This window comes from Thyridium curvatum, assembly GCF_004353045.1.
Source record: "Thyridium curvatum strain D216 chromosome Unknown NODE_64_length_252902_cov_84.359145, whole genome shotgun sequence".
In the NCBI taxonomy this organism is placed as follows: Eukaryota; Fungi; Ascomycota; class Sordariomycetes; order Thyridiales; family Thyridiaceae; genus Thyridium; species Thyridium curvatum.
This window is the reverse complement of record NW_022156819.1, coordinates 1-116,301: the sequence shown is the minus strand read 5'-3', so window position 1 is coordinate 116,301 and position 116,301 is coordinate 1. Positions and strand designations below refer to the sequence as shown.

Sequence of the window (116,301 nt, the reverse complement as noted above, 5' to 3'; positions counted from 1 at the left end):
TAAACTGGTGGTGAGTGGCACGGGCAAAGGTGACTCGAATGTCTGGCTCAGCCGCACACCGTTCCCTTTTGAGCAAATATAGACGAGAAAAGAGCGGCTCCCTTCTCCAGCGTTTCAGCTGCCGGTGCTACTGTAGCCTCGATCTAGTTACTAACTACCTCTTTTCAGTCTGCGTGCAAGCATGTGCAGTGGTGCCCCTTGCCTTGTGTGTGGGGGGGGGAGAAGCTGTTTGTTCCTTTTAAACGTGGCTTGCCCTACTCTGCCGCGCCGTTTCTCTGACCCGGAAAGTTTAACCCAACTTCATGCTCGTTCATTTCTGGCTGTTGTGAAACGTGGGCCAAAACCCGGGGGGGCTGGCTGATGTGCTACCTATCATGCTGTCAGCCGACGGAAAAAGCCGACTACAGTCCATCCATCCTCGTCCTCATGCTTCAACAAAGTGTTCTCTATTTCTTTCTTGTCTCGAAATACCCCAAAGCTAGCACTTGTACATATTTCTCTTTTTAAGAAAACGAACCGGCCTTCGTATATTGAAGCAATTATTCCCCGCAAGCCACAAGCAGGTCTTCCTCGAATCGGGTCCTAGCTGCCGCCGGGTGATGGACACACATGTGAATATCGCTTCTTTTTCTTATGCGAACTTTTTTGCTCCGCTCGAACAACAACAAACAAAAGCCGCTCCAGGTCTTAGAACAATGGGCTACCCTATACGGAACCGAGAATCTTCGTAAATAGCGTGCGAAATGGTGCTATCGGGATGCGATGCTGGTCATCCAAGACAAAATGTGCGAAAAGAAAGCCGCCCCAAAAGAAAATAACACCCAACACCTCCTGCGCCTTGCTGTCTGTGTCTCTGACGACTGACGCGTCGTCACGCCCGCGTCGCTTCAAAGCCGAAAATACTATGCCGTCCCAAGAACAAAAATCAAAAAGACCCGATCTCTTCCAGGCCGAGTGATATGGTAGCTATGAGCCATCTCTCGGCTTCCGGAACTGGAAGGAGGTCTCCGCCCGACTATGTTGTTGTTACAGGTATTGTGCATTTGTGAAGGCTCAAAGTCTTGCAGGGGACTCTGTCTGTCCCCCATCGCGAAGCTTGGTCTTGCTGTCTGCATCCAGCTTCGAAGCCTTACGGGTTGCGGCTTCTCTTCTCCCCGGTCCTAGAGCGGAATATTTTCTGGCTGGCTGACCCCTCTTAGGAATTTCCAACTTTCATATGGGCTCTGGATTTGCCTAGTTCGTACTCCACGAGTAGTGGTTCATGGCGTCAAATCCTCCTCTCTGAGCAGGATAAGGCTGGGGCGGAGATTGATGCTCCCCCTTTGGCCCGCTGCTCGATTTGTACTGATCGTGGAAGGCGTACGGCCTGTGCTCGCCGTTGGCATATGTCGAGGTGTTGGCCTCGCCCGCTGTCGTCGTCCACGAGTTGGGAGATGGATAATAGTCCCTCGGCGGAGGGGCAGGTCCGGTCGCCGAAGTCGGGTTCGACATGTTGCCTTCGGATGCAGCGCCTCCGTACGAGGGGGGCTGCGACTGCTGAGGACTGATCTCGGTAGAGTTGCTGCCTACCCCGCCGTACGGAGGGCCGTATCGGTACTCTCCAGGTCCATCATTGTTGGCAATCGAGCTACTGCTGTGAATGGACTGGTGGCTCGCATGCCGCGGGCTTTTGGACGGCCGCGGATTGTTGTCGACGTACCGCGGAACGCTCAAGTTGTTGTCCGACGTTGTGGGGACGGATACTTGCGAAGGCGCTGAAGTTCCATGGATGTAGGTGTACTGTGTCCGAATCGGCGCCGACTGCTGGTCGTTGGTCGCGAGAGACAGTTGCATCGAGGGCATGGATGTCTGGAGAGACAGGTCCTGGGGCTCCGAACTAAATGTCTGCGCCCCGGACAACGGCATCTTCTGGTACGGATCGGCCGGTATAGTCGTTGCTGGGTAAGTGCCAGTTCCAGAGGCTGGAGCCGGAATCTGCGATGGGTTCCACGTCGTCGGGTACGAGCTGCTACCGTATCAGTGTTTGATGCTCGAACAGAATCTGCAGAAGAACTGCATCCCGGCGGCCACCCCGGAAATGCAAACGACTTCGGCTTCGAAAGTCTTCGGAACTAATCAGGCAGTCTAGCACCACTCACTTTGATCTCATCGCGATGGGGCTTGTCGGCAGTTTAGGCCCAGATGTGAAGGTGAAGGCTGACCTGGGTACTTCCATGTTCAATGCCCTTGCCTTGTCGTGTGGCTTGATCGCCAAAGGTCCAGCAACGATTCCGAGCCCAGTTTCAACTAGCGCCTGCCCTCTGGATCCAGCGCTTGAGCCCAAGAGTGGAATCTCCTTCCTTGCCTGGAAGTTCCTCGGACTGCGTCCCCTGACGACAATGGGGGCAGTGGTTGCCTCGGTAAGGACGATCTTTGTCCCATTTGCCAGCGTTCCCACGACCTTGAGATGGAGCACAAAATGCTGCTGGAGTTCTTTCCGCCGCCCATTGTTCGCCGTCGCTCTGAATATCAACCATTAGCTCGCTTGCACAAGGGACACGACTGGGACTTGGAGAAGCCTACATCCGGAACTGAAGTCGCCGCCAACCTATCGGATACACGGCATACTCTCCCTCGCTGTCCGTTCCATCATCTTGAAAAGGAATCAAAGGTAAGGACGGGGGCTCCTGGTCCGGCCCTTGATTGATTTCGGGAGAGTTTGGAGGTGGCGTCTTCCATGGGATGACTATCAGGCGGACTGGGTGCCCATCCACCGACTCTATCGCCGAGATGGTCACCTCGGTGTTGTTGACTGGAACCGTTTCTCCTGCCTCGGTGATCACCGACAGCTGGCCGCGCGGTGTGATCAACGAGCCGCTGATCTGGAAGAGGTTTCGTCGATAGCAGGTCAACTCTGGCTGGAGGATGGATCCATCGTTGGCGTTCGAGGGCATTTCGGAGAGGAAGAACATGCCGTGCAACTGCGCCGACAGTTCGAGTTGCTGGATGCGGCCATGCTGGTCCAAGATCGTGTGCTTGTCCTGCACCCTTCTGAACGAAAGCAACTTGTGGTCATGATTGACACCCAGCTTGGACCCGTCATCCCTGAGATCCTGGACAATCTCGGTGTACGGTGGCTGTTCAGTTTGCGAGTACGGCCTCTTCAGATTGGGGAAGCTGTGGTGCGTTGCTAAGGATGGGTGAGTCTGCCTCTCGTACGCGTCTGCTTCCTCCTGAGGGTATCGGCCGTAGGGATACGCATGGTGATCCATGCTGGGCTGACTGCTCCTTGGACGCCCGAGATGCTGCGCTGCGGCCGAGTTGTTGGGGACGCCCGGGTCCAAGCCGTGGGCGAATCGACCTGCAGGCATCTGCATCTGCCCTCCGTAATTGGGCCAGAGGTTGTTGTGGCCAGGCTCCTTCAGCTCTGCCATCGTTACTGAATAAGTGGCAGCCGACATGTGAACATGTCTGCCCCAGCCGAGACAAGGAAAGATGCCGGAATCTCGACCTGTTCCAGGACGAAGAGACTCTTGGTTCCTAGACCGACCGCAGAGTCAAAACCAAGAGCATTCGCCGCTCGCCTCAAAGTATCAGCGAGTCCTTGGGTCTCCGGCAAGTCTGGTCGTTAGGACAGAAAAAAGGATGCCACGATATCCAGTTGACGATGGTCGCGACTGGGCTCAAAGATACAACAGAAACTAAGGTGATAGTTGAAGGTGGTGTTGGGATCCGGGTAGAGATGTACTTGTATGTGATACAGTAGATGTTGGAGGGGTGTATTTTATGAAAGACTTCGGCAGTGGCCTTGGAGTGGACCAGAGCTAGTTCGACCTCGCAGGGCTCTGCCAGTGCGGTAGGAGGTCCAAGGTCACTTCAAGGTTGAGGAACAAGGACAAGTGGGAAACTGGAGACAGGGCCGTTTTAGTACAAAGTCACACGCTGGAGCGCAGTGCATGTAACCGTACAGGGAAGGAGATGGAGAAAACGGGGCGATCTCGCAGGCGGATGACAAGGTCAGTACGTCGAGATGGGGGTACCATACGCGATGTCGCTCAAAGGAGGTTCCCTCGCCAGAGCAAGGACGAGGTACCAACCCCCCCAGGCCGGTCCCTTCGCCCATACACCTCTTGCTAAGGAACAGGATAGCAAGCAGTGGCCGGGCCTGCAATAGCTTCTCGCGGACAATGGCAAATTGGAGCACAAGCCGAGAAGCAGGACCCGAGAATAGCGGGTCTGATTCGTTCTGAGAGAGGAGAGCGAAGGCAATGTGTAGAAAGACCAAGAGAAGGACTACTGGCTGGAGTTCTCGATGATTGTATCGCGCAGACTGCAGGACCAAGAAGGAAGGAGCAGCAGCTAGGTAACGCACTTCACAGGACGGCATGCCCGTCCCCTGGCTCTTGTTTTGCCGAACACACGCAAATCACCACTGTGTGTAGGTGTGCGTGGGTGTGTGCGCCGTGTGGGTGTGTGTACCTAGTTATGGAGCGTGTACACACATCATGTACAAGTACTGTACTTGTATTTGCTCAGATTTCATCGAGCACCTACCTACCCTTGCGAATGCGCCCATCTGGTTGCAAATGCGGATGTGCCTCCAGGGGGGATGGAGAGACAACCAAGACAAGGATTGGGGGGAGGGAGTCGCCGGGGGCTTCCCGCCGCCGTCTAGACAGACAGACAATGGGGGTAAAGGGCCCTTGGGGCCTTGTCAAGAGACGGAGAGTGGTAAGTTCTCTGTAAGCACACCCCTCCTGCCGGTCCAGTCCGGTCAAGAAGCGTTTCCTGTCTCTCCAGGTATCACCCTTGCCAGTCCAGATCAGGGGCACCTGATTAGAGAATAATCCTCCGGTGACTCTGAATAGGTTAGAGGCCCGCATTTTCTAGAAGACCGTTGGGTGAACGAGCCGAAGAGCAGGCTGGAAAGGGAATGGTGGGAAAGCAGGGGATAGGGAGGACCAGAGATGGTTCAGCAAATTGGTCTTCTCTGGCCAACCGAGCTTACGTTTGGACAGTCCCACCGACTGGGGTCTTCCCTCCCTCCCACCGACCCCGGTCAACAGCAATTACACAACCCGGCAGCCATAACGATCTGGTTCTCAAGCCGCTCGACCCAGACCAAAAGTAGTCCAAGGTACCGTCTAGCGGGTTGGTTATTGCTTATAGAAGCCGTTATATATATCCACAGGTGCTGTGCTTCTTTTCTTTTCTGGTCTCCTGTTTGGACATTGTCGACGTCAATAAGACTTTCGCGAGAGCTAGCCCTTTGGCAAATAGCCTCGAACGAATTTTAAATCTGGACCCGGAAAGGGTGGAGAGCAGCAGTCTCTCAGTGCCTAGGTAGGTTTGCCTGGTAGGACTAAACCCATCAACACACTCGTCCAGGAACGGCGCTCATATCCGTGGCCAAGGCAGATCGGCAATGGCCGATATATATGAAATAGAATAAGAAGGACAGACAGGCGACGCGGAACAGGCGATCGCAAATACGAACCGCGTAATGCAAATGACAAAACGAAGGAAATTGAGAATGCAGGTGGACTAGGAGAGGCAAAGCCGAGCACAAGAAGAAAACAGAACTCTGCCAATCAGAAACGGAGAGAATGTACGGAGCCTTGCCTCTGAAGATGGCCAGGCATTGGTCCAAAGTGGAGGTGAGCGGCAGCTCTGCATGTCGACTGCAGCGCCTAACAGCGTCCTCAAGCGACCCGGCCTGGCCGTCTCGAAGTCGGCCGAGAAACCAAGACTGGTGGTCTGCATGCATCGTTTGAATGGGCACGAGTCGGTCACTGCTGTGCAGACTCGTGGTTGCGAGACATTCTGGGTCCTTATGTCCAGTGCCGTTGAGCAAGCAATGAGGAGTAATGCTTGGCGCGTGCAGCTCAGATCTAGCGGCATCGCTTGATCATTGATAGGATGCAGGTCGAAAGGTGGATGCCAGTGGGATGTCTGTGAGAGGCATCCTCTAGAGATACCTACTCCGTACTCCGTACGGTCTGTTGTAGGCAAAGAGTCAGGCATTGCGTGGTTCTTGATTGACAGACAGGGCCATGGCCAAGGCGTTGACAAGGCCGTTGATCAGCCAAGCATTATCGACAGGTGTCCTTGCAAAGTGGATGTGGAGGAGCGGAACCAGAGCCGGCCAGAGGGACACAGGGACTCAGGCGCACGCGCACTCAGAGAGAGACAGAGAGAGGTTGAGAAAAAAACGCGGAAAAAGTGACTTGGGTGATGGGATGATGGTGGCCCAGTGGGTGTGTGTGGTGCGTGTGGTGCGTGCATTGGTGATGGCAAAGATGGTGTGTGGGCGTCGACTCTGGACTTGAGATGATGGGAGAGACGGAGCACAAGAGCAGGAGAATGTGCATGCTAGGGGAGCTAATGTAAGGCAGGTGCTTTCCCGGGCCTATTACGGTAGGCGTAGAGGTCCAGTCGGCCGTGGGAGGACGCTTCCCGACAGGGATAGTCGAACCGGGACCCATTGTTTCTGCCCCGACTCGTTCCCCCCCAGAGCCTAGCACCCTAGGAGGGGTGGGAGGGAGAGGTGAGGGGGCCCTTTGGGGGGGCGGGCGCGCGCAATGGGGGACCGCGCCCTGAAGGGTTCCTCGAGCGGATGTACAGTGCTAGTTCCCTTGTCGGTGAGCTAAGCTAAGCTCCCTAGCTTCCTTTCTAGCCCACTTCCTAAGAGTAAGGTACCTTGCTTTAGCACACGAAGGTGCACTAGCTCGCTAACAACCGACCTCTGTATTGAGAGGAGAAGCGTGCGTCTAGCATGGACCCCCCCCTCTGATTAGCTAGAGCTGCTCATAAAGACTGGGTTTACTAACGGGTGCGGATTCGACGACATGCCAGGAAGGGCAATACGGCCACACTGCTATCCACCGATAGCAGAACTCTCTTAACGTCATTTGAGCACTCGGCCCTTGAAGAACTGCTCTTGAGCGAGAAAGCCTCTCTTTTAATTGTGGGCGTCTAATTTGCCAGAGTGGCGCTTATCGAACGATGCCTGCTTCGTAAGGGCCAGAGCCCAAGTACTTGGGTTTCTTTTGGATGTGTATGTGTGTGAGTTCAAGATTCAGCAATGCGACTCGGTACCTTTGTCCCTGTTTCCCTGTCCACACCAGAGTCGCCAACTAAATCCGACCGACCCCCTCGCTTGCAGGCTATCAGAGCATGTCGGTTTGATTCTGTCCCCGAGCTCGCGTTGGGTTTCGCCACTGCCCGACTACCGACTACCTACTTCGTACCTCTCCCTCATGCGAGGTGAGGACATAATCCCGGAGTGGGATGGAGATCAAAAGCGATCCATGTCACGTAGTCATCCCATCGGACAAGTGCGCACGGATAGACAGTAGCACTACGATCTGCATACGCGAACGGGAGTGTAGCGCAGAATACCAATGCATTCCTATCGTCGATAAGGGGGGTTACATCACCGAGGCATGTCTCCCAACGACCCCGGTACTTTGCTATTGGCGCGCAGCATGTGCTCCTTGGGGGATCAGCCGCCGAGGAGCCATCTCATCAGTGTTTGTCTTGCGCTCTGGTGATAAGTTAGGAAGCTTGAGAAAACCGTGACGTGCATCCCCCGTGAGGGGCGTATCCAGGTTGGTAAGCAAGCCTACCATTACGCAGAGATCAGAGACTGACTGCATCTTGGCCCCCCTCCCTCACAGTGGCGATCACTCCATACAGGGGAGGGACGGAGGCAAGACAACATCAAGTGCATCTGGTCTGCATGCCACCCGAGCTGCAAGGCCAGGGGTAAGCCTGTGATTGGAAGACTCTACAGGAAGATGAGAGAAATTGGACAAGACATGTTCTGCATCATTCAGCAACCGCTAGAGGCCTGTAGGAGTGGCCAATCATTCGTCGACCTAGGCCGTAAGATGAGTTCAACTGTCGATTGTTTGTTTCTACTGGTGCTGGTGGATATCGCGGCATCACAACACCGAGTTGACAGCACGCTGGCCTTCCTTGTCATCCCGCGGCGGACCGTGTTCCTCTCCTCGCTGCCACCGGTTTCCTGGTGTTGTTGAGGTCCGAGACGGGCTTTGCTTGCAGAGCAACATGACAACTAGGGAAATTCGACGGTCCTTGCTTGCCAACAGAGAGCGCACCAGGTACGCACCCACCATAGGAACCACAGCATTTCCATTCTTCTCTGTGCAAAACTCGACCATCACCACAACCATATTCATGATTTTGCAGGCCTAGGTAAGCATTTGAGCTATTTGGTAAGACACTCATATTACGAAGTACTGCACGGCGTCTAAGCACTACATGCGGTCTAACGGTGCCATGAGGTGGTGGTGTCAGACATCAAGTCAAGTGAGACAAGGTAGCTTTTGCCGCCGACCCCCAACATTCATGACTGTTGTTTTCTTACCCTCCCAAAGATCTAATATTCTGATGTCAGCTGGGCCCAGACGCGTCTGTAGGGTGACAATATGGGCGGAAATGCACTCTTCGACTTCCACTGCAGCCGAGCAGTACCTGCTTGACGAACTGCGCCTCAGTCCATTGCAGTTGTCATGAACGACGACTTCGTCCAGACCCACGCTGGCTTGCTCCTCCTTGCTTCATTCGCGTCGCAAACCCATCCATCTCCTCGAGGCCTGCCAGGGAAGCGAGCAGGGATCCACGATGGTACGGACTGTCTCCCCCCTCCCTCTCCACAGCCTGGGCTTGCAGCGACCTCACTCACCAAGGCAGCCTCTAGGGGAGCAGGCCGAGGAGTGGAGTCTGGCGGATGGTGCATTTGTGGTGTTGGGGAACGTTGCAACCTCGAAGGCATCGGGGAAAGTCAGGGGCGCTCACCGGCGAATTTCTGTGGGATCTGCTCAGGGAATAAGACTTAGCCCCGGATGTGGTATGTGCGCTCGGCTCTCCGCCGCCGTCAAGCACTACTTTCTAGATTCAAGGCAGTGAGAGTCGGCTCTTGCGAAGAAGTCAAATCTGTTTGCTGGCTATCCTCATAGGCGGACCTGCTGCCACGGGGCAAGCGGACCCGTAGCGAGAGAACCGGCCATGAATGACTCCTGGCGAACAAGCCTCGAACTGCATGGCAAAGCAAGGGCCATGGGGGTTGGTATGTACATACCTCATGGCACAGAAGTCGAACTAAGGAACCTGCTGCTAAGAACTTGTGCGCATCAGGCGGTGGAAGCGGAACGACCTATCTGAAGAGGCTGGTACCGGACAATGGGATTACAATGTCAGCGCGCATCAACCCTTCCGCAACGTGCCTGTCAAAGTCCTCGAAAAAGACCCCATCTTCAATTCTCAAGCCGAAATCACCTCTTTCACAACCTCCATCAGTGCAGCAGGGACTAGTGGCTACGGAGTATATGTGGTTGCTGATATAACCCACAACCATCTCGGCACCCCTGCAGCGACACGCCGGGCACACCTTACTCGACATTGGTCCACAAGCAATCTGACGAGTGTGGGCAGGATTGATATTTTACTTGTCAAGGGCGCCTCAACCTCACCCTCCTCCCCCGAGCCAGATCCGATCTCAGTCCTTGTGAAAGAGCCACCCTGTTCATTCCCCGAATAGGGCCATGCTCGGAAGGACACCGGCAGGACCCCAGACCAAGGACAGAAATGGGCACATGCTCCGTCCTCGAAGCTCTCGCTAGTCATGGTCGAGGGCGATCACTTCGCTTAGGAGAGCACGGACGGGATGCTCATAGGTATTCTCCGATCATGTACAGACGACCGAGAGGCCGGAAGGCCAGACGACGTTGGACGTCAAGACAATCTGTTCTCGCCATCACCACGTGAACATGTCGAGAAGGCGTCGACTGAAAGAGGCAACGGCTGATCGTCGAACCCCAATCACACTCTAATGCGTGGTACAGACGATAGCCTCATGCTGATTGTCCTCCCACGTTTCGACCTGCATACCGTTTGGCCTTTGCAGTGCGAGCAGTGGGCACTCCCTGCTCCTGTACAGGGTATATCCTTGTGATCAGCTACTGCATGCCCAGCACCCACCTAGACCTGATTGGGATGTCTCTCCGGCCCCCATGCACTTGCTACCCGTGAACATGCCTTTGTACGAATAAACATCCCAGCGCTAAATGCTCATTCAAGTATCATATCTCTTCGCTCAGTCTCAAGAGAGAGTCTGTTCCAACAGCTACAGCCTCGGCCGCGGGCGTATGCTGGGTCGACCCTCTAGGCAAGATGCTTACGGACCAGCTCATGGAGACAGAGACAGAACGACACCACCTGTAAGCACGCAATGCTCCATTCGTCCAACAACGCCTCGAGGCCTGCCCGGAGTACCAGCACGGACGGCATGCAGGTCACCGTCTCTGATGGCATGCACAAGGCGGGCGCGTGGGTGTGATTGCATCCCCACATGCAGCCACAGTGTGAAGAAGTGGCCGCGTGCAAGTCATCACTTCAAATGGTTGATCTGGGGGTGTGTCAAGCGCTGCACTACAAGTACAAGGACAGCCAACGAGACTCGTCCAGCCAGGCTCTCAAAGGAAATGATACGAGTTGACAGCGCCGATCATGTGGGCTAAATGCGTTGATCAGGTTTGGGGGACGACACTCAACCGGCGACAAATGTGTATTCCCGGCCGCAATGAAGGCAGCCTCGGTCCTCGTGAGCACCGTACACAGGCAATGGGATGAACAAACCCAGGCACCAATATTGATAAATCTAATCCCGCTACAAAGGGACCTGTGCCTATACGACGCCGGCAAATCTGTGCGCGACCGATAATACTCGAGATTTCGAGCTGGGATGGAGGAAGGTACCTCCTGATGTACCTACCTCCCGGTGGTCAATCGCTGCTTCCCGAATTCGGATCGAGAGTGGGTGTGATACTTAAAATCCATCAGATATTTGTACTGGCCAGCATACTGGCCAGCAAATCCTGCCAGGCCGAGCCGGTCGCTTGCAGATTTCGATAGGTACTCCCACGACCATGACCACTCCCTCCTCCATTTGATCATCCATGTCTCATGCAGAGACCATCCGGCCATCCAGCCACCCATCCACCCATTAATTCCATTCCTAATGGTCCCATCCTGGCTCGACGTCGCTTTTTCGAAGAGGTTATCGTGGCTGCCGAGATGTCTGCTTCTCCACCAATCTCGAATAGCCCCCAAACTTTCCAAGGCCAGCACCCATGAGTGTCTCATTCGCAGTGGCTCTGGCCGGTGGGCTGGCGGGCTGGCAGAACCCTTTGGCGGCATGGTATGCTTCGATCCCCACCAGCAAAAGTGATTGATCAACAGGGGGTTAGTGCGCTTATTTCCTCGTACATACAAAGTACAAGTAGTGCCGTGCTATTTTGTCGCCTACTCCGTTGGATTGCTGCCAAATGGGGCGTGCCGACATGGGCTTTTGGGCTTTGGCCTCGCTGGGGGTTGTCTTTAACAAAGACATCCGTGGATCCGTCGTGGATCCGTCATGGATCCCATACCGTACCTGCCGAGTCGACGACCCTGGGGTGGACCTGGCTGGCAGGCCAAAACCAAGGTCTGTCTTGACTTTCCCGGATTTTCAAGATAAACATCATGCCACTCGCCTGACGCACGGAATGCTAGTGTCGAGCCGTCGTCCTGCCTGCTGCCTCCAGCCGCGGCGGCCATCGGCAGACTTGGACAGGGACGTCGCCGTTGCCGCTCCGTGCGGCAAATAGACGGACGGCATCGTGGCGGCACCCCCTTAGCCCTTAGCTCTGGGGAGCTACGGAGTACGTTAGGTAGGTTGGTTGGTACAAGGGATTGCCTACAGTTTGGGGGCCACAGCGATATTAACCCGCTTTCTAAGTTAAGAAACAACGAGTCTCTTCCCGTGCCCTCCACTTTATGCCAACGACGACACCGGGATGCAGCCCTACCTCTCACTCGAATCTGGATGATACCTCGATTGTTTTCAGCTCCTTCCCGTGGTAAGCCCTCCGCCTGGAGAGCCCAAATAATCTATGTGTTACAACGAACCTCATATAACCAGAACAACAAGACCCGGGAAACGTCCCCAAGACGAAACAAAGGGCGCCTCTTCTAGAAGATCTGGGGCAGTGTTCCACGAGGTATCCAGCAGCATAATGTCTGTCACGAGCAATGTGCATCCCGCGAAGGGCGACTTCTCAAGAAATTGACCCATACCACCAAAGTCCAGTGCCGGTCTAATCTCGTCAAACTCAAGATACCCCGCATACTTCGCCCGCTGGATCAATCAGGCGCCAAAGCAGCAGCATGATTCATCAACCCTACCGCTTCCATATCACTTGGGGCCCGACTACGAACTCCGTACATGCCTACTCGGGACAGTCTCGACAGTCGACACGGGACCCTTTTTTCCATTCTCAACCTGCGGCCTCTCAAATGAAGCATGCCCACTTCGCAGCCCAAGACAATAAACGTACCCACAACAGCGAGTTGGCATGCTTTGCTGCTAGCGATGACAGTTCCGGGCTTGGTCTGTGGGGCCGCTCCTCTTATTCTTTTGGTCCCCACTCTGGGCGAGCGAATGAACAACAGCAGAGGGTACAAGGGTGGCCTATATAAGACGGTATTAATGCATGCATCTTTTAGCCTGTGAAGGGCCGACTCTCAAGACCGGGCACAGAGAGACGAACAAGGTGCGGCTGCCTGCACTGCGAAGTATGTGTGCTGTGCTCCGGCGCACGCCTCAACGTCGAGAGGTCGAGAAGAGGGCCATGTCTCTGGCCAGGCCTTCTGTCTGACTTTTGTTGTAACAGATTGGTCAGGTTGCCTGTTTCCGCTTCGACTAGCCCAACTCTGCAGCACAAGGGAAGAAGGGAAGAAGCTCCTATGATGGTGCTTCTTCCCCTTGACAATGCCATTGCTGGCAGCCCGGGGTAAGGTGGCGTCTGCTGGCGTCAAAGAGCGACGATCTAGACTCCAGCCAACGGCTACTAACTAGACATGGGAGTGATGTGTCCCTACACACTGTTTGTGCCTCGCTCGCCCGCCCTACGACCGCTCCGTACGCGGTCTGTGAGACCCTGGAACGCCGCGATGGTACGCTCAAGGGCTACAAAGAACGCTGCAAGGGGCCACGGGCCTATTGAGGGCTTGTCCGCGCGCGATGCAGGACAGGATGCCCGTGCCACGCCAACTAACTAATAAGGCAGCGCGAGCAAGATCCTTATTCGGTGGTCAAAAGACCTAGGGTCCAAAGGAGCTAGACCTCGATCCCAGGGAGGGTAATTCAACATACGGAGAGCATGTGGCCGTCATTATCACCATGTTATTTCCTCGGCTTTGTCTCCGTCTGCCCCTGCGACCCTGAGTGATGGGCCCCTCGGCGGAGGAAGCAAACGAGATCGAAACATTCACAGCCTTGAAATATCCGAAAGCCGCGACGCCAAGGGCCCTTGTGTGGACTCCTCGAGACAGGCCCCGGGTGGACCATACAGAAGGAGACAACGTCATGCTCAGCGGGGATCGAACGAATTTCCTTTCTCTTTGGGCATCGTGCCAGCTCGCTACCAAAGTCAGGACCGCAGATACTGATTCTCTTCTCTCCTTCTCGTCGATCCAGAGGTGCAGCAGGAGGACATGCAGACAATACAGAGATTGTGTTCTGATGGAGACCATCCTCCCATCGCCCCATCCACCCATACCTATCCAGGCTATTAATTGCCCCCTTCGAGAGAAGCAGACAAATCTCTTGCAATAGTCGTCTCGGTACGGTCGCCTGAGTTCCCTGTCCTTGCTCGTGATGGATCACATTAGCATTCCGAGCCACCCGCTCTAAAGGGACCTACGACCTCGCGCGCTGGAGCTTGAACTACAAGATACGAGCCCTTGCGCCTTGGTTTTTCCCCTGGGCCATTCCAAGATCCGATGCGACGTCGAGCTTGGTGGGTTTGTGGGTAAGTCTCGGGGAATAAAAGCCCTGTCTAGGAGGCTGTCAATGCAACAGCGCGATGGCAGCTCGGAGTCGGTAGGTAGACCGACCGGGCAGGCCTCTGGCTCGATTAGGCCTCTGCCGGATCCCAAATGGGAAGAGGTGGCTTGATCATGACAGATTACGTTGGACGGGGGATTGCCAGTGGATGGCCTCCAGTTGAAGCCGGTGGCAGCAAATACAAGTTAGGCACCTGATATGGAGAAGGGCAACCCAAATCTGCGATCCTCACAATCTTCCGCCCCGCCACTCTTCTCTTCTGGCACGCAATGCTACGTAAAAAGGCACACATTTGAGGAAGAGAAAACACGGATGCGATTGGGAGGCAGTTGGTCCCCTTCTCCTTGCTGGTAACGAGGATGTCACCTAGTCACACGGCAGGGGAGCCAACCCACAATCGGCACCAGTGTCGCTGCTACGCACCACGCTCGATGAATACCATGCTCAGAGAAACAAGTCCCTTTTCATTGCCGGGCAAGGAGCGTCGCAACGCCGTAAATGTGTCCCGGCGGGTCAAATGTCTTGAATGCTACCTCCATCTATTGCTGCATGCCTCGGAGTACGCTATACCATCGCCCTAACTCGGGATATCACGCTGCAGGATGAGAAACAAATGTAGGTATCGGAAAGAAAACGAGAAGATGGGGAAGAAGCAAAGATAGGAGTCGAGTGTACCCTGTCCATCGTGGAAGGGCGAGATGGCTTGACCCGAGGCAATCACCTCCCTTTCCCTGGCAAGTCATTGGCCAAAGCCCTCAGGCCAAAAGATGAGCTCCTCGTCCTCGTCGCTGTCAGATTCGACGAGATCCTCGTTGTCATCGAGAGCGAGCTGTACAAAGTGCCTGACCCATGCCTGTTGCGCCTCGTTGAGCTCCTGCACGCCACCACCTACTGGTGCTATATTAGCGCCCTGCTCCCCCCTGACTTGGCCTGGGCCAGCTGCTGCCGCCGCTGCTCCTCCTCGGCCAGCTGCTCCCTGCCCGTTCCGAGCTCCGTTGGCGTTGTGGTGGCGCTGGTTAATCTGGTGATTCTGGTTTTGATTTTGCCGGTGACCGCCTCCTCCTCTACCGCGACCACCAGCCTGGCCGGCTGGTGGTCCTCTTCCTCCTCCTCGCCGCGGTCCTGCTGCACCTCCCGGCTGCTGCTGCTGCTGCTGATGTGGTGGCGCCCGGTTAGCGACCTGTCCTCCTCCTCGATGCCTTGCCCCTGGTCCCGGCGGGGCAGGCGCTGCAGGAGGAGGAACAGCCTGATCACGACGCGGAGGCTGTTCTGCGGCTATCCGCAGGACCAGCGGCCCTTCACGAGCGACCTCCGCCCTGCCTGCCTGCCCGTCGTCTTGGCGTCGCCCATTCCCGCCGTCTGCTGCGACGACCTCGTGGATAGCGCCAAGGCCGCCCTCGACGCCGTCCTCGGGTTCCTCTATCTCGACCACGACAGCGCGAGGTTCGACTAGATACAGCTGGGCAGCAGCAGCAGCAGGAGGAGGAGGAGGGTGAGGAGGGCCCGGGCCAAGGCCCGGCCCTCCAGCAAAGTTGTACCCGACGTCGTCGCCGTCGCCGCCCTCGAGCTCCCACAGGCGCATGTAGCAGCCGGTGACGCGGCCGTCGGGGGCCTGGTTGAAGTGCTGGTAAGGGTTGCCCGGGTCGAGCCAGGCGGAGCAGAGGTAGCAGAAGTGCGACTGGCAGCGGTAGCAGATCATGTGGTTGCAGCCGTGCGTCTTCTGGGCCGGGGCGGCGCAGGTCGGGCAGGGCGTCGTGTGCAGCTGCATGTACTCGAGCGAGGCCTGCTCCTCGGCCGTGAGCTCCCCCTTGTCGCGCCGCGGGGTGCAGCGGTAGAACTCGCCGTGCCAGGTCTGGAAGCAGCGGCTGCAGAAGGCGAAGCCGCAGTCCTCGCAGATGGCTAGCAGGTCGGCCGTCTCGGGGACCTTGTGCGCCTTCTTCTTTGCGTCGCTGCTGCCGCCTTGGTCACCGGGTCCCGGCTCCTCTTCCGGGTCCGAGTCGCCGGATGCCTCCGCTAGCTCGAAGCCCTCGGGCTTCTTGTGGCGCTTGGAGCGGGCCGCGCCGTTGCACCAGGACCGCGGACAGTAGATCGTGTTCTTGTCGGACTCGAGCTCCGTCTTGTACTTGAGCGTCACGTAGCGAGTGACCATGTCATGATCGAGAGGGATCTGTAACAGCTCGCTGGGGCTGATGAAGGTCTTGGGCTTCCGGCGCTTCTTACCCGCCGTAGCCGCTCCCCGCTCCTTTGCACAGGTAGGTTCCAGGCACCGGACCGAGGCCAGGTCACCTTCCGTAATGGCGTTGTTGTAGAAGTCTTGTAGACACTGCACGCAAAAGACGTGACCGCAGTCTAGCATGCGATGACAGACTGACCCCTTTTTAGGGTCTAACGACAGGGTTAGTATTTGGTGGACTGACAAAGATGTAAAGTACGTACCTAAACACACTCCGCACTCAAATGTCTCCTTCTCGAAAGCTGCTCTCGTTGCTTTGATGTCGTAGTCCAGGATGGCGATCTTGTGCTGTGCATCCACTTCGAGATTCCCCTTCTCGCCCACCAACCCAAAGACATTCTCTGCCTCTTGCTGCACGTGGTCGATGTAAGTGAAGACGACGCTGTCTCGACCCATCTCTTCCCATAGTCTGGTGGCATCGGCTCCCAGCCTCTTGCTCACCTCGGCTGGAAGCCATGGCGGTGACGTCGATATGGTGATGTCTGGGGGCGCTGCCTCGGGGTACCCCTTGGGAAGTGAGATATCGAGTCGAACAGCAGGTAGATGGGATAGACCGTGAGAGTCTATCTGTCCTCCTAGAGCTCCAGCTTCCGGGTTATCCACCGGCCCACTAGCTGGTGCCGGAAAATAGACGACGACGGGCTCGGACGGGTGGACGGGGACCTCGAGCGAAAACCTGTGAGGGTCCCGCGCGTCGAGTTGGATCTCTGGGAAGATGGCCGACAGAGACCCCAGCTCGGTGTCGCGCTGATCGTCAGACTCATCCATCCTCTGAGCGCAGGACTGTCAAAATGAAAAGTCGGTTCTTCTCCCTGTTTCCAGCTGCGCGCTGTGGCGTGGCGCTACCTGAAGTTTCTGGCCATTTGCCTGAGATGAAGTGCGAGTGAGCGGGTGCTAAGAGAGGGAGAGATATCGCAGCCGCCAAAACCTTTTGTACTTCGCAGTACGGGTGAGTCAAAAGGTTTGTTTGAGAACAGACTCGACACGGCAAAGAATATTTGCGTGGACCAGTCTGCTCCTTCTTCTATCTCTAAGTGAATCTACGACATTTCGTGATTGATAATGGGCGGCGATCTGTGGTGGCGGGGTTCCGTGATGATGTACTCCCAGTAGTCTTGGCTACAAGAGAGCGACTAGTGGAGCAGACGCTAGTAACGCACGCCGTAGTAAAATGACTCTTTCGCCGTCACTGACGCCTAGAAATCTGTGCCGCCAGTCACTGCCACAGCCAAACCGCGGTTGTTTCAGGCTTGTCATCGCACAATCCAGCGCGCCGATTGGGCCAAATACCAGCGGCAACGGAACACGAGGCCTGGGGTCTCAGAGCTGACCGCCCAAAAAGTTCCAAGGGTCCACGGTCTTGTCTTTTGGGAGGAAACTGCCTACCTGAGCTTCAACACTTGGCGCCAGCCGCGTCAAAGCTTCACACGACACCAGTTCCACCATCTGGTTTGCTGCGACAACGCCGAAGACCTTAGTCCTTTCCGCGCAGCCCGACATCAATCGTGCCGGGACAGGCACTCTGGACGCTTCAGCTAATTGACCACCTCGCGTAGCCCGTCAATGATGAAAGACGGCGGCGCCTGAGCCCTTGGGTCCCAGCTTCACCCCCCCGCCATCGTGGCCCATCAGCAAGCCTTGTCGAAACCATGAACTCCCTCTGGCCCTCGAGGCCCTCGGCCGACGCCTCGGCGGCGCCTGGCAGGCCGGCAGAAGACGCGAGCGCCGCCGCCGCCATCGCAGACGTCGGTCCCGACCAGCACCAGCCCAGCAGGCCGACCGCCGGTCTCCCATCCCGCCCCGCCCTGCAGCGCGGACAGCAGCCCCCTCCGCCCGCCGTCCCGCCTCCGCCGTCGCAGCCCGCGCCGTCGCCCGGCGGCGGTCCGCAGCAGCCGCCGGACTCGCTCTCTCTCGCGCAGCTGCGCCGCATCGTGGCCGAGTTCCCGCGCTCCGAGCCCGTCGCCTACGACTTTGTGTACGAGGACCAGGCTCCGTTCGAGGAGGAGGTGGACGAGTGGTTCGTCTACCAGTTCTGGCAGTGGGTGCGCCTTAACTCGGTGCAGAAGAGCTTCGAGCACGAGTGGGAGCAGGTCTTTGGCGCCGACACCGCGTGGGAAGCTGCCGACGCCGCCAAGAGGAGTCGGTTCGTCGCAGATGCGCTGGCGGGTATCAGGGCGCCAGAGGTAAAGGAGCGGGCGAGGTGGATACCCATCTTGCTCTATCTCGTCCTGGGGAGATGGGGAGCTACAGCTGGCGGTGCCTATGCAGGGGCGAGAAGGGACGAGAAGATCAAATCCGTGGCGACTGCTGCCCAGCTCGAAGCCATGAAGGAGGCGGCCAGTATGATTGCGGACCTCGGAGGTGTTCCGACAATCTGGGATGCATTGAGAAATGCGTTTGAGCCTTTGTGGTATGTTCTTGTCTCCATTCCCTGCTATTCATATGGCTGACTAACCCTTCTCTAGGGGCGACTTGCAACCTGTGCAGACAAGCCCGCTGCAGGAATCGCAAGATGAATGGACGAATTTAATGACCGTCATGTACATGCTGGTGCAGCAAGCTGTCAGCAGTCCGCAAGATATGAAGGACCTCCGGGAGAAGCTTGGTATGGCCCTCGATGATCCAAAAATGCTACATGCCCAAGATGCTGACCGTTTCAAGTCTCTTTGAACCCAAGCATACTCTCTTTCATGATGGATACGACTGCCAGGCTACGATGGGACGAAGGAGGGATGATACCCCAAGGCCAGGTACGATTTGATTGATTCCCATGTTTACTGCAACCTACGCGCGCCCAAATCTGACAAATCCCAGGTGTTTATGCTCTTCTGGAAAGCCTTGTTACTTGTTTTCGGCGGCATTGAAGACGTAGCGGAGGTCAAGAGAGCGACTAGTGAATCGACTCTGGATGACAAGGAGAAGGATCTCATCATGGCATCCCCGTTGGATTACCACGTCTTCCGCCAGGAGATCACTTCAAAATACCCTGCTTATATACCCCCGCAACCTGTGATACCCTTAGAGGCGGAGAACAACTCGATTCTGCTGCCGCTCCAGAACAACTCCTCACGGAACAATGGTTCTAACGGCATCCTCCCCGGCCCACCTAACGCACACGCCGGGGGCGCTTCGATTCTGCACCAACCAGTGCACATCGCAACCCCGGCCCCGTCACCGCCGCCATCGCCGGGTGTTGGTGGTAAAGGCGGTAAGAAGCAAAACTATCAAACGAACCAGAACTTTCCATTCATGTATCCGCCATTGGATGCTACTAGCAATGGCGCCGGCGGGAAAGGCCTTGCAGGCCTGCAAGACCTTCTCGTCGGCCGCAAATGGGAAGGCAGCGATGTGCCGGCCTCTATCCTTGAAGCAGGCGAGCTCTTCTCCAAGCGAGTACGTATGAATCGGGCAACTCGACAGCTCTGGGAGGAGCGCGAAAGGTTCATTCGGTTCGAAAGAGGCTGGGACGACAGCGTAGACGAGGATCTCATCGAGGAGCTTGACCTGTCGTCACTCAGTCTTAGCGAGAAAGAAGAACTCGGACTGGTCAAGCCAAAAGAGGGCAAGGCCGGCATGCCCGCGCCGGAAGTAGACTACGGGCCTCATCCAGATGAGGTTGATGAGCGGATCAAGAGGAAGCTTGATGAGCTCGAAAAGTTCTATGTAAGTCCGCGTGGATCCGAGCACGAGACAGTCACCTGCTAACGATTTTGGAAAAGGGCGAATCGCTTCCACAGCTGCAATCACTCGTGATTGTCCTAATGAAGGTGATGCTCGTGAACGTGGCTGTCGCCATGTCGCAAGGCAGCGCTCTCCAGCCTCATCCCGGGATGGGGGGGCCCAACAACGGCGGGCGGTTGAATAGCATGATGGAAGCCGCAAACGCTATCAATGGTTCTGGAGCAGAGGGTGAGACATCTGCCGAAGAGCTCGATGCGGCAAGGACGAGAGAGATCAACACGAAAGCGGTCTCTGGGATTCTCCTGCTCCTGTTGAAGTGGTTCAAGGTCTCACGTAAGTGTAGCATCCTGGAAGTTCTAGTAATGCGCACAGCTGACACTCTGGCTGCAGACGTACTCAAGTTTGAGTATCTGACACAGCTTTTGCTGGACTGCAACTACGTTCCAGTCCTTTTGAAGCTGTGGGCTCATCAGGATGTGCAGCAACTGGTCGATAGCAAGACCGATCGTCTCGAGAACAGGTGAGCCCTTACAAGACCCCGAATCCTGCCCAGTTGCGCAACACTAACTCGGAGGAAAAGCTTCTTCTACTTCTGTAATGTCAGAGCTGGCGCTCCCGAGAAACCCCAAGAGGACACGGATCAGGCACCGCAAGAAGAGCCGCCGGAAGAGGAAGAAGCAAGTGAAGACGAAGCTGCTCCGCCCCCAATAAAGAGGCGCCGGTCACCTCCCCGGCCTCAAGCGCAGCAATCCAATAACTTTGTGCCCAACAACGGAGATCAGACGGGCCCAACGCGCCCCGAGGTTGACGAGCTCGGCTATCCCCTAAACGATCTCCCCAACGAGCCCATCACGGACTTTTCGCGCCGCAACTTCTTCAGCCTCATCAACCTGCTGCGGGTGATGCAGAAGATCTGCAAGAACAAGGCCCACCGCAACCTGCTGCTGGTCCACTACAAGTCGTCCAACTTCCTGCGGCGGATGCTCAAGGTGCCGCAGCCGGAGCTGCGGCTGTACACGCTGAAGCTGTTCAAAAACCAGGTGCCCTACTGCGGGCGCAAGTGGCGGCAGGGCAACATGCGGGTCATCACGGCCGTGTACCTGCACTGCCGGCCCGAGCTGCGAGACGAGTGGCTGGCGGGCTCGGACGTCGACGCCGAGGTGGAGGAGGCGCTCCCCCTGGAGCAGGCGCTCCGGAGCCTGACGCACTGGTTCAACGTGCGGCGGTACCCGGACAAGATGGCTGCCGAGGTCAGGGCGGCGCTGCGGGAGGAGCAGGACTTCTTTGTGCGCGAGCTGGACAAGCTCGACCTTCAGTGGGGCGAGGTGGGAGATGGCGAGAGCGTGATGAGCGAGTGGGACGGCATGCCGGGTTGAGCTGGTGGTGTGTTTTGCCCAGAGTCGTCCCGGGCCAGCCGAGCCTCCTCTCGGTGATGGGCAGATAGATAGTACTCAATGGCGAAACATGCATGACTGACAGACAACATCAGAACTAGCAAACATCACCAAGATGGGCCTTCAAAGTGTCTCTGGACTTTGCTTCGAGTAGTCATCAGAATCATCAGAGTATTCGGAGCACCACATCACATCTCGTTGAATCGTGACGTGAAGTTACCAGATGATTAAGCACTTGTTGGCAGCTGGGTTGGGGTACGGACGTCCACTAAGACGCGGCTCGGCTCCCGCCCGTGCATGTGCGGCAGTAGCGCCAAAACGGGGGAGCACCACCTGGGCAAAATAGCTGGCAAACGTCGCCGAATCAGCGTCGCACATGTGACGTCCTCTCTTCTTTCTGTCTCCTCCCTCTCCCTTTGATCTTTTCTTCTCCTGCAATTCTCCCACACAAAGAGGACTTCAATTGTCCCACTTACCATTTTGAGGTTCGATAGATCAAAGGGCCTCAAAGGCCTGCCACGCTGTAGCCGGATTTGAGACACTTTTACCACTAGAGAGCCCGGAAACCTCCAGGCTCGCCTGCCACATCAACCATGTTTCCCAAGCCCAGCATGGACGACTCAGCGCCGCTGGCGTCGCTGTCCTTGACACACGTCTACTATGTTCGTCTTCTTTACTTCCTTTTTCTTTTTTTGGCCTCATTCCGAAACCCCATTCACGAAACCCAATTGCTGATCCCTCTGCTCTCTCTCTCTGTCACAGGACCCCTCCGACCCGGTCTCGTACCTCTGCGCCTGGCTCGCCCTCGTGCCGCAGGCCCTCTGCATCGTCTACGCCACGCTCATCTGGTCCTCGCGCGAGGCCGAGGTCGCCCTCATGTTCGCCGGCCAGCTCGCCTGCGAGGCCGCCAACTTTGCCCTCAAGCGCCTCATCAAGGAGGAGCGGCCGGCCCACCGCGCCGCCCTGTCGCACAAGGGCTACGGCATGCCCAGCAGCCACGCCCAGTTCGTCGCCTTCTGGGCCGTCGCCCTGGCCCTCTTCCTGCTCGCGCGCCACAAGCCCCGCCCCTTTGCGCACCGCAGCGCCGCCGCCGCCGTCGCGAACGGGAACGGGAACGGCGCAGCAGCGGGCAGCGGTAGGAGGGCGGCTGCGACGACAGCATCGATCGTGGGCCGCGCGCCGCAGCAGCTCCTGCTGCAGGCCGGGCTGGACGCCTACCTCGACCCGGAGGCCTACGCGCACCGGCCCTGGTCCTTCCTCGAGCGCGCGCTGGCCAGCCTCGCGGCGTTCGTGCTGGCCGCCCTCGTCGCCTGGAGCCGCACGTACCTGGGCTACCACACGACCAAGCAGGTGCTCGTCGGCGCCGCGGCGGGGACCGCCTGCGCGCTGGCCTGGTTCGCCGCGACGGCCGTGGCGCGGCGGGCCGGGCTCCTGTCGTGGGCGCTCGACCTGCCCGTGGCGCGGTGGTTCCGGATGCGGGACCTGGTCGTCGAGGAGGACCTGTGCCATGCCGGCTGGGAGAAGTGGGAGGACAAGAAGATTGCCATGCAGGAGAAGAAGGCCAAATGAGAGAGAAAGAGAGAGGGAAGAAAGAAAAAAAAGAGTGCGAGAGGTTGGGCATGTTGAGGAGTTGTTATGTGTGCGCTACCAAGATAAAACCCCAGATAGATGATTGTATGAATCATATGCCATGTCACGGCCGGCCAATTTTGATAGTGTGTTTTCAAAGGGTACATCGTATGTGAAGGTCATACATCATGTGTTGATATTTGGCTAAGATCCTAGCTATTGAAAGCGCCGTGGAAGACGGCATGTCCATATATCCATCCACCCCCTCCCTCTCGTATTCATATTCGACAGTGTCCAACCCAGGTGGAAGTGTGTCGACAGCCCCGATTCCCTTGCACTCTTGTCTACGTTCATTTTGTCCTCCCAAGCTTCAAACGACACAGAAAGACCCAGCATCCTAAAAAAAGCCCTCGGAAACCTCCAAAAAGGGCGGGGGAACTCCATACACAATAATAGGCAGTGGGGATAAAAAAAAAAAGAAAAAGGAAGGAATGAAAAACTCCAGAGTGCATGCTCAAAAGGGCAAAGGTATCAATTCTCTGCTCCGCTGAGTGTGTGTGACCTTGATCTCTCTCTCGCTCTCGCTCTCGCTCTCTCTTTCTCTCTGTCGACCCCAAAGTCAAAAAGATATGCAATACACGAAAGGGAAAAAAAAGAGAGAGAACAGGAAAAATAAGGCTCTACTCATACGCGTATCCTTTCTGTGGGAAGTACACAACCAGTGGGGTGAGACAATGGTAGATATCGAATGCAATGAAGGGGGAAGGGGAGGGAAGAAGAAGAAGTAGAGACGGTTGTCGTCGCCATATGGACAGACTACCCCGAGATGATTTCGTCTCTCCCAAGGTTGGTAAAAAAAAAAGGAAAGAAAGAATAACACCTCCGGTATGGTAGTAGTAGTAGTAGTAGAACAGGGTTTTTCGGCATTGCGTTGGCAGGTCTCCGCAATCAGATAAAATGGATCAAATGAGAGAGTGTGAGTCGGTGCGACGCCCGTGTGTCGTCTATGAGAAAAACCTCCCCCTTTCCCCGTCCCTTCACACAAAAACGCCGCAAGCAATGCCAACCATGAAGAGCGCAAACTCGAACAGTAAATTGAGGTCATCCCGCCCTCTCATATCCAGTCACCGTCGTTATTGGCGGCCGGACTGGCATTGGAGTTTGATCTCATGGGCGGTGGACTCCGGGCCCCCGGGCTCGGTCTGGTCGCCGTCGTGGCGAATCCGACACCCTTTGGGCTCGTAACCTTGGCCCGCGTGGGGCTCTGCTGTGGGATGTAGACGCCCGCCCCCAGTGTCTGCTGCTGCGGCTGCTGCGGCAAGTTCTCCACCACGGGTGTCCGGGGCACCGGCGGCAGGGTCTTCATCCTCGCGTCCTTGACAGGGTCCCGGAAGGGAGACTCGTCGTCGTACGGCTCCCCATAATCCGAGTCTGACGCCGTCTCCGACGGGGCCGCAGCCTGTGGCCTCGCCAGGGGGCTGGATCTAGCTGCCTCGGCGCCCTCGTTCACGTTCGGACACTCTCCGGGAGGACACTCGATAGAGTACACGTGGGCATCCACAGCCTGCGGGGGCCCTCGCTGGATGTCGTCCACGTTCGAAAGGCGAAGCCCGATCTGGACTGTTGCGGACGACACCATGGACGAGTCACGTCGGTGGCGGCCGACTAGATTATTCAGGGAAGGTGGAGGCTTCAGTGTGCCGAAGCCCGTACGGGGCTTGGGTCCTGACTGCGGGTTGTAGGTCGTGGCTGGGAGAAGAGTGAAGGACTTGACAGATTCGGCTCCGCTGCCCGGGAACAGAGAATAGGCCTGCTTGTAAGAGTGCGATGTTGAAGGTCGCGCCAGCTGCGCTGGTTCCGGGGATTGGATCGTCTCGGGCGAATACACGGCGTTCGATCTCAGAGGGTTCGGCTTCTGCAATACGCTGTATACAGAAGAGTGTCGACGGCCAGCCGGATGTGCCTCATAGTCCTTATCATCAGCGCGAGTGATCAGGCTCGCATCTTCAAACATGCGTCGTAGCATGGCCGACTCAGCAGCGTCTCGCCTCACAAGATCGTCATAGCCGGGGTCTCCGGGCCCTGGTCTCGAGATCTGATATTTCATTTTCTTTTGTCGGCATTCGTCACCCGACTTGTGTCGTGGACGAATGGTCGAGATGGTGTTGGATCTCAGGAATAGGTGTAGTCCACCCGTCATGAGACCAGAAACGTTGGCCACCACTGCAGCCACCATCGATAATGAGAGGGCTTGGTTGTTGGGATCGCTCTGATCCAAGAAAGCAAGGTTGAAAAAGAAGGGAATCATAATAACCTGCCAGACACGGAATTAGTCTTGATAACGCAAGCACAGAGCCGGCAAGCAGCACACGTACATTGGAAAGAATGGCCAAGACAAGGTAATACACCATTCTGGACGCGCCGACCCTCTCGCAAGTCTCGATATTGTCGCTTCGGCTCAGCCTGAGGGATAGCGTGACAGTGGAGAGGAGAAGAATGACGGAGATGCCCGTCAACAGCGCAAAGCAGCCAGCTGCATACTTTGACACATACCAGAACAGAGAAGCGAAGCAAAAATCGGGGGATTGAATGAAATCAGCAACAAGGAAATTGATCAGCAGCATCATGAGGATGATGACCAGGCAGATTGTGACGACCCATTTGTTTCGTTGAGGAAAGGGCCTGCGCCGCAGAGCTCGAAAGGTAATTTCTAGCCCAAACACAAGCTGGATGTAGGGCACAATGAATATGGCTGGAGTCCCAAAGTCAGCTTCTAGAGGGTTTTCAAGAAACGTGATGCGATGCTCGAGCTTACCAGGAAGCATTGCCTGCGCTACCAGAGTGCATCCCCTTGCCAGCAAGCTTTCCAGTCCATTGGCTTGCGCCATGGCGAAGAGGGTCCCTTGGATTGCAATTCCGATGGAAAGAACCAGAGGAAAGACCTCTGCCGACTGAACAAAGTTGAAGCCATTGCGCCTGTCTCGGTGTTAGTATGCAACCTCTCCCTCTCCCTCTCCATCAGAGGCCGCGACCCGTGGGATGGCCCGGCGTACCTGAACCTGAAATTCCTATCGTTCCTCCGCTTGGTGGTGTAATTGTCGTACAGGATCCCCATCGCCGTCGTGAAGGCCGCCACGGCGTTGAATGCAGCCAGGATGATGGTCGACGTCCTGATGGACTTTGCCGCCGCGAACCTGAACTCGTTGATGAGCATCGCCGTCGTCTGGTTGTTGCCCGCCTGGAACCCGCCCGGAGGAGGCCTCGGAGGGAACTGCTGGTCCCGGGCCTGCAGCCAGCCGTCCATCTGGTAGCTATCCATCCCGAAGAAGGACATCGTGGGCTCTCGTCGTCGATGCGGTGGACGGTGGCGACGAGCCGTACCAGATGCCTCGTTCCTGTCCTTAACTCATCTATAAACCGGGTCGAATATGGTGATACTTTTGTCGATGTGGGAGGAAAGAAGGGAAAGGGAGGGGACAGCAGAGAGGAGCAAGGGAAAGAAGAGAGTGTAATGGTAGGCAGTAGAGCGATGGAGATGGAGAGCGGTGCGGCAGGGGTGGCACACCATCCAGTCAAACCACGGACCGGACGAAACAGTGTCTGAACCTGCACTAAAAGAGGAGGACCCTTGGGATGGGCGTGGACATACGTACATGCCCCAGGTGCACAGGCTGTGAGAAACGAAGGCGGACAGGCAGACCCAAGACCGGCTTTGTGGGCCGGGGACGGCAGTGGGTGCACGTTCCAGTCGCAATTACGAACCGTCCGTGGTGGGGACGAGATGCATGAAGTTCGAGACAGGAAGACTGGGAGATCCTGGTCGCAGAAGAAATCCGACGAAGGGACCATGGGACAGATATTCTGGGTATCCTCCCTGGCCACGCCCGTCACCAGCGCGGACGACAATCAATCCGGCCCAGATGACTGGTGCGACTGAAGCTCGTTCTTCTAGTGCACGATAAACCACGTACATGAAAGTGATAGATGACAGCGGAGGCCGCTCAGTGATGTGGATATCGGGAGCTAGGAGATGGTGAAGGGACGAGGACGACGAGGATGCACCTACTTCCTAGCTCACTCATACAGCTTGCGAGACTCAGTGTCCAGCCCCGCTCACGGCTGTAGAACATTCGGATACGTGAATCTGGACTTTTTGCCACCATTCTGCGGCTCACGTAACAAAACCTGCCCTTATTCTCACTGGAGAGGCCGTAGTTCATGCCGCGTGTATTCGGCTGGGTCACGGTAGAAGACGAGGAAAGGCTTCACCCAAGGCCCCCGACGGCATCACATCACATCACCGCGTGCAGCTCCCCCATCGCCTGGGCCGAGTCTCAAGGCGACGGTCCGAGCCAGCGACGACGAACAAGAAAAGCAGTAGCGCAAGCAAGCAAGCAAGCAAGCGAGGCACAAAGAAACAAAACGATAGCGCAATGACCTCGCGAGCACAGCAGCGGTGGCTGGCTGGCTGGCTGGAAAGGCATTGATCCGGTCAGGCATTGTTGACAGGGCAGAGGTCCGAGGCATTGATGTGTCGATGGGTTTGAGGCAGACGTGATACACGCCTCGGTTTCGCAGGCCTGCACCCAGGAGATGCAGCTGGTGGGGCTCTTGACACCTGCTGCGACCCCGTCGCGCAGGGGTGTCGCCCTGACGAGTGTTGAAGAGGGTTCTGCACCGGTACCCGCTGCATCGCCCAACGGCTCGCCCGCGCGCCGCGTACCTGCCATGTCTCGGGGCGATTTTAAGCCCCAAAACCCCAAGATCTGGGGCCATGCCTATCGCGGCTTAGGGCAGTAGGTTAAGACGGACTCCCTGTAACATCCCCTGCCCTTAAGACCTTGGCCTCGAGGCCTCGCTGTCTCTCTCATTGGCGAATGGAAGACCAGCCCTGCACCCCTGCAGCACTTGGTCTGTCTGTCAAACAGGCCGATCAGGCCGGCCCTCGAGACGGGCAGTGAGGTGAGGCTATCTTCACTTCTTGCGTTGCTATGGTGCTGCGCTCGACTGTGTGATGTGCGTATCTACCGCCATGCAGAGGGTCCGACGCTGGCCATCAATGTAAATCATTTGTTGATGGCGACTATTTTTGAAATATCTCCGGCATCTGCATTCAAGTTCCTATTGAGAGCAAAATCGCTTGGGGATGGAGCCGACTTGTACAGGCGGGGCATTCGATTACAAGTACAAACAGGCCTCTGTCTTGCTATGGCATCTTGCCGGGTGGCCTGCCCGTTGCCACAACAGCCATCACTGGTAATAATAGATCAAGCTCAGGGAATAAAGAGGCTGGAGTATGGGGAGGAGTAGCCAGTCAAGGTAGAGGCTTGCTTCGCAGAGAGCTCGCATCCATGCTCACATCCCGATCCATGAGACAGGCTCTTGTCTCAGATCGATAGGCCTCGTGCAACGCCAGTACTTCAGAATGCCAAGAAATCCGTCCGGAAGAAACGAGGACATTTTAAGACGATAGATTGCACTAGTTGTCCAAGAAACATCATGATCGTTCAGGGAGCGGCTGCCATCTACTGTCTTTGATATATCGGCGAGCAAACTTAGAGACAAAATCAGTGCAGCTATGTGATCGAGAGCGTAGATGTCGTTCGTGGAAATACATCCATGGATCCGAGACAGAAATCGTCAGTCATCGGTAGCGCCATAGCCGCAGACCGTTATCAATCTCGTGGTGCTGTTCGAGAAGCACTCCACCAGTCAAGTTTTCTCGGAAACGTTCACGACCCCCGGACGTTGGACCAGAGTCGTCCGACCACTGGGTCGGAGCGCAACCCCGTCGAGGAGAGGGCCACGACAGGAACGACAGGATCTAGAATCTGGTACCAAAAGGTGACGTACGTATTCTCCTTCGGGGATTTTTCTTGCATGCGTCACAGGCGAATCCACTTAAGAGCTGGAAGCTCGTCCATCCGAGATGACGGGGCAAATCACAGTCCTGGTGGGCGGCCCCATCACGAGGTCCCTGACTGCGTACATTTCACTCTGTTTCCTCTCACCTCAGCTAACCAACCCCCCCACGCTGAAGCAGGCTAGCAAGCATTGCCTAACCAGTCCAGAGACCAAACAAGGCACACATCAAGTCAGACCCAATCATGACCACCGAGACGGTGTGCGGGGGAAAAGGTAGGCCAGAGAGAGGCCCTGCTCCGGAAGTCCATCCACTAGCCCGGTATCGGGACCTAGGCCGTTGGCCCCCCGTCACCATCTGTGTTTAGTCAGTGCGGCCTTGGTCACCATCCTGAAGCTGCGAAGACTAGTCTCTGCGGTGGCGGCATGGATCCTTTGATTTCAAGGGTTGCGAGTGGAAGATAACAAACCCTCGAGCCCACGAATCGCAAGACCAGATTACTCCACGCTTGCAGGCGGTGATTATGAAGGAGCCTGCTGTATTTCAGGTTCTATGCAGTCACTCAAGTCTCCCAAGATGCCAAGAAGCTGTGAGTGGCGTCGAGGCAGAAGGAGTGTGTCTTCGAATACCACAGCAATTAACATGAGATTAGCTAGCGGAAATACACAGGCATCTAAGCCACGAAGAGAACTTCACCTCTCGCAAGGGAGGTCTTGCAACCCGTCAACAATCGCTGCTCATGAAAGGGTATCGGAAAACAGGCGTCCTGAGAAATTACTTCGCCGTAAAAAAACAACATTGAACCATTTTGACACACGAACAACCATTCCCTCCCGTATGGACCTTAACCATGTGGATTTCTCTTCCACTGATTACACACTCTCACAACACCCATTCGGCGGATGTTTTTTTATTTGCTCTTCTTGCCCTTGACGGTGGCATTCCGCGCCGCAAAGGCGGCCGAAATGTCCTGGGCGGCGACGTAGATCGCGTAGGCGGGGATGAAGACCCAGAGCATGTTGAAGAAGACCAGGTACACCCACATGTACATGAAGTTGCTGGTGTCGAGGTTCACGCTGCCGACGAGCCACTCGGGGCAGAAGGTCATGAAGCCTGTGTGCGAACGCGCGGTCAGCCCAAAAGCCCTCTCTCTACATTCACTCTTCCTCATACAGCAGAGCTCGCCGGCGTGTTCCAGCACGAGACAAGGGTCGCACTTACCACCGTAGAGCTCAGCAGTCGCCATGATGATCATCGTAATGTTGGCGCGCGGGTTCTTCTTGGCGATGTCGTAGCACACCCAGCAGGCGAGGGGGCCGACAATGAAGACGGTCAAGAGCTCCAGGCTGATGACGCCCTACATGTTCCCCAGACAAATCAGCATATCCCCATTCCCATTTCGCTTGTTCGAGACCATCACTTCAGCTCGGTGAGGAGCTTACCAGATCAGCACCAGCCCAGCGCTTGTCCGCCTTGGCGTACACCATCCACAGCTGCGCAAAGGGGTTGTCCCCGCCCGCCTGCGAGCCGTAGATGCGGTCCGCGTGGCCCAGGAAGGGCGGCGTCGTCATGTGGTATTTCCCGGTCTGGAGGTCCTTGAGGGTGACGTCGGCGGTGGGGATCCACGAGAAGAAGCAGTGGTAGAGGAAGCTGCCCTCGAGGAAGAAATGAATCAGCGCGTCAAAGGCGTGCCAGATGAACAGGAAGCGCAGCGGGCCCGACGTCGTGGGAGACAGGGCCTTGAGGGACACGCCGTACGCGACCGCGAGGATTGCGACCGTCGATGCCAGCGAGACGAGTGTCGTCTGGTCAAAAAGGTCGGGCGGGAGTGTCGACATGGTGGCGTTGGCGGCAGACATTTTCGAGACTTTGGCGCAAAGGAGCGTGAGGTAAGGAATGACAGGTTTCTCAGAAGTGGATGAACCAAGTTTGAGTCGGATTCCAATCTCGAAAGTGCCTTGCTTATTTGAGGATAAGCAGCCAGCCCCCTTTTCCTGGCCAATATCGGGCTGGGGTAGTCTGGTCAAGCCACTGTGGGGAAGTCCTAAAATGGCAACTTGTTTGGTGGGTCCGAGCGTAGGTAATTAAGCTGCCGTTGATTGACCCAAGACAGCCTCACAACAACATGCAATTTTTGACATTCCCATGTTGCGTTTCGAAAGCCACAGGTGCGATGTGGGGATGTGAGGGATCATGAGCTAGGTAGCTGCTCGGATTATCTCCCAGCCCAAAATTACTTTAGAAATCCAGAAAAGTGTGAGACATGCGATATCACATCGAGCGGCACATTTGTTTCGAGGCCAAAAACCTTCAATTCATCTAAGCTAGGATGAACTCAGTCTCCCATAGGGGGTATGATGAAAAACACCCGACTCCTGTCCTCCTCTGACGCAACGAGAAAACCAAAACGCCCTTCCAAACAAATACAGGCGTTCGTACCGACGCATCACACGCGGTGGGGTATTTCCGTCGTCAATTCGCAGTCCACTTAGTGGGTGGCAGCCTGCTTGTTGGCCTCGGCGGAAGCCTCGTGGCCGTGCTGCTGGGACTTGTCCTTCAGAGCATCGACGCCAGCCTCAGCGCTGCGAAGAAAGGATTAGTGAATGCCCACCAAACAGAAGTTGAAAACGGGATAAGTCAAGACATACCGGGTGCCGATGGAAGCGTTGGAGTCCTTGGCGGTCTCCTTGTTGGCCTCCTTGGAAGCTTGGCTGGTGGCGCCTAGTGCACATTGTCAGCACCTTGTCATCGAGGTGGCAGCAATACGAGACGGGGGAGACATACCCTGAACCTTGTCAGAGACGTAGTTGCCGGCCTGCTTGATGGTATCCATGGTGATTGATGTGTGTGTGGAAGTTGAACTTCGAGTGTTTGATTGCTTTGATTGTTTGAAGATGGGAGATCTGAAGATGTGTTTGATGATGGAAGAGAGGAAGAAGATCTGGAAGCGAGGGTGGGAAGAGGACGTCTTATATACAAGAAATCATCCCGACCTTGGGAGCTAGGCGGAGCTGTGCTAGGCGTGGAGGTGCCTTCCACGCGCAAGCAAGCAAATCATCCACGCTTGCAATTGCGGCAAGAGCCATTGTTTCCATCATGTGAAGAACAGCATTGCGTCATGGAAACTGGCCTTTGAAGGAAGGGACCTCACCGACCCCTCCTCCCATGACTGCCTCACAGCCACAAGCATACTTTCCGAAGTACATTATGCGGCTAACTGCCTGTTGCACCCCGCAAAGGTGCTTTGCTCAAGGGGGAGCTTGGAGCTTTCCTGGACGCGAGTACAGCATTATGACGTAAAACCGGGGAGGTCGAGCCGCGACTCCTCAGTGGTTGCCGTGTCTTGCGTGTCTGATTGATCAAAGATACAGGCACTATCTCTTTCACAGTCCACGGTGTCTCTCTCCCACGCGGCAGCAAATGAGGGAGCAAGAGCGAGTGCCACAAGAGGACTGACGCAAGATTGCGTAGGATGTTCATCAAGTGTGGCGTATGACCCGGTGTAAATGGTGGGGATACATGGAGCTACATCCAAGCAAGACAGCCTGACAGCCAAGTTACGGACGTGTGGCGACACCTCGTCCAGGATTTGGTACCTGGCTGTCACTACCACTCTGTTCCCAGGTGGTAGAGGTTTCACTGGCACGACTGGCAACCACGGGGCGCAAACAGCGCCACGAGCGCCTGGCCGCAGTAGAGCGGAACTTGCTCGTACGCACAGCATGCATGTACATAGGTACCTACCTAAATGTACATTGATTCTACGCTTTGCAGAGAACCAAGTGAATCTAGAACTCTGATGACGATGGAAGGGGGTCTACGCTTTAGCCGAAAGCGGAATGGTGGCGATCACATTGAAGAAGGTTCCAACGGTTCGGCGCAGGTTTGCATGTACAAGTAGAGGACTGTACGTACTTGTACAAGTAAAGTGACAGCGGGTCCGCCCTTTGCTCCGGTTGGTCAACCCGCAACACCTCCCCCTGTGCAGTGACGACACGACTTCTGTGCTATCAAGCAAAGCTCGACCACTTTCTGCTCAAAGCTGCTGTAAGCAACCACGAGAACGTACGTGCGTGCCCGTTTCCTAAGTGCAGGAATCAATCAATCCCATTGGCGACTACCGTATTCCATAGTCAGATGATCGCGCAAAAGGATACGTACTTCCTTCGACCGTGTGCACAGCCGGGCAGCTGCTCAATCCCGGCATATTCTCTTCAGGGGGCGCCTTGTTTGCTAGCCGGAGACAAAGGTCCGCGGTATTCCTTCTCATCGCTCGATCTCGATTGTGCGTCCTCACCAGGCGGTCAGCAATCATCTCCATCCCGGGGATTCGTTGTACATGATAGGATGTTGCAAGTCTGCCATCAGCTGCCATTCTACGACGATGACGTGCTCCAGCAAGAGCTTTGGAAGGTGGAGGGTCTCTTTCGATGAATACTTCGGGCCGCTCCTAGACCAGCGTCAGCACTATCAAGTACTTCGGTTTTGCATGTGACAACTGGCTCCTCTGAGCCTGGGTCCAAGAGCATCGTGATAATGATCAATGCACAGTCCGACCGAGCTTGCCGCCGTCAAACTGCAAAAACTACTAGACACCACGTGTGCGACTGCATGTCTCATGATTCCTTTAGTTTCACAAGAACAGGAATGGGATGGGTGCACCTTTACAGTTCCGATAAGTCTAGACGTATGGTTGTGTAATGACAGACGACCTGGATGCGATCACGAAGGGCACTGCCCTCTTGCAATCTTGCCATGTCACTCAATAAATGGAGTGTGCCTGAGAAGCAATGGACTTGTCAACTGCCTAGCCAAGCATTGATCAGGGGGCGGTGTATGCTTGGTGATTGCTACAGAGCAATGTTTGATTCAGTAGTGTCCGACTTGTCCATCCATGGTGAGAGCTCCGCAAGCACCATCAGATTTGAGACGGCCCAGTGGGCCGCAGACCTTGATGCGATATTCCATTGTCGATCGAGCCCCTGGCTTGTGTTGACTCAATCTCGAGATACATAGGTACATAAGCTGGCGGCTCCAAAGTGTGGAGGTTTGGCTTTGCTCTAGAGCCCCTACATGTACCGATCTCAGAGCCTCGTCCCTGATATCGTGAAGCAGACGCTCCTTCCCTCGGGTATCTCAGCCAACACCCAGCACCGCACCTGCAACCCGCCCCCATCACTGCCTTCCAGGTTCTTATACCATATCGTCGTGCCCTTCTGTCACAAGCAGAGGAAATAGCCTCGATGTGGTGTAGTGTGAGTACCTGCCGGCTCCCGTGTAAAACATCCCTCGCTAACCCCCCCTTCCAGGGTCAACATCCTGGATTCTCACAAGGAATCTTCCAGGGCCCGGAGTTCGATTCTCCGCATCGAGGACCCGTCGTTTCTTTTTTATGCAATGAACACACAAGTTATTGTTAATCTTCTTCTTTTTGGTCCTCGAGAAGAGGACCAGAAAGCTGAGGAGGTGCTGGAAAATCTCTCCTTTTCCTTTCGTCCTTGTCAGGCCCCAAGTCCACCACCACTCCCGGCACTGAAAAGCCGGCCGGCGTCTCTGTTTCTGTCTCCTTTTTGCCTCCGAGTGTTGTTCATCCTGATGCTACACCTGTGGTGGTCCGCATGGGGTTCTGGAGTTTGATAGCACAAGACCAGCATTCCACGGGGCGCCTACCTTCGTACGATGACATAGCGGTCAGAGGTGCAACACAAGATCCCAGCCCTCGGAATTGCTTCTGCAAGGACGCCATTGTGGCCCAAGAGCCGACGTGAAAGTAGACAAGGGACTGGTGGGGATTTCTTAAGAACGAAATATCAATCATACTGTGTGGTCTAGGAAAGGAGAGTCTCCTGCCCGGGATGACCATCCGAATCTAGACAGCAGAATCAGCGGCCTCCAGTGACAATAAGTGACAGGAGGATGCAACCTCCGGCAGTAGTTCAAAGTCCAAGTTTGACAATGATAAATGAAGAAAATCCAGCTAGATATTGAATTAAATTGTGGTATTGGATAGCTATGTCGCCAGCAATGGTGATCATAAGGATCAAAATCGAACCGCTTATCGTCGCAGTCACGCATAATGCATATCATACAACAAGGCTCATCAGGCGGGCCTGATGGGTGGCTGGTTCCGCAGAGCGAGCCCCTTAGGTCATCGTATCCCTCTTCTGGGGAATCAAAAATCACTTAGACTTGCCCGCCGTCACGTCGGCGAACTTCTTATTCGCCTTGGCGAGCTTGTCCTTGGCCGCGCTGTCCAGCAGGCGGTACCACTCCTTCAGGGTCTCCGCATAGCCAGCCTCGGCATCGATGTCCTCCACCGGCGGGCCGTTGATCTGCGGCTCGCCGGACCCTTCCTGCTCGAACACGGCGTACCCGGACGCCTCGTCGCTCCGCAGGCCAAAGTCCTTGCCCGTCAGCGCCACCACCTGGAACCCGCGCAGCAGCACGCCATCGCCGGGCTTCACGGCGGGCAGAGAATCCTTGTGGGCGCGGTACACCTGCACCTCGACGACGTGGAGGGGCGCCGTGGAGGGGTCGGTGACGTTGAAGGAGAGCGCGTACTGTCGCGTCTTCAGACGCGTGGCTTCCGAAGACGCCGTCGTAGCGATGGCGAGCACGTCGAGCTTGCGGTTGAGGTGCGACTTGAGTGTCTTGAGCGCCACGCACTCCGGCAGGTCGGACCGCAGGCGTTTAGCCAGCTCAAGCTTGAGGGATGCCGCAGAGGCTGTGCTTGTTTTCGCTGCGGCTGCGGCTGCGGGTGGTGCTGGCGGATGGTGAGTCTTGCGAGAAGGGGATTGAAGTGCTGCTCTGGCCAGCTGGACGCTGGCATCCTGCAGCTCGGGGGTGGCGCTCTGCTGAACACTTCTAGAACGGGCTCTCGTAGTGACCGTTGGGCTTTCAGGTTCTTGGTGGCGTTTACCCCTTCGCGCAGCCCTTGCGAGTTGGATGCTGGGGTCAATTGGAGCAGGCTTGGCTTTCGTTCTGGTAGTTGACTTGGCTGGTGGCGGCTCCTTAGTGTCCTTAGTCCTACTACGTGTATGGACCGCCGGCCCTTCAGCGGCTGAGGGCTCCGCAGGCTCTTCATCTCTCTTAGAGTCGTCTTGCAGCTTGACAGAGTCTTCTTGGTGATCTCTCCCCGGCTGCGAGGCATCGGGTGGTACCGCTCCTTGCTCGTCGTCTTCTTGGCCCGGCTTGACGGCCTCTTCCACCGGTTCAACAACCTGCTCCTTCTCGACGAGGGCAGGAGTGACCTCGATGGTATCTTTGCTAGCTTGAGTGGCTTGCGGTTGGTCTCCCTCATCTCCTATATTGGACTCTTTGGCTTTCGGGATGGGAGACGACGCTGTAGGTTCTTCCGATATGACCTCTGCCGGCGGGACTTGTGGCTCCTCAGAGACCAGATCAACCATAGGTGCATCTTCCTCTTGGTCGCCAGTTTCCGGCTGCATAGAGAATAGCTCGACCTCTTCCGGCTCCTTCTCAGACAGCTCCGACTGGGGAAGAGCGGTCGAGCGAGGAGCAGGGCTGGGCTCGTGCTCATCGATCTCTTCATCAACCAGCATGTCGCTTTCATGACGTGAAGTAGGCCCTTCTTTCTGCTGGGTTTCACGAGGCGTAGGCAACTGATCTTCCTGCAACTGCGACGAAGGTAGTGGCGATGACAACATCAAGGGTTGGTCTCCAAAGACCTGAGACTTGATCTGCTGACTCAGAGGGGGCGAGGATGGGGCGATGTTCCCTTTATCGATATTCTCATGCCGACTGACGTCGCCCATAGCAGTGGAGTCTGTTGTGAGCACTTGCGGCTCAAGTCTTGACACCGGCGATTTCCTTGTCTCGATAATGGTTTCGACAATCTCCGTGGAGTCCATATCCGCATTGGACGTGGCTATAGTAGTCGACGTGGTTTTCGCGACTGTCGTTGTCTCCGTGTCTACTTCTTGAGTAATCTGCACAGTTTCGCTAATTTCGATTCGTTGCTCTCCGACCTCTTCTTCGATCACTTCAGGTTCCTCCACGTCAACGGGCTGGGGGTTGAGCGGTCTGTCCATTTCGACATCGTCGGCTTCGTCATCACTGTTTTCTTCCTCGGGCTCCTCGTCACTTTCGCCAAGCGCATCTGCATCTGCGTCCTCCTCATAATCTTCTTCGTTGTCGTCCGACTGTACCCCGTAGGACGGCGATCCAGCACTCTCGACCTCGTCAGAAGGCTGTTGAGCAGCCGTAGTCATGATCGAGCCGGCTGCTGCAAATGGCTGGCCGAATGTGTGGGCAGGTATATCGTGCCTGGCATGCCCCCCCTCATCTTCAAGAACACCTTCACTAGCTTGCTCAACTCGCGGGGCCTGAGCTGTTTGCTGCGAGAAGGCTGAAGGCATTGCCTTGGCGGCATGCTGTGGCGGCGGCTGATCTTCATCTTCCGAATCAGAGATCAAGTCGATAACGACGGGCGGTCCAGGCGGTGCAGCAGGAGATTGCGCAGCACCATGCTGCTGCTCTTCGTCATCGCTTTCGTAGTCCTCTTCCCCCTCATCTTCATCGTAGCTTCCCTCCTCATCATCCGGGCTCAGCATCTCTCCTTCAGGATACTCTCCACCTTCTTCGTCATCGTATTGTTCGAAGCCGTCTTCATCATCATCCACATCCGCGTAGTTGCGCATGTCATAGTCATCGCCGGCGTCGTCTGGCTCTTCTTCATTGTGATCGACAGCGTCATCGTCTTCTGAGTCTTCTTCATCGTCCTCTTCTGGGCGATCGACCATACCAATCATGCGCTCTTCAGCCTCATTCTGATACCGACGCGCGTTGTATCCATAGTCGTCGACCTCGCGGGGTAATGTTTGTCTTGTAGGCGACCGCGAGGCTGTATCTACTTCACTCGCCACGGCTGTTGGCTCGGGAGGCAAGGCTAGGTCTACATGACCTTCTGCATGCTGCGCATCGAGGGTTTCTGACGTGATGGGCCATACCATCCCTTCCCCGTGGACCTCGGCATCGTTGGCTGGCGGTGCCGGGAGGGCCGATTGTTGCGCAATCAAGGCGCTGGCTGCTTCTCGCTCCTCAAATCCAAATTCAGCGTGTTGTATTGAAGCATTTCCAGACCCTAGGTGCTCCTCTGGGTAATGCTCATGCGTGTCAAGTGGAGCATGAAGAAGATTGGAGATGGCGTGAGGAGTAGGCTCCATGGAAGCAATTGGCTGCGCAAAACCGAATCGGACCTGGTCGCTGATAGGGATCTGATTCTCTCCAAAGCTAGCAGCACTGTTCGCTGTTGGAAATTGATTCAAGCTGCCAAAGGCATCGCCACTTGGCATGAATGAGCCAAATAAAGCAGAACCGAAAGGCTCGCTACTAGTGGTCAAGCCCTCGGCTTGCGGAGGCTCTTGTGTTGGTATGTCAACTGCCATTGGCGATGTGGTAGTGCCGTTCACAGTAGTCGGCGGTAATGGCAAAGACACATCCGGCTCAGCAGGGTGAGCAGAGTGCGTTTGTTCCACCGGGTGAGGGGTTTCAATGCGAGGCGAAGCGACAGGTATGTCGAGCTCGACGGTCTGGCATCCCTCGTCGGTCATCTGTGTCCGGGGAGGAGAAGATAGAGCAGTGGCCCGAGCGATCTCCTCCGATTCTGACGCCTGTTCCTCCTCAGGTTCAGGACTTGGTGAATGACTGGCATATCTCCAGGCGCTACTGTCGCGGCCAAAGCGTGTCCGCTTGCGCCCTTTCCCCTTGACTCCGCCATCGTCCTCGAATATGTCGAAGCCAGACTCAAACAATGACCCATATGACACCCTGGCTCGTTTGATGAAAGCAGGGGACGAAAACTCCTCCGGCTCGTCGTTCGCAACCACTCGTTGTATAGCAGGTCGAGGTGGCGCCGGAGGCGTTATCTCGCGTTCGACAGGGTCGGGTATCGCGGGGAGTGTTGGCTCGGGATTGTCGATGGGGGTGGGCTCATCGATGTTGACATATTTCACACCTTGCTCCTCCTCACCACTCTTGACCTCCAGCAGCAGCTTCCCAGTGAATTTCAGCTGCCACTCAATACGAGAGCCGGGCTGCCGAGCAGTGGACTGATCCTTTGCCCACGCAACCCCATCCAAGCTCAGGGCAAGCTGATCGCCTCCGCCGAGGTTGCATGCAGCAGCGGCCTTTGCGCTTGGGCCTTGTAGCTCGACGCGGACTTGGCCTTTGGTGCGCCGAAGACGCACGTCGGGCTCGGCAAGAAGGAAGGCCAAGGTCTGCTTCAACGAATTGTACGGCCAGGTAATGGTGACCTCGCCTCGGACAACACGAGATGCCGGCGCCGGTAGATCGGGACTGAGCTGCGCTATTGGGGTTTGTTGCGCGGTGGCAAGGATCTGAGCCGGGGCTGATTTGTCGGTGGCCGGCATTTTGAGTTTCGCTGGGGGAGGCGCGAGAGCCTCAGAAACACGTTATGAAGCTATCATGAATTGCAGCAGGACGATGCGCGTCTTCCGCAATGCGCCCTGCAAGTCGTGTGGCAATGAGTGTGTCGAAAGAGAAGAGCAGCCGAGGACAAGAAGAACTGAGTGTGAGGCCTTTTGTTATTTGTGTTTGGCAAAAAGGTGAGTTGTTGGTGAGGTCGCAACACGGTCATCCACAGGTCATGAATGTTTGCTTGACGCGCGAGTCGCCTTACTTTGATTGATTGATGAAGGTGGGCAGCTGTCGCCAGCTCTAAAAGGTTAGGGACCCACTTGGAGGATGCACCTCCCACCCCACAGCAGGTCGATTCTGGAAGGCGGTGAATCGTGCTAAGTGGCAGAATTGTGGAAGTGATAGTTATCTTATCGCTCAGAAAGGGACTTCCCGATGGTCATGCAGCTCATGCTCAATGTTCTCGGAGGAAGCCGGTGCCGTCGCGCAATCTGGTGATTGGATAACACCACACTTAAGAACAGAGACTTGCTCACTCATGGGAGATGCTTAGATTCGGGCCATTATTACCTTGTCACTGCCCTCTTGATGAGAAGTTTATATGCCAACCAACGAAGGCATATCCATTACGTGTACAATGGGGTCGGTCGAGCCTCAAAGCTTCAATGTCAAGCGCGTCGCCGTGATCGGCGCTGGCCCTTGCGGCCTCTCTGCCGCCAAATATCTCGTCGCTCAGGGCGCCTTTGACAAGATCGTCATCTTTGAGAAGCAGAGCGAGGTTGCTGGTGTTTGGCTGTACAGTGACCGGCCGACGGAAACTCTGCACATCCCTCAAGAGAACGCCTTCTGCCCTCCCGACCCCCCGATCACGTCCAACCCTCCTGGAGAGCCCCCAGTCTTCCCGACGCCCATGTACGGCCTGCTGCACACGAACATCCCCAAGCGGTTGATGCAGTTTCAAGACCAAGATTTTGAGAAAGACTCACTCATCTTCCCGGCCAGAGAGGATGTGGAGGCTTACCTGATCAAGTACTCACAGGATGTACGCCACCTGATCAGGTTCTCTACCCAAGTCAATGATGTGCTCCTCCAGAATGTGGATGCGGCAGACCAGTGGGAAGTGTTCTCAGAATCACTTGTATCGGGGGAGAGAACCACCGAGACCTTTGATGCTGTCGTTGTAGCATCTGGCCACTACTCCGTCCCATTCCTGCCCAATGTGAAGAACATTAGGGAGTTTAGCAAGGCGCACCCCAGCGTCATCACTCACGCCAAATTGTACCGGCATCCGGAGCAATACAGAGATCAAAAGGTGGTAGTTGTTGGCAATGCGGCTTCTGGTCTGGATATTGCTACCCAGATCAGTCGATTAGCTGCGAAACCGACACTGCTCTCGGCCCGTCATCCCACCCCCCCAGAGAATCTGGCTCATTCTGGCTGCGAGGAAGTCCCAGTCATCGAGGAGTTCCTGGTCGCGGAGAGGGGCGTTCGTTTCTCTGACGGTAGGATAGAGCGGGATCTAGACGCTGTCATCTACTGCACCGGCTATCTCTACACACTGCCCTTCCTGGAAAACTTGAAGCCGCAACCGGTGACCACCGGTCGCAGGATACATGGCATTTACAAAGACCTCATCCATATCGAGCATCCTACACTGGCATTCCCTGGACTCCCGATGAAGGTTGTGCCCCTCCCGTTCTCGGAGAGCCAAGCGGCCATCTTTTCACGGGTCTGGGCCAACGAACTCCAACTACCACCTGCAGACGAGATGAGACGGTGGGAGGAGGATGCAGTCAGTAGTAGGAAGGAGGGACCTCATGTTTATCCCAAGGGCGGCGATGCCGACTATATCAACGAGACACACGCCTGGCTGAAGAGAGCCTCCAGCAAAGGAAAAGAGCCACCCCTGTGGGATGAAGAGCTCTGCTGGGAGCGGACCATCTATGCTGAGGCAAAGTTGAAATTTGAGCAGACTGGCAGGACTGCCATGTCCCTGGGAGAACTCGGATTTCATTACACCCCATCAGCAAAAGACGAAGAGTCGAAAGAGATTTTGTAGGCTGCATTTCTCAAGCAGAGCTCAAGGTGACAACTCGACTCATCAATGACCACCCTGTAACAAATCCTGGCGATAGACCTGGGCTTTTTATATATCAAGATATGGGATCAGAGACCTCACAAGCGATGAAGTAGAATAAAAAACTCGCCGGATTACCACTCTGGCACCCCCCTCCTTTGTATGGTTATCGCAGTTGTTGCCTGAGAGTTGCGCTATCTTGCATGGGTTTGTTGACAGACCAATGGTGCACACTATTGACGCTATGAACTTCCTTATCTGTATTGGGCGCGCACCCCGTCACATCACCGACCGACCGACCCATTTCTTCACATTTGTAAGCCACCCCCAGAAAAGCAGACCAGCAATCTGGGCCTAAACCCAGGTAAGGATGGGGTAAGTGGAACATATCACATAGATAATGCATTCGAGATGTTCATCCATGCATCATCATCGGTGAAGAAGGCCAGGATAGAGAATCATTGACCAGGAATATACCGTGTTATTGCCTCTCTCGGTCGGGGGGATTACCGTTGATATCACCAGGCTGTAGCCTCCACTTACTCTGCTTGATCATGGCTTCATCGACCACAGATGGCCCAAAGGCCAGGGACGGCTCGGCCGATAAGCCTCTCCCGCTTGATATGAGCCACCACTTCTCGGAGACGACCAAGAATCGTCTTCCCAGTAAGATCAAGGAGTACTACAAATACTTTCAGATCCCGGGCATCGGTAACCTTGCCGGCGGTATGTTTGCCCTTTGAAGCACCATCATGGGAAACTCCCCATCCCATCAAAAGTCCCAATGCATCCCCAATCACAGGCAACTGACCAACGTCCACAGGCCTTCCCAACGTCCAATTCTTCCCCTTTGACACCCTAGAGGCCCAGACCGCCAAGCCGCAGCGATGGACGCCCACGCCGAACCAGCCCGGCGACGGCGAGCTGGTCGACAGGATGAGCTCGGCCAAACTGTCCTCCTCCTCCTCGTCCTCCTACGGCGACCCCGCGGCGGCGGCCTCGCACATCACCGTGCCCAAGACGGCCGACGAGCCGGACCTGCTCAAGAAGATCGACCTCGCCACGGCGCTGCAGTACGGCCAGGCCCAGGGCTACCCGCCGCTGCTGTCCTGGATCCGCCAGTTCACGTGCGAGCACCTGCACCCCGACGTGCCCTACCGGGGCGGGCCCGACGTCACGCTGACCGTCGGCTCGACCGACGGCTTCGCCAAGGCCCTCGAGGTGTTTGTGGACCCGTGGAGCGCGGCCCGGGGCGACGACGCGCGCGCCCGGCCCGGCCTGGTCTGCGAGCCGTTCGTCTACAGCAACGTGCTCGCGCAGGCGCAGCCCAAGGGTGTCCAGGCCGTCGTCGTCGAGGCTGACGCGGACGGCATGCTCGCCTACGGCGACGGCGGCCTCGAGGACGTCCTCTCCAACTGGGACGAGAGCAAGGGCATGAGGCCGCATCTGATGTACACCGTGACGTAAGGAACTCCCTCAAGACAGCCCAGCCGAGCACCAATCTCGTTTCCAAACTGAACTGACACGCCCATTCCCTTCCTCGCAGCATGGGCCACAACCCGACGGGCATACTCCTCGGCATGAAGCGCCGCCAGGAGCTCTACGCCGTCTGCAGCAGGTACGACGTCATCATCGTCGAGGACGACCCGTACTGGTACCTGCAGTACCCCTCCGCCGCCGCCGAGGAGGCCCGCTCGCGTGGCCTCGCCTCCCCGCGCCGCGCCGAGCCCTCGGACTACAGGGCCGCCAAGTCCTCGGGCTACCCCTTCCTCGACTCCCTGACGCCGTCCTTCCTCGCCATCGACGTCGACGGCCGCGTCGTCCGCCTCGACACCTTCTCCAAGACGGTCGCCCCCGGTTGCCGCCTGGGCTGGGTGACGGCGCAGCCGGCGCTGATCGAGCGCTTCGTCCGCGTCTCCGAGTCCGGCACCCAGCAGCCCTCGGGCTTCGTCCAGTCCGTCATCAGCGAGCTCGTCATGGGCGGCCCCGGCGGCGGCCGTGGCAAGGACCGCGCCGCCCCCTTCGCGGGCTGGAAGACCGACGGCTGGGTCCGCTGGCTCGAGGGCCTGCGCGGCGAGTACGAGCGGCGCATGCAGCGCATGTGCCGCACCCTCGACGACGGCAGCGTGCAGCTCAAGCAGGGCACGCCCCTGCGCGCCTGCGACGCCGACTGGGGCGTCGTGACCAAGACGCGGCTGCTGAGCTTCGACTGGCCGCGCGCGGGCATGTTCGTCTGGGTGCGCGCGCACTTCGAGTCGCACCCGCTCTGGCGGCGGCCCGCGCGCGACGGCCGCCCCATCGACGGGCCGGCCCTGTCCACGGCGCTCATGATGTTCCTCATCCGCAAGCCCTGGCTCGTGCTCGTGACGCCCGGGTCCATGTTCAGCGCCACGGACGAGGTCCGCCGCGAGCGCGGCTGGGCGTACTACCGCCTCTGCTTCGCCGCCGAGAGCGACGCCAACGTCGACTCGTGCTCCAAGAGGTTCGTCGCCGGCGTGCACAAGTTCTGGAAGATCAAGAGCGTGGAGGAGCTCGAGGATCTACTCGGCGACGCGCCCGATGCCGCCAGCGTACTGCCTGAGCCCGAGGACGGGGAGCAAGTCTTGGGCAATCTAGGAACTTTCCTAGGTTGCTGAATGAACACAATCAGGGAAAAGAGACGGGCACGGGCGTAGTGGGAACTGCAAAGACTGCGGCAACCATTTGGATGCAGCTGGTATAGGAAACCGGGACAATTGCGAGCACTTACGCAGATCTCATCATTTTCTATTACTAGGAGTTTCGAAGTAGTGTAAACGAAAATAATGATATGGACAAAAAAATGACAAGTCAACCCGCGCGGGCGCTGCCGTTCTTATGAGGTCTGGCAGGTAAGATGCTTACTTAGACTTGCCACACCAGTGACGAGCTGGAATTACGCAACCCGCTGTTATTCCTGAGTGGTCCTAGGTACGCTCATTATATCTCGTAGGAAAACCTGTTGCATCCTGTTGGAACAGACGCTGCCTTCTTGGGAAATTAGATCCCTATAATCTAAAACCCTAGTTCTAACAAACAAAATCATCGGGTCGGAGAAACACTGAAGGTGTTCCTACGGCTTCCGAGGAGGCGATTTAGGTACTAGAAATGGTGGCACAAATGTGTGATGGCTTACTGAGACAACATGCCGTGAAGCTCAAGAGATGGGTTATGTTACCGTATGTACAATCACTCCCGCTACGTTAACAAGTGAATGTGACAAGGGGAGTAGGCGCTTCATGGCAATCTTCGAGAGGGCATTGACCAAGCTTAGTGACTAGACAGGGTATATTTCACGATTGTTGTTCACGTCTGAGACCTCTAGCGATTTTGTGAAATGAAAATGTTTATCAATCACTTTCGTCGATGACGTGCCCTAGCACAGTCCAGAGTGTCCATTACGCCTAAACAGTCCATGCAATCCGTACCTCCTTCGACCGTAACCCCTTTTAGACCTCGTGCAGCAGCTCCTTCCACGGCTGAGGAACGTCCTTGGGCTTCTCGTTGTTGATCTTCTGCTGGCCAATCTTCTCCTTGTTGAAGGTGGCAGCGTAGGGGTTGAGGCGCAGAAGAACCTGCTTGTTGCGCAGGGGGTTCTTCTTCTGGACGGCGCCGCGCTTGGTGCGGGCCTCGCCCTTGGGCGCGCGCAGAACGCTCTGGATTTCAGAGGAGTTGATGAGACGGCCAAGGTCGGCCTGGGAGACAAGGTTGGACGGCAGGAGGAAGTCCTTCTTGAGCGTCGAGGGCTTGGTGGTGGTGCCGTAGACAGTGTCGAGGGCCTTGAAAGCACCAGAGGTCCAGACGATGAAGCGGCCCAGGTGGCCACCGGGGGCGAGCTGCAGGAGGTTGAGGGAGTAGACGGAGCAGGTCTCAACGCCGGGGATGTTGCGGAAACCAGTGACGAGCTCCTTGCCATCGACCTCGGGGTCGTAAATGACGAGGGGACCGCGGCGCTGGCGGTAACGACGGCCACGGAGCTTGCCCTTACCGGCACGGACCTTGCGAGACTTCTTGACCTTCTCGAGCTCGGCACCGGCGCCAACAGCCTTGAGCAGGCCAATGGCAGCAGAGGTTTTGGCGTAGGCAGCGTTGCTGAAAGCAGCAGAGTCGACGACCAGGGGAACCTCGGCGACGTTGGAGATCTTGTGGCCACGGGCCATCAGGAGGGGGGTGACGGCGGAGGCAGCAACAGCAGAGGCAGTAGCGAAGCGCCTAGATGGACAGTCAGCATCGAGTTTCTCTCCCTCGTGTCTCCTCTTAACGTCGGTTTCATGGCAAAACTCACTTCTGGCCCTGGTTGATCTTGATGTGCCACTTGCGCCAGACCTTGGTGGGAGCGAACATGCGACCGGAACGGCACATGTTACCGAAAGCAGCCTGACCAGCACGGTGGGTACCACCACCAGAAACACGGGGGATACGGGCAACAGCACGACCTGTAGACGTCCAGGATTAGTATATGTTGTTTCCCAAGAATTTCAATCCAACGGCCTCCGAGTCAACTCCTCGAGATGCGTATATGCTGAAGCCCATCTGCATGCTCTTTCCTTGGTGAAATTGGTCCTGTAGCCCATTCTGATTTGTGCCCGTCGTCCCTCCTCTTGTACGCAATCCCAAATTCGTGACCTCGGTATCTCGACTCGACACAATCGGGGTAGTACTGACCAGTTCCCCAAGACTCGGCAGAGGTCTGGTGACCAGCCTTCTCGCTGACGGCGTACGGCTGGCGCTTGTTCTTGGCCATGCCGGTGTGAACCTGCTGGACGATATCCGGGCGGATAGGGCTCAAGAAGACAGCCGGGATGGCGTGGGTGTTGCCGGTGGCAGCGCCATCGGCGCCGATGATGGTGACGGTCGGACGGGAGGCCATTGTATCGAGATTAAAGTCGGAATCTGTGAATCAGTGGAAGGTTAGTATCCTGGCCGGCGAGTCCAACTCGATATAATGGCAGGTTGAGAGGCTGGAAAGGGCGTACCTCGTCGGTCGTTGGGCGGCTCCTACAAATTTGTTTGTCGATGCGAAATTTCCACCTTCAAAATGCCTGCACTGGGAATTTCTCTTTTTTTCGTTTGTTCCGTGGGGTGGATGGACCCTAAGCGAGACTAGGCTCAAGGGAGGAAAGTGTGAAAGAGAATCCACGTGACCTGTTCAAAACCTCGAGGATTGGTGGTCCGTGCCTTCAGAACAGGGGAATCGCGATTAATTGTGGGGATCTCGTCTTCCTAGGCTCTCCTTACTTGCATACTCTACGCTCATCTCACAAAAGATCAAGCTCTGTCAGGTACACCTAACGATGATGACTTTATTACACACGTATCAACCGGGACAGACGCTCAGCTTCCAGGCAACTGGATAACTTTCAACTCATCTCATGCTTACACCGTTGCTCATCGATTCCCGCTCAGCTGCTGCGGCCAGTTCCCAGGACACGCCCCCGTGCAGGCCAGCCCCATCGTCGCCTGGTTCTGGATGTTGGAGCACAGCACCTTGGCCTGCCCGCCGCCCGCCAGCGGCCGGATGTCGACGCCCTCGAAGCGGAAGTTCCTGCACGGCGCCGCGGCGGAGCAGTGCATGCCCGCCGCGACGTTGTAGCGGCTCGTGCCCGTGACGTTGTACCAGCCGACGTCCTCGATCGCCAGGCGCGACCCGTCGCAGCCGCTGCCCGAGTAGGTGCAGGGCGTGACGTAGATGGGCTGGTTGACGTTGTCGCACGCGACGTTGCGGAAGGTGACGTTGCGCACGTGGCCCGCGCCCGGATAGGTCTTGATCCAGGCGGCGTTGGACGAGTGGTGGCAGGATATGTCCTCGAAGACGATGTCGTCGACGTAGTCGGGCTGGCCCGCGTTGGAGCCGATGGAGCCGACGCACGCGCAGCCGGACTCGTAGCAGGTCACGTTCTGGACGTGGACGTTCGTGCTGTTGCCCTTGATCGAGATGCAGTCCTTTTTGAGATGTCATCATGCTGTCAAAGTTTGCAAAGGGCACTCTCTAGAATGCTATTACTCACGTCGCCGCACGTCACCACCCAGTTCTTGATAAAGATGTCCCTCGAGTTCCAAGAGTCGAACCCGTCCGTGTTGACGGCCGAGTTGGAGTTGCTGCTCGTCGTGTTCATGTCGAGGTTGGTCATGGTCACGTTGCGGCTGTGCGCCACAAAGGTGTGCCAGAACTGGCTCTGCCGCCAGGTGATGCCGTCGATGGCGACGTTGGTCCCGCGCCACACCGTCAGGCTGATCGGCCGCCCGTTCATGTTGCTCCCGCTGCGGTTCCGGTCGATCCACACCTGCCCGTTGCCGTTGAACAGCGCCCGCCCGTGGCCCCGCACCGTCACGTTGGTCCCGCCCAGCAGCCAGGCCGTCGACCGCCCCGCGTACGTGACCGGGAACGTCCGCCGGATCCAGTAGTCGAGGTTGTCGGCGCTCCACACAAACGTGCCGTAGATGTCGATCTCGCAGTTGCGCAGGTCCGTCGTGTTCATCACCTGCCGGATGTTGTACGTGCCCTCCTCGAACACGATGCTGCCTTCCTTGCCGCACTGCCGGAACGCCTCGAGGATCTGCGGCGTGTCGTCCGCCGCCGCCGCCAGCGCCGCCTCGGCTGCGCTGGTGTCGCGCTTGTCCTGCTGCTGCTTCTGCGCGATCATGTCCGTGAGCGCCACGTCGCTCGGGGCCTCGGGCCGGTGCGCGTACGCAAGCGCTTCCTTGCTGCCGGGCTCCGGCCGTGGATAGTGCTCCGGGCTACCGTTGGGTCCGGGAAGATAGCGGTCGCCTACCGGCGATCGCCGCTCCAGGTCGCCGCCCGACGAGCCTTCGTCGCGTCTCACGACCCTCGGCTTGGGACTGGCCGATAGTGGCGTGACTGTGCATGCCGTGCCGCGCTTCTCGATGGCTGCGAGGGCTGTCGACCCCAGGAGCACCACGATTCCGAGAGCCTTGGTGAGATACATACCGGGGGAAACCTTGTAGGCACAATAGCAAAGGTGCTAGGCTCCTTCGATGCTGCCCGGAAGTAAAACCGTTTCCCGCTGTTAGGGATAGACGGAGGCGTGATCAAGCCCTTATGATACGGTTTGATCTTGAGACCATGCTTTCCTCCCAGCGTCGGATCGTAGGTCTCAATGTTCATTTTTGCCGGATGTTGAATACAAACCTTGATGAGGGGGGCCTCTGAGCAAACACCTACTACCTAGCATTCACAAGCATTGCCAAGGTAAAGTCCCTATATTTCACCGTGAATGCTACTAGATGGAATCTTATTTGCCAAGCAGGCACTCGGGCGTTCTGTATGGTGGAAGATTTCTGGCTTCCGTGGGACCTACATATCAGCCGGACGCAAGGTCGCATTGTCAAGGAGAAAAGACCTTTGTGCAGACCCGGGGAAAACACATCAAGAAAGGGAGCGGGCGCCTCCATGATTCGGCAGTTGGCTAACCAATATTTTTATATAGCCGGTACTATGCCCTGTGTGAAGCCTACGCCATAATCATAATACGACGCCTTGTCCATGCCGAGAGCCGTCCACCCGGAATCGCAATCCAAAAAAAAAAAAAACCCCTAGTTTGTTTAGTGATACATGCGGCGCTCTTGTGTAGCCATGATAAAACGTCCAGTCATGAATAAAGTCATCACTTCATGAGCTCCCAAACCGCCCGGGTCTATCATTCGCATCGTTTCCACTCCTCAAGGAGGCGCTTGACCTCTTTGCTCCGAGCGGAACTCGGGGGAGCCTTGTCCAATCTGTCCAGGCGCTTGAAGATGTCCATCTCCTTTGCTTCTCTCTCAAAGAACTTCCCTTCCAACAGCGACAAGTCATCCTTGCGATAGGCTCTCTTGAAGACGTCTCGCATCCTCGAGGAATAGAGCTTGCACTCGGCCTTGGGCAGGACCTGCGGCGCGGGGGTGAACTTGATCGCCCCGGGAGGGTAAGCGTACATTTCGGGGTAGATGACTTCGTGGTAGCATTCCTCGCACACGGTGAACCGGGGCATCGAAGTCAGTAGATACCACTTTCTGCTCTCAACCGGGTGGTCGCCAGGGCACTTGTGGGGTATCGCGATCTGCTTGAGCCTCTTTGCCAACTGCCCGACGTCGATCGTGGTCTTGGACTCGACCGCCTTGTCCGAAGCGGACTCGAGCACGTCAAAGTACTCCACAAACTTGTCCATCTGCGGGGTGAAATGGAGCGAGCATGATCGGTAGTCCGGGTCGGGGCCGGCCATGGGGCGCAGCACGCCGGTAAGGTTCGGGAACAACATCTCCACCGACTTGGTGCATCCAGGGCAGACCCTCAAGTCAGGCACAGGCTTATTCGTGCGGGGATCGATGACAGTATGCCAGGTAGTGCGATCGTTGAGGGGACATTGCGGGTACTTGGCCGTCACATCAGCAATGCCCTTGAGATAGCGTAGGTCTGGAACGTTGTATTTCTTAGTCATGAGCCATGCAATCCGATACCACAGAGAGGTCCCCAGATCACACGCTATCGGCTTGTCGACAGCCCGGAACGGCGCCGGAACTAGTTGGTGCTGATACGGAGTGGAAACGAATACAGCATGATAGCAAGTGGGACAGACATTGAAGCTGTCGCAACGCGAGATAGTAAGCCAATCGTGTCGACCGGCCTCGGGAGCCATCCTGGGACATGTTGGCATATCAGCCACATTGCCCTCGTGGACATCTTCGGAGTATCGTCTGTAGGAGACGATCGGCTTGTCCAGAGATACACCGCTGTCTAGAGGGTTGAATGCAGGAGGTTGCCAGGGAATTTTGCTTGAATCTTTATCCCCGGAGCCTTGGCGCGAGTGCGCGGGCGGCGGCATCGGCGAGTGCCTCCTCTCAATAGGAGACTCGGGGAAACTGGGCAGTACGGCAGGAGCTGCCATAGCAATCGCGGCAGCACCCGCAGCAGCAGCGCCGGCATTGAAGCTTGGTGCGCGGGATCTAGGCTTTGGATGCCCGTCGCCCGAACCCCGCGACCCATTGCGAGATGAAGAAGATGCAGACGAGAACGGAGATACCGGCCTTGGTTCATGCTTCTCCTTGGAAGGAGTCGAGAACGTGACCGAGCTCCTTGGGTTTGGCATCTCAGGGAAGTAGCTTTGTGACACTCGGGGCGACGCCAGAGGTGTAGTTTGCCGCGATGACAGAGTGCCTGATCTGGGTCTCATCGGCGGCAGAGCGGACTCCGGGCTCAACAGGTAATTGCGATCATCCTGGTTGAGGAAAGAAGTTCCCCTATCACGGTGTGGCCGGTGGATACTCAAGTCGTCGTCACTTGAGTCGTCGTAACTATTCCGGGTCGTGTTCGGGCTCCTTGAATGCCTCGAGTCTCGCCTTGAGGACTTGTCTCGATCTCCATAACTGCGGTGTGGTGGTGAAGACGCCCGGCGTTCGATTGGTGGAGGCGGGGAGCGTCTCGGGTCATAGGATGAGGACATCCCGCCATGGAGGCTGTTCCGGCTTGCACGCGGGCTCTCTGCCAGCTCATCCCGGCTGCGGCGTTTGACCGATGGTCTCCTGGAAACCTGTGGCACCTCAATTGCCGAGGTCGAGCGCCTGGGACCAAGAGGACCGGTGGACGGCGCCAGCCTTTCCCGCCGATCGTAGTCGTGACGGTTAGAAGACCGCCGATCCTCGGAGGTCACACGGTTGCCACGGTCAACGGATGTGCGGCTCTCATGAGGAGATCGACTGAAGTCCTGATACGCCCTATAGCGCCCGTTGGTCGAGTGTTTGATCACCGATGGGGAGAGAAACTTGTCAGCGGACTCATGGGTCTCGGAGGAGTCCCGTCTATCTCTCGGCGGCTGGTCGACATGAACCTCGGGTTTCTCCCGGCGCTCTCGGTGCGCACTGGATGGGCGGCTGGACTCCTGGAATTCTGTGTCTAGACGAGGTAGATCCAAGCGGCTTCTTCGTCGTTTGATCTCTGCTGGTGGAGGGATACCATTGTTGTCGTCAATCCGCGAGTTGCTCACTTTGCGGCCGGTATTGGCCGAGTAAGAACCGCCCGTGGGGGTCTGCTCGACCTCGGCGGCCGGAGCATCGCCGTCCGTCTGCAGGATCACGAAGCGTCTCTCGGGGTTGTTTTCGTGGACATTTTCGAATATGGGTTGCTGATCGATATCTCCAGGAAATTTGGCTTCCTCCTCTGGGAACGAGCTGGGCTTTGCGGTGGCACTGTACTCTCGCTCTAATGACGCCGTCTCATCTTCCACAATGGGGGGCCGGGAGCGTTTGGGAAAGTCGCAAGAGTCAAAGGCAAACGACCTGGGAACGTGCGGCCCAAGCTTGACACCTTGATTGGGGCGAATGGGAGGATTGTCGAAGCTGCTCGGCGACAAGCTATTAGACACCGGAACTCCCAGGTACTCGGGGTGGACGAGAAGAATAAGAAGGCAATGCTTACCGTTGCGGACTCTTTGCCCTCGACGTGGACCAATGTCCAGTTTTCAAGAGATCGTCAATGGCCTCCGGCATGGTGGGCGATTATTATTCAACAGAGCAATGAAAGCAGACAACAGGCCGCAAGATCAGGAAGATGGAGGCATGCTTCTCCGGGGAGGCGTCCAGCACACACGGATGCCTCAAATACGGGATGCTACGCAGCAGCCTGCCCTACAATTGCCTGGTTTTTCTTTTTTTTTGCCTTGACCTTGGCCTTCCGTGCTGTCTGGAATGAGTTGTATGAACTGAGCTGTGAGATTTTCACTGAGGGTGGCCGCGCGAGGTGTACTTGTAAGCAGCAGGGCGAGCTCGATGCATGGGAAGCGGGGCGGATGTAAGCAGACAAATGAGGCGGGGAATTTCCCTGGTGATCGACGTTGCCTGGGCAGACAGATCCGACGCCCGAGAAAGGACTGCTTGGCGTTTGTCAAAGAGAACTGGAACGCGGAACTTTTGGGGAAAGGCTCTCTCTTCGGAGATGTTACGGCTTTTATAGAGTACAGGCAAGCGGCGTGGGCGTGTCAAGGAGAGCGTGCGTGAACGAGTGAGAGGGCGAGAGGATGTGAGACCCGACTGACTCTTGCTTTGAATGAAAGGGCAGCAGCAGTGGAGCAGAGGAATCGGTAGCTCAGTGACACGGTGGAAGGACGACGGCGGATGGCAGATGGAGAGTGTGTCGTGTCTGGTGTTCTGATTGCACAGCCTGATCGATTCTCACGGGAGGTCTGGCCTGGCTTGGGCTCTTGGTCAAGGTAGATTTAGATGGGTCCCATGACATAGCGTACACAGGCGACAGCACAGTGTACGAGAGCGGAGGGGCGATTGGAGCAAAGTGGCGCAAGGGGTTTGCAGTGGTGGTTCTTTTTGGGGGTGGGAGAAAGAGAGAGAAAGATGTGAGAGATCATACAAAAGTCCAAGTCCAAGTAGTGGTGGGTGGGAGGAGTGGTGGGGGGGCGGAGACGGGCCTTGGGCGGCGGCGTGGACGGGCAGTCCCATGGAGGGCGCGGCTTAGAGCGGGCGGTCCCACTGGGCGGGACTGGTTGGGTAGCGTGGTAGCAGCATCTTTAGCGGCAATGTAGGTGATTCTACAAGTACAGCCGGTGCGCAGCTGGTTGGATCGGGTCCATCTTCTGCTCGGGTCTAGCTGCCAGCGACTCCAGCTCCTTACCTTGTACAGTTGCTAATGCTGCATCCATCTCTTCATCTGTGCTCGCTTCATCATGCCTCAAGCTCCCACTCAAGTCCCGGGTCTCTGCATAAGGATGTGGCATCCCGTCTTCCGTCCAACCTCCATAGAGGAACTTGCATTGTATTGTGGGCGCCCACCACCCTTCTCGCTTCTTGAACGTACATACATTATCCTTGACCGCCTGCTACAATCATGCAACTTTGCTTCTTGCCCGTCTGCCCGTCTGCCTTTGGTAGGTGCACACGTGAGTCTCCCGGCCATGGCAAACAAGCGATGACTCTTTGTCTCAGGCCAATCTGGAGACCAGGCCGTGGAATGTCGTGACGCGTGGCAGCAGACTGTTTGACGAGGACTAAGCAGTGGTGGTGGCAGCCACCAGGACGGGAGCAAAAAGGCCGCCCTGTCAACCACTTCTTAGCCAGGAACAAGTCAGCATTTAGACGTCTTTCTACTCTGGGTGCTGATGTCTGGAAATTTTGGTACCCTCCAAGACGATGGCGCCTAGCTCGTTGAACGGCCGTTAGAGGACGATCTTCCGTAACAGCCGTCATTGACCTACTTACTCACTAGACTAGGTGCCTCGGCGTGCGTGGCAACCCACATACCCCATTTTGGTTCTGGTGGTGGTTGCTCGAGGCTTCAGGGTTTCAGGTTGTTCCCGGAGGGTGAAATCTTCTTCTACGGAGTACCTACCTTCTGATTTTTTTTAGCATCAGGTCAACGGCACAGTATACGCATCCAGTGCGCAATCCCCATCGGCTGCTGGTGTGAACTTTATCCTCGAAACTATTGGATATCTGAAGCACGCCATGAAAACGGCCCTCGGCAGTTCACACGCCGGTGGACCTTGGATTCGTCGACCTTGCGTCTCAGGGAGTAGTCGAACGCCTCGTTTGTCCGGGGCGCACGCCTCTCACTCTCACACCGAGGCCGCTCCTGGAATCCGCTGTACTGTACGACCGAGTCCAGCACTACCCGTTTCAGGCGACCGATTGTCACCTGTCGTAGGCACAGGATTCTCCCTTGAGGTTAGCAAACTTATGGCGGCTTGAGGGGCTTGGCCTCTGCCTGCGCGTAACCACACCCTTTCCCCTCGTCGTCCAATCCTCTCGCACACATGTCCATGCCCAGGTCCTCCCTTGCGAGGCCAATTCAGCCGGGCTCGTTGCCCTTCAACCAGACTTTGATACAATTTCGGCTACCAATCAGGATTTTGGTAAGGGACTTGTGGTCGCTCAATCCAGACAAACCGGCTCCGTATGGCCGACCACATCACCAGAGTCGGGCGTTTCCCGCACACCACCCTTGCGGACGCCACCGCAACCATCATCACCGCCTTTTACCTCGTCCTCTGTCACGCCGTGGAACTGGCTGCCTCCAATACGCGCCCTATTAGTGAGGAGGGATCCTGTCGCCTAGCTCGCCTCCGCTCGGCGAATCAGCAATCCTTGATATCTGTCCCTGTCTACATTATGCATCGTGCATAGATCGGCCGTGTCGTATATCTCATGTGTCGACGTGAGCATTTGTACTTGGCAAGATCGGTAACAGAGAAGTGTATATGTCCTCCGCTCCGCTGACGAGAAGCAGTACACACAGCTCCAAGTGCACGCCAGCAAGGGGCCATGTCTCGGGCGAAAGGGGTCTCAGACCACCAGCCACAACTGTCTCATCCTTTTTCTCAGCCTCTTGAAGACGAGGCACGTTATTTACGACGTCATGCTCAGGTCCAAGACCATGATTGGAAGGCCTGAAGCTTTCCAAATATAGGTATTCTGGCTTTTGAAGTGATCCTCATCGATGACTCCAGGGCAGGGTTCCAAAGGGAGTCAACAGTGCTGACACCTCCGGTGACTTGCAAGCCTCTTCGTTATCAGCGTTAACGACAGACTTGTACTCTGTCGGTGGAGTGCACCTTTCCTTCGAACGAAATACAACTATATCCAAGGACAACCTGTGGTAGTGAACGTGCTGTCACAATCTGATGAGGTAGGCCATAGTGCAGCACCACTGGTGATTGTACCAAGATTCTGCCAGGGTTGACTGTAATGCTGCCCAATGTTCCCATGCCTGCAGATCAACCATAGACATAAGCACAGTATTCAAACATCTTAGGCAAGCGAGGAACAGCGCGTCCTATTCTGTTTCTGTTTCTCTGTTTATTTCATGCTCCTACACTCACAAGTACAACAGCCACCTTGGCTGAATCATCCCATCCCGCATTAACTATTCTCGCATTACGTTACACTGCACACCACATCGCACAGGAAGATATTCAGGCGTATGTCCACACGTAATACCACTAGATCGCCCTGCTCAAGTGATTCGTCGAGGATGTCGATGCTTGCTTGATGCTCGTACTGGCTGTGGTTTGGAGTTGCTCATGCTGCCTAGGTCGCTATTGTTGCTCGACATCTCGTGGTATCACCGCCAAATGGGCGGAAGCTTACTCCGGACCCCTTAGATCAAAGCAATAGGTTCTACAAACAGGAGGGTTTGTATGTGATCAGGTCCATGCTCCTTCCTGAATGACCACCATATGACGATGGAAGCTGCGGCATGTCTATCGTTACTGGAAAAGTTCTTCCGATATGGTACATCCCTCACCATTCAAGATTGCAACGTGGTGGAAACACATAAACTTGTCAAACTTGAAATCTTTAGGCATCCTCCGAAGGCACGAAGTCTGATCAACAGATCAAGTTCACTGGGCGCCTGCTTGTCTCGATTCCCAGCTCCAATGCGATAGTCATACGACAGATTTTCGGAGCTACTGGTGGTGGCCCTGATCAAGCTCGGGCGTCCCACTTGGATGTATAACGTCTCCCGGTGTGAAGGTGAGAGGGAACGAATGGCTCGGCGATATAACAAATCAACAATCGGTGTACATCTCTGCAACAGAGACCAGCACAGATCAGAGCTCTGTCAGACTGGATGACCCCAGTCAGCCGCCCAAATATTCTTATGGTTGGCATGAGGGATGGAGAAACTTGGAAGGCGGCCATAAACCTCCTCGACCGACAATTACATGAAGAGAAGGGGGTCACAGGAAATGCCAGCTGTAAACACAACCAATGGTGCGTTCTCGAGGAAACAGGTGAGGTTCGAGGTTAAAGCAAAGAGCTCTATCCTGGTTTCAATGCTTTTCTCGATTGACTTGGTCGTGTATGCCGTCAAACAAGCCCACCCGCGAACACATTTTGCGAGATCCGAGCATAATCACCGGTGTTTGGACATGCTATAAGCGGTGTTGTTGATTTTATGAAGGATGAAGCTTACTTAGCCAGATAGCCTCTCTTATAATCGATATCTCAGGGCAATTGTAGTCCATTGCATCCTCTAGAGAAGAGCTCCCGATTCATTTTCACACCAGCGATTTGCTAGGCATACAAGTAATCAATTCACGGTGGAAGTTTCGCCGAAGCAGCGCCCCTAGACATCAGAGGTGCTTCACGCAGCAAGATGACCCTGTTGAGAAAGGCTCAGCTTCAGCACGAGCACACCTGATACTGAGGAGGCATTTCCACGACCCTGCACGTCCGCAGAGCGGTTTATCAATTGAGCAATTTTGACAGGCTGCAGCCAACCTGGAAGATGCGAGGTCGAGATTTGGCCGAGACGAAAAGCGGGAAGGGGGGTGCGGCAACGCGGCTTATTCCAGGGGACAGAGACAGCGGCCCTTGTCCGGTACAGGCCTAGCCCGGCGGATTGACAGGGGCATCGCGAGGCAGGCCAAGGCCCGTACGCCCGCCATAGGCGCATCCAGGGTCCCCGCAATGACGACATAATCAGGAGGGGTAAATATGAAGTCTGTACAAGTAGGTTCCGTCTGCTGGGCCGCAGAGATTCCATTCCTCTCGTAACGAATCTCCAGGTTCCGGCCGATTCTCTTGGCCGGCGGATGTTTCTCTACAAGCGCAGTGAGAACTGACATGAAAAGCAGATAAGGACAGGAATCGAGAAGCAAGGTGGGGAGGGGGGACGGGTAGCAGCAGCACATGGTTGTCTAGGTGCCGAGCTTCTTTCGAAAAATAGACTCATATTAATAACGCGAGACAAGTCCCCAGTTGATCAATTTGTCGATCGATCTCACCCTTCCCCCAAGGTTTGGCCAATCTTGACAACCTTTTCTCCACGTTTCAATTCTCCGCGAGAACCACAAAAAGCCGCACCTCGCTGGCCAAATCTATCTATCCACCTCAGGAACACAATTGACCCTTTTGATCGAAAGAATCAAGCCCACCAAAACCATCACACGTCCGGACGAAGAACCAAGCTTCGACACAGCAAATCCACCATGGCGCCGCGCAACATCACCACCCTCCTGTTCGACTGCGACAACACGCTCGTCCTGTCCGAGGAGCTCGCCTTCGAGGGCTGCGCCGACCTCATCAACGAGATCTGCGAGAAGCACGGCCTGCCCGAGCGCTTCACGGGCTCCACCCTGATCAAGGAGTTCGTCGGCCAGAACTTCCGCGGCATGATGACGTCGCTGCAGGAGCGCTACGGCTTCACCATGGCCGACGCCGAGCTCGAGGACTACGTGCGGCGCGAGGAGGACGTCGTCATCGCCAAGCTCAAGGCCCACGGCCTGCCCTGCCCGGGCGTCGACGACGTGCTGGCCAAGCTCGAGAGGGAGAAGAAGTACGAGATGGCCGTCGTGTCGTCGTCGGCGCTGCGCCGCGTCAAGGCCAGCATCGAGAAGGTCGGCCAGGACAAGTTCTTTGGCGACTCGGTCTTCTCGGCCGCCACGAGCCTGCCCAAGCCCACGAGCAAGCCCGACCCAGCCATCTACCTGCACGCCATGGAGGTGCTCGGCAAGAAGGCCGACGAGTGCGTCGCCATCGAGGACAGCAAGAGCGGCACCCTCAGCGGCGCCCGCGCCGGCATCAAGGTCGTCGGCTACGTCGGCCCCTACGAGGACGACAAGAGGGCCGAGATGGAGAAGGTCCTGAGGGACGCCGGCGCCGTCGTCGTCATGCAGGACTGGGCCGAGTTTGAGTCGTGCCTGAAGCAGATTGAGAGCGGCAGCGTCTAAAACCAGAATTTCTGCTTGGCCCACCTCTCTGTCTTGCCTGTTTTGCATATTGGAGCTGTAGCGACGGATCTTCACAGCGAAGGCTCTACCCCCCCTTTTTTTTTCTTTTTTTGGGCAGTCATAAAGAACCATCATCCTATAGAGTGGACCGTAATCTCAACATAGATGAGGACACCTTGGATAGAACCTTTTATATCTTAGATAGCCCTGGATAGGGGCTAATGAAACGAATCAACGCCAGTCCATGAAAAAACTGTTGACGCTTTGCAATGTGGCTCTGTTCGGGTTCGCCTCGGGCATGGTCGTCATGATCTTGCCCAGGCGCACCCTGATCATGTCCTTGTTGAACCTCTTCTCGGCGCTGGGATCCCGTACGTTGCCGCCATCGTCGAAGCAATAGCAGAAGAGGGCAAGGGCCACTCCCACCGATATGTCTCTGCCGCTCTCGCACGTCACTAATATCTGCCTCTGATCGTCTTCCCCGGGACTCGGGCTGTCCTTGGACAGGAACTCGGATACGAAGGAGCAGATCTGAGGCAACGCCGGGCGAAGGTTGCGGCTCGCGACCTTGTGCTTACCCACACCAATCCGCATATGTGATCCGGACTGAACCCAATCCTCCGCCTTGGTGGCCTCGGGTAACAGTTCGATGCGACAACAGTGAGGGGAGCCAGCCGTCTTCTCCGTCGTCAATCGCCCGACGCTGATGTATTTTGTAAGTCTCGTGGTGCCGCCCGCGTCTGTCGATCCACCCGACGACTCTGCTGCCGGTTGAGCCACCAGGCGAGCAATGATACCAGGCAGGTCGCCCTCGGGCGCGGCGAGGAGCTCCTCCGCGTGCGCCCACCACAGGGGCGCCGTCAGGCCCAGCGCCCAGTTCTCGGTGTCGTCCCCGGCGCCCTGGATGTACCCGCCCTCGCTCATCTCCGTGCCCTCAACCCTGCGCGAGCTCGTGCAGCAGACGACGGGGTGGAACGAGGCGAAGATCTCGTCGTCGTCGTCCGCGGGTACCAGGCGCGTCTCCTGCGTGACCCACATCGGCCGCAGGGGCTTCTCGACCCGGGCTCGGAGCGCCGCGGCGTCGATCCCCAGCCTGCGGAAGGACTCGACGAAGCCGGGGATCCTGGCGAGCATCTGGCTCTGCTCCGAGGAGGACACCGCGTTGGGCGGCACGTAGAGGTTGTGCAGCGACGGGTCATCTGGGAAGAGGACCCGGCTCAGGACGCAGCACCATATAGGCACTGTTTTGCTCAGTGCGTCCGGCATCCCTGGTATTTGTGTCAGCCCCTGAGCCGAGATGACGTGGGGCAAGAATGGCCCTTGTGTGTTCCAAACTTACGTTTGCCCCGGCGAGTCGAGTCTACAATAATGCAGCTGTTTCGACATCAGGATGTGAGCTCGCGCCGCTTCCTATCACGGGCTTGTCGTGGCAAGGGGGGATCGCACACACTCACCCATCGTGCTCACCGATCAACGACAGGAGATGCAAGTTGAGCCTCCGGGTGCTAAACTTCCACTGGCCGGTGTGGCCGTCTGTGGACTTGAAGTAGGCCGATCCGGCCTTGGACGCCGGGGCGACATACCAGCTGCCGCAGCGCTCGTTGGCCACCAGCGGCCGGCCGAGGGCTGCCGCTACCTCGTCCACAAAATCGGCATCCTGACGGATCGACGATAAGCGGTTCGATATGGAGAGGTTGGACCGTTTGAGGTCGGCGAGGATGCGCGAGAAGTTGTGATTCGCCTGATCCGAGAAGACCAGGTCGGCAGCACTGATGTCGGACATTCAGCGAGAATGAGGTGTATGCTCTGGGCGGATAATGTCAAATGCGAGTAACGAAAACAGATTAGAGTCGGTAACTACCTTAGATAATTTTCAATTTGGCGCGGTACGTGCTTGAGGAATTGATGGCTGTTCTTTGAGGCTGAGCTGCTTCCAATTTCCGCTGGAACATTTCGAACCAGGGCTTCCAGAATTTTCGTCCCAAGCCGCTGCAGTCTAGTGAGGATGCCGGGTTCGAGACCCAGTAATTCGGTTCCTTGGCCCCCAACGGGCGCTACCATCGGCCACTAAACCTCTTTTAGTTGCTGATCTACAGGCCTGGTCTTTGTCGCGAACTTGGGATGAAGTTGAATAGTTGACCAAGTTTGGAATTGCGCAGCAAGAGGCAACTCAGTTATGCTGTGTTTCAAAGTATATCTGGAAATGTTTCTGCAGGAACTCGATTGAGCTTGTCTATGTACTGGTAGCTGACTTGGGCCAAGCTGAAGCGACTGGTAGTGGTCAATCGTGGTAACCATCTCTTCCAAAGCATGCCCTATTCCTACGTTTGTGTCTGGCGAAAAGGAAACCGAGTTCAGACCCGAAAGGAGAAGCCATGACACAAAATTTAGTCGAGGACTCTCCTAGTGTGGATGCCGTGTTATTCATTTCATTGTCGTTAAGCGCATCAGTTGGTCGTCCTTTGTGATTCCTCCGCGGATCGACTGTCAGTGGGAACTGGGAAAGACTGCTTACAACCCACATCATTCCTGCTAACTACCTTACCTAACGACCACGAATGCCTACACACTACCTAGGTAGGTAGGTAGTGAAATGGAAATTCTAACAGCGCGGAGCTGACGTGAAAAACAGGCCAAGTTCTACTCTTCTCTCCCTGGACATCGTTGGCAGGTCCATGGAACATGTTAGGTGTCTAATACGGCTTGGTCTCCCGATGAGGGAAACTCCTCCGCCGCCTCCAAGGCAAGACTTGTAGCATCTCTAGCTACGATGGGAATGTCCCAAGACTTGGAAAATGCCATGTCAGCGGGATCCGCCTGTCATGGTGTACAAACTAGGCAAATCGTGCGCAGAGCCACGGTCGTGTTGTACACAACAGGCTGCAAGGACAGGCATCAGTTACTGCGTTGTTGCTTGTTGTGGAGAAATGTAAGCTGAGCTCCCGCGGCATGCAGGCGGTAAAAAGACCAGATGGGAGGGAGAAAGAGGGTTTGCGCCAGTAGAAGCTGAGAAACGCCATTCTTCAGCCCTGTCAATCTCTAGGTTTAGAACACAAGTCGAACCGGCTCGATACCCGTGGCCATCAGAACCTTACCGCACTTGGCCGATGCGCCGCCACCTTGTCTGTCATCGAAAAGAACGATGGAAGTTGCCGAAACGGGTCATATCCTTCGGCCGTTTTTGTGACATCAAGTTCCTCCGGCTCCGCGCCTCGTTATCGTTTGCTTCGACTCCCGATTTGAAGAGAGGCAGGAATCGGGGGAACAGCCCAGAGATTTAGTCGCACAGCGTTTGGCCTCGGCCGGCAACATTTCATCCATCAGCTAGGCTCAAAGAGAGTTTGATTTTCCCACGCGCATCTACAGGAGCTTTCGGCCCGTTTTGCTACTACACCTTTTTGTCTGAACCCGCGCGCCGTGAGCTTTTTCCAATCACACCTCCGGGGATGCACCGGGCCACATCCACAGCACCTTTCGCCTCCCTATCTGGGTAAAACACGCGCCTTCTTCTCAGCACTTTAAATATATAAATGTAAAGATAAAATCCCGAGGTTGGTCGTCGATGGGTGAATCGTCTTGATTTTCCAGGAGGGAACGTAAGGAAGCGCATCCCTGGTCGATCAGGAGCGGAACGCAATACTACTGGTTACCGGGGATCTCTGAAGAGTACACCCGCTTGTCATCAAGCCCGTCTGACTCAGACTGAGCACTTGCATCGAGGTTGCTGTCCGGGAACCGTGGTTGCGCTGTTCGCAGACATGCCTGACCCTCCGTGGTAATCATGGAACTGCGACAGCACATACAAGGTACACATGGAATCGACGGTAAACACAAGATTTGTCGCTGGCGGTGGGCGTCTGGCACCTTGGTGTACACGCCGTGGAGATCTTTGTAGCGTTTCGTCAGCAGCTGACGCTGCTATGACGAGTGCCCTTACCGGCAGTGAAAGACACTATTGTCTTTCTTTTCTCTATTCTTTCCGCCGCATCTCCTTTGCGAGATACGAACAACGTGAAATGGTTCCGACATTGGGGGTCGGCCCACCGCGGCGGCCCCGATCGATCAACATCAAGTGCGTGCGGGAGGGAGCGTCAGCACAGCCCCCCCGGATGTGGAGGGCGCCCAGAAAACCCACCCCCACCGAAAGTGCAAGGCAGAGGCAAGGCAGAGCTTTGTGCAGTGAACTTGCCTGGCGAGCGAGCATTTGGGTAGCGTACCCAGGACCGAAGCTGCAGTCAACCGTGACCGCTTGTCCGACCATGTCGATGCTCTCCTTCTAACCGAACAGGGTGTGCTCCTCCGTGCTAACCCTAGCAGCATGCATCATAAGCGTTCCGAAACAGCGGGATGCCTCCCCTCAATGACCTTGCCTCATATCATCCAATGTGACATTGCGACGTTGTCCCGACGATCTCTCAGACTTGTGAATCTTGCTTGCCGGCAGTTGGTGAGAAGGAGTGCAGAGTCTTCCCGGAAAGAGGAGGAAAGGAGCGGCATCTCTTCTCCTTCCTAACTATGACACTAGACTCACTGCCTTCGGGTCAACATATGCCGGGCGTGGATTGCTCCGGGCGTCCGTTTCGGTCGGAGAGTTAAGATCAAATGGTTTTCCCAGCACAAAGGCAGGTGAGACCCGGGCGCCACTGTGATCCGTCGCAGGCTCAGGGGCTGTCAGGATCCCGAGCAGAACCCGTGGAAGGGTTTTTCTCTTTTTCCTTTTCCACAGTACAAGTGCGTGCCCAGGGCCGACTAGTCGGACGCCATCAAGAGGGCCAAATGGGTCAAATCATGCGTGATCGAGGAGAAGAGCAGGCGTCGGTGGCCTCTTCACGAGCCTGATTGGAGAATCAAATGAGGGTCCCGCAATCTGGCCGCCATGGGACTGTCTGCAAGTCAGAGGGAATAGCGGCGACCAGCACAACCCCTGAAGCGATGCCTGGCTAGCGCGCCAAATGGGGCAGTCGTGTCGCCACGGTAGGGCTGAAGATGGAGGCAGTGGAAAGGGTATGTGTATGGACTGGACTGCATGTAGTTATGGTGTGTGTACCGTACCTATCATGCACGCAGTAAGGAGGGACTCATCTTCGGATGGGCTGGCGTCGTCACGTCGCTGGCTACGTGCTTGACCGGGGGGGAGTCAGTGGGCTACTAACCCCCATCTTGGAATGTCTATCCCGCTCGTGCAGGCCCTTTTGCATGCAGCAATTGGCTGTCAGCAAATTCCGCAATGAAACCAGTCAGCCAATGGATCGCCGAAAGTCGGTGTAGGGGCGACATCCTGATTCTCGGTAGGTAGGGCTGAAAAGGGGGGGGAAGTCATGGTCTCATCCCTCCGGAAAAGCTCTCAGACCTCTGAGTGGTAGAGAGCGTCGCAGGCCCTGGGTTTGACCTCATCTCTCTCTCCCAACCATCAAACCCCCAGTCCAGATTTCGGCGCCGTTTCGTGGGGTTCATTCCAAAGAGATTGAAGTCGTCATTTAAAGCGTTGCGGGTAGCGGGCCGCAGAATCACCGTTGGCTAGTGCTAGATCAAGCAAATGACAACCTTGGAATTAACTGAACAAGGGGAGAGCCAGCGTCGGATGTGCGGCAGGAGATGGCTTAATCAAATTCGCAGCGCCCAATGATGTCGATGAAGCATTGCCTACCTGCCTCGACGCATGCCTCGGTCGCCAGAATTAGAACAACGGTACAGTGCCTGTAGTCTGAGGTGTGTCGTTGATGGTGTCTGCCTGTACAAGTAAGTCATGCATCAACCATCCATCCTCCCACGTCGTCAAGCGTTGCTCTCCCCCCATCCCCGCCGTTCCCCGGGCGGTCGCATGGGTCGGCACTGGACCAATTGCTCTGATGAGAGAGCAGAAAACATGCTCTTCTGCGACAATCCGAGTCGTGCAGATGATGATGATGTCAAAACATGATCGTTGGTCTATCTGCCTGCCGTCCAGTGGTCCCATGGATATGGCGGCCAAGTCCGGTCTGGGCGATATTGATGAGCACCTGCACCGCAAACAGAGCGAGTCTTGGCACTATAGGGCCACTAAATGTGGGCGGTATCGCGGCGGAGTGGAAGGGTGCTAACCATTTTATGCAGGCAAGCCTTTTAGTGAGCCCGAGCCCTGAGCTCTGCCCAGCGGTGCAGGTGGTACTTGGGCGAGTAGGCTATGCTCGTTGGCGGCGGCTCGAGCAAACGGACAGGAAAACGCACTAAGCTGGGGCTCCGGGACATGCCAACTTCCTAGCCTCAGAGGGCGAAGTACCTTAGCACCATGCAATTCAAGGCTTCTAAACGCTCGCTCGGTCTATCCCGTCTCTGGGAGGCCGTGCATAGGGTAGAGTACGGACAATTACGAAAGTCTACAAACAAACAAGATCAAAGAGGCCTCGGCTTCCGACAACCCGTCGCCCGTTGGTCGATGCTAGGTACCAAGATCAGACTACCAAACCCAAAATTCCCGTAACTATCGTCCACCACGGTGAGAGGGGAAGAAGAGACGACCTTGGACGACCGAACGGGGTTCCAGAAAGGCTACGGGAGCGTTGCTTGTACCTAGCGGGTGTCAGGGATGGGCCCTGAATCGAGCGACAGGCTCGACCGCTAGCCGGGTCTCTGATGACGGCCGCGATGGGCCTTGATGGGTCATGGTGGCCCATGATGAGCCATCAAGCTCGGCACATCCTGCTACCCTCTCCCGCCAGCCAATCCAGGCGACGAGCTGCGTTCGCCAGGAGAGACTAGCCTGACGGCTGGTGAGACCTCCAAACGCAACATTGCAGCCGTGTGACACCCCTACTGCATGCTTCCTGTCCTGCAGGGAATGACACACTTTGCACACGCCTCCCACGCGCGCACCCACAGACGAACGATTGCCTCTCTCCTCCCAGACCCTCTGCCGGCGGCCCTACCTTGGTTGCCCTCCTCCTCTTCCCTGCCTGTTTGCTTGCTGTAATGGCTACCTGGTCCTGGTCCTGGCCCTCCTACAAGTAGTCCTGGCCCTGCCTACCTCCCTGCACATTCTTGGTCCGGCAATGCTGCTGCAGCCCTCCAGCTCCGACCAAAGTACGCCCGTCCCCTTTGATTCCGATCCATCCTTCTTAGTCGAGATGCAACCCCCCTGTCACTCAATCCTCTTGACACCTGCATATCTGAGTTTGTAGTGAAGAGAAGAAGAAAAAAGAGACGAAGAAGAAGAAGAAGGAGAAGACACGCAGGGAGAAAAAAACAGCACCAGAGGAAGAGATCTGCCTACGCAAAGTGCACAAGAGAGAGACAGAGAGAGGGAGCTGGAGTGATATGCGCAGCCAGCTGGGTGGGCTACACGGCTAAGACGAGAATTTCGGCTTGTCTCATCGGCCACCACACACCCTGTAGCACCCTCACAAAAGTAAACGACAGCTGCAGCCGTCTCAGCCTCTTCTTTTCTCTCGAGCTCACTCCCCTTCCTCGAGCATTTCCTTCTTTCCCGACTTCCAATCTCTTCCCTCTTCTCCTGTGAGCAGCGGAGCATCATTCTCGTCCGTTTCCACTTTGTTGCACACAAAATCGCCTATTCCCCGGCAGCTTGCGAACAGACCTCAACTCATCTCATTCCCTATCGAGCTATTGCTTCTCTCCCCTTCTGCAGCCATCATCCCTGCACTTTAGTTCCTCCCCACCAGCACAGACTCGCGACCAGGGGCCCCCGACCCGCGGAGCAAGGTTGTCTGTATTCCGCTTTTCGACTTTGTTGCGACGAAATTGTGCTCTTAAATATCTGGTCCTCAATCATCGCCCAGTCCAGACCTTTCCGTCTCCCGGCTGGGGAATATTCCTTGTGCACTACGGCGCCGCCCACTGCGTTGCGCGCGAAACTTGTATGAAATCCGTGCTCTGTTTGATAGAGCCAGCAGATCCGAGTCGAGTTGAGCAATTTTGGCTTGAGCCACGCGAGAGAGAAGAGGTTTTGTCCAGCACGGGGCTTCTCTGGACCGAAGCATCTGGAGGCGCACAGTCCAGTGTACCGATTGCGAGCCCCGCCATCTCTTCCCGTCTCCTCCGGAGGAAGCTCTGACCAGCATTTGCCACCATCACGACTCCTCACTGGGGAATAGACGTCATTTGCCATTCGTCCAGAAGCTCATGGCAGCTGCGCACTACCTCCGCGACACTTTGCTCACAACAAATCATTCCTCTACTCCCAATGGCGCCAACTAATGCGCTGGCCAGAGCCAGAGGCTCGGCATCCTCGTCTAGGCGAGAAACGAGTTCCGTGGCCAGTGACAAACAGAAGCCCAAGCGGGCGAGTAAGCCCAAAGTGAAGACGGGCTGCAGGAATTGCAAGTAAGCACAGCGCCCCCTTGCCTTCTGCCTCCGTCCTCCCTCCCTCACATATTGACCCGTATTGCAGGGACCGGCGAATCAAATGTGATGAGAAGCGGCCGTCCTGTTCTCAATGCGAGAGGTCCAAGAAGGTATGCACGGGCTATCCGCCTCCAGCTCGTAGCTCCAGGACCCAGGATATCTTGATCGCACCGAGGCCCCCGATTATCGCAACGAGGACCCTTCAGCAACCGCATCAACTTCGACCTCACGCACTCGCCCCAGTTGCGGAGCAGCAGGTTAACCCTTGGCATCAAGGGCATAGCCCTCCGCACACTCCTATGGTCCCATCCAACACCATCATGATTTACCAGCCTTCGGCAGGCCTACCATTCAGCGAGCAGGATGGCCTCTACTTCTCCCTGTTCCGCAGCCACACCGCGAACGAACTGTCAGGGTTCTTCGATAATGTCTTTTGGTCCCGGATCGTCATGCAGGAGTGTCACTCGGAACCTGCCATTCGACACGCCGTGGTGGCCCTCGGCGCACTGTACAAAACCCTAGAAAAGGCCACTGAATCTCCCCCTAGCTCACCAACCGACAGTGGTCTGCTCATGGACAGCGCGCATCGCCACTGGGAGGTCGCGCTCAAGCAGTACTCGAAGGCTCTCGAGGCCTCCATCTCCGCCAGCAGGCAGGATGTCGGTGCGCACAGGACAGTCTTGATGGCCAGTGTGCTGTTGGCCTGCTTTGACTCGTTTGTTGGTGACCATAAGAAAGCCATCCTGCAAATACAACAGGGCCTGAGATTCCTGGAAAGCCTGCGCGCCGAACGGAGACGCTCCTTTGCTCCAAAACCCGAGGAGCCTGTCGAAGACGAGATCATCCAGATGTTCACTCGTCTTGCTATCCAGGCCAAGTCGTATGACATGGCCTTCCACTTCCCGCAGCCACACGTCATCCGGTTACTACCTTCACCAACTGATCCTTTATCGCCGGCCGCTGAAGGGACATCGCCTGTGTCGATTCATCAAGAGCCGATCCCTCCGCAGTTCCCTTCCCTGCTAGATGCGAGAATCGCGTGGGACACGCTCCTGGAGCGCGTGTTCCGGTTCACCGAGCTCATGTTCCAGTTTGTCAGTGCGGGATCAGCCCCAAACATCTTGCCGAATTCCATGACCCAGTACGGCCAACAATTCCAGGCCGATCTCCGGGCATGGTCGGATGCTTTTGAACCCCTTCTCTCGTCACGCTTCGCCCCTAGCGTCACTCGCCAGGAGAAGGCGGGCATAGCGGTGCTGAAGATGTTTCATCTGATGGGAGAGATTCTATTTGCCATGACATTCAGCGACAGCGAGATGCATTTCGACAAATACCGACCCCATTTTAAGACCATTGTAGACCTCGCGCAGGAGGTTGTCGGAGACGAAGAGAGGAGCGCCAAGGAGAAGCGATGTCCCAACCCGGGACGCTGCACACACCAGCGAAACCATCCACCAGATGTCTTTGGCGGCAACGACTACGCCGCACACCATATCAAGGCCAGCTTCAGCGCCGATCTTGGCATCGTCCCGCCGCTCTACGTGGTAGCGACCAAGTCGCGCGATCGACAGATTCGACGTCAAGCCATCCAGCTCCTGAGGAGCAGCTCTCGGAGGGAGGGGATGTGGGACAGCGAGCTCATGGCCCGCATTGGAATGTGGGTGACGGAGATCGAAGAAGAGGAGGAACTCTTGACGCCCAGGGAGAGTCCCGTCGCGTTCTCGCGGCCATTCTCCGACGCCGGTTCGCCAAACGGCTCGCTCGACTTTGGAGAGCGGCCGCTCGGCCCAGGAGGCAATGCAAAGTGGGAAGACCGCCGCGAGAGCATCGTGTCGACGCTCAGCAACCGATCCCAGCCGAAGCCCATACCGGCCGAGAAGCGAGTTCTCGTCAAGTCTTGCGAGTTTGACCTCCGGGAACACAAGGCTGTTCTGCAGTGCGGCACTCGTGGGTTGGCAGCTGGATCTCTCGACCTCAAGACACGACGGACGACAATATCGTGGTGATTTTTTTTTTCTCGACACAGTTTCGCCCATGGACCATCTCTACTATCTGTGTGTTTTTTTTGGATTTTATGCTTGTTTATACCCTGGAGAGAAGCGTGCGTGGTGTTGATCTTGGACATGTGTTACGATTAACGGATGGGTCTGCGTGATCCCGTGGGAGACAAAAAAAGAAAAAAGAAAAGAAAAAAAAAGAGAAAGCAGTTTGGGGAGCTGTTGATCCTACTGTGTGGTAGGATATGAACTAGGAAAGGGGCTCGCTGGATCGAATTTTCCCTCTTCCAATGTGTGCATGCTTAGAGATCGATCGCTTTGTCTGGAGGATCATGGATGCGGAGTTGTGCGCAGACAAAAGAGTTCTTTCAGGTCAACTGTAAAGTCTGAACCCAACAAAGATAGCCCAGTTCTATCTGTTCAATAACTAGTGTAATTTGATGAGAGTATCTTGTCTTTGTGAATGGGATGTAGTTGAATTTGCAGTTGTGATTGCACAGGTCTGGCCATCTCGAGATCAGGTTGAAGTCAGTAGTGTTCATATCAGGAGGGGAAGCCAACGATTAAGTTTAGCACATTGGCTCGGCTGACAGCTTTATCGATAACGATCGGCCCTACCCAATTGTTAGTACTCCAGGCACGCCTTGCGACAAATTTCGAGAACTACTGAACCGTTACCAGTGACAGCAGGCCACCTCTTATCAGCACAATCCAGCCTCACCTTCCTCCCAAATTGGAAGCGCATAGCGACACCACCGTTTGGCTCCCTCGATCATGTCCAAAAGACACGCCACAGAGGCGCTGGAAGACCTCGCGGGCATAGGCTCGCCCGCGTCCAAGAAATCGAGACTCGACGACCCTCGGAGCGGCAGCTCCAGCATCCACGAGAATGGAGATCTCGGCGTGGCGGAAGGGCGGCAAAGGAACGGCACGTCTCGTCTGGGTACAGCAGCGCAGCGGGATATAGAAGGCGACGACGACGACGACGGCTTTGACGACGAGCCTGAAGAGAGGGCGCCGATCCGGCAAGCGGCGCCGACGGAGGGCTACGACGACCTCTACCTCGACACCATCGACCGCAACGTGCTCGACTTTGACTTTGAGAAGCTGTGCTCCGTGTCCCTGTCCAACATCAACGTCTACGCCTGCCTGGTCTGCGGGCGCTACTACCAGGGCCGGGGCCCCAAGTCCCACGCCTACTTCCACGCGCTCGACGAGGGCCACCACGTCTTTATCAACATGGAGACGCAAAAGGTGTACGTGCTGCCGGAGGGCTACGAGGTCAAGAGCAGGTCGCTGGACGACATCAAGTACGTGTCGGACCCGCGCTACACGAGGGAGGAGGTCGCGGAGCTGGACAGGAAACCCAAGACGGCGTTCACGATCGGCGGCAAGGAGTACACGCCCGGGTTCGTGGGCATGAACAACATCAAGGAGAACGACTACCTCAACGTCGTGGTGCAGGCGCTGTCGCACGTGCCGCCGCTGCGCAACTTCTTCCTGCTCGAGGACTTCAGCTCGTCCCCGGAGCTCGTCAAGCGCTGCAGCATCCTCTTCCGCAAGATCTGGAACCCGCGGGCCTTCAAGGCGCACGTCTCGCCGCACGAGCTGCTGCAGGAGGTCTCGCTGCGGTCCAACAAGCGCTTCACGCTGACGGCGCAGTCGGACCCCGTCGAGTTCCTCTCGTGGTTCCTCAACAACCTGCACCTCGGGCTGGGCGGCAGCAAGACCAAGCCCGGCAGCTCGATGATCCAGCGCGTCTTCCAGGGCAAGCTCAAGGTCGAGTCGCAGGCCATCACCGCCAAGGCCGACGCCGGCGACCGCCTGCGCTTCGAGGAGGCCGCCGAGGTCAAGGTCGACGTCTCGCGCTTCCTCCTCCTCACCCTCGACCTGCCCCCCGCCCCGCTCTTCCAGGACGAGCTCGAGGGCAACATCATCCCGCAGGTCGCCCTGACGACCATCATGTCCAAGTACGACGGCGTCTCGGCGCAGGAGCACCTCGCCCACCGGCGCCGCTACCGCCTGCTGCACCCCCTGCCGCCCTACCTCGTCCTGCACGTCAAGCGCTTCAGCCAGAACAAGTTTGTCAGCGAGCGCAACCCCACCATCGTCACGTTCGACGCGCGCGGCCTCGACGTGGCGCCCTACGTCGAGCCGGACCCGGCGCACCACCGCGACCCGGGGGAGCCCATCTGGTACGACCTCGTGGCCAACGTGGTGCACGAGGCGGTGCGGGCGCGCGACGACGTCGGCGACTCGGCCGAGGAGCGCAAGACGTGGAAGGTGCAGCTGCGGGACCGCGCGCGGGGCGACGAGTGGGTCGTCGCGCAGGACCTCTTTGTCGACAAGATCCAGAACGAGCTGCTCTACCTGGGCGAGACGTACCTGCAGGTGTGGGAGAGGAGGCGGGCGCCGCCCGGCCCCGGCAAGGGCAAGGGCAAGGGGAGGTGAGGGCTGTGAGGTTCGAGGCGGAGAACGGGCGCAGGGAGAGAAGGGAGGAGAGGGGGGGAGGGGCAGACTGGGACACGGAGCATGATGATTGAAGAGTGAGAGAAGTTGTAATTCTAGATGTATTACTGTCACCTACCTATTCTTCCAAGATACGGAGGATGGACGAGCATTAAAGGGAATCAAAAACGCCTAGACCGGTTGGTCGGTTGATCAGCCTCGCAGAGTCTTGCAGCGAGATGCACGATGATGAGTGATTGATTATTGGGTCAAACCAGAAACGGCCATATGGTGGTGCATATACATGCAAGGCTACCCGAAGATACGGAGTGCAGGAATAGAAAAAAAACTATAGCTACAAGTTAGAGTACAGTAGCAACCGAAAACGCAGCAGATCCAGCACTTTCACGTTCCCACACATCCTTTTCTTCCGCTTCCCTCTCTGGCGTGTCCCTCGACACATCCCGTCGACAACGCTCTTCAGAGGACAACCCCCACGTATTATCTTTGGTTTGTTTTCTTACAAGGCTGCGCCGATTCTCACTCGGGAGACCCCTTCCAAACCAAGAACGAGAGCAGACATGGAAATCTCCATCTCCCCATAGGTGTCCAAACGCGCGTGTCAAGCAAGAAACAATAATAAATAGAGGGCGAAAAAAAAATCCTCGCTGTGTGGTTTGTCCGCATGCTTCGCTGAATAGTGTACATGAGTGTCTGCTTGCCGTGGCCTCCCGACCGGGCACTCCTATGATGCATTATCGGAACGACACTCGAGACGGTGTGCTCTTGCTGTCCGGGAGACTATGGATAAACTCCAGGAGAGAGTCGGACCGGCGCACACGCTATGATGTGCCGGCGCTTCCGCTGCCTTGCTTCTGGTCGTCGCCTTGCTGTTGGTGGTGTTGCTTGGATGGTCGCTTATCGTGGTGCTGGTTGGCCTTCTCGCGCCGCGATTCCTCGATGGCCGTGCGCTGCTGGATGGAGGAGTCGTGGCTCTTCCACTCCAGCTTGGTCTCGGTGGGGAAGTTGAGGATTCGCTTCATGGTTTCGCTGCATCGTAGTGTTAGTACAGTTTGCTGAGAGAGCGCAGAGACAGCCGGCGACCTACCGAATCTTGAGCACCCGTCCCCCACCTCCTCGGGTCCAGATGCTCAGGATGTCCTCCCCATTTCTAACGCTGAGCACGGCACCACACACCTCTTCACTCGCCTCACCAAACTGGTCGCCAATCACGGCGAGCAGCAGGTCCTCCCAGTATCGATCAGCGACACCCTTCTTGAGCCGCACGATCCACTTGCCGCCCTTCTTGTTCTCGTCATCCTCCCATATAGGCCGGACTCCCTTTCGGAAGAGGTGGTAGTCGGAGACTAGAGGCAGAGTTGAGGGCCGCTTCAGATGCGAATACACGGTGAAGAACTCCTCCGCGGTTCCGCACATGGCGATGGGGTGCAGCGTTTTCTCGTACTCGATGTACCCATTGGCCTTGCTGATGGGTGGTCGGAACCAGAAGACCCACGGTGTCCGTAGCGAATGCGCTGCCGGCGCGGCGGGGGCTCTCGCCTCTGCCCTGTTGGTAGTCGCCTTGCCGCTCAAGGCTCCCTCCTTGGTCGATTTCTCGGCCGTGGGAGTCTTGGAGCCGCTGCCGCCGCCGAATCCTGCCTCGAAGGGGTTGGCTCCCGACTTGGGTGTCTTGGCCGATCCGAAGGAGGCGAAAGCGCCTGAGCCGAGGCCAAAGGCACTGGATGCGCTCGTGGGACTCACCAGGCCGCTTCCCGGTGTCGTCGCGGAGTTGAAGGGATTGCTTTTCCCATGGGAGGAGGTGTCACCTCCAAAGCGCTTGGAGAAGCTGGCATTACGATTGGCTGACTCGCTCTGTCCCGAACTTGATGTGGATAGGGAGAGCTTGCTGGAGCTAGAGAAAAAAAAAGAAGGGACTTGTTAGAATACCAGTACGGGGGCAACGAGAGGAGAGCAAGTTGCCTGTTGTAGGACGCGACAGGACGGAGGACACTTACTTTGTACGCCGAGTCCATAGATTATCCATCAAGAAGGCGGGAGAGGGGGAGGGACGTTAAGGGTCGCGGGTAGTGGTCGTGTGGGCGTTGAGCGACTCCTCCGCAAGCTTCCAGACTGCAGGAAAAAAAAGAAGAGTGATACAAGAATTCAAGACAGGACGTATGCGCAGGTACAATATTGATTTTCGGGGCGATTAGCACGCGGCGACACCAGGAGTGTGAATACCAGACGTGAGGGTCGGACCAAACACAATGCTCGAGGTGCACGGTGGTGGTGGCGCTTTCAGGGATTCTTTTTGGGACAGAAGTGATGCAATACAAGAAAGAACAGCGGTGTATCGCGCGCGATGGTAGGTTCAATGACAGAGTATTAGCTGCTGTGTGACTTGCGAGGGGTCAACAGAGAGATATCGAGGAGGATGGATGGGATTGACAAGGTCTGTCTGTGTATAATGGTGTGGTTGGAGGTGATGGTGAAGGGAGGTTCGGAGGTGAGATGATAGGTTGGATGAGCAGCGGAGGTTGCCTTTTCTTTGCAGTCGTGAAAAAGAGCAAATCTTTTGGCGTCGGCCGGCTTTTTTGGGGGGGTCTTCTCTTTGGGCTGGCAGCAAGCAGAGACACATTAGCAGTACCGCAAATGTGTGTGTTTGGAGGGAAGCCGAACTTGTGACTGTTCCAACAACGCCAGGCCAGTTGGGGTGCAGCCGTTTACTAACAAGCTCCACTGCATATATGGGGCCCTTTGAGCCCCAAGGCGCAGTTTTGCTGCTTTCCAGAAGCCTTTCCAGGCAGGCTATCCACCCCTACAGATCCCCGTCTTAGCGCTATGCAGGCCATGCCACTCGCTGTGCTGTCCGGAGGTGTTCAGTGTGTCAGTTGAGTGCCGCACTGCCGCCATTCTTCTGAGGACTTTTCTGGTGGCAGAGCTCTGGTGGGTCCAAGCGTCCATCGGTCCCTGGCCAGAGGTATGCTGGTAAAAATTCCAATTGGCGAGAGAGGAGTCTCTCTCCTTCTCTTCTTTTTTTTTCTCCTTCATAAAAATCCACGACACCAAATCCTAATCATCGCCAGACCGCTCGACCTCGGTCACCTCTCACGCTGCTGACGATTGCGATTCGTGTGTCAAGATTGACTGATTACGATCGCCCTTGTTTATAAAACCATCATCACGAGGGCCCCAACATGCGTGGCTTCCATGATGCGGTGATGACCTGAAACAAGTTTGGACATTGCTTCCGTTTTGACTGCGCTTCGCTTGATCGCTTGCACTCCATTTTGACACACTCCATCCCGGCTGGCCACTGAGCGGCTCGTCTTCTCGAGAGAGAACAGCATCGAGGCCGAGAGGGCAATATTGGACTGACCCTCATAGTTGCTGCTAAGCATTTGATCCGGGTAGCCGTAGCGTGTTCCCTTGATTCGTCTTGTCATCTTGAAGACAGTCAGCTTCTGAGAGCCCCGGGCTCTTCTCTCGCCAAAGGCAACTGTGTAAGTGCCATGGCTCTGTTCATATCCCTTCACCCACCTACAATGATGACTACACTTTATGGTAATCCGACTCAGCAGCTTTGCGAGGCAAGCTTCTTGTCTCTGCGAATGCGCCGTTGAGGATGTCGATGCTTATAGTTATTTCCCATGTCTGATCTTGCCCCTTCCAGATAGCTGTATTTGTCCATATCAGTACGGGTATGCTAATACCGCTTGCTACTCGCAGGCTACTCTTGTTCTCTGAGAACCTGAACTCACACGGGACCAATTGAGATGATGGAGATGAGGTCTCACAGTACCTAGGTATCTATCAAGAGGCAATGTTGTTGGATCCAGCTCAGGCCAGCAATCAATCTGACCTCGCCAGGTCCCACCAGACCAGACTCGTACTTGTAGATAATCCGGCCCTTCATGTCCACATACACCGTGGTTGAAGTGCCGAGCTTTGCAGTTCCAGGACTGAGAATTTTCAGTGGAGACGCCCACCTGAAATGTCCCGCTATCTTGGATCCTGGCCGTACAAAGCCGCTAGATATCTGCCTTAGTGACTCTCTGTAAGCACTTCAGATATGGATGGATAATGAACCCCGCGACAAAGAATATCAGCGGGGCACCGGGAGTGACGCCCGTCCATCTTCGTTCCTCTCTTTCATCTTGTGACTCCAATCTCCTCTTTCTTCTCGCGGATGAGAACCTGGGTCCCAGAAGAACTGAATCGCATACTTCTGTACAAGGCAATTGGGGTATAAGCTGTTGGCTGATATCCTGTGCCGGTCTGTCGCCCAGGTTCGCCTTCTCGCCTTGACTCTTCGAGGTCAGCGCCGTTGAAGCAGTGACCGTTCAATCTCCGAACCTCCGAACACCACAAACACAGAACCGCCGTGTCCTGGGCGATTGAGACTCCCTTCGCCATGGACAAGATCACCGACAAGGTCGCGGCCCTGCCGCCCGACGCCAGCTATTTCTCTCTCGAGTTCTTCCCGCCCAAGACCGCCATGGGCTTCTCGAACCTCCGATATCGCTTAGACCGCATGTCGCGCGCCTTGAGGCCCCTGTTTGTTAATGTCACCTGGGGCGCCGGTGGCTCGACTGCCCAAAAGTCGCTGGAGCTGGCAGAGATATGCCAGAGGGAGCTCGGCGTCACGACATGTATGCACTTGACGTGCACAAACATGAGCAAGGACCTGATCGATAATGCGCTGGCGGACGCAAAGGCGCTGGGAATCCGCAACATCTTGGCTCTCAGAGGTGACCCTCCCCGGCCGACCGAGTACAGAGCCGAGGGCGAGGAGGTCCAGGAGGGCGCTCAAGAATTCACGTGGGCGATTGATCTCGTTCGGTACATCAGGAAAAACCACGGCGACTACTTCTGCATCGGTGTTGCAGCATACCCCGAAGGCCACGCGGAGGAGAGCCACCCGCTGGGCCAGAGCCTTGAGCACGACTTGCCTTACCTGGTCGAGAAGACCAAGGCCGGGGCTGACTTCATCATGACGCAGCTATTCTTCGACATCGAGGCCTACAAGAAGTTCGAGACGACACTACGAGAGCACCCCAGTGGTGTGTTCAAGGACATTTTGATAATACCCGGCCTCATGCCGATCCAAAACTATCAGATGATCAAGCGGACGACCAAGCTCAGCCATGCCAGGATACCGGATGCACTCATGGCGCGTCTGGATGAGGTCAAGAAAGACGATGAGAAGGTCAAATCGGTGGGCGTGGACATCGTGAGCGAACTCGTTGAGCAGGTGAAAGAGTTCACTGGCAAGAAGGGCCCCAAGGGCATCCACTTCTATACGCTCAACCTGGAGAAGGCCGTCTCGTTCATCGTGGAGAGGACAGGCCTGATCCCTCCATACACCCCGGAGACCGAATCAGCCGTCGTGGATGATGCCACGTCCCTGGCCGTACCTGCGATCCAAGTGAACGGCACTGGATCATCGGGCGCTGGTCAGGCCTCTTCTCGCACCCGCAAATCATCGATGAACTCAGACCCGCGCAACAGGGTTATCGTCTCCGGCCCCGCATCACACCCGGACTACGAGGTGACGGCCCTCGAAGCCAGCGTGCCCGCAGAACCTGTTAACAGCAGGGCCAACACGTTGGCCATTTCAGAGGGAGAGGGGGTGTTGGGCAGGGAGGCGACCTGGGATGACTTTCCGAATGGAAGGTGGGGTGACGCGAGGTCTCCTGCATATGGTGAGATCGACGGCTATGGCGTAAGCCTGCACATGTCCGTAGCACAAGCGCTCAAGCACTGGGGCACGCCGACAACCAAAGACGACATCAGCCAGCTGTTTGTGCGCCACCTCAAGGGAGAGCTGAGCGCTATACCCTGGAGCGAGGAGGAGTTCAACGCCGAGACCGGCACCATCACGGGGCAGCTTATCAAGCTGAACTCGAAGGGCTGGTGGACGGTGGCTTCCCAACCTGCTGTCAACGGCCTCAAGTCCGAGGACCCCATCTTTGGCTGGGGACCGCAGCACGGCTTCGTCTTCCAGAAGGCCTTTGTCGAGTTCTTCATCATGGACTCCGAGTGGGAGGTGCTCCGCGAGAGGCTATCGCGGCCCGAGATGAAGAACCACATCTGCTTCTACGCGGCCAACGCCACGGGCGACTTCCAGTCTTCCGACTTTAGCGGCGGGCTCGACAAGGAGGTCAAGGAGGCGAGCACCAACGCCGTGACCTGGGGCGTGTTCCCGGCCAAGGAGATCATCACGCCCACCATCATCGAGGAGGTCAGCTTCCGGGCGTGGGCCGAGGAGGCCTTCGGCATCTGGGGCGAGTGGGCCAAGGTGTACCCCAAGGGGTCGGAGAGCGACAGGCTCCTCGAGGGGATCAAGTCGGGCTACTGGCTCGTGAACCTGATCCACCACGACTTTGTCGAGAGCGATGCGCTGTGGGAGCTGCTGTCGCAGTGAGGGATTTGGGTGACCCGGGGTTATTTGGTAGTCAAAAGGGGAGAGAGAGGATTTCGGAGCGTGGGGTTTCCATTGGGGCACGGGGAGCATGGTACTAAGGGCAACTTGGAAGTTACTGGCGAAAGAAATGAGAATCCATCGCATCTGCTATTGATAGTCTTGTCTGCTCTCGAGTGTCTTCGTATGAATGTGTGCCCATTGTGGAATACCTGTCCTGCTCGAGCGACCCAGCCGGAACGGTCAGCCCTTGACATCTCTCTGGAACAGAAAACAAATCTTGCTGGTCTGCAAATATCGAGACAACCTGTGGATCAAATGATCTATCTATGGGCGAACAATCCGCCTGAGCTGTGCGACCAATCCCTTCCTGTGAGACTGGAAATTATTTTTTCTGAGAACCGTCGTGAAGCTCAAACGCGAGAGACTAGGAAGAAACATCGTCTGCATAAAGTACATGAAGTCCTCGATGATGTGGACTGGTAAAAAACAAAAGGGAGTTGGTGTATCTTCGTAGTGCCGTAAAGAGGAAAGGGGTATTGTGCAGTGTCTCTGCCATTCTTGGCTCATTACTAGGAGCGAATGAAGAAGCCCAGAGAAGAAAAATCAACGTCGCAGTCTTTCGTAGTAGCATCCCGGTCTCTCAAAATCTGGTCCATGAGTAGAGAGCATTGTGATTCTTTCCCCGTATCAACGCGCAAATTCGCTGCAATCGCCCGGTGAGATGTCGTCCCTCGTGCAAAAGTCATACTCCACCTCCTACAGCACCAGCTCAGATCTCGCCATCCTCCAGCGCAAAGATATCGTGGCTCATCATACCGGCCGAGTAGTCAATCTCCTCGTGGTTGATGCCGCTGCCGTTGCCGAAGCTGCGGTTGCCAAAGCTGCCGCCGCCAAAGATGGAGCTCGCGGTGCTCTGCTGGCTGAAGACGGGCGCCTGCTGGGACTGGGACTGGGACTGCGACAGCGACAGCGGCGGCTGGCTGGCGCGGCTGCCCGGGAGGGAGGAAGAGGGCCAGTTGACGGGCTTGTCGACAATAGCGAATCCGTCGTCGTCGTTGTCCTCGTCGACATCAGTCTTGATCTTGACCTCGGGGGGCATGCTGCTGCCCGTGCCGCCGGTGGCGCGGGGCGTCGGCAGCGCGCCGGACATGGCGTACGCGGGGGCCGGCGGGGCGAAGTCGCCGCCCAGGCCGTCGCCGTCGGGGATGGGGCTCGCGGCGGTGGAGGCGCGCCTCTGGCGCTTGGCGGCCGCGGTCGCGGCGACGGAGGGCTTGGTGGGCGTGACGTCGAGCGCGTCGTAGTCGACCTCGTCCTCGGTCGACTCGTTGCTGTCCTTATCAGCGGCGGCGGGCGTCTGCCTCTTGGCGGGCGAGGCGCGGGCAGCGGCGGCGGCCGCCGCGCGCTTGGTGCCGGTGCCCGGGGTGGTGGTGGCGGCCGACTTGGGCGTGGCGCTGGCGGCGGAGGAGGGGGCCTTGCGCTTGCGGGGCGTCGAGGCGGCCGAGTAGGTGCGGGTGGCGGACGGGGTCGGGGGCATGGGGCTGCCCGAGTCGTGGGCGGCGCGCAGGGCCTTGGCCTCCTTCTTGATGGAGCGGAACTGGAACTCGATGCCCATGGGGGTGGACTCGCCGAAGTACTTGGCGATCTCTGCGATGCAAAGAAAAGAAAGAGGGAGATGTCAGCTGTCGTGATCTTTGATAAAAAATGGAAAACACAATAACGGTAAGAAAGCACAGCGATATATGACGAGATTTGAGATGAACGGCCCCCTGGTCTCAGAGGTGCGAATGAAAAGGATCGTACCCTTCTCATTCATGGTGACGCAGGCTGCATAATCCTTTGCATCCTTGCCCTCGGCGACCACCTGGCGAAGGCCGGCTGCGGCCTTCTTGATGGGCCGGAAGCGGTGCTCAATGCCCGACATGGATGTGTCAGAGCCATAATGCTTAGCAATGGCTGTAAACCACTTCGGTCAGAGGTCTGTTGCGCACTTTCGAAGGAGGAAGACAGACGAAAGGAGAACCACTGTCTGAGAAGGGCAAGAGTTGTGTACATGTACATTGGAAATGTCTTTGGCAGAGTGAGGCGGAGTAGTAGTCAAGAAGATGGACCGTACCTTTGAAGTTCAACTTGATGCTGGGATCGCTGGCCAGGACCGCGGCCAGCAGGCGGCTCTGCGCCTCGTATGTCTTGAAGTTGGACGGCATGATGAGTCTTTTTGGCGTTAGTTCCGAGACAGCGAGGACGGTGAGTCAGATGGGTGCTGTTGAGAGGAAGCAGGAGCAGATCTTGGGTAGGATCGAGGTGGATGAGTTTGTTGAAAGTTGGGATCCTGAGGAGTGGGATCTGAAATGAAGGCGAGGGGTTGGTCAGAGTGAGGAGCGAGAGAAGAGAAGAAGTCTTCAAGTGGAGCAGGATATGCCCCTTCGCGAAGAGTGTCGGGGGAGATGAGACACGGTGGGAAGGATGGACACTGAGGGAACTTGCTCCGAGGGGTCGAGGAGAAGCTGAAAGGAGAGTGGGAATGTGTAGATAGTAGTGCTATAGGATGTTTGGGAAGGGATGGCACAACAAACTGGTCTGCTCTGAAATTGGTGGGTGTGATCTTGACTGTCAACTCACCTTTTTCTATATGTGCTTACACCTGAAGAGCTTCAACCCGGTGGTGATGATAATGTAGGCCCCTATCAAGGAGGTCTCGTAAGGTGGAAGGTAGAGAGAAAAGAGAGGGAACAGCCCAGGGACGGGGATTCCAGAGCAGAGTGAGGGAGATGAGAAGGGCTGCTCTGGAGTTTTGCAGATGGAGTAGACTGTCTTGGGGTTTGAAGTTGAGAGATGAGATGAATGAGGGTGGTCTAAGTGGCTGGGCGTTGTTGTTAGATGTCTGATTCACCGGAACAACAATGGCTCACTCAGTAAAAGGAAGTGGCAGAGAACGCAGGCCTGGTCGCAAAGCCCGATCTGACTTTGCGGCCTCCCTTTTGAAAGTGAGCGTAGTCGGCCTGGTCTCTGAATGATCTTCGAGCTGGCGTTGAGTCTGGACTGAAGTTCAATTTTGGAGGACGACATTCGGCACACGGGCCTCTCAGCAGACGCGCGACCAGTGGTGCACTTTTGGTAGTGCAATACCAAGAGCACACAACAGCATCCCCCCAGCCAGCACCACTTTTTACCATAAAATGGTGCCTTGAAATTTGACATTAAATATTTTGGGTATCTCTATTATTCTATCATTTTCTATTTAGTCAACCGCCTGCCTGTGGTTGCCGTGTTTCGTCTTCAAGCCGGTGGCTGGGAGTATTGCTTAACATCGTTTAACGATGTTGGCAAACCTGGCGGGGGCGAGCTGGGATGTTTATCCCTGCCACCGTTTCCCCTTGGCTGATCTGGTCAACATCAGGCAAGCTCGGTGGCTTCTTCGCTGTGCCCAACGGCCTTGATCATATTAGATACAAAGCGATTCAAGCCACACACGGGTATTTCCATCTTCTTGGCCTCATATACAGCATCGACTCGTGACTTACATGAACACGCCCGTCTTCTTCCGTGTGAGAGGCCGAAAGTGGCCCGGTCAAGATCTGAATATGGCGGGCACAAATTCCAACTTCTAATCCAGCCCTCTCTTTTCCGAGGCTGAAGTCCTCCTGCCAGTCGGTGTCGCCCGGCCTGAAATATAGCCAGGCTTGGGCTCATATGAGGCGGCCCAGCCCATGGGTACATCTTGGCCTCTGACCGGGGTCGTACTGTCGCCGTACATGAAGTACTGGATGCCCAGGAAAGCATCGCAGCCAGCTTGGAACATACCACTGAGTTTGAACGCCCAGGGGATCTGCGTCGGCGAGGTGAAAAACCAGTACATCTTCATCGCATCGCCAGCCAACCAACTAGCCACCACAGAGAATCGGAAGCCCTTGACCGACCGAGACCGAGCGTTTTTCATAATCTGAGGGATTGGCAGCGTCGCCTCGACGGAAAGTCCAATGTAGCCGATCAAAGAGGAGTAGAATGGGTAGATTCCGTGGAAGGGGCCGAGGACGAGTTCGAGTGCGGTCAGAGTGATGAACATGTAGAGCAGGAATTGCCAGTACCTAACGAAAGAGCCATCTGTTAGCTTGACCAGAGGTGGTTGTCTGCTCAGAACAATCCGCTGCTTACGGTTTCGGAGACCGCCATTGCCAGAAGCCGTAGGGCCTCTTCGCCTCCCATGCACCGTCCTGTACGCCCGCGAAAGGCAGTGCCGCCTCCCCTCCCTTGGAAGCTGGCGGGGCTCGGTGGTCGAGCGCAATCTTGAGGAGGAGAACCTGCATGATGATCATAAGGAACGACTGGATGAGGAGGGCAGTGTCGAACCTGGCGCCAGGATAGTAGAACACCCTTTGGGTTGACATGTTAACGACTTTGCGGCGCGATGGCCAGAGTGGTGGTAGCGGGGACGGACCTAAAGAAGGATGCCACCAGCATGATCAGGGGGATGTCCAGAGAAAACCCGGCGCTCGACTTGTTGCGATGCATAGACAGGGCCTGGTCGCTGTAGGACAGCACCGGCGACATGATGAGGAAGATGGGCGCGACATAGCCCGCGAAGGCCTTTAACCACTGCAACATGACGGCGACTCGCTCCGTTTCAAAGGGGGGGTAGAAACGCTGGGTGGACGCGCGCCGGCTTCGTGTGGTCGGATCAATGGGCTCAGGGATTGGCAGGACGATGGCGACGGTAAAGGAGCGAATGGCGATTGGGAAGAACAGGAGAGAATGCCGGTGATTGCTGTGCCAGGTCCGCGAGTCCAACGCCGGGTTGATAGGGATACTTTGGACGGGAGGTGGCTTTTTTTCGCGATCGGAGGAGTCGGAAGGCCGCGTGGTCGAAAACGGTTTACGCGAATTACCTCAGCCCAGCTTCTAGGTACTCGTAGCGTGTAGCCTGTGAGCCTCTGAAGCCAATTGCAAGTCGCCGGGTCCCCACATGGCCGACACTACGGCGGCGCGGCACGGCACAGAGCCGCCTTGGGCGTTTACATTGAGCTCATGCCCAACATCAGCTATCCCGAATGGCCTCAAAACAACGACATGCACTTTGCAGCACACTCCGTTCCACTCCACTGCCCAGAGTTACAATGCTCGTCACGTTGACATTTCAATCATGTTCCTTGCGTATTCCAGACCCATACCGCTTTCTCTTTGTTCCTCAATGCTTGTAGCTCTTTCCTAAAATATACATGTTTATATCAAAGAATATAACGGGCAAGTCCGACAAGCCTCACCTACCCTGTGCTCGCAATACGCATGATCACGCGCATGGTCACGCGAATTGACTGTGCAGCTCCTTCCTCATGACCAAGAACCAGGAGCATGCATTTTCACTCGAGTTCATTGAAATTCACTGGCTTGTTTTGGAGGTAACAATTGGAAATTTGTTCTCTTTCCCGTTGAAGTCTCTAGGTGATTCTCGATCACGTAGTCAACTTGAAGAGGAGACCTGCCTCGTTAAATCAACGCCAGAGGCCATGTAAGTGAGTACCTGCATTCCTTTGTCCCCGGATTGCCGAGTGCGGTTCATTCCTACGAGTTGACGTTGAGGCTGATGTTGCCAACCAGAAGATACGAGCACCTACGGTTTGCGCTGCCAAATATGCCACCCTCCGTATCTTCGTGGCATATAATGTGGCCTGGCTAAGGCCGTCGGTAACTGGCGATTATGAGAGGGCACCATGCCTGCTTGAATCACCCTCAGTCTCGCCGCTCGACACTCTCAACTCTCGATCTCATTAATGAGTGTATGCGAATAGTGAGCAACTCTTGTTCTCGGGACATATCCGATGACTAAATCACTATCCTTGATGGCATCCCCTCTCGATATGCCTAGTCGCTACTTGTCGAGGAGTCTTCGAATTCAAACAGTATCTGAATATTCCCTCGGAACGCATCGTTAAAACTACCAGTCCGTGGTCCGAGATGCAAATCCTCAGCGTCCTGAGATTGGCTCAAAGCTTGACGAACTTGCATTACCGACTTGGGGGCCCGAGGACCAACTCCCGTCCCTTGCGAAGGACCAAGGTATCTTGGAGCAGCCCTGGCCTTGTCCGGTCAGTCGTGTCAAAGCAGTTTCACACGATCCGAACCAGTCTACTCCTTTCTCAGGTACGAATGCAGATAAGGTTTATGACAACGGTTGGAAAATTTCTGGCTTTGGCTTCCTTGAAAACCTCATTAAGCTCCATGGTATGTGTTGGTGCTCTCACACCACCCTACGGCAAGACCTAGAGGTACGTATTGGCGGTCTTAGACATGGATTCTGGGTATCATCTTGTCTGGGACTGAGTCTGATACTAGGCTTCTAGGCAAAGGGTTATCTCACTAACTGGATTCGAAGGTCAAGTCCCTCATACCAGCCGATCCTCGACATGTGAGGCACCAGACCGCCGAGGATAAAAATAATCACAACCAGAGGAAGTAGGCAGGAGCAAGTCAGACGGTCCACACTTGCTGTCTCTTCTCGGCGGATTTGGTCTGATCAACACCCCCTGACCGGGTTGGCATCTAATCGTCTTCCTCGGAGAGACCTTCGGTGCCTCTGATGCGTCAAGTACCGAAAAGGCCCGGATCCGCTTACGCCGCACAAGCGCAGAGGCACGCACTGCAATTCAAGATCAAGAGCCAGGGCATCGAGGGAAAGAAAGCCCAACCCAGCAATGTTGCTCCCATACTCGTGGCCCCTTACGGAAGACAGTCCGCCAACCCGACAGAAGGCGCATCCAGTAGAGGCTAATACCTCTTTCCGCCACGGACTCGCGATGCTTTTCAAGTCCACCGCCAAAACGATCTACAGTCAGGGGTCCTAGGTTCGTTGCGACAGAGGGGTCCAACGTAGATTGCGCACGCCAACCTCATGCATCATTTGCTATTCCCAAGGCAAAGGAACTCCGCAAGGTTGTTGAGCCCTTCGTCAAAGCAACTCAACAGTGCTTATTAGGCCGTCAAGATAGCTTCGCTGTTTGCACTGGGAGAGCTCAAATACTACAGTGGTCTAGTCTCGGTGTAAAGCACGTGGTCGGTCCGAAATGCAACATCGACGCACCAGACATGTTGGAGAAAGACCCCTTATTACCTTACCCATGCTAGGTTTCAAGGCTCTGGGGCCAGTACCTATTGACTACGTACCGCCAAGATACGTTTGTGTCTGGTCCCCGTCCGTTTCTCCAGGTCGTTTCGTCAAGTTTGCTTCAGCAAACTCGCGTTTCAATCGACCAGGGGCAACCACTGTCAATACTGCAACTAGGGAATACGACATGGGGGCTGTTGTTTTAGGAAGGTCGTTTTGTGACTCGCACCCATCCTTGGAGACCGCTTCTGGATCTTTGTGCTCGAAACCGGACACCAGAAGCTCATTCCTCGATTATCCACCGAACCGATATATTTCGTATAGGGCTCTATGCGAGATGTTCTGTGCAACAAACCAACAAACCGCAGGGGATGCTAGTGGTTACCTTCACATACCTCTGGTTCAGTAGTGAGGAAACACTCCCATATTAGCTAATACGGACCGACCAATACCCTCAATTCATTGTCTGTCACTGCAGCTCGATATTATGCCGGTATTAATCCTGCAGCTGAGTGCTTCTCTCACCGAGGGCCGAGGCGCAGGTCCTGTCCGCCTCCAACACCCAGGGTGTTGACTTGAAAAGATTCTTGTTGACACCGGCACCTTGGCACAAATGCACGGAGTAGCTTGGGGTCGAGTTCAGGCCTCCTCCGAAAGTGTGATAGGTGCGCCTAGATGGAAGAGTGCGATTTACGAAGGACACACTCAGTGAGACTTCCATCAGGAGCAGCCAACATGGCGCAAAAGATTGTCGAGGGCATTGATCAGGGATGGCTTAGAGCAAGGGTCCGGCCGCTTTTGGCGGAACGGATTGCCGAGCTCATGCATTCATCCCTGACACCTTTCGGGACTGAGATCCTGACGTTTCCTGCACTTGGATTCGCTTACTCGCCTCGTGACAACAGCCTAATTCTCAGCGTCCATATGCTTTCGAGAAGCCAACATCGCGCCAACATCGCGCCAACCAACCACCACCAACTAGGTACCTAATTTGTCATGTTTAGCCAACATAACGTCAGGGCCATGATGATGCTTCGGACCCTGACTAGGTACACGGGCAAGAGACACGATGCCGGCATTTGGGAGAGGACAGAAATGCCTGTCCTCAGACGACGAATTTCCCAGAAAGAGTCGTGGTGTATCCTACGAACAGACGACTGATGTGAAGGTCACAGCCAGCCCGTTAAGTTTGCGGCACACGTTGACAGTGATTGGTCCCAAAAGCCAAGACCACCCTTATTACCTCCCACACACGAGCCAACGACGAGATTAAGTGGGAGCCGTCTCCTGGTGCATTTGACGAAGATAATATCAGCACCGCCTAAAAATAGATCAGGGCAGCCCACTGATCACTGGCCACATTTCGTTAGTTTCCTTGGTCATCATCGCCCTCGATTGGGGAAACGCACCGCTGCACTTGCGGCATTTCTCCCAATTGTCCCCTCCCTCGCCTATTATATCCTGGTTCTGCAATTGACTTGTCGCTCTGCTGATGGAGCATCAGGTTATCCACCGTCCTACTGGACGCTTGGAAGGATTACCACGACGGGAAGCGGCGTGCCTCCCGAAGGTTCCCTCGATACCGTGACACTTCCCCAGCTTCCACACTAACGTATCTCCCTCCATAAGAATGCAAGCAAGCGGAGCGGAGGTTTGTCCTTTTCGGTACCTATCGGGAAAACAGTCTCACACAAATGAACGAGACGAGTACCGGCTGCATCCTCCTGATGCAGCAACCTTGCTAGCCTGCCCTCCACAGGTGCATCCGGGCTTCTAGAAGCCAGGAATATTGAAGTATCGCCGAGGGGCGCCTTGGTTGAGATTTCGCCTGGCTGCTGCCAGAGGTCACTCCCGACCTACAAGTAGGTACAAGCACATGTAGGTACGCATGTGAAGGTTGGCGAAGCGAGTGGGTCGTCATGGCTGGTTACATCTGCCCGTTGGTCGCCTGGGATTCGACAAACAAATCAGGCGTGTCGATCACGTTTGGACGAGAACGCCAACCTGACGGGAGATCTGTCGTTGGATCTGACGACTTGGAACGACTTCCACTCGCTGCTGGAATTACCGAAGCCCCTTTCACAGACTCCTCTTTCTTTTTTCCCTCTTTCTCTATCAGTGATGGATCCCTTTTTTTTTTTTTTCTCTCGCACCATTGAAAAGCCGAGTGTCTAAGCCTGATTCGTATATACTCGCGGGATTTACCCAATTCATCGCCTAGGACAGCCGGCATCGTCCCCGCATCCGCGTTGCAACTCCATAGCGGTCCTGAATGTCGCTTAGCCCTTGCAGGGTCCCTCGAACGGTAGGTGCTCACTGGTGGTCTCTTGGTGGCTGAAGGTCCACGGGCCATGATCTACACACGCGCCGCCCCAATCACTCCAATTCATTTACCGATCTCAGCCCTCTGTCGATTTTCACCAGGTTTAAAGGGCCTCTGCGTCATTGCACACCCTCATGGCAGTGGTGTTGCAAAGTAGCATCGCAATGGCCGTAACCTTTCTCCGGATACGGACTAATTACACCGGCACCGCACTCTGAGCTACTCCGTTCCCCGAGTACCTCCTTCGTACCACACCTTACCAGAAGATCAACGTAACATCTGCCAGGTCACTCCAATTCGGTGGTGTCTCTGTTCTACAATAGGGGTCTTTGGTGCAAAGTCCAGCGTTCGCCGGTGTGATGAGAGGGACGAGCCGCTCTCGAGGGATCGCCCGTTCCATGACCTAGGCCCTGGACTGGAGGTCTGCCCGTGCGTCTGTAAGTACAATAAGGACATTCGGTAATGATTAGCCTCACCAGTACAAGGTGCGCGTTGTGGCTTTTGGCTGTTATGCCGACCCATGCCAAGAGGAAGCGATGGGCACCTCAGCACACATTCAGCAAGTGGTCTGCTGATATCAATCACTTGGGCTACGTCAGAAAAGAAATACCGCCTGCACAGATGGCAGTTGGATTGAAATAAACGGCGCGCAATGTGACACAACATGGCTCGATGAGCTCGCTAACGACTATTCTTGGAAGCATCACCAAAGAGCAGCCAATGGCGCAAGGGGCGAGAGGCGGAGATGGTCTTGATCAGAAATTACCCGAGACGGATATGTGCAACAAGCATCCAAAATTACTCCGTGAGGGCGAGAACTCGGGCCAACGTCGGACAAGGATTCATTTACTAACAGATCGCCGACGGACGGTAGAGCTGGGCCACCATGCCAACTCCGCTCCCGAATTCCAAAAGCTGCTTGCACCATCTTTGCGGCGCTGGTTATGCTTGGAAGCCTCACACATACGGAGTAGGTAATTGCCTCTCTTGTTTGTTACCTCCCACGTGCCTCCTCAGGACTCTTCTTAACTATCTGTGGCACCATCTCGGGAGACATCCACCAAACCCTTGTTCCGTCAGGGTACTGTGGATTACTGTGCACGGACGGATCGGGCCCGGACAGTGCCTGGAAGGAGTGACGGGTGTCGGCCGAGATACGCCACGCGAGCTGGCTGGGCTAGCGGCATTGCAGCGTTCCGGTACCAGGGGAGGCAATCTTGACAACGGGACGACGTGCCTTCAAGGTTTACCAGGGGGCTTGAGCAGGGATACTCGTCCCAAGAACAACCAGCTACAGGCTAGGTGGCTAGCAGGCACCTAGTCTCGCTAGTCAACGGCTATCATGCTACAGCGCGCGCTGGATCCCGGGATAGCGCCATGCAGGTGACCTGATTGGGGATGCAAAAGGACCAGCCGGCTCGGTCGTGTTTTAGGGTTGCGAAAGCCGCGACTCAACCCTCCTCTACGTACCTAGGTACAGTAGGCACCTATCAACGCCCTGGAACTGTGTTAAGTCCGGTGGCCAATAGCTGCTTTCTCCAAGCGATGGGCTTTGCGACGGGGCGTGGAGCTCCCGCAGCCGAGAGCCGTAGGCTTATTAACGACGGCAATTGCTTGAGACCAATCACGGTATTTGGGCGACCTGCACAGGGCCCTGCTCGGGCTTTGCTTGGGAAAAGCAATGCTCTGCGATTGGGGCGGGCTGCAGAGGCACTGCCAGTGACAGAAAACGGGTTTCTCATCCGTCACTTCGAATATCATGTGGTGTGTGGCTGATGACGACGAGCAACTATCTCGGCCAGCGCACCAGAACTGGACCAGCGCTTACTGTCGTCATGAGGCACAGTCCCGTCCGCGACTGTCGAACGGAGGTGCCAATGCTGGGACAGTACAGTATTGCCTATTTCAGCATGGCTGGTCTTGCATCGACGGAACCGCCTAATCAGCTCCGTGGAGCACCAACCTACCTGCCGACTCCTACCTGCCTTGCTCAGCGAACATGTTGGTTGGCCCCTGCAAATGAGAGGCGGTGGTACTTTTAGAAAAGAGGGCCTGCCTAGGTATTCCAGGTCAAGCAGAGAGGGGTGGGAAGCTCGGCATTGCCAGCCCTGAAGTGAGGAAGAAAAGGCAGATTGATGAGCATGAACCGGTGGAGACAAAGGTGCGACGGCCACGTTATTTCTTCCCCAAAATTTACAGCACCACGCGCCGTGCATACCCGCGAAAAAAGAGAGCACTCCGTCAGTACCGGCGACGATCCATTTCTGCCATGGACTTTTTATTATGGGTATTCTGAAACCTGAGGGAGATCGTCGTCGGAGGCAAGTCGGGATCATGAATGCCATTCTTTCGCATCCGTGTTTATCCCGTTTCGAGCGATCACCAGTCATCTTGCCTCGATTCGAGCGTGGCTTCTGTCGCGGACTGTCTTGGCTGCACCCGGAGGAAAACGTCAGGGAGGCATGTCTCAGGGAGAGTGTGCAACATTGCACGCAAAGGCACGGGGTGTTTCTAGGAAACCGAGGTACCCTCCTCCCCGTCCGTCCGTCCCGCCACAGCATTATTGTGACATACGGATATTCCTTGACGGGATGGGATGGCATTGCAAAATGATGGCGCCAAGGCTGGCTACAGAATCATTAGGCAGCTCAAATTGGCGAGTAGGTGTGCGGAGATTGCCAGTCACCCAGTGTCCGACTGTGCTGATGGTGGCGTCGAAGGGCAGCACCAGCTTCCTCCTCGTTTCTAGCTCGGCTGCTCTATCGGTAGCCTAGTAGGGGTCTGTCCGAGGGGTTTACGGCCGTTCCTCAGCAAACAGCGAGGAGACTGGGGTGGGCTTTGTCGCGCGCGCGCGCCGCTTCTTGCATCGGGGGGCCGGCGCGCATGGCATTGGTGTGTGCTACGGTGACATTGTGCCGCGGTGCCATGCCTTATTATCTCATTATGCCAGTTATTTCCAGTCACACCACAATTTGTTCCCAGGGCATTGGGATCGAGCTAAGGAATACATGCCGGGCCCGTCTTATTAGCCTGTGTTATTGCATGTTCAGCGCAAGGGGGGTGCCGCCATGATGAGGGGGGTAAAGGACGGACTTCCCACACACAGCTTGGCTTGACATTGAGCCAATGCACTGAACTGGTTAGACAGGAAAACGAGACGAGACGAGAGACGAGACCAGAGAGGAGTCCGGCTTTTCTTTCCTCTCTCGACGTATTGTGCCTCGCTGTCACGCACAACCAACCAACATCCATTTGAGGGAAAACACAAGAAAAAAAGCAGGCTAGAGGGGACACGGCGAGATTCAAGACCCCGAGATGAACAAGGCTCGGCCCCGCTGAGTCGACACAGGGAATATACGCATGGACCACGGATGTCAATCTCTACGGAGGAGAGACGGAAAACCACCCCTTTTCCAGCGCTAGCAACAGCTGTTACTTCATAGCTGATCTGTCCCTTGCAAGGTCACTCTGAGAGACCTACATACCTACCTATCTCGTCATGCCGAAAACAACCCTCTGCGGAGAAGTTGGGAGCTGGGCGTTGGTGATCGACGAAGCCATCCATGCAAGTATCAGACAAACATTGGGCGGATGGATGTGCTTTGTTATTACCTGAGGTACTTATGCCGATATTGGCATCTACCCGTGTTGGTGGCCGTATCGTCGCTGCTGAGATGGTACCTATCTCTCGGCTTGTTCGGTTTTCCGGGGTTTGGGCAAATGCGGCTTTAATAGGCGAGAGCTCTGGACTAGTGCGGTGGCATTACTACCGTACCGGCTCAAGTCTAAACGACCGGACGAACACATTGGCTGGGGCATGTTCTGACTGACTGAACCTTTTGTTGGAAGATTGGAGAGGGAGAGGGATGGATGCATGTGCTCAGCGCCCATACCGGCCGCCATGACATCCATCGTACGCGTGCATCCCCGACCCGGTGCAAGCCAGCGAGATGGACATCTTATTACCAGGGCTATCCATTTCATACAGATGGATCTAATGGCGCTGGCTTAAGCACTGGCCAATGGCCGGCATCTGGAGAGTTGCGTGGAGCATGAGACGGCACGGTAGGTATCCATGGATCCTTGAGGAGGATGCAGCCACCACTACGGAGGTACCACCACCACCCACCACTACCAACACCATCCTCGACGCCGTCATGTGTCATCCAGCAAGTCCCAACGGAAGGGAAAGCCACTGCACACTGCACACTGGGCTGCACTGCGACCAACCTCTGCCCGTTCTCAGGACCATGCGGACTCAGATCTAAGGGCCGCCTGTGCCCCCTTTGCCGCCCCTATTCTCGTCCACAGCACAGGCCAGTCTGTCGGTACTTCGTTCGTACATATCAAGCATCCCGCATCCACAGGACAAGTCGTGGAGCAGCGGCCAATGCGAATGCGACGCCTGCTTTAGTTCGGACAAACTGACGAGCGGCAAAGAGCTCAGACCAAGCACCGGCGCGGCACCTCTTTCGCCTTACCCCGTACACTGACCAATCCGTTTGCCGATCACTCCCTGGACCTACCGGTAGTGTGTGCGACGGAGCACGGCTCTTCAGATCCACTGGGCAAAGTACCTACCATTGTAATGTACGGTATTAAGATCCGCCCGAGCAAGTGCTGCACTGCATCTACTGGAGTAGGTACACCACCACAACCACCGCGAGACCCAGTCCGCCGCTCTGGTCGCCTCGTCCGTCATGCCGCTGCTAGCTTAGCTGATGGCCTCTCCACACAGCCCCCCAGGTGTCCTCTCATCTCTCACATCAGGACATTCCCCTCCCTGCTAAGGGGCCTAGCAGGGAAATAAGACAGTCCCCACGACGCCGTTGCATTTCTAGCCGAAGCTGATGTCAGTGCTTTGCTGCTAGAGCTGCCGGATTTCCAGGCTAGGCTGGCAAGATGGGCCGTGATCCTGCTGATCCGGCAAATATCCCAGACGCCAAAAGGCTCTCCCGCCAAGCCAGCCAGCGGAGCGTGTTAGGATACGCTTTCGCAACAGATTCCCGTCATGCCGCCGCGTGCTTGATGGGGTGTTGGTCGGTCATCGTGTTTGCTCCTGTGTCTACGGCGCAGTCTACGGATTAGTCTCTTCGCTTTTGTTTCTTTTACGACGAGTACGAAGAGTACGAGGACTACCCGGAATACCTGGCCACACGCACGCACGAGTCACGACGACTGTGCTGCTCTCTCCATCCGGCTTGGCTCTGGCCCCCTCTTATGAACTAGTTAGCTGCCTCTCTCTCTTCTGTAGCCAGCAGCGTCTCTCTCGGATCTTGCCAACCGGAGCTCCCCCGACAGTGCGCCTCAAGTCCCACGGCCTCTGGCCATCTATCTGCTACGTAGCTAATCTTACTGCCGGCCCCCCTGGTGGCTGTTTCGATGTCGAAATGCTTACCATTCCCACGTTTTTTTCTTTACCTGTTAACCCTGTCGACACCCCGGGAACCTTTTCAACTCACCTGCCCTTCCTGGCCCAATAGTACCATCCAAAACCAAGCCCATGTGGGAATCTTGGTCTCTTTTTCTCGAAAGCACTCCCGTCCTTCCCCCCAACCTGAACCCTGGATGATCTCACCGATACGCAGACCCCTGGCTCCCGACCAGTGAGCATTCCTAGGCAGGTATCATGCATTTTTTGACTTCCGAGCCCTGGGGCGAGGCATGCTGCCAACACGCCCCAAGCAAGTTAGCTGCTCCGTAGGCCAAGCCTGTCTCCCTGTTTGTCCTCCAGACGGAGGGAAACGATGCATTGGGCATTGGAGCCGCTTGTCAAGACACACGCCTTCTCCACACATGTACCTACATACTCCGTAATCCGTAAACGATTTCCTCCATAACAGCCGGCCGAGCCTGGGAAGCTAGAATTCCTACAGAGCATGGGGCGCCACCGGGTCCAAGTCTAGTGCTTTTAGTCCCCTCCACAGCCGTGCCTCACTCGAGACCACCAGTCGCTAAGTACAGCCACTACTCCCCGAAAGGGACGACAAGCCATGCCGTGCTGCCGAGAAGATCGCTCATGTTGGGTTCTTGGGACGCAACCTCATCGTCCCACCCCCGGCACCTCTCTGCATTGTGGAGTGACACCTGGACCAGGGAAATAGAGCCGTGTATGTGGGCGAGCCCTGTCCCGACTCCCAAGCAACGCTGCTGGTGCTGCTGCGCCGTTCCTAGGTAGTTACTTTCCTGTAGGGGTTTGCTCGCCAAGCCCCTTCGAGCTTCTGCCTGTGTATCGGTATCTTTTTTTTTGTTGTTGGTTGCACCGTGGAGTCGACTTACATCGGCAGCCCTTCCGTTTCCCACGACACCCCCCGGCCCTCCAGAGATCCAGTTTGCCCATCTCTTAATCATCTCCAACATGCCTTTTTAGCGTAGTCTCCCTTTTTTTCAGATATACACTCTCGGTGTATGTCGGAACCGTAGTGCCTAGACGCCGGCCGAGAAGGACTGTCGGTATATGCTCCTTCTCCTTGTGGATATACAATATCCAATTGTGCCCTTCCTTCCCTCCCGCCCGTCTCCGTCACACTCAGCCACACCTCTTTCTTACATCTTACCATCTTCCTTCTCGCCAGACCAAACAACTCTCTCTCTCTCGCGCGCGCACACACACACAGACGCACGCACACTTAGACGCAAACGCACACGCACACACGCGCACGTTGGCATCCCCTCCAATGTGGTGCGCATAACCCGCAGACGGGAACCCTCGACGACGTTCCCGCTCGGCCGCCAGACCTTGCTTGCGCCGACTGACAGCCCTGGATCAATTATCCGGAATTCTCGACTCCTTTCTTCGAATCATCTTCTCTGGGCCTTGGCGAACCCGGTCAGAGGAGAAAGCAAAGAAAAAAAGAAAGTGTGGTAGCAAGCCTGCCTCACCATTCTCGTTGTGTGTGCTTGTTAGCTGCGCCGCTGGACTACCTTTACCCGGCGGATAACCAGGCGAGCGAGTCCCTGCTCTCTCCCGTGTCATTCTCCTTAGGACGAAAAAGGCCCAGGCTCCTGGGACTTTTCCGCGTGCGAAGGGATAGAAAGAGACAAAGGAGTGTGTATGTGCATGTCTTGAAAACAAGAGAGAGCAAAGTAGAGAACGACCAACCTCTTTGGGCATTCGATCCTCTCCAAACACCCACACAACCCCTCAGGATATGTTAAGCGTCTCTCCCGGACTTGAGCAGCATCGATCTCAATGGGGATACTATCCAGCTTCGAACCTCATCGTCGTTTGGTCCTCCCAGAAACCCCACCTGAGCTAACAGGCTCAGGGACCTCGCCCTCCAGCTCGTCCAGGCCGTCCGAGGACAAGACCTGGCGCCTGGCTGCTCCCATATCTCCTCCCATGTCCAGCTATGATCAGCCAACTAACCCGAGCATGTCGTCCGCCCCCAGCACGGACGAGGCTCAAGGCCGCCGAGAAAGCAGCCAGGCTGCTCCTCGACAGCAGCTCCCCTCATTAAGCAGCTTGCTGGGCCAGCTCGGGGCCCCCCGGCCGCTTCACTCGCCTTTGTCTGAACGGCCCGCGGCTTATTCTACGAGCTCTCCTCTGGACCGACCCCAAGGCGGCGCTGCGCCGGAGCGATCCTTCTCTTCGTCATCCTACTTTCCACCTTCAGCAGCATCTTCATCATCCTCACAGCCCAGGACAACGGCCTTTGATGCCCCCAGATTCGACGAAAGGGGCACTTTCCCCAGCCTCTCCCGGACCCCTTTTCCTGGACCGCTTTCACCCCGTGGCCGGGAACCCGACTACCATAGACCGGAGCCGCAGTCCGATTACCGGCCAGGCAGCCAGTGGTCCACCCCGAACGAGTACTCGCTGGGCAGCAGGGAGCCGTCTGGCTCTTTCCGTCCTCCCCCAGATAGGTATTCACCACATATGCATGCGCCGAAGCCCGAGCAGGATGGGGGAATGTACTCGAGCCACCCGCGGCCGCACCACGTATCGGGAACTCTACCGCCGACACCGACGAGCACGGCGGCTTCGGAGGGTATCCCCGCGAAGGACGGGCTGGGACCCAAGATCTGGACGGGGAGCCAATTCCTCCCGCGCTTCGTGCGCGCGGCCGAGGTGCCTGGCGAAGGGCTGTGCTACTTTTACGACGACGGCAGCCACTGTAAGACGGTCATCGACGGCGAGCCGGTCAATGCGCACTGGGGCGTCACCAAGGCGGGCAAGCCGAGGAAGCGGCTGGCGATCGCCTGCATCACCTGCCGGGAGAAGAAGATCAAGTGCGACCCCGACTACCCGCGGTGCGTTCAGTGCGAGAAGTTCGGAAGGATCTGCAAATTTAAGAATGCGTAAGTCTTGTTGTTATTCCCCTCAACCCCCACCAACCTCCGAACGGGAGGAAATTGAGCTTCAACTGGGCGAGTTGACTGACGATCTCGTTGGGAATGGTGCAGTCCCCGTGGTACTCACAACATTTCCCCCTCGACACCGCCGGCCGAGGCCGAGTCGTCGCGACGGATGGGGTCCTTCATGAGGCCGCCGCCTGGCTCCCCAAGACCAGGCAGCACTTCGAGTGCATCGGTGTCACCCCGGACGACGTTACGACCGGCCAGCCCGGAGAACCTAGGCGGACCGCCAAAGCGGATGCGCATCGGGTACGAGCAGTTCCCGCCGCCACTGGGAGGAGCAGGAGAGGTAGGAGCGCAGCGGCCATCGTTGGGGCACCCCTCGGAGCTGCCGAGGACCGGAGGCTTGCCCCTGCCGTGGCAGCAGCAGCAGCAGCAGCATCACTACCAGCAGCCGCCACCAAGGCCCGAACTGCCACGGCTGCACGAGGATGTGCTGGCGCGGGCATGGCATACAGATCCGTACGTTTCCGACCCTCAGTCCGTCAGCACCACCGTAGCCTCCTTCTTCGTCCACATGGACAGCGCGGCCCTGCGCTTCCTCCCCGACCGGGCCTTCAAGTCCTGGCTACAGACTAGCGCAGCAGCTCACAACAGGAAATCATCAGAAGACACGATGCTCGTCTATAGCATCCTCGCCCTCGGCGTGGCTCTTTCGGCGGGCAACGCCGAAGCCGGTGCTGGTTCCGCGACGACCACTGCGGGTGAGCAGAGTAGCATCGCTTACGAGTACGCTCAGGTCGCGCGCTACGCGATGGACCGGGCCAAGTTGTCGATACAGCTCGTGCAGGCTCGCCTCGTGCTCTCGCTGTACTATTCCTCGACGTCGTACACCGGCGCGGCGGACGACATGCTCAGCGGAGCCATCTCGGCGGCCTCGAGCCTGCAGCTCAACGTCGAGTTTGAGAAGTCACCCGACGCCAGTATGGACAGCTTTCCCTACGGTCTCAACAGGCACGGCTACGCCGAGTGCCGGAGGCGGACCTTCTGGGCGTGCTTTCTCCTGGAGAGGCTTGGTGGCGCCTTTCCCGTGCGGCCTAGCATCATCAATACCGAGGACATCTTCCTGCGGCTGCCGTGCGACACCAGCTCGTTTGAGGAGCAGGCCGAGGCCGCGACGCCGCCCTTTGAGCCTAATTTCTCGGCCGTGCAGCAGCGGCAGGGCAGCGGGGCGCCCGTCGGCGTCATGGGGTACCTGGTGCAGATCGCGGCTATATGGGGCGACGTCATGGCCTGCGCACACCGCGTGGCGAACCGGGCCGGCACCTACTCGGACTTTGACTTTATCAAGTTCCACCACCTCATCATCTCGCGACTCGAGGACTGGAACTCGTCGCTGCCCGCGCGGCTTGTGTACTCGGCGGCGGCTGGGGCGGGGCTGGCGGCCGAGGACCGGGGCTGCTTCGTCGCGATGCATCTTGCCTACCACATGACGGTCATCAAGCTGCACCGGCACGTGCACGCACGCTTCCTGACGTCGGCCGCGTCGCGGGCGCAGTACAGCCGGGCCGCGTGCACGCACGCGCACAAGCTGCTCGACCTGTGGTGCAGCAACGCCGGTTCGAACACCACTCCCGCCCCTCCGTTTGCGGCCGCGGCGCTTCTCGAGGCGGCGGACGTGTGTTCTGCCGAGGGTGCGATGGCGGACCTGCCGCAGCTGCTGGACAGTCTGGTCCCGGCGCAGGCGGGCGCGGACGCGGTGGCGGGTGTCTGGGGCGGCGAGGCGGGCGTCTTCGCCGCGGCCCTACGGGAGCGCGCGGATCGCCTGGCGCGGGCGCTGGAGCAGCACCTGGAGCCCGGGTTCGCTTCCGCACCGGGAGCGGGCCCCGGTGCCGTGCACGGCGTGCGCGTGTACCAGGAGAAGGACGGCGGTGGGCGCGGCGTCGCGCCAGGATGGCGGTGGCAGGTGCTGGAGCCGATCGAGGGGCGGTTCCCGCGTGAGATGGACTGTGTTTATACGGGCGTCGGGCCGTATGCTTGAGGTGGATTTCGTCAATTTTCTCTTTTTTTTTTTCCCCCTTCCTATTCATTGTTTCCTCATGACCATCTCTACCTCTTGCATCTTTTTCGGCGTTGGACTTTCTGTCACTGATCATCTGGTTGCTGTTTTCATGTCATACTGGGTGGCATCGGCTTTCTTCTGTTGGTTTTCTTCGAGCGATTTTGGGGTATGTCTGACAGAGATAAAAGACACACAAAGATGGAAACATCTTTCTCCTTGTAAAGGAGGAGAGGGAGAGACATACGAATCATTTCCCTCCGCTTTTCTCCCTTTTACTTCATGAGCCCTGGCGAGAGGCCTTTCTTTTCTTGACGAAGGCAGGTCGGCGGGATTGGAAGAAGATGGAGAAGAGGAGAAGGGAGGCACTGGCCTTCACTGTGTTATTACTATCAAATACCCTGTATATTGCTTTTAGACGGCGCAGTGGCCGGTGGTGGTCAGAGCACCGTTTTTCGTTTCTCCTCACACTCTTCGGCCGACAGGGCCCCAAGAATTAAAATGGACGAAGCGAAGGGAGAAGCTGGTGTTCAAGCATCATCATTCATCTCTGTCTCTTGCGCAAAACGCTTACTCATCTTGAATCTATTTTGTAATGTGTGATCGTGCCCGCGACGTGTGATCCTCACTGTGTTGTGATGACCGGGAGGGAGAAATTTGCGGTAGTCCTCGATATCTGATTGCAATTAAGTAAACAAAGTCGGTTTCATGACCATGGTTGGACGTTGATAATACGGTGTGCTTTGTCGGTGTGACTGTGTGACGGTAGCATTTGGTGCGGAGTGACCGTTTTCTGCTAGCGTCTTCAGAGTGTAGATTCCGCGAGTGATTGGTCCACTGTCTCAAGCTTCTTTTTAACGTCCCCCCAAAACTGAGCTCGCACTTGCATATCGACAGATCGTTCACTCTCAAGTCACGACCTGCCATTTGGAACCTGTGAGGCTCCAAGCCATCCCATGCATGTACCTCTCCTGAGGCCGCACATGACAATGGAAGTGCACGAGTCGACGAACCAGAGAAAGAATGGCTTTCCCTGACAAGCCCGTGGCGCAGCTGCTGGGCGCCAACGGAGCCATCCACGCAGTCGCATACTCGGCCTCGCCGGGGACCTACATCCTCGCCGGCTCCGCCGACCGCTCCATCCGGCTCTACAACCCCCAGCCCACCACGGCTGTACACCCCGCAGCAAACAACAGCAGCAACAACAACATCAGTAACAAACTCGGCGGCACACCGGCGGCGGCGGCTGCCGTGCCAGAGGGCCGCCTCATCCAGACCTACGCCGCCCACGGCTACGAGGTGCTCTCCATCGACGTGGCCGGCGACAACGCGCGCTTCGCCTCGGCGGGCGGCGACCGCCTCGTCTTCCTCTGGGACGTCGCGACCGCCACCACGATCCGGCGCTTCGGCGGCGGGCCCCAGTCCCACGCGGGGCGGGTCAACTGCGTCGCCTTCGCCGGCGAGGGCGACGCGCTGCTCGCGAGCGGCGGCTTCGACACGACGGTGCGCCTCTGGGACTGCCGCGCCGGCGGCGGCGGCGCCAAGCCCGTGCAGACGCTGCCCGAGGCGCGCGACAGCGTCAGCTGCCTCGCCGTCCGGGGCGCCGAGGTCCTGGCCGGCAGCGTCGACGGGCGCGTGCGCGCGTACGACGTCCGCGCGGGGCGGGTGACGACCGACGTCGTGGGCGCGAGCGTGACGAGCCTGGGCCTCGCGCGCGACGGCAAGTCGGTGCTCGTCGGCTCGCTCGACAGCCGGGTGCGGCTCATGGACCGCGAGAGCGGGGCGTGCCTCAAGGCCTACGGCGGCGGGAACGGCGGCGACGATCACGAGACGTGGCGCAACGAGGAGCTCCGCGTGCAGAGCGTGTTTGGCGGCGGGGAGCGCTGGGTCGTGGCCGGCGACGAGAAGGGGGAAGACGGGACCGGGGCCGGCAGGGTGTGGGCGTGGGACGTGCTGTCGGGCAAGCTCGTGGCCAGGATCTCGGTCCCCTGGGGCCCGGCGGGCAGCGAGGCGGCGCGCAAGAGGGTCGTGGGCAGGGACGGCAGGGAGAAGGAGCGCAGAAACGTCATCAGCTGCCTTGCCTGGAGGGAGCGCGGATGGGGGGACCAGTTTTGCGTCGGCGGGTCGTCGGGGGTGGTCACGGTCTATGGCTCTGACTGACCGTTTCAACTATTGCTCTCAGCATGTAGATCTACTTTACACGAACCCATGCCGAGGAGGGCTCTTACTCAGCCGAAATTATACAAGGTCTGTGTGTGGCAGGCAGGTGTTCCAAGGCTATTCGGCTCATACACAGAGACAGGTCGGAAGCATATCACACATTTCACAAGCCCAGCATCAGATGGCTACCCGAGACGTAGCTCGGCAGCTTTTTTGTCTAATAGCAATGGTCATTAGTCTAAAGATGGCAGAAAAAAGCATTTCGCCAGATGCCATACGCCCCAACACCTCGTCCATCTTTCCGCCAGAAAGAACGAACAAATGCTTCGCATGTTATCCACTCAAAAAAAAGCCAACTATGATTACAAGAACAAGCGGGGGGGATATCGTGAATCCGCAAGGTGGGAAAAAGAAAACGTCGTCACAGGCGCAAGTGTGCAGGCCACTCCAAGCACGTCTAGCCCATGCCGACGTACTTGAACCAGTTGGGCCTGCAGTCTTCCTTATTGAGCCAGGCCTCGCCGTCGGTAAAGCGGCCTGTCACACAGCCCTTGCACTTCCCTGAGTTGGGGCAGTTGAAGAAGGGGATGTGCTGGTAGCCGATATCTCGGAACCTGAGCACGGGACTTGTGTTAGTTGTCAAAGTACAAGATGCTTCGCTGGGCAAGCAAACCAAGACTCACCAGTGAATCCTGCTCTTGTCCTCAAACAGACCAAGAGCAATGCTATGGACGGGAGCATCGCCCCATCTTTCATAGAAGAAACCGCCCGCGCGGTCCAGGTGCTGGAAGTAGTCCTCGTATGCTTGGCTTCGCCAGAAGCCCATGTCGCCAACTTCAAAGTTGCTCCAGAAGTGGCAGGTCGAGTACCCATTGGCCAGCTGATTGTGGTTGGGTCGTCGTATCCTGTCGGTAACCCAGTTCTGGGCGTTGTTGTCGTGAAGATACTCGGGATGGGCGGCCAGGAACTTGACCGTCTCGGGCCACAGGGTCGGAATCGATTTCGGGGCGTCGTAGAGGTTGATGGTGAAACCGTACGTCTTGTTGTTGTCCTGCATGTAGCGGAACACATCGTAGTCGACATCGCAGAAGAAGTGGACGTTGGGCTCGACTCGCCAGTAGTACTGAACGTCCTTCAACGCAGGGTGCTTGTAAAACAGACCGCTGTTCCACCTGCACATCTGGTGGTAGGAGACCTTGTCGGCATATTGGATGTCGTTTTCCTTGAGAATCTGGACCGATTCTTTGAAGAGGTCCATGTTGATCCACGAGGGTACCTCCCAGTGCTCCTTCGGAATCAACTCTGTGGGGATATATGTCAGCTTTTGCTCTTGGCACAGATCAGAAACTATGGGCAGGTGTGGCGCGCACCGTATCTGCATTCGGCCTTGGTGACCTCGCTCGTCTTCTTCTTGAACTCCTCGGTGAAGGGGACATCGTTGAAGAAGGTCCAAGGGTAGTTGAACTTGTGATTCCATGTGCGCTCCAGATCCTTCATCGCCTGTAGAATGCCATCGAGCTCCTCGTTCCTCACTAGCGACAGTATGGTGGCGTTGATGCGGTCCGAGTTCTCGATTCCGGGCTTATACCCATCGCCTGCATAACGCAGTATGCCTTCCGGCTCACCCGTAGCTATTGTTTCCAGACGCAAGGATGTTAGCCAGGAGCTCGAAGATCTAGGGGAGAAGCTATGGGGTGAACCAGTGCTCCCATAACACACGTACGGTCAAGATTGGGATCCCTCTCGCTCGACTCGAGGCCGGCACCGGGTTTGGTTACGGGCACTGAAGGCTTGAAGATCTGCCAGAGGAAGACGCACCACAGCACGACGGCTGCGAGCGTCAGCACCCGGACGGGCCGAGCGATGGCCATGGCTGTGATGGGGAGTATGGGTATGGAAAATGAGGATGCGTGGTGTCGCAGGGAAACGGGCGAAAAGGGAAGTGCGCGGGCGCTTATCGGCGCATCGAGTCCAGAAGTCGGCAGCGGGCGACAGACTTGTGGTGATGTCTCGGTGGGGGAGGTTCAAGGCAAGCCTCAGGCGGGATTGAGCGGTGCAGGATAAAGCGGTGGCCGGTCGAGGTTGGAGAAGACTGGGCTGGATGCGGGTGCGGATTGATGCGGATGCTGATGCTGATGCGGTTGCAACGCGGCCTTCTGTGTATCACCACTCGAAATTTAGGTGACCCCCCTTGTCGATCCTTCCCGGCCGTTGGAAATTTCAAGTGTCCCCAGATGCGGACGCTTGCAGGATGCAGCCAAAAAGGGGCTGATGCCATGTATTTAGAGTTATTGGCCGCTACGTGGTGAGGCTCGCGCTAACAAGGTGGCCTGAGGAAGGTACTTGACCGCCCTGGAACTCCCAGCTTGTGCCCCAAACCGCCCAGGCTTACAGCGAAAGGGTGTTCTGGAATTAGCGCTAAAAGACTGCCACACAGCGCATTTGTGGGTCGGCTCTGGCGGTGGTACATGGTACCGAACCCCCCCGATGCCTCTTCGATAGTGGAGGCGCGCTTGGGCCGGTGCATCACGCGTATCAACCAAACCCGCCCAAAAGACCAATACGAGCAACAAATATAAACAACAGCCATAACGGATCGGAGAGCCAAGGAGCCAAGGAGTGTTGCGCCATGCCCAAGATATGGCATATCTTGCAAAACTCGGCGCTCAGGTAGACGAGCTGATCGCTGCTGTCAGTGCGGCCTCTGGACAGGTACATTGCTTGCTTCTCGTTCCCTTCTGAGCACGAAGACACGGACCCCACTTTGGCTAACTCTTCGTACCAGGGTGACCATGACGGCGTCCAGATATCTCGTGATGCCGTGATCAGGGTTCTTCGCCAGAATACCTTCCCTCGGACGAACCAGTTTGAGGTCGAAGAGTATCTTGACGGCTTTGAGGAGCGGTTTAGCGTAGCAGGCCGGGATGGCCTGGCAACGGCTCTTGGAGAAAGACGCCGTGCTCTTCAGGCGAAGTCCACAAGGTGGACGCCCGAAATCCTGCAGCTGCTGTTGGAGCTCTCAGACCAACCCGTCAAGAAGTCGAGACTTGAGGATCTTGAACTTCTTCGTCCCTGCGATCAGGCCCCGGAGCTCACTCTGAGGTGGGACGAGATCGCCGAAGAGGATGGCTGGGGCGCAGATAGAGCCCTCTGGAAGACAATCAACTACGCCGAGACTTCGGATGATGAGGAATACGGAGATGCACAGTCAGAGAGCTCGGAGTCTGATGACACATCCCTATCTAGCCACGACGCACGACACGAGAGGAGTGCCCAGGATCTTTTGCTTCCCGACCCGGATACGGCCATTCTTGAACCGGTGCACCAGTCACAAGCGTGGAGATACGAAGAGACCACAAAAGATCCAAATGGCCGACCTCTAAAGCTCTCAATCACCGAGTTTCAAGTTTTACGAGAGGCGTTATTCATGCTCCAGGGCTTGAAGAACAACTTGTTCAATGCTCAATGTGAGCCGGCAGTCAAGTATCAAATGTCCAGCACGTCCTGGCACACTTTCAGCGCGCTTCTGGACTCGATCTCCGAGAGCGGCTACCAAATATTTACATTGCGACGTTTCCTAGCCACAAGCGGAGATACCACGCCCCTGCAGCAGGTCTTCCGTGACAGCATCCGTCAAAGGTTGCTGTCATTCGACCGACATGTATCCACCATACAAGCACGGTTCATTGATATCAAGCAAGACACTCCAGTCAGCGTCATTGCTGTCATGGAAGAGTTGAAGCCTGCGATCAAACCCATGTATGCTCTGTCCCGGATTGTGCAGAAGCTCACAGCAGAGCAGTATGCATATGCGTTCCGATATCTCGAACTCCTTTTTGACGCTGTATGCACTGCGCAGCTAGAGGGAGATGACAATGTCCACCGGTATCTCGGTGACATGTTCTTTCAATGCTTCGATCTTTATCTTCGACCGATTCGGAAGTGGATGGCTGAGGGCGACCTAATTCCAGGAGACAAGAGCTTCTTTGTGTCAGCCTCAGCAGCAGAGGTTCCGCCCAACAAAATATGGGAACGTAAATACAAACTACGACGGACCAAGCAGGGCGTGTTACATGCCCCGAACTTCCTTCGGCCCGCCGTGTCCAGGATATTCACTACCGGCAAAAGCATCGTGGTGCTGAAGCGACTGGGGAAATACCAGCGCAGGGATAACTCGTGGGACGTCGCGGAACCACCCCTAACGTTTGCCGCCGTTTGCCCCCGTGGTTCGGAGTTGGCCCCCTTTTCCGAGCTGTTCAACAATGCCTTTGACATATGGATGAAAAGTAGACATCACACGGCATCGGCTACTCTTCAGAGGATCCTGTTTGACTCATGTGGTCTATGGACATCGTTGGACGCATTGCAGCATCTTCACCTGATGGCGGATGGATCTTGTGCCGACGCCTTTACCTTCCCCATCTTTGAGTACCTAGACAACTTGAACCCGAGTTGGCGTGATCGCTTCACCCTGGCCGAGTTCGCACGAGAGGCGTTCGGCACTAGGCTCGACCAGACTCTAGTCTCGGCGGTCGTAGAGATCGGCAGTGAGCCCGATGATGTAGCCGCTCGTCAGTCGGTCAGAATCGGCCTCTCGAAGATCAAGCTTAGGTATCGGCTGTCATGGCCGGTCCAGCTCGTCATCTCGGGAGAGAGCCTCACGGCATACGACGCGCTATTCACACTCCTCCTGCAAGTCCGGCGAGCGGTCTACGCCCTGAACCGGAACCGCATCTTGAATGAGTTGTCTGACGTAGCACGCACCGATGAGGCACCACTCTACTACACCCTCCGTAGCAGGTTATTGTGGTTCTGCACCACCTTCCACACATATCTGACGTCGCTCGTGCTGGCCCCAAGCATCTCGGCCATGCAGGATGATCTACGAACTGCCGATGATGTGGATGCGATGATCAGAGCGCATGGCACGTTCTGCAAGCGTCTGATCGAGGAGGCATGCCTGGGGGCAAAACTGGAGCCCATTCGGGAGTGCATTTTAGATCTCTTCGATCTTGCTGTCAAGCTAGAGGACGGCCGCCGAGGGGAGGCGGCCCGGCTACTAGCCAGCATGAACGAGACCTCGCGGCTGTCGCTCATGTCCTCACCCCAGCGTCATGACCCACTGAGGCAGCCCAGGAGAGGTGTCTACGTCAGTGAGGCGGAGCAGGCAGAAGCAGAAATGACATTCATAGACGCGGAGGACACGGAGCTGGCCGTGGAGCAGGGCGACACCTATCTCGATCTCCTGCAGAGCATCGGCGCCGATTTTGACAGGTATCTTCGATTCATCATCGGCGGGCTGAAAGGCGTGGCCCGGGCGAGCAGTGGTGCCGCTGCTGGGAAATGGGACATGCTAGCCGAGATGCTGGAGACGGGCATGCGCGATCAGCGTGCGGGTTGAATCTGCGTACCATCCTCAATAATGGAAGGCGGAAGCCGACATCGTGTTCAGCTTTCTTGACATCACAGAACCCACCTGGCTAGGCAGCTGGCATTGCAAGCGCCAAGCCGTCTGCCGCCCTCTCCCAACTTAGGAATTATAATTACGATCGTACACGAGGCGAAATAGGATCAGCATTGATATTGGAATGGCAGTACTTCTCGGGGGAGGAGAGGGCAAGCTACGTAAGGCAAGGGGCTTTTGGGCTCGTTCTCTGACGCCAGGTGGCGCAGATTAAGCACCGAGACACGACACAACGGGAGCTTCGTGGACAACCAAATCCGATGAAAGAGGCAATTTTGTCACCATCGTCAGACCCGTGGTCTTCTTGAGCCGGCCGAGAGTTGGATTCCAGCCTTGGCGCCTATCGAGCACATCACAGATCCATTTAGGAAATGCGAGCGAATACCTAGCCTCTAGAAATGACGTTGGGGGTGATCTCGAAGAAGCGAAAACTCTATTCTAGGACGGCGGTGTCATGGTCTAGAGGAGACCATACATGACACTTGTCTAGGCAGGGTTCGATTCGAGATGTCATCACGCCCGGTGGTTTTTGCTCTTGGTCAGAGTTGATGACTGAGAGCATTTCGTCATCACGTGTGATCGACGGTACGATATCGACATGCGACAGAAGATTCGCGAGCCTCTCATAGGAGGGAAAAAGAGACATTTGAAGGGTCCAGACTCAAGGTATGCATGACACTAAGCAATGCCTCCCGCAACCTTCTCGTGGGGAAAGATGATTGGGGACCGCCCGTGGCAAAGGAGATGGAGGCATAGACGTCAAGGCTGACACACAAGCTTCTGAATGCACGCCTAGAGGTGACTCTGGTCGCCTCACACAACCCTCCCTTAGGGGTGGACTGACAAAGGTGCGAGGTTAGAGTTATCCCAGTACCGAGTAATGTGAGTGGTGGTTGATATACACGCACAAACGTCACAGCCTCTTCCGTTTTCGATGCGTGTGAGAAAAACGAAAACGCTGACTGGGGAGGCTGGTGGTTGTGCTGCGAGGGTGCCGTTCCCGGGCGGGCCCCAGAGAGGCTTGGCCAGTGGCCATTGGGGCAAAATCATTGGTCACACCCTGCAGATCTGATGTCATCGGGCAGAGGCGGCTAACTGCGATCTCGCTAGTCAGAAACGCTCGCTGAAATCTAAGCCCACCGTATGACGCGCTTGCTCCCACCCCGTACCACCTTCGCCCTGTGCGCCCCCGGCAAATTGCAGCTTCTCAGCCCTGCCGTCATCAATGGACCCCTAAAAGTTTCCTCACCGTTCTCGGGCCATGTCAGTGGACCGTCATTCCTCGCATCTTCATGTGTTATCTACCATTTTGCCTGTGCACCCTCCTGTGCGTTTCGCACACCCTCTCCGTTTTTTGCTGTAGCTGACCTACCGGTACGTAGGTGTCGACACTGTATGACATTGTAGCTGTCTCCGTCAGGTAACGGTGAGCCTTGACGACGAGCTGATGCAGCGTCATTTCTCCAGTAGATCTGGGTGCGTATGACGGATCTCGTCCCCTACCCTACGGTTCCGTTTTGATGAGCAAATGGTCGTCCCAACCCGTTTTTGGCGACGGAGCAGCTTCACAAACGCTGATCCTAGCATCATACCAAAGTACACAGTCCCCGTTGTCTTTGCTGGTTTGGTATCACGGCTTTTGATTCGTGCGGATTGCCGTCCTGACTGACCTCATTTGTGGGAAGATCCAGAAAGATTCCGAGGAGATTGACTCAAGCGACTCGGCCATTAGTTTACGGAACGTTTCTACACATGTCATTGTTAACGCCGCGGGAGGCTTAAGCATACCAGTGAAACGTGCCGTGATGGCGCCAAAAGTTTGATGGCTGGTCCTCGAGCGAAACTGAAGGCTCATGCATAGAAACGCAGGGGGATTATGACACTGAATGACAGGATTACGCATACAGCGACGCACCCACACACCCTACACCTAGCTCTGGAGGGTCTAGACTTTGAGATCTGTCATCCGGGGGGGTATTGCAAGACAAGGGCATAAAGCCGACCTGGAGTTTTGTCAAGAAGCTACCCACCATGCCCATCGGACTTCTTAGGCACCGTGGCAATGTGGGTGTGGGAGTCTGCAGACGAGAATGAGCAGGATGAGCAAATGGGGAAATCAAAGGAAGCTGACCGTCTCACTACAAGTACGTGGACAGCAGATCCCAGGACGGCGCGCGGCGCGGCGCAATTCATTTGGAGTGATCCGGTTCCTGCTGCAGCACCCGAACCCACCCTGTAATTTACGGACCTTGGATGTCGCTTCTCGGTTCGGTTTGGTTCCTTGGAGAAGGAGGACCCTTGAAACTAAGACGGGCGGCGGCGGGCGATGATTGGTCGGCCGCCCTGGGCCAGCCAATGACATCATGCCTGCCTCGCGTTAGCTGCGAGACCAGACACGACCAGGCCTGTCGATCACGGCTTGGGACCTCGACAGCTAACGTTCGTTGTCCTGGTCACGGCGCATTTTCACAAGGGCCAGGGTCCTTTTGGTGGGAGGGAGGGAGGGCACTGGGAGGGGTAGGCCGGCGCGGATGGAGGTACCGCCGGTGTAAGAACATACACCAGATCCGTCTGCGGTACCGAGTGTCATGATGCTAGCAGATTGGAAAATGGCCCTCACAGTGTGTACTCGTTGCCGGCTTCTGGAGGGCCTCGGAATGGGAAAAGAGAAGATTTCCATTCTTCCCGTGGGTACGGTTCGGTTCATCATCGCCAAGAAAGGGAAGGAGAGCTGCGGGGAGGAATGAATCCAAACATCAATGGAGACAGACGATGAAGCTTTTGCCGCAAAGCTCGTCACTACCGAGACACCCCGTCATGCAGAGAGGCGAAGATTCTCGCGACCAAGGGTCCCACGGGTCGTCGAGAGGAAGGTGTCGAGTGGCCAATAGCATGACATAGGCAATGACTTCAGTCCCGTCACTGATCAGCAGGGTCTCCTGCCTACCGAGACGGTAGCGTGGGATCCACAAGCGTCTCCATCTCAACGCCCGTCCTCCAGTTCCGACACATCTTGCTCGACATCCTTGCCCCTTTCGCCGCCACCCCCCGTCGTTGCTGCAACTACTCTTGGCTCGCCATGGAGGGTCCCCCCCTGTCGCCATACGCACTCACTTCGTCCTCTGGTCTGGTTCCGGGATGTCTCTCCACGCGATGATATCGTCCCCCTTCGTCATCCCGGGTCCGGTTCGATTTGGACAGAGTCATACGGACGAGGTAAGTCAGTCAAGAGAGATGAAAGAGAGAGACTAGGAGAAGGGGACCAGCAGCCTCATCATTTGCTAGCCTCACACCAGCCCGTGGCAAAGACGACTTCCTCGTCGACGCTTTGCGTCAAAGCTCGTGTCATTGGAGCCTGTCCTACGCCATATCGCACATCTCACCCCCCCTTCGTCCAACACCATACCACCTCAGACTCTCGTTAGGCTTGCCGATCCCATGCGCCTCTCACCCAAAGTCGAGGCGGGCATGCTGGCACTAACATCATCCCCCCATCTTTTCTTCGGGTCTAGACAGGACCCTTTCATTATCCGTCAAGTCTGCCCTTCCCGGCCCCATGCAGGCCAAGCCCACACTTTCCCAACAAGACAAGACAGAAAGGCACCTGGGAGGGACCCGTCTCGCTTCTTAGTGCTGGTCCCCTACCCGCCCTGTCTACCGTATTGACGTACAAGGCTCTGGGGGTCCTCCTCTCTGGCCTCTCTTGTGCCCCTCTTCTTTCCGTTTATAAAGATACACATCCTCCCGGCAGCGTTTTGGGTTTTGTTTCCCTCTTCTGATCTTCACTGCACCTGTCCCACACACAACACCACCCACATCCACCATATCACCCACCATTCAACCCACTTGAGGAGCCCCAGACTTCGTGTATCGAACCAAAAGCAATACATCTACTTCCAGCTCATCAAGACTTTCGACAGACCGATCTCTTTTTGGCACCATAACACTTGAAAGCCCCAGTCTCGCCCGTACACAATCCGGACTTGACACTTCCACACACCAACCATTCTACGATACGTTGAGAAAGCAGACAACTTTCATCACCAACAACACCACATCAAGCAAATGAAGATGTCGCCACAACAAGGAGCCTACTCTGTTCACATCCCCGTCTCCCCCCCGCCGCCGACCGACCTCTCGACGTATGCTCGGTCCATGCACCAGCACACTAAGCGACAGATGGATGCCATCTCGGGCGCCTCTTCCACGCACAGGAGATCGGGACGCGGTTCAAGTACTGGCACGCCCGCCATGCCCAACGGCGTGTCGGGAAGCCCACCCGAGGACAGTTACCAAAGTTGATTCGGCTACACTACCGTCAAAGGCCTCGTCGGCTGTTGAATCTGCCTATCTTTCTCCGCCAGCTTTGAGAGCGTTCTAAATATGTTGCTCTGCGAGTTTTCTATTTGATCACCTAACGCACTCCGCTCTACATATGAGGATTATGTCGCCGTGATGAAACAATAGCGGCACGACGACTCGTTATTTATGAATCATCCCGATCTCCGGTCACACTTTCTTTACACCCTTCGAGTAGAAGGAAGCCGGATGGAGATATCCTCAACATCACTACCGTGGCGCGGCTCATTGTACCTTGGGTGCCGAACACACTCTTCGCTCTGCACTGGCAGGGCTGTTTGAAAACTTACCTCCCGACATTGATCGGGCCGGAAAACATATGAGCGCCTCTATTTCAGCGTACAAGTTTGTTCTCATTCGCCCTCTTCCATTTTGGGGAGAGCTATTTTCCTAAGTTCCAGCACATACATAAGGGGCTCGAAAGGGGTTCGATGCCTTGGGAGTTCAGGTATTTTGGCTTTATTGTTAGGGCGGCGGGCCAGCTTTGTCAAGCCCATGGAACAGGATGGTTGAAATTGATATGATATGGCAGACACACGCGGATAATCATATTGGCCATCATGAGTTATGAAACTACCAAATATCTGATTCCAATGACCTGCATGAGATGATAGTGGCAAAATCCTGTTGAGTGAGCGGTGTCAGATGAGCCGAACCTGTTTCCCATGCAGGAGGCTCTCAACCTTGGCCTGGGACTGTCCTGTCTCCGCCTAGTGTGAATCCTGTTTTCCGGGAACTTGTCTGGTTGTCGGCTTACGTCCCATCCGGCTTTATGTGGATAGCGACAGGACGAATAGGGGTCGTCACTATGCAAAGGAATTGGGAATTCTCCAGTTGCTCCTGGCACACAGCGCACACGATGTATTGTACTCAGCCGGGTATTCAATTCCTTTCAACGCCGCAGGGAAATCATCTTGGGTCGTTACATAGTATACATCATTCTTGTCTCGTCTCATACCAGGGCAGGCTTCTTCTTGATGCCCAGCAGCGCCCCATGGTCCTTCTTCTTCTTCACCTGCCGCTTGAAGCTTGGCGCAGCAGGCTCCTTTGCCGGCACGGCTGCTGCTGGCGCTGGCTTGACCGCAGCCGGAGCGGGCGCCAGCGCCGAGCTACTACTGCTGCCACTGCTCTCCGCACCATTTGCACCGCCGTCATTCTCATTCACATCCATCGGCTCCTCGAGCGCCTGCTGCGCCCTCGCAAAGGCAAACGCCTTGCGCGCGGCCTCCTCGTCCTCGCGCTCCTGGCGCGCCCTCTCGTCGTCGGCGTCGTCGGCGGGCCCCCTGCCCACGAGGGCGTCGAGGCCGTCCGCGCCGACGGCGCGCTCGATGCGGGCGTTGCGGGTGCGGATCTCGTCGAGGGCGTCGGCGACGGCCATCTCGCGCTTGGCGTCGACCGTCTCGGCCTCGAGCTCCTGCATGGCGTTGCGCTCCTGCTCCTCGGCGGCCTCGGCCTCCTCGCGCTCGAGGCGGTCGAGGCGCTGCTCGTCCGTCTCGCCGGCCGCGTCGCCGGCCGTCTTGGCGCGCCAGACCTCCTGGTTGCGCGTGGCGCCGCGGACCATGACGTAGTCCTGGCTGGCCGGGTCGGTTGCGAAGATGATCTGCCCTCGCGGCTTCTTGTTAGCATCGCTTTGTTCCTCTCTCTCGCAAGTGCAGACCGGACTTGGGCTCATCCGGCCGCAGGGACGGGCGGTGCGTGGAAGCATTACGCACCTCTGCACTACATCTCGTGCACTTGATGTAGAAGCGGAACCTCTGGACTCCCAGGTAGACAAAGTCTGGGGGTGTTTCTTTCCTCGCGTTGAACTTGCGACCCTGGATTGGGAAGTATACGTGTTAGCAAACAGGCGTGCTCTACCAGGTGTCCTTTGGAGTAGATGGGGGCTTTGTATGTCGCTTACCTTGTAGATGAACTCTCCACACGTCGTGCACTTCATGCTAAACGGCGCCATGAGGCGCACTGGTTGGATCTTGGGGCCGGTCTGCTTCGGGCCTCTCTTCCGAACGAGGGCGCTCGGATCGAAGTCTGGCGGGTAGTATTTCCCGAGGACCTTGCGTTCAGACATGGCTGCTGTCTAGTTCCTTCGTATTGTGTCTTGCAGCGCCGAAAGAGAGTTGATGGGAGGATATTGTCGATGCGCAAGTTCGGCGGAGAGGTTGCGCAGATTCCATCGCTGTCAAGGAAGAAGAAGCCTGGCGATAAGACGATAAGGTTGTAGTGGCGTTTTGGCGGTGGCGCCTGCCCCGCAAATATGAAAGGGAGCCCCACAACAAACCCTGCCTCGCACTTGCCTGTCTTGGCTGGTACGTACTGAAGAGCCGGGGCGGATACGGTGAAGTTACCTACTCCGTAGGATAAAAACACCCGTTCACTTCACTTACATTGATCTGTATGCAACCTGAACGAGTGGACTGCACCAGACCTTCTTTCGTCTATTCCCGATGCCGCCCTCTTCTTGGCCGAGCTTGTTCACACCTTGCTTGGTGGAACAAGCTTTGCCAAACAGCCGCATCTTGTGTTGCCTACCTATCATTCGCCTCCCCCTTTCTCGCTTGTCATCTTGAGCGACTTGAGATCGGACGGCTAAATTGGAAGTGTTGATCTCCGTAATCAATGCCCTCCTTTGTTGACCTGGCAATACCCTGAGAATCGTCGCAAGATCCCCTTCCAAAGGAGCGATCAGCGTTGCGTCTATCAAAAGCTGCAACTCCGAGGCGTAGACGTGAGAGAATATCTCCTGTTCCCTCGTCACCTTCCCGGGACGCCGTCGGGCATTCTCTTTGGGAGCCTGAATGCAACTCGTCGCTGGCTCAGGCAGATCGAGCACGAATTACGCCGAGCACATAGACGTTGCCAAGCCGGTTCGGAATTAAAAGAGGGCTTCTATTAAAACCGCCATGCAGCTGCCACCTGCGGAAAGTCTGCCGCATTCTGCCTTGTAACGTCCAGTACCGAAAGGTTCCCTGGTCGCGAGTGGGCTGCCGGTATTGTGGGTGGTATTCTTGCTTTGCCGTGGGGGGCATGTACGAGCCCTCTAGCTGTTGAAGGAGCGTTGCATCGCTTCCTCAAAGAGTCGTGTTTTAATCCTGGATTGTGCCTTGTCGCAGGCGTACTTGGAGATGACATGAGCCTTTCACGGCCTTGCTCCCTATTTCCCGGATCTCCCAGCCATCGTTCTCTTTCGAGTTTGCAGCGTTGACTTGAGACAGTTCTCCCGTCGCGATTCTCCTCCAATCGCGGACGTTTGCTGAACAAGTCAAGATCTGAAAAGAGCACTTGAAGCCGACCGGCCAGCGGAGCTTCTCTAAAGGTGCGCCTGTCCGGTTAAATTGTCAAAGTCACTCCTTGTATGGGGTATAAGGCACCGCGATTCGTTCTAGTGTATTGCGGGGAGCCGTCATGGTGAGAAAGTCACTGCCGGCTACTGACCCGGAGCCAAAGCAGTCCTCCGTACTCTCTGGATAGTAGCCGGTTGTTTGGGTGCCGCTGCGTATAAATTCTGCTAAAGACTGCTGCTCCTCGCACCTGTTGCTATGCTGTGATCCCCTCCTCCCCAGTCTGCTTGGCCTGTCCTTCTCTCACGTAGGAGGAAAAGCCCTGATCATCACAACTTACTCCTTTTCAAACATTATATCAGTGATCGGTCACTGAATCCAACGACACAATGGTCGGCGGAGGCAATGGCTCGGACAATCTGCTCCATCGCATGGCGATGGAGGACCCCTTGCCCTGGTACAAGAAGCGGAATCTCAGAACTTTGTATTTTCTGCTCTTTCCCTGTGTCATTGGTATAGAGATGTACGTGTATTACCCAGGCCTTCAGGTCCACATATAGTACTAAACAGCATTTGACAGGACCTCGGGCTTCGATTCACAGATCATCAATGCTGTGCAGATCGTTCCGGCATGGAAGGATTGTGAGTGATAACAGCCACTGCGGGCGAGATCAATAGGAAAACGAGTACTAACAAGACTTCTCTTCAAAGATTTTGGTCATCCCAGTGGTGGCTATCAAGGTATCCTAGCCTCGTCGCTCCCTCTTGGTTCCGTCATCGGCCTGCCCTTCATTCCCTACGTCAACGACGGTTACGGAAGAAGATGGTGTATCATGTTTGGCTCGGTCCTCATGGTCATTGGTTCCCTGATTCAAGGCTTGTCCATCAACGGTAAAAAGCCCATACCTCACAACTCTCGCCGATAACTGACACAGATCACAGGGCCAATGTACATTATTGCCCGTGGTATCATCGGGTTTGGACTCCCCTACGCCGTCGTTGCAGGCTCTTGTCTCATCGGAGAACTTGGTTACCCCAAAGAACGGCCCATTTTAACGTCGCTGTTCAATGCGTGCTACTTCATCGGCGCGATTGTGGCGGCCGGTATTACCTTTGGCACTCAGCGACTCCATGACAATTGGTCTTGGAGGATTCCATCCCTCCTACAGATGGCACCTTCCCTCCTTCAGATCTCTTTTGTCTTCTTCCTGCCTGAGAGCCCTCGGTTCCTGGTCAGCATGGATAAGCATGCCGAGGCGCTCAAGGTTCTTGTCCAGTATCACGCTGAGGGCGACGAGCACTCCGAGTTCGTTGCCGCCGAGATGAGCGAGATCAAAACGACCATTGCAACCGAGCTCGAGCATTCGAAGCAGTCCTGGATGGACATGGTACGCTCGGCGGGCATGCGTCGCCGTGTGTTGATTGGCGGCCTGCTCGGGTTGTTCACGCAGCTTTCCGGCAACGTAGTTCTCTCATACTATCTCGGCGCTTCTCTTGATCTCATCGGCTTCAAGGACCCTGATTTCCAGGCCAAGTACAACCTGGGTAACCAGTGCTGGAGTCTTGTGTGTGGTGTCGGAGCCTCGCTCGTGGTCATGAGGTTCAAGCGTCGTAACATGTACCTCACCGGCATTCTGTCCATTCTCGCCGTATACGTCGCGTGGACCATCTGCTCCGAGCGGTTTGTGTCGACCCATTCCGAAGCCGCTGCCAAGTTGTCGCTCTTCTGGATCTATGCCTACAGCCCGGCTTACAACATGTGCTTCAACGCTTTGACTTACAGTAGGAGCTCCTGGGATGGTGGTCGAAAGTGTATGGTCACCTTGCTGACTGGTAATAGCGTACCTTGTCGAGATCTTTCCGTATGCGCAGCGGGCTCGCGGTATCGCCATCTTCCAATTCTTCGGCAAGGCGGCCCAGTTCTTTGGCACCAATGTCAACCCCGTTGGTAAGTGATACCTTCACACAGTCGACTGTCCGCTCAACATCTATGCATCAAGGCTGACTCGACGCTTCATAGGTCTGGGCGCTATCGGATGGAAGTATCTGCTGGTCTACTGCTGCTGGATCGCTGTTGAAGCCGTGCTCATCTTCTGGCTCTGGCCTGAGACTTCAGGACGCACTCTGGAGGAGCTCGCTTTCCGTAAGTACAGGCCGATACTTGATGTATCAAGTACCTTCATATACAAGAGTTCCTCAGACTGACATGATTTGCGCACATAGTGTTCGAGTCCGAGGAGCTGGCTCATCGATCTACCGCTGCGGTCGAGAAATCGCTTCACCACGAGGACATGCACCGGGAGGATATCCCCGAGCGTGCTGCTGCCGACCGGGTCTAATCCTTGAACACTGTGCATGTGGGAGGTCCCTGCGCCCAGGGGCGACCTCAGGATCCGAAGCCCTTATAGGCAGGGTTAACGCAATCAGCTGGCGGGGAGGAAAAGACGATTGGAAAATTTGGCAACATGGTCAGATTGGTTTATGGACAGGATTAAGTTGCAAAGGCAGGCCGAGGAGGACGCGAGTTCGATTCCCGATGACGACAAAAATTTATCGACGACAACACATGACCACTACTCGACGACAGTGCGATCTTGTGCGGCAGTAAAATCCCCTGAAAAGAGGATTTTCGTAGCAGACTCCCCACCGGGCGAGTCTGTAAGCTTTTGCCGGTTGTGATGACTTTTTTTCTTCACCTTTTTGTTGGCAACTTTGAGAAATGATAAGGTAGTTGAGATGAGCCCCTGAATATCACCAAGCATGTCCTCGTATGGACGGCCATGAGACCCTGAGCCGGAGGAAAGAGTCACGGCCTTTAATAGAACCTTGGTGAATCGTCTCAGGGATACTACGGAGGGGGCAAGGGTGAAGAAGGCCCCCCCTCTCAAGTGACTGTCAAAGACGTTTGAGCTGTGGAATTTACCATTTGTGGGAAAGGATGAATACTCGATCAAGGAGCTACAATCAAGTCTTCAACCTCTATATAAGGCAGATCCACCTGCTTAAAAACACTCTCTAGTCCAACATCTGCAATTCTAAGAATCGTATGCACCCTTTCCCAGTCGTTAAAAGTGGACTCAGTCGGCCGAGACCGCAGTGAATCGATCTTGACCCATCTCTTAAAGAAGTCGAGTTCTTTCGGCAGGTAGCTCTGAAGTCTAGGTAGCGAGGTCTGAATCAAATGCCTCTGGGAGCTGCGGTCATTAGCAAATGGGGAAGTGGCGAGCTTGTGCTTCTGATGGAGCTTGCCATATCACTCGAGTAGTTCGGCTTAACTTTGGAGACGACAGATTTGTCTGCCCAGGTATTGTAAACTCTGATTGAAACCCCGTATTATTTACAAAGTTCGAATGACATGAAATAGTTACTTTTTCAATTTTCATCAAGTCGTATTATACATCAATCCTCCGTCCTCTCCTCGTCAAGATCGTATCTCCCTAGGACCAAGGGGATACTCCCTGGTCCACCGAGCCGACGACAATCTCCCAAACCCACCCTCGGTCAGCGCTTCTACTCGCACCTATACGGAATCTCGGCCTCACGGCTGCGCCTAGCTAAAGCCATGGACGACAACATAGTCGAGCTCAAGCGTCAGCTCGCCGAGGCTGAATATCGGATAGCAGAACTCGAGCAGACGAACGAGGAGTTAACACGCCAACAACAGTCCGATATTAATTTCGTCCCAGGCTTGACAGAGAGCGGGCTAACCAGACGCATGCTCGCCTCCTGTACGGTGATAAAGACGAAGTCGATAGATTCCTTGGGGAAGAAGCCCATCAACTTCTGCTGCGAGCCACTGTTTCCACTTGAGGCATCCATACTCGACGAGCCCCTGAGCTCTAATGAAGCTGAAAAATTCCTGGTCATGACTACCGACGAAGAGAAGATGATAATAGGTAAATCGTGTATGTACCCATGCGCGGTCTGCAAGCAGGCGGTGTTGTGGATGCCGGAAGGCCCAAGTGCAATCGATTCATGGCTACGCGAGTTGCGTGCCATTGTTCTGCCATGCTATCGCCAGGCAGTCTGTGGCGAGTGTGCGCTTCGGAGTATATTGCATGATCTGCACGAGTGGTGGCATGACTGTTCGCAAGACTTCTTCCCTATTACCCTGAGGTGTCCGTCTGCCGAGTGCGAGGGGCTGCAGGTCAAGTCCCCAGAAGACTTGCTATGGTGTACAAGCTTCACCACTTCGAGACTCAACGGGATGAGAGATTGGTGAGATCAAAAACACACCCCCCCCCCCCCCCCCCCCTAT

The 116,301-nt window shown here is 56.2% G+C and overlaps 26 protein-coding genes across 26 annotated transcripts; 11 read left to right on the top strand and 15 right to left on the bottom strand.

The window, feature by feature from the left end:
* Positions 1 to 1,233: 1,233 nt before the first annotated feature.
* E0L32_009129 (uncharacterized protein) lies at positions 1,234 to 3,413 on the bottom strand (the record flags this gene model as incomplete). Its single annotated transcript, XM_031144060.1, has 3 exons — positions 1,234 to 2,008; positions 2,139 to 2,501; positions 2,608 to 3,413. 3 exons carry the CDS (start codon positions 3,411 to 3,413, stop codon positions 1,234 to 1,236), a joined length of 1,944 nt encoding a protein of 647 aa, XP_030991367.1.
* An 11,217-nt stretch (positions 3,414 to 14,630) lies between these two features.
* E0L32_009128 (uncharacterized protein) lies at positions 14,631 to 16,892 on the bottom strand (the record flags this gene model as incomplete). Its single annotated transcript, XM_031144059.1, has 2 exons — positions 14,631 to 16,276; positions 16,328 to 16,892. The coding sequence occupies 2 exons, from the start codon at positions 16,890 to 16,892 to the stop codon at positions 14,631 to 14,633; spliced, it is 2,211 nt and encodes a 736-aa protein (XP_030991366.1).
* Positions 16,893 to 17,773: 881 nt separating this feature from the next.
* Positions 17,774 to 21,181, top strand: E0L32_009127 (uncharacterized protein; the record flags this gene model as incomplete). Its single annotated transcript, XM_031144058.1, has 7 exons — positions 17,774 to 18,534; positions 18,590 to 18,729; positions 18,786 to 18,874; positions 18,939 to 19,787; positions 19,844 to 20,138; positions 20,196 to 20,325; positions 20,386 to 21,181. The coding sequence occupies 7 exons, from the start codon at positions 17,774 to 17,776 to the stop codon at positions 21,179 to 21,181; spliced, it is 3,060 nt and encodes a 1,019-aa protein (XP_030991365.1).
* Positions 21,182 to 21,792: 611 nt separating this feature from the next.
* E0L32_009126 (uncharacterized protein) lies at positions 21,793 to 22,768 on the top strand (the record flags this gene model as incomplete). The annotated part of the gene is made up of 2 exons (XM_031144057.1): positions 21,793 to 21,861; positions 21,962 to 22,768. 2 exons carry the CDS (start codon positions 21,793 to 21,795, stop codon positions 22,766 to 22,768), a joined length of 876 nt encoding a protein of 291 aa, XP_030991364.1.
* Positions 22,769 to 23,882: 1,114 nt separating this feature from the next.
* On the bottom strand, positions 23,883 to 26,102 carry E0L32_009125 (uncharacterized protein; the record flags this gene model as incomplete). The annotated part of the gene is made up of 3 exons (XM_031144056.1): positions 23,883 to 25,082; positions 25,144 to 25,744; positions 25,822 to 26,102. 3 exons carry the CDS (start codon positions 26,100 to 26,102, stop codon positions 23,883 to 23,885), a joined length of 2,082 nt encoding a protein of 693 aa, XP_030991363.1.
* A 3,439-nt stretch (positions 26,103 to 29,541) lies between these two features.
* E0L32_009124 (uncharacterized protein) lies at positions 29,542 to 30,490 on the bottom strand (the record flags this gene model as incomplete). The annotated part of the gene is made up of 3 exons (XM_031144054.1): positions 29,542 to 29,744; positions 29,853 to 29,988; positions 30,074 to 30,490. The coding sequence occupies 3 exons, from the start codon at positions 30,488 to 30,490 to the stop codon at positions 29,542 to 29,544; spliced, it is 756 nt and encodes a 251-aa protein (XP_030991362.1).
* A 629-nt stretch (positions 30,491 to 31,119) lies between these two features.
* E0L32_009123 (uncharacterized protein) lies at positions 31,120 to 31,464 on the bottom strand (the record flags this gene model as incomplete). The annotated part of the gene is made up of 3 exons (XM_031144053.1): positions 31,120 to 31,213; positions 31,280 to 31,352; positions 31,416 to 31,464. 3 exons carry the CDS (start codon positions 31,462 to 31,464, stop codon positions 31,120 to 31,122), a joined length of 216 nt encoding a protein of 71 aa, XP_030991361.1.
* A 3,346-nt stretch (positions 31,465 to 34,810) lies between these two features.
* On the bottom strand, positions 34,811 to 39,022 carry E0L32_009122 (uncharacterized protein; the record flags this gene model as incomplete). Its single annotated transcript, XM_031144052.1, has 1 exon — positions 34,811 to 39,022. One exon carries the CDS (start codon positions 39,020 to 39,022, stop codon positions 34,811 to 34,813), a length of 4,212 nt encoding a protein of 1,403 aa, XP_030991360.1.
* Positions 39,023 to 39,666: 644 nt separating this feature from the next.
* On the top strand, positions 39,667 to 41,088 carry E0L32_009121 (uncharacterized protein; the record flags this gene model as incomplete). Its single annotated transcript, XM_031144051.1, has 1 exon — positions 39,667 to 41,088. One exon carries the CDS (start codon positions 39,667 to 39,669, stop codon positions 41,086 to 41,088), a length of 1,422 nt encoding a protein of 473 aa, XP_030991359.1.
* A 572-nt stretch (positions 41,089 to 41,660) lies between these two features.
* E0L32_009120 (uncharacterized protein) lies at positions 41,661 to 43,742 on the top strand (the record flags this gene model as incomplete). The annotated part of the gene is made up of 3 exons (XM_031144050.1): positions 41,661 to 41,832; positions 41,930 to 42,569; positions 42,653 to 43,742. The coding sequence occupies 3 exons, from the start codon at positions 41,661 to 41,663 to the stop codon at positions 43,740 to 43,742; spliced, it is 1,902 nt and encodes a 633-aa protein (XP_030991358.1).
* Positions 43,743 to 44,573: 831 nt separating this feature from the next.
* Positions 44,574 to 45,994, bottom strand: E0L32_009119 (uncharacterized protein; the record flags this gene model as incomplete). Its single annotated transcript, XM_031144049.1, has 3 exons — positions 44,574 to 45,336; positions 45,410 to 45,560; positions 45,790 to 45,994. 3 exons carry the CDS (start codon positions 45,992 to 45,994, stop codon positions 44,574 to 44,576), a joined length of 1,119 nt encoding a protein of 372 aa, XP_030991357.1.
* Positions 45,995 to 46,512: 518 nt separating this feature from the next.
* Positions 46,513 to 48,071, bottom strand: E0L32_009118 (uncharacterized protein; the record flags this gene model as incomplete). Its single annotated transcript, XM_031144048.1, has 2 exons — positions 46,513 to 47,067; positions 47,133 to 48,071. The coding sequence occupies 2 exons, from the start codon at positions 48,069 to 48,071 to the stop codon at positions 46,513 to 46,515; spliced, it is 1,494 nt and encodes a 497-aa protein (XP_030991356.1).
* A 711-nt stretch (positions 48,072 to 48,782) lies between these two features.
* E0L32_009117 (uncharacterized protein) lies at positions 48,783 to 51,603 on the bottom strand (the record flags this gene model as incomplete). The annotated part of the gene is made up of 2 exons (XM_031144047.1): positions 48,783 to 51,468; positions 51,533 to 51,603. The coding sequence occupies 2 exons, from the start codon at positions 51,601 to 51,603 to the stop codon at positions 48,783 to 48,785; spliced, it is 2,757 nt and encodes a 918-aa protein (XP_030991355.1).
* Positions 51,604 to 57,056: 5,453 nt separating this feature from the next.
* Positions 57,057 to 57,797, top strand: E0L32_009116 (uncharacterized protein; the record flags this gene model as incomplete). The annotated part of the gene is made up of 1 exon (XM_031144046.1): positions 57,057 to 57,797. One exon carries the CDS (start codon positions 57,057 to 57,059, stop codon positions 57,795 to 57,797), a length of 741 nt encoding a protein of 246 aa, XP_030991354.1.
* A 231-nt stretch (positions 57,798 to 58,028) lies between these two features.
* On the bottom strand, positions 58,029 to 59,580 carry E0L32_009115 (uncharacterized protein; the record flags this gene model as incomplete). Its single annotated transcript, XM_031144045.1, has 3 exons — positions 58,029 to 59,065; positions 59,137 to 59,171; positions 59,252 to 59,580. 3 exons carry the CDS (start codon positions 59,578 to 59,580, stop codon positions 58,029 to 58,031), a joined length of 1,401 nt encoding a protein of 466 aa, XP_030991353.1.
* A 6,877-nt stretch (positions 59,581 to 66,457) lies between these two features.
* On the top strand, positions 66,458 to 68,143 carry E0L32_009114 (uncharacterized protein; the record flags this gene model as incomplete). Its single annotated transcript, XM_031144043.1, has 1 exon — positions 66,458 to 68,143. One exon carries the CDS (start codon positions 66,458 to 66,460, stop codon positions 68,141 to 68,143), a length of 1,686 nt encoding a protein of 561 aa, XP_030991352.1.
* Positions 68,144 to 68,908: 765 nt separating this feature from the next.
* On the top strand, positions 68,909 to 70,585 carry E0L32_009113 (uncharacterized protein; the record flags this gene model as incomplete). The annotated part of the gene is made up of 1 exon (XM_031144042.1): positions 68,909 to 70,585. One exon carries the CDS (start codon positions 68,909 to 68,911, stop codon positions 70,583 to 70,585), a length of 1,677 nt encoding a protein of 558 aa, XP_030991351.1.
* Positions 70,586 to 71,424: 839 nt separating this feature from the next.
* Positions 71,425 to 72,626, bottom strand: E0L32_009112 (uncharacterized protein; the record flags this gene model as incomplete). The annotated part of the gene is made up of 3 exons (XM_031144041.1): positions 71,425 to 71,632; positions 71,691 to 72,494; positions 72,598 to 72,626. 3 exons carry the CDS (start codon positions 72,624 to 72,626, stop codon positions 71,425 to 71,427), a joined length of 1,041 nt encoding a protein of 346 aa, XP_030991350.1.
* A 2,370-nt stretch (positions 72,627 to 74,996) lies between these two features.
* On the top strand, positions 74,997 to 77,009 carry E0L32_009111 (uncharacterized protein; the record flags this gene model as incomplete). Its single annotated transcript, XM_031144040.1, has 1 exon — positions 74,997 to 77,009. The coding sequence occupies one exon, from the start codon at positions 74,997 to 74,999 to the stop codon at positions 77,007 to 77,009; it is 2,013 nt and encodes a 670-aa protein (XP_030991349.1).
* A 769-nt stretch (positions 77,010 to 77,778) lies between these two features.
* Positions 77,779 to 79,213, bottom strand: E0L32_009110 (uncharacterized protein; the record flags this gene model as incomplete). Its single annotated transcript, XM_031144039.1, has 3 exons — positions 77,779 to 78,653; positions 78,810 to 78,962; positions 79,123 to 79,213. 3 exons carry the CDS (start codon positions 79,211 to 79,213, stop codon positions 77,779 to 77,781), a joined length of 1,119 nt encoding a protein of 372 aa, XP_030991348.1.
* Positions 79,214 to 80,613: 1,400 nt separating this feature from the next.
* On the bottom strand, positions 80,614 to 81,611 carry E0L32_009109 (uncharacterized protein; the record flags this gene model as incomplete). The annotated part of the gene is made up of 3 exons (XM_031144038.1): positions 80,614 to 81,094; positions 81,162 to 81,380; positions 81,445 to 81,611. 3 exons carry the CDS (start codon positions 81,609 to 81,611, stop codon positions 80,614 to 80,616), a joined length of 867 nt encoding a protein of 288 aa, XP_030991347.1.
* Positions 81,612 to 93,803: 12,192 nt separating this feature from the next.
* On the top strand, positions 93,804 to 96,767 carry E0L32_009108 (uncharacterized protein; the record flags this gene model as incomplete). The annotated part of the gene is made up of 2 exons (XM_031144037.1): positions 93,804 to 94,729; positions 94,835 to 96,767. 2 exons carry the CDS (start codon positions 93,804 to 93,806, stop codon positions 96,765 to 96,767), a joined length of 2,859 nt encoding a protein of 952 aa, XP_030991346.1.
* Positions 96,768 to 97,315: 548 nt separating this feature from the next.
* E0L32_009107 (uncharacterized protein) lies at positions 97,316 to 100,816 on the bottom strand (the record flags this gene model as incomplete). The annotated part of the gene is made up of 6 exons (XM_031144036.1): positions 97,316 to 97,461; positions 97,799 to 98,937; positions 99,422 to 99,571; positions 99,629 to 100,247; positions 100,316 to 100,540; positions 100,669 to 100,816. The coding sequence occupies 6 exons, from the start codon at positions 100,814 to 100,816 to the stop codon at positions 97,316 to 97,318; spliced, it is 2,427 nt and encodes an 808-aa protein (XP_030991345.1).
* Positions 100,817 to 101,585: 769 nt separating this feature from the next.
* Positions 101,586 to 104,346, top strand: E0L32_009106 (uncharacterized protein; the record flags this gene model as incomplete). The annotated part of the gene is made up of 2 exons (XM_031144035.1): positions 101,586 to 101,657; positions 101,731 to 104,346. The coding sequence occupies 2 exons, from the start codon at positions 101,586 to 101,588 to the stop codon at positions 104,344 to 104,346; spliced, it is 2,688 nt and encodes an 895-aa protein (XP_030991344.1).
* Positions 104,347 to 109,720: 5,374 nt separating this feature from the next.
* Positions 109,721 to 110,833, bottom strand: E0L32_009105 (uncharacterized protein; the record flags this gene model as incomplete). Its single annotated transcript, XM_031144034.1, has 3 exons — positions 109,721 to 110,380; positions 110,481 to 110,582; positions 110,669 to 110,833. 3 exons carry the CDS (start codon positions 110,831 to 110,833, stop codon positions 109,721 to 109,723), a joined length of 927 nt encoding a protein of 308 aa, XP_030991343.1.
* A 1,599-nt stretch (positions 110,834 to 112,432) lies between these two features.
* E0L32_009104 (uncharacterized protein) lies at positions 112,433 to 114,382 on the top strand (the record flags this gene model as incomplete). The annotated part of the gene is made up of 7 exons (XM_031144032.1): positions 112,433 to 112,566; positions 112,624 to 112,685; positions 112,755 to 112,934; positions 112,986 to 113,825; positions 113,884 to 113,991; positions 114,064 to 114,186; positions 114,267 to 114,382. 7 exons carry the CDS (start codon positions 112,433 to 112,435, stop codon positions 114,380 to 114,382), a joined length of 1,563 nt encoding a protein of 520 aa, XP_030991342.1.
* Between the last annotated feature and the right edge of the window lie 1,919 nt (positions 114,383 to 116,301).